Source organism: Equus caballus, chromosome 31, assembly GCF_041296265.1.
Source record: "Equus caballus isolate H_3958 breed thoroughbred chromosome 31, TB-T2T, whole genome shotgun sequence".
Taxonomy (NCBI): Eukaryota; Metazoa; Chordata; class Mammalia; order Perissodactyla; family Equidae; genus Equus; species Equus caballus.
Genome location: NC_091714.1, coordinates 1,414,894 through 1,559,072, shown reverse-complemented (window position 1 = coordinate 1,559,072; position 144,179 = coordinate 1,414,894). Strand labels below are relative to the sequence as shown.

The 144,179-nt window shown below is 45.6% G+C and overlaps 1 protein-coding gene, 1 long non-coding RNA gene and 1 pseudogene across 4 annotated transcripts; 1 reads left to right on the top strand and 2 right to left on the bottom strand.

The window, feature by feature from the left end:
- Window positions 1-44,831: 44,831 nt before the first annotated feature.
- On the bottom strand, window positions 44,832-58,339 carry LOC138921621 (uncharacterized). The gene is made up of 2 exons (XR_011434351.1): window positions 58,116-58,339; window positions 44,832-46,857 (listed from the first exon to the last, which is right to left on the bottom strand). It is a non-coding gene; the product is annotated as an uncharacterized lncRNA (long non-coding RNA).
- Window positions 58,340-68,879: 10,540 nt separating this feature from the next.
- Window positions 68,880-101,517, bottom strand: THBS2 (thrombospondin 2). Of its 3 annotated transcripts, none has more exons than XM_070256116.1 (22): window positions 101,128-101,517; window positions 98,092-98,166; window positions 95,987-96,543; window positions 94,470-94,554; window positions 91,242-91,438; window positions 89,132-89,272; window positions 88,272-88,368; window positions 85,548-85,718; window positions 85,102-85,278; window positions 84,109-84,282; window positions 83,420-83,547; window positions 83,188-83,340; window positions 82,492-82,710; window positions 80,071-80,178; window positions 79,127-79,286; window positions 77,636-77,754; window positions 76,761-76,995; window positions 74,873-75,100; window positions 74,120-74,391; window positions 73,453-73,550; window positions 72,040-72,179; window positions 68,880-70,979 (listed from the first exon to the last, which is right to left on the bottom strand). In XM_070256116.1, the coding sequence occupies exons 2-22, from the start codon at window positions 98,141-98,143 to the stop codon at window positions 70,972-70,974; spliced, it is 3,519 nt and encodes a 1,172-aa protein (XP_070112217.1). In that variant the 5' UTR covers window positions 98,144-98,166; window positions 101,128-101,517; the 3' UTR covers window positions 68,880-70,971. The 3 variants fall into 3 exon arrangements, with proteins under 3 accessions (XP_070112217.1, XP_070112218.1, NP_001156589.2); XM_070256117.1 differs by having other exon boundaries at window positions 85,548-85,715; window positions 101,128-101,484; NM_001163117.2 differs by lacking the exon at window positions 101,128-101,517 and having other exon boundaries at window positions 68,885-70,979; window positions 98,092-98,144.
- Window positions 101,518-122,589: 21,072 nt separating this feature from the next.
- LOC100629836 (large ribosomal subunit protein uL23-like) lies at window positions 122,590-137,882 on the top strand (annotated as a pseudogene).
- The last annotated feature ends 6,297 nt before the right edge of the window (window positions 137,883-144,179 follow it).

The following is a 144,179-nucleotide window of genomic DNA, read 5'->3' as shown; positions in this document are numbered from 1 at the left end:
CACAGCAAAGGATAAAATGCGGCCATGTCAGATAAGGAGCACAGAATGGGAACTTGGGTTAGTATTAAGTCAAGATACATATTCAAGAATAATTTATAACAGTTTTAAGGATGTTTAGACCACTACACTTTTCTCCAAATCATCCAAACCATTTCTTTTGAAATTGAAAACTCAATTTCAAATTGTGGTGGAAATTCCCAATCAATTGCAAAAATATCTAACATAAGCAAGAATCAGGTTCCTAAATGATTCTTAGAAAAATAATCTAGTTCCAATGACTACACACACATCCCATCCCATCCATAGTCATCATTCATGTTTTGCCAGAGCACATGGAGGGGTCGGATTCTATGACCTTATGTGAAACCCATTAGGATGACATCCTTTTTTCATTGAGCTGAAAGGTGTTTCTCTTAAACTTCCATATATCAGAACAAGTTGTCCCCCCAGAAATAACAGAGTAAAGGCATCCTGTCTACTACATTCCAAATTCCCCAGTGTTTGGATGGCTCTCATGTTGACCCCTTTAATCATTCCTCTTTGAAACTCAACATCTTTATTTTCATCTATTTCAAGATTCATTATATTGGTGAATTTTCTTAAAACATGCTGTAGTCTGTCAATGTTTTTAAAGTTGTTGGATACTTAATTCAACACTCTAGACAGAAAATAGTGGAACATTGCATCTTACTTGCCTTTAAATCTCTACCACCTAACTCAGTGCCTAGTATACAGAAAGAGGTCAGACAAGAAATAGAAAAAAGTCAATTTGTCTCCTTAGTGTAGCGTTTAATTTGGGAGTGGTCCCCTGACCCATATTTCCTGTTATTGGGAAGTCTATCCTTACTTCATATCTATATTTACTCTTTCAGAGTAGAAGTGAAGTTATTTTTAGTTTGTTTGCCATGTATTTCGATATTTTTTATTTTTCTACAGTAAGCACTTAAGATATTTATAATAAAACCATACATGTATATTAAACAATATATTTTGATTGTCCTCGAAATGAGAGATTTGCTTTTTTACTTTCTCTGTTCACTTTCCTCCTGCCCCACCCACAATCCATCCCCTCTACTCCTCCCAGAGCTGGAGATTCGGAAATATCTGTGGCATAAATGCCAACGTGGAGGAGTTTACTGTTTAGTGCAATGGAATGGAAATAAACACGTTCACGATTCAGTGAAATATATGCCCTAAAATAGAAATAAACAAATCAACTAGCTTACAGTCATGGAATATGGGAGAGATGTTTACAAGTCATGAGATGGAAACATGCTTTAGAATAAGTTCAAGAACTCAGCAAGGATACAGTGCAAGATGCCATGGAGATGAGGGGAGGAGCAGCAGAAGAGGAAACAGGAAAGGTCGGTTGTCAGGTAGGGAGACCTTTGTGTGAACACTGAGCATTTCATGCTCTGCTTTGTGAGAAATAAGGAAGCACTGGAAGTTTCCCTCTGTGGGCTCAGCGTCTCTCTTGTGCTGTAGACACACAACTCCAGAAAGATGAGGAAGATGGGGTCTTCCAGCTCATTCTGATGGGAATCACAGCTCATGACTAAACTGTTATTACAAAGCATTGATTTGTTCATTTGTAGAACCTGGAAGTCTTCCAACTGTGTGTTCTGTGTGGCTCTGTCCCATTCCACATGCCACAGTCCACTAGTCTCAGAGATCTGATTTCCCCTTCACTCTCTCTGCTGATGTTAATCGACTGATCTCAGATCAGATTTGCTCATATTTCTTTTGCTGTCAACATCCATCGTCTTCTCCACATAGTAGAAGAGGCCCATGGGAGAATTTGGCATCAGAGTCTTGGTACATTATTAAGTTATTAATTAATTTTTCTAAGCCTCAGATCATCATCTTACAATAAAGATTATAATAATGCCTAAATCATACATCGTGGTACATTAATGAAACAATATATTAAAGCATGTGTTATAGATGAGGAAGCTCTGTATGGCCTTTCTCCTCGACTGCGATGTCTTCCAAGGAACTCAGAGTAGAATTTGCTTTTATAATTTAGGAAAACACAAGCAGAAATTCCTAGAGAATATAAGTATAATTCATCACAGACAGAGCTTGGATCCTTCATATTGACAATAACAGACTTGAAGCCTCAGGATGATATTTCTGATAAAATTCCAAAAGGGTTGAAAGTTTAGATATTCCTAACATATTAAAAGCTCAAAAACCAAACCAAACCAAACAAAACTCTGCTCCTTTTTATATTTTCCAAACTCCTTTCCTTTCAAGCCTTCCAAAATGCTAGCTGAAGGGCAAAATAAAACAAAGAAAATGTGTTTCTATTCAAGAAATGTTAAAATAAATATGTAATGATTTCTTGGTCAAAGCTTTCCTTTCCCAAGTTAAAAATAATTTGAAGTCACATATGATAACCATTAATGTGGCCTTTCCAGACTGTGAAGCATGGGATTCCTACAACGGTTTACAAACTGAGGAGGAAGGCTGTGGGGCGCTCGGAGGTCACAGGACTGAGAAGCCAACCAGAAGTTGCTACACGAGATCTGTGCTTCGATGTGGAACAGGAAAGGGAAGCATGCATCCCAGAATATCAAGAACAATCACAAAAGATGTCTGTCTACCACATTTCCCAGTGCAATGAACTTCCCTACCTTTTCCTATGAACTTGGTTTCTTCCTTCTCGAACTTCCAACATCACGTACTGCTGTTTCTTCTGTGACTTCAGATAGAATTGGAGACTCTGGTCCTGATATTCTGCCAGACCTGGATTTTATTGTACTGTTTTTCAGTAGTTTTTCAAAATTATCTTCCCAGGACTCCCTCTGTACCCCTCACCGTAAAACGTACTTCGTATGTGGCCCAAATGAATATCATCTGCTACTGACAATACCTGGAAATGATCATTTGTGTTCATTCAGGAAACCTGTTTTTATCAAGTGCCTTCTACGTTGCAAGCTTTATGGTAGAATTGTGAACAAAGTAGACGATGCCATTACTCTCCGTGAGCTTAAAAATTAATAGAGAAGAAGAACCACACAGCAAATACAAAAAGATATGATAGAGACGCACAGAGCACCGCCAGAAAGCAACTGACTCAGCTCGGGGAGTCGGCGAACACTTCCCGAGGAGGCCCTGCTCCCTGCAGTCATGCTGCTGAACTCGAAGCGGCGTCTGAGAGGGAGCTCTATGTCGGGACAAAGAGCCGAGGGCTGAGAAAGCAGCAGCATTTACCAGGATCTAGCCTTGAAGGAGGATTCTCACCAGAAGAAGACACAGCAGCAAAGCCTGGAGAATTGTTCTGGAGCTTGCACTAATATGTATTTAATTAAGGTCCTCAGACAGTTCCTAACATGAGACAGACAGAAAAATGTGTGGTTTTAAAGAATTCTCTGTGAAAGTTATATATGTGGATGGAGTGAATTATCATAATATCTTAAGTCTTGCTGTCTTACTAACAGCACAATAAGATTGAGTAAAAACTGTGATATGAATGTAAGCAAAGCTGTCAAATATGTTTTTCACGGTCCTTCCTTATTTACCAAATGGTCCAAAGGCCAGTCCACCCTCTCCCTTGGCAGCTTGTTCTCTTGGGTTCTGTTCACCGATTGAGTGACGTTATCTCCACGTCTTGGCCTTTGGGTCTGGTTTTCCTGCAGCAACACTGTTGGCTCATTTGACAAGTCCAGCTTGCTCCAATCATTCAGTCTCAGACCTTCCCTGACCTTGTCTGGGAACCTCCCTCTTCCCTGCGCTGAGGCCCTCTCTCCCCCAGAGTGGGTCACAACACTGACTCTGGACTGGCATCACTTGAGGAGATTTAAAAAGTCTTAGTACCCACCCCACCTCACTGTTTCTGATTACATTTTCTGGACCTATTCCATTACCAACTTTTTTTTTCATAGCACTTCTCATCTTTTGAAATTAGGTCTAATAGTTCTGAGAGAGCGGAAATTGTGTCTGCCTCGTTTGCCCCAGGTCCCCACCCCAGGCTCTTGAATGGATTTGGTGCACATGTCGTATGCACTCAATGAGAATCCTTTGAATGAATGGAAACTTTCTGTTACGTAGCACTTGTAATCATAAGAAATATCAGAGCATCTGCCCAACGAGTAGAGCAACAGAAACAAAGGAGAGATGTTTCTGGCTCAACATCAGCTCTTCTTCTAAGTCTGCTTCCTAAGAATCTGGTTACACAAATGAGTACCAGGGAGTTCCCGGAGAGCAGAAACAATCACACAACTTCTTTGTGTCTCTCATGCTAAAACAATATCTAAACTATGGTAGGCACTCAGTAAATATCTGCTGAATAAATGAATCAATAAATGCCACTCTTCCAAGCAGCCAAATTTGATTTAGCCATTTTGAGATTTATCTTGAAAACTCTCCCATAATAAAAGGTTTATGCCTACGTTTTCGCTCACTAGCTGACTACGCAGCCTTATTTATTGTGAATCTGTCTCTTCCTTCAGCAACTACTTTATCAGGAATAGCGACCAGCTCAAATTTATAGTAACTCACAGTCTCTATCCTTGAAGAGTATAATGTTTATCTTGGAGAAGTTTCATGTTTGAATGAAACATCAACTAGCTTTATCTTAAATCGGAAATTCTAAATTGTATGTGGCATGTACTTAAAGTCACTTGTAGGGGTGTCAGTTCACTGATTCTTCTCATCCTACATGGAAGCCCAATGCCTCACAAAGCAGCCAGAGATCCCACCCAAGATGGTGTCCTCTGACCACCCACAGCTATCCACCAACTCCAGTGATGCTGTTAAAATATTACCATTTCATATGTGCCATGGCCTGAAGAAGTTTGGGAAACGTTGCCACTAATAACCCAAGGCCATACATAGTCAGTGTAAAAATGATTTACACAGTAGTGTACTTCAGTTGAAAGTAATAGGAATTTACTAGTACTAACTTTGAAAAGACAGTGCATTTGTACAATAGCAGGAGCTCACACAACTGATTGTGCAGGGATCAAGAAAGGGCAGCACCTCTGAACAGAAACCCCAAGAAGAAAATCATAGTAGGAGGCTGCTTAGAGATCTCCAACTACGCAGAAGAAGTTTCCACCACTTCATTGTTCTGGTCTCTCTGCTCAAGATTCAAAGTCCAGGGAGAGTCTATGCACTCAGGTGATAGCAGGTCATGATTTGGCTTCCTACACTGACCTCTAAAGACCTGCTCGGAGCCTCCATGAAATCTTCTAGCTTCTATAAAAGTGAGGGTGATAAGCGAAATCTACTAATTTGCCAAGAATAGAAAGGAACTGAAGAGCTGTAGCAGAGAAGGAATGAATGCTGAGTGGCTGAGAGACAGTATTTCACGGAATGGGAAAAATCAGTAGTAGATTCCATCCATACAGAAGTGGAATGAGTCCCCGTTGACTTGCAGACTTGCACTAGAAATTACAGGCAGCAGAGGCGAGGATGGCTTTCCTGGGGGCATGGGGTACAATAGCATGAGCGAGGCAGAAGAAGGGGTGCATGTGGGAAGCTGATTTCACTGGGACTTCTGCCCTCCCTTGACCACAGGGCTTATTTTACCTGTTTTGGCAAATTAAATGGTATCCATCTCACCCCTCATCATTCCAAAGGCATCCTTCCAGAAGCTGCATGCTCAACTCCAAAGGAAAAAAATTTCCTAGACAAAAAATGACCTACCTCCCATAGAGAAGCATGTTCAGAAGTAGTAATTAGGGAAGAGTGAACAATTCACACAGGGAATAGCTGGAAGGGTTTTATGGAAACTAAGTTGGACGCGTATGGTGGGACATCAGTCACCTGTGATATTTACAAATTAGACTGAGCTTTCCGAATGTACATTTCAGAAATGCAGCTAGAGCCGCCCAATAAAAATATTTAAAACGCTGTCACATTCCCAAACTGCCTCTATAAATCAACAGCATATTTTCCAGTCATCTTTCGTACATGTGTTCTAAATTTTAAGGATTTTATGGACTTCGAACCACTGATTTATTTTTTAATATCTTGGTTTTAAACATTAATTTATTTTTCTCTACTAAGACCCTATACAGTAGAAAGCAATATTAATACACACAGAGAAAACTGATCTAAAATTAAAATTAGCATTAAGTGAGGAAAAAATGACAAAGCATTTCCAGATCGCCCTACTTTCATTAGCTGACGTGAGCGTAAGAAATACTAGCTGTGGTTAGCCATAATGTACATCTTTTTTGTCTTTTTCTTTATAACACATAAAGCTCAAAAGCATCTTTCCCCTATGAGATGAAAAGGTGAAAGTTGTTATTGCCCCCGTCACACCCACACATGTGTGTGTCCTTCAGAATGTTGGAGGCCTGTCATGGGATGCTGGGTAGAGTAGCCTGGTCAGCTGGGTGGGATGTGATTTGGGGACAGATGACACTGTCTCTCCTGTATTCTTTTGTCATCTTGGTCACCATAATAAAGTAAAGAGAACATCGTTCTGAGGAACCTGTGAAAGATTATTTTACAAAGTCATGAGGGTAGTTTTTTCACTGAATTGAGCTTGAGAACTGAAAATGAGCCCCTGTGGCATGAAGAGTGGTTTGTCCCTAAAATGAAGTGTGTGACAGTACACAAAGGCTAAAATCCCAGACTTGTAACCAAAGGATGAGGAAAAAGTGGTGCTAGATATAAAAGAATGAGGTGGGGTTTTGTTTTGATTGAGATCGTATTGGCTTATAACATTGTGTAAATTTCAGGTGTACAGGATTATATTTCAGTTTCTGCATAGACTGTATAGAGATCACCACCAATAGCCTAGTTTTTATCCGTTACCATACATATGTGCCCCTTTATCCCTTTCTCCCGACCCACACCTCCCTCCCCTCTGGTAACCATTAACCTGCTCTCTCTTTACCTATGTGTTTATCTTCCACAAATGAGTGAAATCATATGGCATTTGTCTTTCTCCGTCTGACTTATTTCACTTGGCATAATACCCTAAAGATCCATCCATGTTTTCACAAATGGCATGATTTTGTCTTTTTCTATGGCTGACTGGTATTCCATTGTGTATATACATATATATACACACCATATCTTCTTTATCCATTTGTCCATTGATGGGCACTTGAGTTGCTTCCACATCTTGGCTATTGTGAATAAGGCTGCAATGAATATAGGGGTGCATAAATCCCTTTGAATTATTGATTTCATTTTCTTTGGATAAATACCCAGTAGTGAGATAGCTGCATCATATGGTATTTCTATTTTTAACTTTTTGAGGAATCTCCATCCTGTTTTCCATAGTGGCTGCACCAGTTTGCATTCCCCACAGCAGTGTATGAGGGTTCCCTTTTTTCCACATTCTCTCCAACGCTTGCTATTTCTTGTCTTGTTAATTATAAGCATTCTGAGGGGTGTGAGGTGATATTTCATTGTAGTTTTGATTTGCATTTCCATAATAATTAGTGATGTTGAACATCTTTTGGTGTGCCTGTTGGCCATCTGTATATCTTCTTTGGAAAAATGTGTGTTCAGATCCTCTGCTCACTTTTTGATCCGGTTGTTCAGTTTTTTGATGTTGAATTGTACGAGTTATTTATATATTTTGGCAATTCACTCCTTGTCAGATATGTGATTTGCAAATATTTTCTCCCAGTTGGTGGGTTTTATTTTTTGTTTTGTTCATGGATTCCATTGCTGTGCAGAGCTTTTCAGTCTGATGTAGTTCCATTTGTTTATTTTTTCTTTTATTTCCCTTGCCTGAGTAGACATTAGTATTCAAAAAGATGTTGCTAAGATCAATGTCAAAGAGTGTGTTGCCTATATTTTCTTCCAGGAGTTTTATGGTTTCAGGTCTTACATTCAACTCTAACCCATTTGGAGTTAAGTTTTGTGTATGATGTTATAAAATGGTCTACCTTCATTCTTTTGCTTGTGGCTGTCCAGTTTTCACAACACCATTTATTGAAGAGGTTTTCTTTTCTCCATTAAATGTTCTGGGCTCCTTTGTCAAAGATTACCTACACATAGATGTGTGGGTTTATTTCTGGGCTCTCAGTTCTGTTTTGTTGATCCGTGTGTCTGTTTTTCTACCAGTACCATGCTGTTTTGAAAAGCATGGATTTTTATATCTAACACCAAACACATGACCCATGAAAGAAAATGTCAATAAATTGGCTTCATTAACATTCAAAACTTTTGCAAAATACACCAAGAAAATGTAAAGAGAAAGTAATATGGGAGAAATTATCTGCAAATCACTTATCTGACAAAGGACATATACGTTGTACATAAAGAACTCTCAAAACTCAACAATGAGAAAACAAACAATCCAATAAAGAAAATTGGCAAATGATTTAAACAGAGGCTTCACCAAAGAAGATAGACAGGTAGAAAATAAGCACATAAACAGATGATAAATACTATTAGTCATTCGGGAAATGCAAATTCAAAGCATGAGACACTACCACAGGTCCCTTGGAATGGGAAATACACACACACACACACACAAACATACACAGGCAATACTGGTGCTAGTGAGGATACGGTATTATAGGAAACATATGGGTCAGAAACAAATCTATTCACTAGAATTGTCATATATTGCTGCTACAGTCACTTTGAAAAACATTTTAGCATTTTTTGGAAAGTTAAATATACTTTTTTAAATGACACAGAAATCTCCCTGTATTTATACTAGAGGAGTGAAAACTTACAGTTACACAAAACCCTGTATATGAACTTTTATAGATGCTTTATTTATAATCACTGAAAGCTACACACCACTCAAATGTTCTTCAACGGGTGGATGGAATATTACCCAGCAAGAAAAAATAACAAATTGTTGAACGTGCCTCAACATGGATGAATAAATGCGCTATACTGGAGGAAAGAAGCCAGATTCAAAAGGTTAGATTTTATGACTCCATTTTTATGACATTCTGGCAAACATAGAACTCTTGGGATGGAGAAATGAATCAGGAATTCCTAAGGGTTAGGGGTGTGGAGACAGCTTGACTATGAAGTGTCAGCATGAAGAAATTCTTGGAGGATCACGGAAGTCCCTGACCCTGGAGATAGGTCCGTGACGTCATGCAGGTCAAAACTCACAGTACTTTACACCAAAAAAGTTCATTTTACTGCATGCAAATAAAAAATAAATTCAAAAAGACTAAATGATGGATAAAGGATGTTTTAGGCAAATAGACCATTAGTAATTCATAGAATCGGAAGGCTACATAAAATGCAAATTTACCACAGTATCAAGTTGTTCTTGACCCATCACAGTCGATACATGCTTCAGAATGTTTTTACAATTTTATTACCTACTTGATTGCGACATTTCTGACACATTTAAATCTACTCTGTTGAGTTTACTTAAAGCAGTGAAGAGATTATTCTTGCAACTGATATTTTCAGATCATGCATCTCCCTATTTCCCATCCCGGGTGCAGCCTCTGCCTCTGGGAAGGAATCCTCTTTGACGTTTGGGCAGATGTTACGGCTGCTTTACTCCCATCGGCCTGTGACTAGCTTTTCCACCTTGTCAGATACGCCAACTATAGTCTCGATCCGTTTATCCACGTTGGAAACAGTGGCGAATTCATTGTGAACTGCGTGGGAGAGGATCATTACGTGTACTTTCAAAAGCGCACATTTATATATTTTTACTAAAACACCAGTTTATCACAACCAGCTCTATGTGCGACACCCCTCAGGAAAAACAAAGCCTGTGTTTAAGGTCTGGTGTCTCCTGAAACTCAGGTAAAATGGCTGACTGTTCTGTGTTTTACGCGCTTCAAAGGAGAAAAGGGAAACTCAGTGAGGTTCCGTCACCTAAAATTCGTGAGCCAAAGTGTAAGCGGGTTTTCGGTGCACCTCCTTGAGACCACTGATCAGTAAACTTCTGCCTCGTGCCTGGCATTTCAAGGAGGTGGAGAGAGAGGGAAATTCCAACTTTTCTTCTACTCAGCCTCCTAAACTTGGTTTTCTGTTTCTGTTTGTTTTATTTTTCTCTTATTTGATCTAATTTTACATAAACAAACAGGTTTCTTTTTAATTGGGATCATTTGACCAACGTGAAGCCATTTATTTTTTTAAAGGAGAGCTGAGCTATGTGGACCACATGCCTGCCCTTCAAACTGGCCAGACCACAGCCTGCGCAGCATCATCTCTGCATCATGGGTATTATATAGAACTCTGACCAGGCCAGACGCAGGGAAAGCTAACTACGTGGGCGGTTTCCTTCCCTGACTTTTCCTGATAAGTTTCAGGGGCTTTTTAGTATGAATAAAAGGTTATTTTTCACTTAGGAAAGAGATAAGCCATCACAATTCGCGGTGTCAACTTGAAGAAGCCATTTGTTACCACAGGACAAATGGACCTGAGAACAAACGGGCCTCTGTCCAGCTGACACCTCTGAAGTCACCGGTTTGGGAACACACGTTAGTGAATTCACAGAAAGAAGAAGGGGGTGTTCAGTGAGCCCAATAATTCTCCATGCTTTGGAGTGTGAATTCCAAACTACTATCAAATTCTTGATATTCAAGATTAATTTGAATCCCACCTGTTCAAACTCTTGAAAACTGCATGACTGGTCTTTTCCCAGACACTTAACTTTGACCTGGGAACGTTTTCAAATTTGTGCTTCATGCTTCGATCCGGCCAATTATGATCCAATTCTGAAAATTTCCTTACATGATTTCTTTTAGGATCTCTGCCTTCCATTTTCTCCTTTCTGTCTTTCTGGAATATTTAGCATTCAGGACTTGGACCTCCTTACCCTGTTCTTGAATACTCCCATTTTTTCTGCCCTGTTTTTTATCTCTCCATCTTTTTGCTGTGTTTTCTGGAAGTCTCTTCAACTTTAGCTTCCAAACCTCGTATTCAGTTTATTAATTTCCAAGAACTTTTTTTATTTTCTTGCACATACTCTCTTTTTTTCATAATAACTGGATCTTGTTTTATAGATGTAATTTCTTTCCTTTTCTCTTATTAAAAGTAGGTTTTAAAAAAAAAAATGCTTCTTCTCCCTGAATAGTGTCTGTCTCCTCGAAGTTGCTTCCATTGTTCTGCTCTTTCTCTCTCTCAAAATAGGTGATGCTTCTCTCAAATGCCAGCTGTCTGCTCCTCTTTGAGAGGGGCATTGGCCATTCACGGGGGCTCCAGGCACATGGGCTTTTGCTGGCCTTTTCTGGAAGGCACCCCCGGGGCTGTCTTATTCTCATTTACCTGGAATTTAAGCATCTTCATGACTTCATTCTTACGAGAATGTCACCCAGATGCCCATTAAGACTCTTCCAATCCCTTGCTTGGATGTTTACACTTGGTTTCCCCTGTTTTGACAGCCAAATGGGTGATGAAGACAGAGTGTGTCAACACTAAGTATTTAAACTTTTACTCAAGCCCCCACTTTTCAATGTAGTGTCACCTCTTCATCTGGGCCTGCTGTGCCCACTCCAGAGATGCAGTTTCCAACTCCTGGAGCACGCACACCTTTCTTGGCGCTGGCAATGGGAAGACTGACATCTGCTCTCTAACTGCTTCTGGCATTTCCCACCCTCCACCCAGGCGGCCCAGGCCTGTCCTCCTGGAGGGGAAAGGCCCTGGGCATAGGTTACCCCGTGGCTCCCCTTTGCTGGCAACTTAGCTTCCGCTGTCTCCGACCTTCTGAGTCAACTACAACTTACGAATCTGCTTTTCAGCTTGCTGCCATCTCTTCCTCTCTTTCTGTTGTCCTCGTTGTTTCTGCCACGTAGATGGGCTCTCTGGGGGCACAGAGGGACGTGCGTGTGTGCACAGCGGTGTCTATAACCAGGCAGTTCCTCATGTGTCTCTAGTTCAGGGGGACACCTGTCTCCCCCAGGACCTCAGCCAGACATACACAGTTGCCCCAGCTTTCTACCTATGCTCACTCCCCACACCTGCTCTGCCACAAGTCCCCCAGGTTACACATTCTTGTGTTGTCTTGAGTCAGCTACCTCCTCCACAGCCCTGGGCCAGACTGTCACTTCTCACTCTGATTATTGCTATCACAGTCTGTCTTCCTGTCCTCGTTCCAGCCCATTCCAATCCATCTTCCCGGCTTGCACAGCGACCTTCTTGAAATCCCAATGGGATCATATCAGCCTCCTGCTTAAGCCCTAATGGCTCTAGGCAGCTCTCAGGATGGGGTACACCTGCCTCAGTCCAGAGCCCAGGGACCCCCAAAGCCTGGCTCCCTTCCTGGTCTCATCTCTTCCCTCTCACTTCCACATGCTCTTCCCTCCAGTGACGCCAAAGTCCTTGCATGTCCTGGGACACAGCTCCCCATCTTACACAAGCCCGTGTATTTCATGTGCTTTTGGGGACAAAGTACCTCCTTACGTGATGCCATGTGAGCTCCCAGGACACATTCGCTGGGATGACAGCTGTGTGGATCCGACCATGATGTCAGCTCCTCTGTCCCTCGGGGCCACGTCCTCTCCACTTGCCCCGAGGACACCCCTGACCCCTGTTGAATCTCTCTGAGCTGGCGGTTTTTCTGGATTTCCACTGTGGCCTGTCACGAGCCTCTTAGTTTCCTCCCGGGACTCTGGGAAACTGTTTTATCCTTTCACGTGTCTGCTCTTTGACATCTGTATTCCTGTCTCTTGAGAATGTCAGTACCCAGAATTAATCTGTCTCGTTCATCATAACAAACATTTTCTCCTACCACGGTACAGAATCATACTCAATCTGAGGCTCAATGCATTATAAACAGTCTTTTAAAGAATAAGTAAATGAATGAAGGAATGGCTTCCTCTCAAAACCTACAATTGGGTCCCTTGTCCCTCTATCTGCCATGTCCCAACAGCCAGGTTTCTTCGTCCATTATAGCTCATTTGTTCTGCCCTGCCCCTCGGCAGTTAGTTCTCAGTGGCTAGATGTATGCAGACAGGACACCAGCAGCCTCCATATCCATTTCTGAGTCAGCCTCTGCCAAGGCCAATGGTAAACCCACCCAGCGCTACAAGCATCGGTCCCCTGCCAAGGATTCAAAACCTTGGCATTCCCTCTTCACCAGGATGGCGACAGTACAGCATCTCATGGAGAAAGGACCCCCTCCTCCAGCCCAGGACCGTGTCTGGCCCCTGTCCCTTGCCACCTCTACCAAGGAGGCTATAGGAACAGAAAATGTGCTTCCCCAGATGCATTCATTGCCTAGAGCTGCTGAACAAAGCAAGCCAAACTGGTGGCTTGAAACAACAGAAACGTGATGCCTCCTAGTTCTGGAGGCCAGACTCTCCCTGAAGGCCCCAAAGAAGTAGTTGCTTCCGGCCTCTCTCCAACCTTTTGGTGGTGGCCCCAATCCTTTCTTATTTTCTACTTGTAGCTACATCACTCTGATTCCTGTCTCCATCCTCACGTGGCTTCTCCTCTGTGTGTCTGTGTCTGTATCTCTGTGCTCTTCCTATGGGGACACCAGGCACATCAGATTAGGGCCCCCCTACTCATGCATAACCTCATCCTAACTTAATTACATCTGCCAAGATCCCGTTTCCAAATAAGGTCACCTTCAAAGTCACGGGGGTTAGGACTTCCATCCGATCTTTCCGGGGGGACATAATTCAACCCACAATAGCAGCCTATCATGCACGTAGTTGTGACCACATAATGCGGTTCTGAGTGGTGAGATGAAGGCAGATCTGCCATTTCTGCTTCTGCCCCTTGCTCCTGTCTTTAGCTTGGGTATCTTCCTGGAGCATTAGGTGTAGCAGCCACGTGGCAACCACAAGGTGGGTGATTGACAAGTCCAGGGAGAAAGCACAGCCATCAAACATGGTGGAGCCAAAAGAAGTGACAGGGCTGGAGTCTGGAGGTGGCTGAGCGAGGCTCGGGGCTACGTATCAGCAGGCAATGTTCTACAGAAGACAGTCCTTATCCAAGCCAGTGTGAGGTGGGTATCCTATTATTTGCAATTATTTGCAAGTGGATTTTCAATTATTAACTAATAGACCAGGACGTTACCCTCAATGTACTGTGTGTATGTGGGTCCAGCTCAGGTGCAGCAAGTTTTCTGACCTACATCCAGAGAGGGAGATGCACATTTAGTTCTTATAAGAAAATCCTTGTTGCAAAGCTTCACTCCTACCCTCAGGCTGTATTAAGCTTTTTTTTTTTTTGCTGAGGAAGATTCACCCTCAACTAAGAAACATCCGCTGCCAATCTTCCTCCTTTTACATGTGGGTTGCTGCCACAGCATGGCCACTGACAGACAAGTGGTGTAGGTCCACACCTGGAAACCAAACCTGAGCCACTGAAGTGGAGCACGCCAAACTTAACCACCAGGCCACCAGGGCTGACCCTGTGTTAAGCTTTTTAAAGAAAGACATGTTATTAGAGGCAGAGTCATGGAACCCAGTGAAATTGCTACCACCTAACATCATGAGGGGTGGACAGGAAGATTGAATCAGAGATGAAAGCCTGTGCTCAGGCTTGAAAAATGTGGCTGAGGGAGGGGCGAGTTCACCCGGAAAATGCGGGCTGGTGCAGGGGGTGGGGACCACGCAGCTCCCCTGAGCCAGGCCAAGGTTTAGTGCCTCTTTTCCTGGGAGCTTCGGTGAGTAAATGAGGTCTCCCTCTGGTGTCTTAACAACTGTCCTGCCTTCCCAGCCTCTGACTGCCATCGCTTAGTGTAGGCGAGGACCAGCAGGATGACAGATGGGGACTCTGCTCCTGGAGCGTCTGCAGGAAAGGCCTGCAGGAGGGAGGGTAGGTGCAAATCAGTTGCTTGGAAGGCTTTTCAGTCAACTCTTATTTTTCGGAAAAGGTTTTATGGAGCGACCCTGACCAGCCCCTTGTTGACGGCTGCCTCTGGCGAGGGACCCAGCAGCCCAGCGGCTCCAGGAGCACGGCCTTCAGAGCCTGGCTTGGACACTCAGTCGTTGGCCCGGATACTTAGCACCACTGGTTGCCATGGCAACCACACACTGTCCTGCTCCAGGCTTGGCTCCTGCCCGGATCCCACTGTTCACTCCCAGACGGATGGGCTCCAGGCTCCTGCAGCCTCGCCATCCAGAAGCCAGGTCCCCTGCAGAGTGGCCTTCCTTTGGAGCTCACGGGAACTGGGGGAACCACCCGTCCTTTTCCTGTGATCTATCCACATTTCATCAAAACCTACCTGCGTGTTTCACTTTCTGTGCTACAGGACTTCCACTCTGAGCACCCTTGCATCCTCCGTGCCCTGGCAGGAGGGATTTGAGGCAATGGTGCCCCAAACTCCAACAGCCTGCATTCTCCCCCAAAGTCCAGCTGCTTCCTGACTCAAGTGGCAGAGAACGAAGTCAGCACATGGCAGCCCAGGGGGCCAAATTCAACCTCCACCTGACTTATAAACAAAGCTTTATTGAAACACAGCTGTGCCCATTGCTTATACATTGTCTGTGGTCACTCAGATGTTACAATGGCAGCATGGAACAGTGGTGACAAAGCTTAAAGTGTCTGCCATCTGGCAGTGTTCAGAAAGAGCTTGCCGACCCCTGGCCCACCTACTGGGAATTCTATGTTTCATTCTGATTTTCCTTGATGGTACGTATTTGGGCCAGAACTGAACCATTTTGACTTTCCTTGCTCAATAGTAAAAATGCATATGGTCTTCAGTCTCATGGAACCTTAGTAAACACCTTATTTGCCTCTTACCAAGACCTTATTTCTCAGGAAAGGCCAGCCTTTTTGTTCTCATCTTACAGAAGAGGAAACTGAGTCTCAGAGGCTAGCAGGCTCACAGGACGTGCCCACAGTGAGCAGCTGTGTGCCAGCTAATGGGCTGGGTGCAGGACAGAATCTATTGCTGAAAAGAAAAGTGGGGAGTGGCCCTGGATTATGCTTGATGGCCTCTGACACAGAAACCCTGCTTCCAGGAGCACAAATTGCTGACCACTCTTCAGAGATCACAACGTAAAATGACAGACAGAGATCAGCCTGATGACATGGGGCTGAGCAGCCTCCTGAACACAGATCTTTTCTGGCATCTGTAACTCTCAGTGTAGTGAAGCCTCTGGTTGGAAACTCAAAACCCAGGCATGGGGCCAGCCCGGTGGCACAGCGGTTAAGTTTGCCCCCTCTGCTCTGGTGGCTTAGGGTTCGCCGGTTCGGATCCTGAGTGCAGACCTACACACCACCTGTCAAGCCATGCTGTGGCAGGCGTCCCACAAATAAGAAGAAGAAGATGGGCATGGATGTTCACTCAGAGCCAGTCTTCCTCAGCAAAAAGAGGAGGATTGGCAGCAGATGTTAGCTCAGGGCCAACCTTCCTCAAAAAATAAAAATAAAAATAACCCAGGCACAAAGGTGCTCATCACTCCACACGCACGACCGCTCACTTTCTTATTCGAGCAGAAGGCTAATGTGAATGCTGCCTCCTGGCGCTGTAGAAGACAGGAGGGCAGTCAGAGCAGTGTCCAGAACCCAGCGCTGAGCGTGCCCACAGGACCCCGCCTCAGAGCTAAGAGGAACTCGACCTGCGTATTTTGAGGGCGGGGTCCCTCCTGGGGTTGCAGGTGTGGCAGGCCTTCCAGGAGCAGAGAAGATGAGCTTTCTGAGAGATTCCCACCCTCCCACTCAGCAGCTACGTTACATCTGGCAACTTATTCAGCCAGTGACTCTCAGTTTCCTCATCCATAAGACAGAAATAATGCTCACACTATATTGATGACCAAAATTCATTTAAATGGTTAAGTGATGAAAGGCCATTTAATTGTCTGATACAAAGAAAGTACTCAGTAAATAGGTAACAGTCCTCCTTTTGTTTCTCTACAAAACCTTGTCAAATACATTCAAACATTTTATCAGCATTTGCATATTTCCTTGGGAGGTGTGTGCATGTGCATGTATGTGTGCAGGTGTGTGTAAGTTCTTGCCTGTCATTTGAGAAGATTTAAGGGTCCTGGCTTAACACCTACAACCTCTCTGTTTGAAAAGATCGTTGACCATAATTAGCATAATACTCATAAAGTCAAGACTCCTTTGTCGTTTCCTGGGTGTGGCTCAGACAGCTGTTTGGACAGTCCCACAGACGTCCTGGCAGGACCAGAGACAATTAACATTCTATGTAATTGTACTTAATAACTTTTTCACCTACTTCGCGGAGTTGTTGTCAGTCTCCGAAGAATAAATTCAAACCAAAATGCTGCAGAAGCTCAAAACACACTCTGCAGATGTAAAGATGGTTCTTGATCTCTGATTCATTGCTGTGAATGTTCACGCAGGATATTAGCTGATTAGATGACAAAGAATTTTGTCTTTAGCTGTTGCTGGTTTCAAGGAAAGAGGAAGCCACCTGTCAACAAAAGTTTGGAGTAACGTTTTGAAAACCTCTGTGCTTGGTGCATGCAGACCCTACGTTAAGGAGAATATGTGTGTAGTTTGGTTTAACTCACATTGTAGTCACTTCCTCTAAGGGTGAATCTGATCATGCAGAGAGTCACAAAGGCTCTGAACATTGATTCCTTCCATTGATTTTCCAGCTCTGAGGTGCTATGATTACCTTATTTAAAGTAGCATTAGATTCCGGGCTAGTTAGCCAGAAAAATGCTACTGGAATTGCATTGAATGGGACTCTGAATGCCTCATCAGGTCTACCATGGGCAGGCGGTGGGGGAGAGCATTTCCTAACGACAGGATTGCAGAGTGGAATGGTTCTCAAGTGGGAAGTGGCTCTCGAAACAGATGGATGGTGGGCCGCCATGGTCGCCTGTGTCTGGATGGTGTACAACCCCATTTTATATTAGGGGTTCGTTTTATCTCCCTCTCTCATCACTCCACTCCTCTATTGGTCTGGCAAAGGGCTCGGGCCCAGGAGGCCATACCGGCTGACTCCTCTGTCACACAGGCTTGAGTCAATCTTCTGTGACTTCTCTTCTACAAGACGAGAGATACCTCCCTGGAGTCAGGATAAGAAGGGGCCTCTGGAGAGAAGGCACTGCTTTCCGTGCAACCCTATAATTATTCTGGCATTTTTCACTTTTGAAATGCTGCTAATGTCGACATAACCTTGAATTACTTTTAAAAAAATGTAACCTTGCATGCTTTTCAGCTGAGCTTTCTCTTCTTTATGCAGAGTTAAAGTGATGACTAGCATCTGTTCTTGGGGCAGGCTGTGATGGCCCTGCTTGTAATTCATAATGACACCCCCATGAGGAAGAGAAACTAAGGAAAAGGCTCATAAACCGGGACTGGTGCAAGGCCAGGAGGTCCTCCTATCCCCTTGCCAGGACAGGGTTGTTTACTTTCAGAAGTTTGTCCAAACTCGAGAGTGGTGACGGATGCCAGTTATCTCCTCCCAAGGGATCCCGGCCTCCTTTGGTTGACCTCCTGCAGAATCTGAGCCAGAAGTGCATTGCCATGTCATAGGGTGGGTGGGTCACAGTCAGGCACTGACTTGCGTGTAAACCTCAGCACAAATCCACGATGGGACAGCATAGCATAAGGAGTCATTGCTCAGAAACAGTTGACAAACATAGCTCAATAAATTTTGACAAAAATCTGATTCTATTTCTGCAGCCCTGAATTACCAGATAATAAGTATGCAAGATGTGCACATCCCCAGCATAGCTATTTACCCAGCAATAATCATGTGTGCATTCATTTATTCTCCTTTTAAAGCATTTATTATAACAACTGTGTGCCCTGCACTTGCAGAGACATTGAGCATAAAGAGTGAAAGTCAGTTTCTGAAATGGATTAAAATAGAGCATGCAGCATGTTGTGACTAGACCTATTGGGGAGGCCATGGATGCAAAGAGAAAAGCCCTAACCTGAACAGGTGGGGCTCAGGTAGGGAAGCAAGTATCAATCCTTAAAGAACAGGCAGGGGCTGCCCTAGGATCTGTGTAGATCTCATTCATACCACACTTTCAGCTTTCCACCAAAGACCTGCCCAAATAGACCACCATATGTAACAAATCTCACACATTGATTCCTTCTTCTGACGTTGGCCTGGAAAGTCAGCAATTCTTCCATTTGCCTTGGTCCCCTCTCTACTCCCACCCCGCCAAAACACACATGCTTCTTAGGGTCTTCAAGGAGCATCTGTCCCCATGAACAAAGGGCTCAAGACCTACCAGGCATTGACTTACCGGATGGTTGACACCTAAATGGCAGGCTTGGCTCTTGATAGTGATGGAGATGATGATCGTTCAATCCAACAGCCAGTTGTAATCCACATCTATAAACCCATGCTGAAGGCAGATAAAGCAGTCAATACAGACCGAGTTTAATTCACTAATCAATTATAATTGCATACAGTCTATCCCCCTTTTCCCAATCCAACATGCCAGGATGGATTTTTTCTACTCTAAGGCTTTCAAGCATCACTGCAACATAATTACAAAACTACAAAAAATACTTTTGTTGAGCTAACCGCAAAACTGTTTTGAAACATAAATATAAATTTTTAATAAAATATGTCTTCTTAGAATGCTAATTTTAAAATAAATGTCTGTGAGGTGAAGTAGCTTGTGCATAGAATTGTGTTTTAATTTAGGGAAATATTTTTGCGATTATTCCTGCTGGAGAGACTGCGGCATCTCTCCTGTGGAGAGACTATAGGAGCTATTAAGCATAAATTGTTTTCTTTTTTTATTAACGGAGTTCAGAAATGTGTGGGGAATAAAATTGATTATATTTTCATAAGAATTTTTCTAATTTATTTCTTTCATGAAGAGCACATATTGAAGATACTTTTCACTATATTTATGTTATGCAAAATAAATTAATTTCACAACATTTGTAATAGATACTTTACATTTTATTAAATTCACATTTTGAAGAAGTTGAATTGAATTAGCTGATCAGAAGAAACACATTTCAATTGACAAACATCGCTTTTACTATTACACTTTAAGGAGAGAGCTAAGAGGTTTATAAAGCTACTGGGACCAGCTGTGGAAAGAATAGGAAAATAAGGCAGAGACTAACCATTAAGAGTCATGCAGCTGGGTCTATCAGCTGTCACTATTCTCTTTAAGGTATTTTAATTCTAAAGATGAAAGAGGAAATTAAGACGATATCCTAGACAGCCTCTATGTTACAAAGAATCAAAACATCTTGAAAGAAATGGACATCTTCTCCTAAAACTCTTTATGTGTTGTCTTTTACAGCATGCTCTCCCCACAAATGATTCTAAATCCCAACCAAGTGGAAGTAACTACTTCACTGGGGTAAGTCACGTATAGTCTCTCCCTGTATCTCTGTAAATATTTCTTCTAGCGTTTGCTCTCCACCAGGCAGACCAGGTCACAGCGATCTGGAAAACGCTTCCCACCTGGTCAGGTCCTGCTGCACTCTCGCACAGGGAGTCACAGGGCCCTCTGCATGCTTTCCGTCTCTACCCGCTGATCTCACACTGGGGCTGGGGATCATGGTTACTGGATTGCACACCGGAATTTCATAATGCAGATTTTTCTAAACAAAATTATGAATTTTTCATTTATTGGCAAACAGGAATTTATCCCCAGTTCTATTCTCCATTTTGTGTTAGATTTAAAAGTGGAGAATTCATCTTGCAGGAGAGTCATGGCAATATATTCAGGAAGGAAGAGCGGGTTACCTTCTGGAGTTGGTTTTTATTAAAATGTCAGTTTAGAACTTATTTTCTTTGTGTTTTATAGGAAATAGAGTTTAAATCTTATGATGGAGTCTGGCCCCATGGCTGAGTGGTTACATTCACATGCTCCACTTCGGTGGCCCAAGGGTTTGCCGGTTCGGTTTCTGGGCACAAGCATGGCATCGCTCATCAAGCCATGCTGAGGTGGCGTCCCCCATAACACAACCACAAGGACCCACAACTAGAATATACAGCTATATACTGGGGGGCTTTGGGGAGAAGAGGAAAGAAAAACAACAAAGATTGGCAACAGATGTTAGCTCAGGGCCAGTCTTTAAAAATAAATCAATAAATCTTATGATAACACATCAGGATTGCTTATGCAAAGCACAAAGTTAATAATAAGACATGGTTTAGGGGCTGGCCCAGTCAAATAGAGGTTAACTTAGTATGCTCCGTTTTGGTGGCACGGGGTTCGCTGGTTCGGATCCTGGGCGTGGACCTCTGCAGCACTTAGCAAGCCAAGCTGTGGCAGGTGTCCCACATGTAAAATAGAGGAAGACGGGCACAAATGTTAGCTCAGGGCTAATCTTCCTCAAAAAAATAAAGTAAAATGATAGGACACGGTTTAAGTTTCTGCATCTAATTCATCCACCTTCAGGGCCTACACCCAGGGGTTTGCACCCATGCAGGTGGCTGGCTCCCTTCCTCCTGTGGCTCAGGTCCCCATGGACCAGGCTTTCTCCTGAAGCAACATGTCCTTGTCTGTTCTCTCTGCCCCACCTCCAGATTTTCTCTTTCTCTATGGTAGCACCTGATATCATGTTACATATGTTTTTATCATGTATCTCCCCACTAGAAAGTAAACTCTACAGTAACGAGATTCTGCCTGGTTGGGTCACTGCTATATCCCCATTTCCTAGAATAAATATATGTTAATTAACTTAAAAGTGAAAGTGGTACAGGATTTGTTAGTAAATGAATAAATGCACTACACAATCATAGGTGGAATCATGAACTGAGACAATTCATGCTAAACAAGCCCCATCTCAGATACTCTCACTAAGCCACGTATGTAAATAATCAGCAATTTAATCCTAAATGTTATGCTTATCCCATTTTAAAATGATACGCAAAATCATAGTCCATAAAGAAGGGGAGAAACCTTAAGCTACATCAGAAGGAGTAAGGATCACAAGCTCATACTTCATGGCAGTTGTTGTCTCTGAAATGCTTTAGAATCACTGAACCAAACCAAAACTTGGTTTCTAAACAAAAATGTGAACAGCGGATTCTCCATAAGAGACAGAATATTCTATTTTGTTCTGGTATCTGCAATCCACAGGCAGGATCAACCACAGTTTCACATGTGCCCACAGCCCTGGTGCTGACGCAGAAAGATGTTTACAAGTCCTGGAAGCCTTCTACACACACAGGAGATCGTTGCTCTGAAGAGTTAAAGCCTGCATTCTGAATTGGACCCCAGAGTGAAGCCATGGGGCTCTTCACCCCAGGAAAAACGCAGGCCCTGTGTTTGCAGAGGGCAGGGAGAGACATACCACACCCCGCAATCCACTTCTTCAAAGTCTTCGGCAGAAACTGATATATAAACAGGAGACTTTTTAAGCCCCAGAATTGTTTATTTCATTCTCATAAAAGTGGAAAGATCATCTATTTCATCAAAACACAATGGAATAATCTGCCTCCTTCAGAAATGAAATAACAAAGACATTATTCACCGTAGCAGGAGCAAGCTGTCTTTCTTCATTTCCTGAATTAACCACCATCTGTACACGTGGCTACAAGAGATCTTTGTGTTTCGTGGCGAGGAGTCAGAACAGCACATGATACGATTCATTAGGAGTTTCTCCTTGGGTATGCTCCAGAAAGGAAAGGGATTTCAGATTTGGAGAAAAGATGGCCAAGGGATTCTAAAATGAAGTCTTCAACGTAAGCTGCCTCTTTGCGTGCCTCTATCATCAGCGGAAATGGGATAGTCTTACATAAAACGTCCACGAATTCTTTTATACATCGACTGCATGTCACTTGGCTCTGCTCTGCATCTGTGGCTGCTGCCAAGGTGGCTTCTCAGTAGTCAACAGCTTTTTATTCTTCCTGCACGAAAAGACCTTCTGTTTCCAAGACCTGTTCAGTGGGACACAGCCTCCCACCCCTCCAAGTTCTCAAGTTCAAGGTTATGTTACATCTTTCACCTTTTTTTCTCTCCATGGCCTCCAGACAATCAGTAGCAATGTGCCAGCCTTTCTATCATTTCTCTCAAAACCAGCTTCCGCTTCCGTGATCATATCTGCCATGCAGCTTAGACCTCGAGGCTCCAGAGAGTGAGGGTGAGAGCCAGCAGGACCAGCTGGGGCTGGAGAACATGAAGGCAAGGGGAGGGGAGCAGCTTTACTTAAGATGCAGACAGAGGAGCTGAAGCTCTGGCCTCCAAGGAAGCAGATGGGGACAGGCAACCCGAGGCCATGATACTGGGTCAACAACTCAGCATTGTTATCACTGAGACCATCCCCAAGCTAACCTTCCATGGCTTTTCCTCCAATTAAAAACGTGTTAATAGGGGCCAGCCTGGTGGTGCAGTGGTTGAGTGCACGTGTTCCGCTTATCACGGCCTGGGGTTCACCGGTTCGGATCCCTGGTGAGGACATGGCACCGCTTGGCACACCATCCATGCTGTGGTGGGCATCCCACATGTAGGGTGGAGGAAGATGGGCACGGATGTTGGCTCAGGGCCAGCCTTCCTCAGCAAAAAGAGGAGGATTGGCAGCAGTTAGCTCAGGGCTAATCTTCCTCAAAAAAAAAAGAAAAGGTGTTAACATTGGCACAAGTCTTAATAGAAAGCCTGCAGGAGTCCAAGTCAACGTGTGAGACTGAGGCAGAGGAGTGTGGACCGTCACAGGGACTTTGCACGGACAGCCGTTGCCTAACCCAGATGCTGTTCAGCTTCCTCTGTTGTTCTTTTAATAGGTATTTACTGAATGTTTACTATCAGCCGGGAACAACACTACATCCCGAATACACTTGCAAGCTGGCACACGGATAAACCCCACCTTCATGGAGGATCCAGAGAGAGACAGAGAGAGACCAAGAGGGAAAGAGAGAGACACGAGAGACAGAGACAAAGAGAGACCAAGAGGCAGACAGAGACAGAGAAAGACCCAGAGCCAGAACCACCCAGCCGGCCAAGTTGCTCCTGATTCCTGACCCTCAGGAATCGTGCGACATAATAAACTTAGTTGAAGCTACTTTGAGGTAGGTTGTCAGGCAGAAACAGGTAACGAAAGCACAGTTGTCAACAGACTTGGAAAACTGTAGACCTCGTAAACTTGAAATATATGTTTTTTTCTGAGAGTTAGTTATTACCAAAGAGACAGAAGATTCTAGAACATTCAGTCAATTTTTTACGTGTATGTCATCTCAGGGTCCTCATGGAGGAGGCGCTTATGGGAACCGCTCAGCCTTCCGTGGCCTTTGGCCACACAGGGATCACGTTTACTGCGCGTTAGTTTGGTCGCAATGACCTCCCTCCTGTGGCTCACACTGGTAACCGCTCATGATCCTGCATCCCGTGAAGGAGACACAGAGGTTCCAGCCCCACAGCCAAGGATTTCTACAAGCCATCGGGGGCTATGGGCAGCCCTTTTCCTCTCGGAGGGAGCGGAGATGACTTGGAAAGTAACAGGAATCGCTCACACCTGTGGCGCCCTTCGCGCCTTACCAATGCTTCCCCTCACCTTGGGTCTCACGTGTTCACAGATTCGTGTCAAAGCAGTGAGGCCAGTGTATTCACCCCACGGGCCTGATAGGGATGTCCTCAGAGGGCACAGCACCTGTCTGAAGTCACAGTCAGAGACCACGTCATCATTGATGACCAGATGGACCGAGCTCCTTTAACCGACTCTGAATGCACACAGGGTCAGTCAGAGACGGAAACGTGACAGGCGACCGTGTGGGTTTCTCAGATTCCTCGTGGGTGTGACACGTACCAAAGGCCCTGCCTCCTCTGAGCCTGACACCACCTGGACAGCCCCATCCCCATCTCCTTCCTGATCAAGGCAGCACGGAACTTTCCCTGAGGACTGAATGGCTTGCTGAGCCTTTCCCGCTCGTCCTGAGGGAGGACCATGATCTCGAGAGAGAAGAGGAGGGGCAATGCTCAGAACCTTCTGGCAGCGACAGAGCTCTGAGAAGAAAGCAGAGAAATGGCCTTTCCCAGGGCCTCCCTGCCCCTCTGATCCAGCGTTACCTCCCTCCTCTCGCTCTCCGCTGAGGAAAAGCTATTAAACTCATCCTCCCGCTCCGAGGGAGGTGAAGGGGAAAACGTTCACTGTTCGTTACAAAGTGAAATGTGCCCGCCCGTGGTGTGTTCAGTCTGGTTGATTTCATTTTGATTTTCTTAAGAAGAAAATTAAAATCTCACAGACTAAGATCTCATACTGTAATTCCTGGAAATCATTCCCGAGTCAAAAATTTTTTTGTCTGTTAAGAAAAAAAAAAAACATTTGGAGACTTCCTGTAGCTCTGGGACTGGCGCCAGCAGACGTGGGTTTCAACCTCCTGCTGCCAGAAGTTCTAGCAACGTGGCAGCCGCTGGAGACCAGGCAGCCGAGAGCAGAGAGCAGCATCCGCTGGGGGATGTGGGCTCAGACAGCCACGCTCCCCACTGACTCTCTTGGGACCTCCAAAAAGAAAGAGGAAAAACACAGCCATCAGCTTTGACAGTGTGAAGCTATACAAACTCAAACACAGATGATGGACAATTAAAATCACAGTCTAACAGATAATGGATGGTTTGCAACACTCCAAACCCAAAGTTAACCCAAAGCAATTGTTCTGCTGACCCTCTTTCTAAAGGACAGCCTGGAACTTTCTTTGTGGCTGGTTTGAAGGTGACAGATTATTCAGTAATGTCACACTCCTGTGGAGAGTGCTGAGGATTTATACTCATAAGCCAGGATGCTGTTGGGAAGTCTTTGTTCCTAGCAGGCTTGCAAGAGTTTTCAGACTATACCTTAGGAGACACAGACATCCCTGAACTACCGAAGTTCAGAGGTCACCTTGGCCAACGGGTCATTAAAACTGTTTACACCCTCGGTAATTAGTCAACGTTTGAAAACGTGCAGTGGTTGGAGACTCAGCACCATTAGACAAGGTTCATTCTGTCTGAAGCAAGGAATCCACAACTAACGCAAGTTTTCAAAGAGAAGAGTCTACCCAATTCTCATAATGGCTCCTGGAAATTCAGAGCTGAATCATGCTACCAATGTCGGGAAGTTGTTTAGCAATTAACGTTAATTATTTTCCATTGAAAAAAAGAATCCAGCAATAGTGATCGTTTTTCCAGAAGTCCACAAAAGCTCCCAGAATCCGTAACGCAAAGACAAGATATGGTCGTGGGTGTTGATGATGTCCTTTCCTTTGGTATACTTTCTGCTACTGCGTGTTACAAAGGAGCAGTCTCTCGGCTGCACCTTTTCTGTAGACTTTCCTAAGATCACAACAAGAACAGAGCACCAGCCACAGCATCGTGTCCCTGGGAGGAAGTGTCTGAGTCATTCTCCAAGAAAAGAACTGTGTTTTGAGAAAAATGTACTTGTGTTCTTGGACATCTCCCATGAATCACCTTGTAATGAGAAAAGTAAGAAATACAGGTGTGCAACATTTCTAAATATCCATAACAAGATGAATAACTGTCTTGGGATATCCCTCCTTCCTTGTAGTCATGGGACCCTCCCCCTCTGCCTCCTACCTGAATTTAGCAGAGATGTGACCACCACCGTCATAGCCTCCTGGCAGCTAAGTGGGACCGTTGGTTAATTTCTTCCAGATGCGATTTGAGCAGAAGTGTGTGTCATGTCTACACATGTAAAAGCAACGTGCTGGTCCTCTGTGTCTGTGCTCAATTCGCCTCCTCTTCCTGTGGACTGGAATTTGGGCATGATGCTGACGAGCAGCTTTGAGAATCGCATGCTGAAGAATGTCAGAACACAAACTTGGTACCCTGATGACCTGGTAAAGCAGAACTGCCCACCCACTGGGGGACCAGCTGTCTTCCTGGGGATAATGATGTGGGAGACAACTAGCCATCTATTTTGCTTGGGAATCTGCATTTTTGGTGCCCTTGTCACACCAGCCAAGCCTGTATCCCAATGAAACAAAGGGTTTGCAATATTCCAGGCCCTGTGTGTGACAAGAAGTTACCCCCCTACCATCTCATTTCATCTTCATATGAGGTTAACGAGACAGGTGCTCCCACTTCCAGGATCTTAAAATTGAGAAAGAAAAGCCGTGTTCTCAGAAGTCACAAGATAGGAAGGAGAGGAGCCGGGATCCGAGTCCAGCTCAGCTTCAGACGGAAGCTGCAGCATGTGGTGTCCACACTGTACGACCTCAGAGTGGCACTCGTTCACAACTCTTCCTGATTCAATAGCCAGAGAGTCGAAAGATGCTTCACACCATCAGGGTGGTCTGGCCGCACCTGGAGAGCTGGAGCATGGTTGTTTGGTTGTTTTGGTGAGTATTTCCCTCTCTCCAGAGCCAAGGTCTTCTGAAGCCTGTGGTCTGAATTACAGGTTCGGAGTAGTTAATCATCCAAACTGAAGAGAGAACCCAAGTCAGTGACCTGAAGTCAGGGATCAAAGAGAGATGCTGACTTGGCTCGGGCTGCCGTAAGGAAACACCACAGCCAGGGACATTTGTTCTCATAGTTCTGGAGGCTGGAAGTTCAAGATCAAGATGCCAGTGGTGTTGGTTTCTGGTGAGGCCTCTCTTCCTGGCTTGCAGACGGCCACCTTTTCTCCATGTGCTCAGTGCGTGTGTGGAAAGAGAGAGAGAGTGCTTCCTCGTCTTATAGGGGCACCAGCCCTATTGAATCAGGGCTCCACCTTCATGATCTCGCTTGACCTTAATTACCTCCTTAAAGGCCCCATCTCCAAATAGAGTAGCAATGGGAGTTAGGGCTTCAACATATGGATTTGGGGAAGATACAATTCAGTCCACAAAAGATGTTGATTTCTGGGACTCCCCCACCTTCCTCTCTGTGACCCCACGGGACACACTGTGAGGGAGGGGACTTTCACATCTGCTAAAGCAATAAGCTAGAAAGAATAACAACCCATGTGACCACCCAATACTGACTCGTAAAATTTCTTGGCAGTTTCACTAACCGCGTGCATCCTCTTTATAATACCCTGGCTTTCAATTTCTTGGACTCAGCGTCTTGTCCTCCAGCTGCCTCAGCACTATGTTGCATGGTCACATCTTTGTCATTGTCAACAGCTACAGCCCCCTCACAATCTCAGTTTCTGTGCCCCAGTCATCAACCCGTCCCCCATATTTCCAGCTCATTCCCTCTGGTCAGGTGTGCCAACACTCCTTTGGTCTTACTGAGACCTCTGGTCTGTTGACCCTTATCACCACTTTGGGGTCAGTCACCCATCCTCCTGATGTCCAGTCTCCCAATCTTACCCTATTTAATTTCCGTGAAACACCGCCTTTCCTGCAATCTCAACGCTTTTGGATCTCTCTTGCTTTGTTGACTTGCTTGGTTAAATCAGGACTCTGATTAAACCACTCTCTCTTCCAACTCCATGTCTGCAATTATGCGACTGACCACAGCTGGTGAAAAGCTCTCAAAACCCTGGAGCATAAACGCCAACCCCAGCAGGGAGCTCAGCGCCACCCATTGGCCAGACTCCATCTCCCTTGTCCATTCACCCTCCCAATTTCCTAGGTTACTACTTTGTGCTTTCTCCTCTCTCCTCAGTCTACAGCCGTTCTGACCTCATCCTCGCTCTCAGCTGCCAGCGCCACTCTCCTGTTCTCTGAGAAACTTGAAGAAATCTGGAGAAAGCCCCCACCTGCTCCCACTGTCATATCCACTTATCTCACAGCATCTGTACCCCTGAATCCTTCCTTCCTCCCTGATAACCATGATGAAGTGTCCTTGTCCTGATCAAAAGCAGATCCCTTTCCTTGTGCATGAGACCCTATTTCATCTTGCCCTCTCAACAGTGTTCCTCCAATAAATCTCTGCTTTTTTTCCCTGCATCATTGTTTTTCTGCTGGATTTTTCCCATCAGCAAGCACACATGCTGTTATCTGTCCCATTTTAAGACACAATCAAAACAAAACAGAACAGAACATTCCTTTGGACCACACTTTCTTGCCAGCTACCTTCCCATTTCTCACCTCCCCTTTGCAGTGAATCTCCTGGAACTGCTATGTCCTCTTGCCATCACGAGTTTCTCTCCTCAATCCTCTCTTACCCCAGTCCAGACTTCCAGCCTCACCACCCCACTGAACCTGCTCCTCTCACTGCTGCCAATGCCGTGACCTAGCTAAACCCAATGATTAGTTTCAGACTTAATCTTTCTTGATCTACAAGCAGCATTTACCGTACTCGATCACTCCCTTCTCCTCTGTCTCAGCTCTCTTCCTCCAGATGTGCGCATGGCTGCCTCTCACATCCTCACATCCCCTTCCCAGGAAGGCATCCCCTGATGGTGCATTTACTCTCTCCAGCACCTCCTCACGCACTCTCTCTCCTCCTCCCCCCAGAAAGGATTCTCCAAGGCACTCACCACCTAATAACATACCGTGCAGTTTGCTTACTTATGTTTATTCTCTTTGGCTGTTTCTGCTTGTAGAATGTAAACTGTACAGGGAATTCTACCCAGGATCTTTATGGATATTTTAACTGATAAATTCTGAGCACCTGGAACCATGAATACATTCAACAGAAGTAAACACATGCAGGTTTGTTGGTGAAGCAATGACAGCTATCGCTACCACTCATCGAATGACACTGTCTGCCGCCATGACTGCTGTGCCAAGTGCTTCCCATTTGAGTCCTTACATCCAACTGCAAGTAGGCATTTGTATTTCCAGTCATAGATGAAGACACGGAGGCCCAGAGGGGTCATATTATTTCCTTGAGTCATACAGCCATTAACCAGTAGAACCAGGGCAAATGCAATTGTGTCCGATTCTGTGTGGCCGCCACGGACCATCCTTCAGCCATGCACATCCCTTGTGTTCCCAGCCCTCCACAGAACCCCCCTTCCCACAGTCCCGCAGGAGCCCACAGTCCCACCCTCCTGAGCCTCTTCTCCTCACAGTTTCAACATCCTCACAGCTGTCACTTTATGAGGAGCTGCTTCCTCCTGAGCTGTGCCTTTTACTTTGTACACTCACAAACAGAATTTATCACACTTTCCTATTTCTTGGTCTTTCTGACCAATTTGGACATTTTCTCCGGTGGTGGCATCGTATTTATTTATCAACTTTCCTCTGATGCACAGCTGGGCACACCGTGCTGGGCCTTCCAAGGCTTATTTGTGTTGACTGAACACAGGAAGGAGCCAAAAATGATTTGAGTGCATTTTGAAGGTGATCCAAGATTCTCAGAGCCCCAGGCAGGCCACCAGGAGGGTGCGTGTCCCCACTGGCTGACCACATGAAGAGGACACGGCCGGCAAAGGGCCATGCTATGAACCGATCCACAGGATCCAGAACAAAACCCCACAGCCAGGGGGCGTGCTGACCCAGAAGGACTCAAGCCTGGTCTCTCTGGGAGGGGTGGGTGGTGGTAGTTGTAGCACCAGCAATGTTTAGATTTGGTCTTTCCCCCAACCTTGAGGTCCTGGAGCCTAAGTGTCTGTCCTGAGGAGTGCCAGGGCTCCTACCTGGGAGGGGCTGATTCTCAAACATGCAGCTCACCTGCTCCAGGCAGCTTCCATCTGCACGGGCACCTGCACCATATTTTTCTAAGAAAAGTGGGGAAAGATTAACATGGCAAACAGGAGTCTCTGAAGGCACAGGAAGAATACACATAACGTTCTCCAGAAAGGAATCCATGGGCTGTATTTTTATTTAACTTATTTTCTTTGATCTTTCGTGGTGTGCTATCGTGAGTCGCAGAGACAAATGGAAGAATAAAGTGGCTCAGTGGCCACAGGCTGTGTGGTTCCTTCCACCACATGACAGCTGCCCAAGCAGGGGAGGCAGCAGTGGGCACGTGTGACCCTGGCCAAACCAGGGCCTCTCGGAGCCTGTGTCCCCATCTAACAGCTGTGGGACTGGACCAGTGCTGACAGTTATTGAGTGCTCTGAGCCACATACAGTGCTAGGAGAGGAATCTCCATTCTCTCCTCCCATCTCAGGGGACCCTGTGTTAGATCCTGTTACAACCCTTCTTAGAAACCCCTCTACCTACAACTCGACTCAGACACCGATGTGTCAGAGGGAAGGGGCATTACCATCAGAGGAAGATGTGGGGGCCAAGGGCAAACTGACCTCACAGCTAGAAGGAGCTACTGGGAAGCCCACTGAATGATGACCAGGGGGCTGTGAGAAACAAAACACTGTTTATTCTTCCACTTAAATGACATATTAGTGATCTTCCTACTGATGCTTTTTGAAAGTTACTCAGTAGAAATAACTGCTCTATTTTCCAATTACGGAGTTTAGAAGAGCATTTGCTATAAATTCATGAGATTTGTGGTTTAGGGTTGCTTTCTTATTTTTTATAAAATGTGACTCGTCAAGATTTCAGGTTGTTTGAGAAAAGGCATAGCATTGCATTTTCTAAAACTCTTCTATTCATTTCTCATATCTGTCTTTAAATAAAAAGCAGAGAACTGACCCTGGGCCTGGCTCGGTGGCCTGCACACCTATGAGACATGGATAAATGTTAACAAACAACTCAGTGGTTATAAAGGAAAAGGTGCGTCTTCAGATGCATCAGAACAGGCTGACGCTTGCAAGAAGCCATGTGACGCCAGCCATGGGTGCTGCCCCTCGAAACATAAGTGGGCATCCGGCTAGAGAAACGGGGTCTGCCTTTCCAACGTCCTATTGCGTTTTTAACTCATGACAGGATCTCAGCTTAAATCTTGCTTGTTTTTAAAAATAATAGAAATCTATTCCTTACTTTATAAGCCCCTATATTAATAAAAATTAATCATGTTCAAATTTTGGAAGTAAGAATTCTAAATTATTTTTTCTTTTCGGTGTTACACGTTCACAAAGAGGTATGATTGTCGATGCAAATACGTTAACTTAAAAGGATCCTAAAAATTGTGTTCTCTTACGGAATTAGAGATACCTCATCCAATACTCATTTCATAGTGTGTCAGTTGGTGCAAATTAAAGTCTTCTCTGATCTATTAATAAAAATGTCCCCAATGGCCAGGCCAACGCTGGTGTACTCCTGTCAGTGTCCTTCTACTTTGCCTTCATGTAGACTTAAGGCCTTTGGCTCATTAGTGGGTATTACATTCAACTTTATTCATTTTTGGCTCACTTTTTCTTACCAAAGCCCCTTCTACTGTTGGTTGATTCTGAAAGGGTTCTTTTGGGTTCTCATGCTTTCTTAGCTCAATACTTAAAAGGAGGAGATTGACTCAGTGCAGGCCCAGGGGATAGTTTCACTGTGTGATGTGCTCAAAGTTCACGGAGAATAAATTGGATCTAAAACGATGCCAATTTTCCTTGTATATTTAAAATTTAAGTGGTTGAAGAGTCAAAGTGTAGCATTTTACTTGTGTCTTCAGATATAAACCCTTTTCTTTAAAAAAAAAAATACCCTTATTGTATATTCTCGTGCTTTATTTCTGTGTCCTCAACTTAAAATCTCGAAAAGTCTTGACAGGTTGGAGGCTGGCTCATTGGTGCTGGCGTTCACGTTGCTCTGATGCAATGCGGGTTGGTCAAGGTGGGCTCCCCTCCTTCATCCTTAAAGAAGACCCAGGAAATCCCAGTTGAGGCCGTTTGAAGGGTAAAGGTTCAGACTGCACAGATGACCTGATTACTGTGTGTTAATGACCACCAGAAACAGGTGGCTCTCCAAGGGAGTCATGATCAGCCACGCTCTACTAAGTACTTGTGAAGGCAATTCTATGTGTAAACTTGACTGGATTGAGGAACACCCAGCCAGCTGCTTAAACATGATTTCCGGGTGTGCTGTGGGGGTGTTTCTGGATGGAAACATTTAAATCAGATGACCGAGTAAAGAAGATCGTCCTCACCAATGCAGGTGGGCCTCATCCAATCCTTTGAGGGCCCCAGTAGGACAAAAAAGGTGAAGGAAGGGCAAATTCCTCTCCTTCTCTTCTTGAGCTTGGATGTCCATCTTCTCCTGCCCTCAGACATCAGTGGTCCTGGTTCTTGGGCCTTAGGACTCTGACTGAGTTATACCACCAGCTTTCCTGGGCCTCCAGCTTGCAGGCCCCATATCATGGAATTCTCAGCCTTCATAACCACGTGAACCAACTCCTATAATAAATCACCTCTTATATATGTCCATATACATCCCGTTGGTTCTGTTTCTCTGGAGAACCTGACTAATGCAGTCCTCTTTGGGGCAAATCCAGCACCTCACAGTAGGCCTGCAGTCCTGCAGCGAGGCCCTCCTTAATGTAGAAAGTATTTCATAACCAGCCTGAGATAGTTGAGATAGTAATCAGTAAGAAGATAAAAATACATTTACCCATTACCCATTTCCTGAGAAGTAAGTACAGAAATCATGTGTGGGAATATAAACAAAGGTAATATTCCTTGGCCCTTATGATTCCAGTCTGGCTAAGGAGGGGAGGGTAAAATTACCTATCTATCTATCTGTCTATTTATTATCTATCTTTCATCGCTATCTATCTGCTACCTAGTATAGACATAGGTCACAAAAGCATTTTATAGACAGCAGAGCAGAGCAGAATGGTGGAGAATATCCACTGAGTGCATCCCATGTGCCAGGTTCTGTGTCAATGACTTCACGTAGATTTTTTCCGGTTCTATCATCGTTCCGCCTTCCTTGATGATGGAACTGAAGCTCAGAGAAGTGGGGGAACTTTCTCAGATCCCACATTTGAGTAAGAGCTGAGCGCAGACTTCCAGGAGAGCCAGAGGCAGAAGTCCCTGAGCTGCATGGCACTGCTCCTTAAACGGGAGCTCAGGTTTAGGATCCAGCACAGACTAAATGCGACGTCTCGGGCAAGTTAACTAACCACTCTGTACCTTAGTTCCTCATCCATGATTTAGTGAAACTCAGTGGACCAACGCCGGAGAGGAGCTGTGAAGAGAAAATGAAGTCTGGGGTGATGTGGTTGGTACAGTGCTGGGCACAGATAATACTAACTGGGTATTGTGATGATAACAGCGATGAAGTCACCCACATGAGGGGGATCCCATGTGAGCATGGGTGAAAAGCCACAGGCTGCCAGGATTGAGGGAGTCGGTCCCTTTCTGAAATGAGTAAATCAATTATCAATATTCCACACCCAAAAATGAAATCTAGGAATGATTTCAACATGGGATTTAAGGGTATGTTCTTATAAGGATGTTACGGCGGATCTGAAGATCTGTGTGGACTGGGCTCCTTCAGCTTTCAGCAAGTAGGGGAGACCTTCCAATAGGGTCAGCATTCAGGGTGAACGCCGAGCAGTCGCCATGACACCGAGGACCAGGGCAAGGCTCCAGCATCCAAACTCAGAGACGAATCCAGCAGACCCTGCATGGGCCAGACTGGCCTTTCGAGCCAGCCTCCCACACTTAAGCTGTGATGCTGTCAATAGCCAAGAACGTGCTACAATTAAGAGTGGGATGGAGGTCACATAGCTCTTCCATTAAGAGGGCCTCCATGGGTCCTCATACAATCTATCACGGTTGATCCTTCCAGCTGGCACACGGCTTCCTCCATGAGCAGTGCCTCCGGCCCTTCAAGCTGGTCCTCAGAATGACCATTTCTCTATTTTTAGGTTGTGTCAGACCTGATGGCCTTTACTGTTCTCTTTGTCAGCTATCTTTCTCTTTATTCCCAATCTTAGGGAATAAGAGTCAAATTTTATTACTTTCCAGTCACATCAGAAGCGTTTCCTCATCTGGCACACAAACTGATAAAATGCTCTTAATGAGGCCACATGGGCTGTGTGAATGGCTTTATCTTGGTCTACAGCATAAAGTCAAGGACCCCCAGCTCCCCACGGAGGCTCAGGAGGAAGCAGCTCTTCTGTTAGGTCCCTAAATACACCCATTAACTCCCTCTCACCTCCACAGGAATTTTGAACAAACTAGAAATCATAGGTGGTAAATAATGATATGTCGTCACAGGCAATAGGAAATGGAAAGTTTAAGCAAAAACGAAGTCCGGAGTAATGGCCCAAGCCAAGACAGAGAGCCCACAGTGAAATTGCTGCGTGTGGCCCATGGCGCCCGCAAGGCGCCGGCGGTGGGTGACTTGCCTGGTGGTGCCTGGCAGGAGGAGACCCCTGCTTATCAGAAGAATATTTTAAAGCAGTCTATTCAAAGGAATTTTTTAATGATTTGTCAGTCTGAGAAAGGAAATGGGAGAACCAAGATGTCTAATTTGTTTTAAAATTATTATGATTTGCCAGACAAAAATTTGATACCCATGGCTGCTGAAGGATGAGTAAGTTCAATTTTGTTTGCACTCTTTGCAAAGTATGTCTTGAATTTACCAGAACGTTGTTATAATCTAGTCTTAAATAGTTGAAGAGTGAGCAAAGAATGCTAAAGAAAAAGGAGAGATGGGAAAAGGCCAGTTCTCACCAGGAATTTCTTATTCGAGTCGTGTTCCCAGGAGCTGGCCCGGGAAAGCACACTTTACTTTGCATTCCATCCTGTCTCTATAATGCGCTTGACAATCTCTACTGAGTGTGTCATTAGGCTTGTTTCCCAGAGACAGTGAAAATGTGCCAAAATATTCAAGAGTCCTGGGGCCAGAAGACACACTTGTCTATGGCCTTGCATCCCCCGTGGATGGAAAGCAGGGAGCCATGCTCACTCTGACTCCACAGCCGCCAGGGTAGGGTGGTGGGGAGGGGATCATGGAAGATGTTTTACCAAACACCGCTTCATGGAGCTTTTCCTTCCCCTTGAGAAAATTTAAACGTGCAACAATTGTATTTTGAAATTAAAAAGCTGTCTCTTCAAACTTTGTTGAAAAACACAGCCTTCTCCACCATCCCTTAGCTCCCTGTGGGAGTGGATGTAGTCTGACTGAGTGCCGCCGTCTGTAGGGTCAGCCTGATTCACGACTCTCGGAGCCACTTCCCTGAAGACCCAGGACTGCTCTGCTCCTCGAGGACCTACCTCAGAAGGCATCTGTCGAACACCCTCTGGAGTCGGCATCTGGGGGATTAAGAAAACAGCGATGGTGGAGCCATCGGTCCCAGACGTCAGGAGCAAGCTCCTGGCACAGCCAAACCTGGGACCATTGTTTGGAAAATGATGGATCCTTTAATATGGAGCAAAAGTGACTTGGAAGATTGAATGTGCTACCGGAATTAAGTCGGCCTTACATCACCTCCAGTCAAAGTTTTCCCCTTTTAGCTCCTGAAACGGGCCACGCCCTCTCCCACCTTGGGGCCTCCATGTTTGCTCTTTTCTGCCTCTACTTTCCGCATGGTGGCTCCTTCTCAGTGCTCTGTGTTTATGTCAGAGCCCATCTCCTGACAGTGGCCTTCACTGATGCCTCCCCCACCCTCCCCCACTCCTGGCGGTCACCCTCCCCCCTCGTCACCAAGCCTCATGTTCTTCCTACAATAGATCCCGCTCTGAGTCCCTGGCGCATCCATGTGCTTACCTGCTAACACCTAGTTCCCCCAACCAGCTCTTAAGCTCCATGAGAATGGGGACCTCCGCTGGGTTGCTGACAGCTGTGCCTGCAGATCCTAAAACAGCAGCAGAATTGGAAGGTGCTAAAGAAGGACCCACTGAATACACGACTGCCCAAGACATTCTGCAAAGACTGCAAGACTGTGGTGAGACCTACGAGAGAGGGGACATTGAGCGGAACATGATCCCAGCTCTGAAGACCCGGTGCAACAAACCTAATGACCACACGGCAAAGGGCAGAGCTGCAAGAGGCTGTGGGGTCACCCAGGAGCAGATGGACGGGGCCCGGGATGAGGCGGGGGCAGCAAGGATAGAAACACTCGACTGTGATCAGTCTGATGCTGTGCCTCTAGCAAGGGTTTCCAGGTACAAGTTCTTGCTTTTGAGTATCAAAATAAGGGTAAAATGTTCACTTTACAGATGACGAAATTGAAACACAGAAAATTAGCAAGTCTGATCAGGACACACCTGTGAAATGGCTTAACCCTTCCTTATACCCAGTGCCCATGGAAGCAGCCATTGGAGGACCAAGAGAAAATCCACAAAGAACAGAGCAAGAAAAGCAGGGGTCCCATCTTCAGATTAGAGTGGCATGAAGGGTGATGGTTTGTGAAACCAGGACATTGGTGGGGGTGGTGGTAGAGGCATATGATGTTCCACTTGGGAATGTCGAGCTCAGTTGCCACTGAGTGCCCAGGTGGCGATGTCTCATTGGCAATCTGGGATGGAGGCAGAATAAGAGGACACTTGGGAATTAAGTGTCGATGACAACTGAAACTGTCTATGGGCATAGGATTAACTGAAAGATATTATCAGGAAGTAAAAAGTAGGTGTGTGTCACCAGAACTTGAGTAATATCTGCAATGCAACTGCACACAGAGAAAAATGGATCAAGGAAAGACACGAGCATCTTGGCGTCATGGAAGCATCATGGGAGAAAAGAGAACAATGATGACTTAAGGAAGGCGGAGGTCACTCAGGTGCCACACCTGCAAAGAACTCATGGAGAAGGAGGCTTGGAAGATGTTTGAGTTTGGATTCTGAGAGGTAATCCATGTTTTGGATGACACTTTGCAAATTCTAACGTGTACAAGGCACCCATACATCCCGAATGCAGACTGACTCAGTGGGTCTAGAATATACTGGAGATTCTTCCATCTGATGAGCTTCCTAAGCTACCAGATGGTAGCGATGCTCCAGGACACTGTTCCATGCTTTGTGGAGCAAGGCTGCAGAGACGAGTTTCAACAGAAAAAGGCGCAGTCGTTGGTTCCTATAAACAGATAAACAGTGAGTGGTGGTCACGTTACTGAATACCAGGTTGTGAGCATTTCAAGTTGTCTGTTGAGGTTCCTGAAGACTGCGCTCCGGGAGCCCCTCTCCAGAGAGCACTGAGGGGCCGCTCTTCTGTCCTGAAGTCAACACAGGGCAAGAAAACGTGGTAGACAAGACCATCAGCCCAGCCATGCCAAAATGGAAAGAGAAGTCGGTTTTTTGTTGCAAAATGAGTTAAGAATCGGCAAATCCTCAGCAACTGTGTCTGGCCAAATTATACGTTTAGACTCATGCTTATACTTTATATTTAAAAGATCAAATTATTTTATAATGTCCCGAAAATTCATCATCTTGCCGTTTGTTTTCAATACTGCATCTGTAACCTCTCATAATATTTAAAGAACTTTTCCCTCTTTGGATAAATAAAGAAATAAATATTATCCAGTTAAGCCCAACTACTGAATTATTTTTATACATCTCCTTGAAAAACAGTTTTTTACTAGGAAGAGGATTTAATGGTTGCCGGGCACTTCGGCGCCTCTAAGGCTGCCGTTGGTGTTACATCATAGGCGCCACTCGCCGCCGAGGCAGATAACGTGACCCCTGTATTGTCGATGTGGAAACTGGGGCTCTGAGAACAAAGCAAAGCGCTGAGGATCGTGTGAACAGCAAATGACTGAGTCAGTATCCAAACCCCCGTCTCCTAACTCCAAAGGGCCCTGATGCTCCCTCAAAAGGGAGAGAGATTGTTTAGGGATCCCTTTTTATTTCAAGAGTTACTGCAAATAGCAGGTGTATGGACCACAGTGTATTCAGAGGCCAGCTCCAAGCTGCAGACTACAACCCTCTCTCATTTCAGAGGGGCAGTGAAGAGTCTGTTTTTGGTAGAAGTGCATGATGTCTCATAGGAAGGATAATTCAGAACCCATGTGTTCCTCTCTTCTGAATACTTCAGTATCACTTGATGCTGAGAAATTGAAAATGGTATATGGTACTAATTTCCCAAAGCGTGCTGGAGAATTACCAAGAGCATCTCCCCACAGCACGCGTGGCTGGTTGTGGGAGGATCTGGATTTCACCACCGGTGATCTCAGCCTCATTCATTCTGAGTGCTGTGGGCTCTGACTGAGGAATGATGCTCCCGGTGCTCCTCGGCTCCCTGCCCTCTCTCCCCAGAGGATGGCAGACACCTGCAGGACCGCAGCTGCCGGTCCATCCCAGGCCCCTTCTCCCTGCCACAAGCATCTTCACCTAAAGCCTTGGAAGTTCCCTCACCTCTATGTTAGAGTCACATTCTGTCCTCCCACGTGTACGTGTGTTTCCAGATATGCTTCCTCATCACCACTGATGGAGACAGAATGAACATGAATTATATGTAAGTTCTGTAAATAACCTTAAAAAATGGGTCCTAATTTTTGGATCTGGCCAATGGCATTACAGTAAATGGAATGAAGAATGCTCACACGGCTTGGCTCTACACTCAATGTTTAATATGGATTATCCCACTTAGTCTTCTCAACTAACCCACAAAGTTGACAATTTTCAGGATCTAGAGGGAAAAAAACAACAGAACAATACTGTGAACCTCACGGAATCACTGAGACGTTGAAAGCAGCCGATGCGTGTAAGCCCTTCAACAGTGCCCGGCATGAAGTGAGGGCCAGGAGACCTTGGCAATGGTATTACTTTTATTACTTTGATCATTTAGGATACTCCCTGAGGCCACAGAGCTGCTAAGTGGCAGAGCCAGAGCTCCTGCCTGGCTCTGTCTCACATGTGAGCCCAGAGCAGAAAGCAACATAGAATGTCTGTATTTCTGTCTTTAATTTCTGTCTTATTTGCCTCAAAACTTCGGGTTTTATTAATGGTAAATAATAAAAATAGCTCATTTACTTTCTTTTTATGGGAATATCATATATTTTTTTTTTCAGTCTTTGGAATTGGAATAGCATGATTAGGACCACCAGTCCCAGATTCCCAAGACCTGACTTCAAAGCCTGGTTCTGCCAGTTTCTAGCAATGGGACTTTCAGGAAGCTAATCACCAACTTGGTGACTTAGTTTACCCATTTGTAAAATTGAGGTAACAGTAGTACTGGGCAAGTTTGAATAATACAGTTGCTTCGGAGCACTTAGCACAGAGCAGATGGCAGTAAGTTGTCCGCCAAGTTTAGCTGTGTACCTTTGGTTTCAAATCCTGACCTTTCTAAGTGGTCACATTCAGATTCATGGTGCATGTTTTATTGTTTCAGACGTTCTGTGACACATTGTTTTGAATAGTATTTAATGATGCTCATCTAACAATTCTCTTTCCTTCTCCATCAGTTAAAACCTACTATATATATTATTCAGGCTTCTATTGTGCTAGTCTCTACCACTCTTTCCAACGATAAAAATGCCACAGGGTCCAGTTTCTTCCACCCACCACCCCAACCCCAAACTCCATATCCTGTGGCTTCCCCACCACCTTCAATCCTTGCTCAGCTGCACTGGAATTCCCTTGAGGTCTCGGATGCCCAAATTCTCCCTACACCTCATCCCAACTGAGATTCCAGAGAACAAAGAACAGATGCAAAAGTGGAAAGAAAATAAATATTTGATGAGATGAAATGAGAAGATTTTTCTGAAATAAAGAATTGTACCTACAGAGAAAAAGATCGCTCTGTGTTCCAGAAAACAAAACTCTATGATCCGATCAATATCAAGACAGATTCTGGTCAAATTATTGAATTCCAAGGAAAAGAAAGAACATTTCAGGTATCCACATAGTTCCAAAGAGACAGTAACCAGGTGGGCCTCAGGTTTTCCTGTAGCAGCTCTCAACACCATAAGAGAAATGCAGCAAAGTTTTAAGGAAAAAATGCATGAACCTACAATTTCATACCAACTGTGCTTTTCCTCATTCACAAAGACCACAGCAACCAGGTGTATTCAGTTTCCTGCCTCTCATTCTCAGCAGATGACGGTGTCCGCTATCTAATCTGGAGCACAGGCCAACCAGACATAAGTTCCCTCTAGCCACCGCAGCGGTGATCCTGCCAGCCCGCACGCCTGAGCCAGTTCCACCTTCAGAGGTTGGGTCCTTCTGCTCTGCCACCACCCCCTCCACTCTGCAATGACCTCAAACCCTCTCCCCTCCTTGAGAAAGCCCCAATTGTCCCCTTCTCTTGTCCTGTACATTCCCTGAGATTTCATGGACAGGAAAATTGAGTGGGTGGTGAGAATAAATCAAATAAGAGAGGAAGAGAATTGGAATTAAATGTCAAACAACTTTGAAAGCATGTGTAGATGTGCGACAGCTATTATACAAATGTGTGAATGAATGAACGACAAGTGGATGAATAAATGAATGGAAAAGATGAGCAGATCTCCTTACGAGCAGATACCATGATGTGCATTATTTAATTTCATCTTCTCTGGTTCTAATTATTTTTGCACGTTTTAATAACTATTGCATTGTATTACATACAACAAATAGTCACTGGGTATAGTCTTCATAGGGAGAAAAGGAAAACACTACAATAAATCGATATGTGTTTGATAAAGAGTGCACCTCCTAAAATTTCCATCCAAAGCCTTTGGAGTCCTTGTTGGCCAGTGGGAAGAAACAGAACTGTTATCTGTAGGTGCCGATGAACATCCAGAGACTATGGCCCCATTTCACAGCTGGCTCATTTCCTACGGAGCTGGAGACTTCATTCCGGGCCTGAAACTGAATGACTGTTTGCTCATATTTGGCTCTTTCTCTTCCTTGCTAACGAGGAAGAGAGCATAAACAGGGTGACATAATTAAGAGCAGCCTCACGAGTTAAGATCATGTGAGTTTTCAGAGACTCTGACTCCATTTTAATTCAACTAATGCAGAAATGAACATTTGAGAATCTTTAAAACTCATATTTTAGCCAAAAGACTTATCGCACACAATATAATTTCCAACTGAGCCAAAAGCAGCAAATGCTTGCTTATTCTAGAAAGAATGTGTTATGGGGAGATATGATATTCAGCCTATTTTTTGGTGCACATTCATCGCACAGAACCTCTGGCCCTGAAGTTACAGCATGTAAGTTCAGTGTGACATGCAGCCTAGTGGGTGGGAAGTCAAAAAGTAGAATTTACAACCCTGCAAGAGAAATGCTATGCCTAATGAGAAAGGGTAGTTCTAGGAAATTTCAAAGCATTTCCATTACAGATGGAGATTCTCTTTTGCTGATGTTTCTTCTTCCCTGGCCATTCATAGATTGCTCTTGATAAGGAGCACAAAATAGTTATCTCCACAGAGAGGGAGGGGCCTTTCTGGATAGTGTGATGGTAATTTATGGTAATTCCAATGTTCTTGCAAGTGTGACTGTAGAATGCCTTGTCTGGAATCATTGGTACCATTGCTATAACACCATATTGTCTCTGACTCATTCACCAAACATTTATTAATCACCTACTGCATGTCAGGCTCTTTGCTAGGTATGACAGAGCACAGGTGCACACAGCACCCTCTCCATGAGCATGTAAGTGTGTAAAATGCTCTTAGCTCAAGCCACCACAAAATGAAAAACACCTACATAATTTGGGAATTGATGATTATGGTCGATTTTTGGCTCCCAAAAAAGAATAAATCCATACAACCCTTCTCTACATTGGCGGTAAAAGTTCAGTTGGGATCTTGAAATAGTGATCTTTCTGTAACTGACAGAAAATAGACATTGGGTTTCTACCTCACAAACGGGAAGACAAGATATAAAGTCTGTACTTTTGGAGGAAATAGTCGATTGCTTTATCACCTCTAGCAATAATGAGATGAGAGTGCACAACCTAACACGGTTGTGTCCAAAAGCCTAGATGCCCCCAACTTGCCGTGTTGGACAACTGAGACGGTGCGGCTGGTGCTAAGTAAACCAGGAAGTAGTTCCTGCTTGTTCTGTCCCCTGTCCCAATGACATTCTCCGTTATGCATGTGCACGTTTTCATTTGACCACACTGAAACCCATTTGGGCTAGGGAGAGAGGACACATCACTTTTTCCACTCAAAGCCATGGAGCAGAGACGGTGCCCCCGGCAGGCTCTGGTGAGCCCAAGGGTTGGCGACAACAAGGGGAGCTGGGTGGGCCCTGTGATGAGAGAGTGTGGTTCTTACCCCAGTGTCCATCAGCCCAAGGTGTTAACAAACAAACGAACAAAACCGGGGTCCTATCTCTCCAGGCCCTTGAAATGCTCCTGGAGGCCTTTGCTAGTAGACAAAACTAGGGCCTTCTTTCTGTTAGGGACAAAAATATCTTAAAAACCATTGTTTCTTGTCAATCTTACCAAGTGGCTTTTTTTCCTCTGTGGAAACAATGTAACAGTATTTTGAATTTTATTTGAAAGGGATCGGTAGTGGTTTTTAACTTGCTCTTGCAAACCAGGAAAGGTGGTCAATAATGGTAGGAAGTCGGGAGAAATGAGAGGAGAATGGCCTGCGTTTCGAGGCCTCTCCACCTGGCCTTTGGGGATTTGGGAGTTTTCATTTGGGGTTTTTCCACCAGATGTAAATAACCTGATGCTGACTGATCTCTCATCTAGAAAATGAGCAGGATCCGGGGCATTCTGGATAATTCCATAGGTAATTACCAATAGAAGCCTTTTTCTTTTTTGCGTTTGGTCGATGAAAAGGACAGCTAATGGCATATTCATTAGATTGATCTCAGAGTTTGCAAGTCTGTAGGCTGACATCTCATGCTGAGTGGCTCCAGTGAGATACTGAGTGGAAAAGACCATAAAGAACTCAGATCTGAAGGCTGAAGACCCAGCATTCCTCCATCTGCTTATCATACGGGGGTGGACCTGGGTGGATCCTTAACCATCTCTGAGCATCTACTGTGGGATCATAAAATAGACTTTCTTACTGGACAAAATTAACGAAATTACGTCACAAACTTTTGATGAGGTTAAAGACTATATGTGAAAGTAGTTAAATTATTCCTTTTTTAAAAAAAATATTTCTTTTCTTTTTTTATTTTTATTTATTTATTTTTTTAATTGCAATAACATTGGATTATAACATTATATGGCTTTCGGATGTACATTATAATATATTTCGAATTCTGTGTAGATTACATCATGTTCACCTCCCCAAAACTAATTATAGTCCATCCTGTCACATGTGAGCCTCATCACCCCTTTTGCCCTCCCGGCTTCCCCTATGGTAACCACCAATCCAGCCTCCGTTGCTATTGTTTGTTTGTCGTCATTTTTATCTTCTACTTATGAGTGAGATCCTATGATATTTGACTTTCCCTTGTGGTTTGATGGCTATCTTTGGTAATGTGTTTCATTTGTTTTGTCTTACTTTTTTTTCTTGCTTATTATAGGTTTCTGATTTGTGATTACCATGAGGATCCTATTTAATATTCTATGTATATAACAGTCTACATAGAGTTGATGGACTCTTTAGCTTGACCTCTTTCTAAAAGCTCTAGTTTTTCACTCCCCTCCTCCCACATTATATGTTTTTCAAATCATATATAGTCTCTTGTTTAGTGTGTGTCTATCCATTACCCTCTTATCATTGAAATAGGTGATTTTAGTACATTTGTCTTTTAACCTTCATATTATCTTCACAGGTAGTTGATCTGCTACCTTTACTATATTTTTACCTTTACAAGTGATTTTATTGACTGTCTTTTGTTGTCGTTTTGCTTTTTTTGATAATTTTTTTAAGCTCTGTTTGTGGTTATTGCTTTTCCACTTAAATAAGTCCCTTTAGCATTTCTTGTAGAACTGGTTTCTTGGTGATAAACTCTTAATTTCTGCTTGTCTGGGAAGCTCTTTATCTCTCCTTCCATTCTGAATGAACCTTGATGGATAGAATATTCTTGGCTGTAAGTCTTTTCCTTTTAGCACTTTAAATACGTCATGCCATTCTCTTCTCGCCTGTAGGGTTTCAGCTGAGGAGTCCGCTGATAGCCTGATGGGCTTCCCTTTGTATGTCACTTGTGGCCTTTTTCTTGCTGCTTTTAGGATTCTCTCTTTATCTTTAATTTTGGGCATTTTAATTGTAATATGTCTTGGTGTGGGCCTCTTTGGGGTTATCTTGTTTGGAGCTCTCTGTGCTTCCTGAACTTGGATGTCTGTTTCCTTCCTCAGGTTAGGAAAATTTTCATCTATTATTTCTTCAAATAAATATTCTGCCCCTTTGTCTCTCTCTTCTCCTTCTGGGACGCCTATCATCCAAATATTAGCATGCTTGTTATTGTCCCAGAGTTCCCTTATACTGTTCTCATTCTGTCTAATTCTTTTTTCTTTTTTCTGTTCTGCTTGGGTGATTTCCTCTAGTCTTTCGTCTAGCCCGCTGATCCATTCTTCTGCATCCTCTACTTAGCTACTGAGTCTCGCTAGTGAATTTTTCATTTCCAGTATTGTATTCTTCATTTCTGATTGCTTTTTTTCTTATATTTTCCAGTTCTTTGCTGATGAGCTCACTGTGTTCATCCAGTCTTCTCCCAAAATCTGTGAGCATCCTCATGATATTTTGTTTGAACTCTTTGTTGAGTAGGTCACTTGTTTCTGTTTCATTTAGTCCTTTTTCTGGGGTTTTATCCTGTTCCCTTGCTTGGCAAGTATTCCTTTGTCTTCTCATTATGCCTCTTTCTCTGTGCTCATTTCTATGTATTAGGTGAGTTGACTATGTCTCCTGATCTTGGAGAAGTGGCCATATGTATGAGATGCCTTATGAGGCCCAGCAGTGTGCTTCCCTCTTGTCAGCAGTCCATAAGAATCAGGAGTGACCCCTTTGTGGGCTACTTGCATCCTTCTGCTGTGGCAGGGTTGATCCCACTGCAGGTACCCAGGGAGTCTAGTTTTTCCTTCCCTGGGCAGCTGTTTGTAAATCCTGTTTAGGGAGCCTCAGCACCATTGGCTACAAAGTCTATCAGCACACTCCTATTGCAGTTTTCCTGTTAATTGGGTTGGCACCCAGTGTAGCTGGTTGCCCGGGTCAGGGGCTTACAGTTGCTATAGGCCTCAGGCCTGCAAGGCTGTTGTCAGTTCTCTTAGGAGTGCAGCTGAATGGGGCTGGTCCTAGGCTCAGGGAGCACTCAATTGTTTCAGGCTTTGGAAGGTGGGGCTGATCCTTTCTATGGCTATTTGTGAAGCACTGGTCTTCTGCCACTGATAAGCCTCACCCCTGACAGGACCACATACACATCAACAGAGTCCTGGTCTGTGCACACTTCCCAACCCCCTGGAGCATACCCCGATGCCACACTGCAGAGGCCCCAACCTCTTCACCAATGGCCCCCACAGTTCTCCTGGTCCTCACATAGGTCCTGCCCCACAGAGGCAGACACGCTTGGCTGCCTGTAGAGGACCAAGGTACCCAGTCAATGCAGGCTGAAAAGTAGCCTGAGGGCTTGCTGTTAGGTAGGGCCAGTCCCTAGGGTGGGTTGCCTGCCCTGGCTGAACTGGATTAAATCTGCGCTCTAGTGGGCATGGCACACCCCTGGGCTAACAGGCCAAGGGAAAAACCTCAATGGCGCCCACCGGGGTCTGTGTCAGCATGCCTGGACCAGCTCAGAACAATGGCCCCCACCAATGTCTTAGTCTCCAGAGAGGTCCCTCCTCTCACCAGAGCCCACCCAGGTGAGTCTCATTTCACCAAAGGACTGTCAGCCTTCTCTCTGGTGATTTTAGTTTGCTGCAATGAGTGAGTTTGTGCATGGGCCCTTTTAAGACCCGGGTCTTTTCGGCCGATAGCTTTTCTGGGGTGTCCTCGCTGCAGCTAATAGCCAGCAAAGCCAGACAGTAAGACCCCCGTCTCAGTTGGGCTGAGTCTGAAGGATGCTTACAGCAGTATTGCCCCTGCTCCGGACCTCACTCCTTCAGGGAGGGCTGCGTACCTTAGGGTGGCTCCTGCCTGGCCAGCTGAGAAGCTCTGCTGCTCCCAAAGATGGCTTTTTTCCTCTCCAGCAGGAATTTCTGCCTCTTCTGCCTTCATCAGGACTGTCCCTTGTTATGGGGGTTCTTTTTATCCAGTTTTCAGTTTTCTCTCCAGGATAATTTTTTCAAAGATAGTTGTAAACTGGTCATGTGAGGAGATGAGTTCAGAGTCTGCTTACACTGCCATCTTGACGAGATCTCTCAAAATTATTCCCAATTTCTAGGATTCTTGTCATCAGCATTCTTAACAGGGATTCCTGACATGACATTCAGGACCCAATGCTCCTGTGTGTGGCACTTACACGTGAGAGCTGCTTCATTCCAGAAACCCAGCCCGAACCAAGACAAGACCGCATGCTGCTCAGGAGGTGTATGTTTCAGAGAGCTAAGCTTTCTCACCTTTCCACAAGGTCCTGCAGCATGATGCTACAGCTGCCGCCGTTGTGCATGGATGAGGAGCGAGAGAACCCCTTCCACAGTTCCTGGTCAGTGAAGACGTCTAGAAAGGTCAGCGTCGATCTAATGGGATATAACGTTATCCCATAAGAATAAAACTCACGAATACTAAATGTAACATAGATCAATAATCAAGAACTTCCTGCAAAAGAATCACATAATTGATGTGAAAGAACCCATCTTGGGAAATGCTGTTGAGGACATTTTCTTTCATTCAAATCAATCTTTTAACTCCTCCTAATGCTAAACCTTTTAAATTGTGCTTAGTCACCTTGCAATGAGAAAAGCCTAGGATTTATGACCTCCTGTATCCATTATCTTTTATCTTAGCCACCCTACTAACACTGGGCAAATCAGTTTAGGCTCTGGAAGGTCTCCCTTAACCAAGTAAAGGCTATTTCTTGAAAATGGAGTCTGTCTTTCCTTCTACCTTGATGCCTTTCCTTTTGTTTCACACCATGTTCCTGGAGCATGTGCCTGGAGCAATGTTTCCCTCTAGGCTTTGCGAGTATCTACTTATAGATTAATTTATGCATATACCTTAAGTACTAATTTTATTTTCCCAGGAAAGCTTACAGAGACTCACAGCAAAATTTTGAGGGAAAGTTTCACAGGGAATCACAGAAAAGTTGAAATATCTCATTGATTCCATTCTCCATCCTTCCCTCTTGCAAGCTATAAAATGTCATTTCTACTCAGCAAATACCAACTAAAATGCAAATACTCCTCCGTAACAGGGTGGAATCACGTGTAAATGCAGCCCAGATTCTTCCTGTGGATATAAGCCTTTAATATTCTTCTGAAGACATACTTTAAGTGATTTTCAAGCTCTCAGAATTAATAGTTCTGGGATATCATTCAACAGAAACAACTTCTAGCGATGGATCAGGATACTAAGCTCCTGCCAAGAACTGGAGCCCTGAGAGTAGACTCTTTCCAGCTTCTTCAGGGACACGAGAGATGGAAAATCCAACCCTAACAGATCATTCAGTCAATTGCCTGACCACTTTTATTTTTCCTTTGCTTCTTTTGTTAAATATCAAGATAAATACTCAACGGTCCACAAGTCTTTGTGAGTGCCAGCCCCTTTCGAATTTTCTTCTGCTGGACCTCATTCTCACTAATTCTCCTCTCTGTCACCAGAACAAATCATCTCCTGATGCCCTCCGTGGTGATTCTCCCGTCTGTTATTTATGACACCCCTCCAGCACTGCTCGGCCCAACATCTCAGTCGTCTTGTCCTACCAGGTAAGTCAGAGAAACTCACCACTCTCCTTACTGTTGTTTTCTCTTTTCTCAAACTCTTACTAATTGGCCCGCATCTGATTGCCTGTCCTGTGGACGGTGGTGAGAGGCTCCTATAGGGAGTGAGAGCTGCTCAAATTGCAGTCACAGGATGTGCTCAGGGCATGGAAGGTGGCCACGTGGAGACCCAAGGCAGACAGGACAGACAGGACTCTACCACTGATCCTGCGGGCCCGGGAGGGCCAGGTGGTTCCACTGTGGCTTCTGTTCTCTCTATTGCGGATGCCAAAGACTGCTTCATCTTATCGGAAAGTAGGGGGGCACAATGTGAGATGAAGGGGATATGGAGGGTTGTCACTTCAGCAGGATAGAGACTTGGCCGCTCCCAAACAGAATGAGAGAGTCTGTCACTGTGTGGAGTGGCAATTTCGGACTGGCTTCCATGGCAGAGCTTGGTAACTACCAAGCAACCCCAATGACTTGATTTCCATTTCAACTAGGCCAACGCTTAGTTGGTGTAGATGCCGTGATGTTGGCGTTGGAACTATAGGAGCTGCAATCTGCCTCTCCAGCTGGAGCCTGTTTGGGGCCGACCTGAGGGGCTATGGAGGGAGACCCAGGCTGGAAGGAGAGGGCCACGTTTTTCCACGGTTGCTCCAGTGGGCTGCACTTCCCAAGAGCGGGTCCCACCCCAACACCCCAAAAGCGGCAGCTTCTTTCCAGAGTTGGTTTCATCACACCTTCCTCTGGGACACCAGTCAAACAGAGGCCCCGTCCCTGCTCCTGCTCCAGCCCAGAGATGCCGATGCCGATGGATCTGTCCTTCCTTTTCAAGGCGTGGCCTCCTCCAGGTTTCCAGGTTGCAGCCGCTCCAATCTCCTCCTTCTTCAGCGTTTCCTCCCACTCTTGTGACCATGATGATACCTTATGGTTCTCTCCTTTCAGTGACTACTTGAAACTTGATACCTAGCTGGTCATTCTTGATGTTATCATGTCTCTGTTCCAATAACTGGTGATGATTATGTCTCTGTCATTGGCCTAGCCAATACCGATTAGATTTTCTCTGGGTTTCAGATACCTCACTCTGTTTCTGGATATGACCGCGTAAACGTGAGGCCCGTCTGTGCTGGGGCCACTTTGCAATAATCCAGGAAGTCAGCCCAAAGTGATGGCAACACCACGGCAAGACAGAGGGACAAATAATGACACCAGTGAACTGTTAATCCTCCTCTTTCCAATGACAAGACCCACTACGTCCCTAGCGTCATAGAAATCAACTTGATTCTGGTGCCCTTTGACAAGCTCCGGGAAGTGTCCCAAATGCTGTGATCTGCCATTTGTGCTGTGTCCACACAGAGACCCAGCCCTCGCCTTCCCCCACTCTGAGCTCTGACACCACATAGAGTCTGGAGCACACAATGACATCGTATCACGATTGGTATGTGCTGCTTCCTGTGTTTATCTTGGGCTGCCCAGCTAGATGTTCAGCTTCTTAGAGCAGAGATTCAGCTTTCTCTTCTTGTACGCCAGCAACATCTGGCATAAAACTAAAATGATGTTTGGTACTCAACAAAGAATGATGGATTAAATGAGCATCTTGCATTCATCTTGGGTGTAGTAAGTAAGTAAGTAAGTAATTTCCTGTGCCATGTTCTTTTGGCATTTGTTTGTATATTGCATATCATCAGAAAAGGTATTTAATAATTGTTACCTGGGAGTCTTAGGAGAAAACTAGGTTTAGGAAGACCCCTATATGAGCAGCTCAAGGAGGAAGGTGACCAGCAAGAACTGGCCAGGGACAAGGAAGCAAAGAGACAGCCAAGCAGTTCAGAATTGAAGTAGAAGGAACAGGAAGAAGAACAAACGAGAGAGGAGAGGAAAGGAGGGCCTGAGGGCTGGTCAGAGGACTCAGGAACAAGAGCATCTGATGCTGAACTTGAGTCTGCTGTTTGCCACCATGTGTGTCCCCACAACTCCAGTGCAGCCTGCTGCTTTCAGGAGGGTCTCCTTACTGATTTCCTATTTGTTTGCTTCTGCGTGTGTGTTTGATGACTGATTGTTCTCCAGTGGGGAGGGGATGGGTTGGGTGGGGTGTAGGAATTATGGGAAAAGTGGAATTCCTTCTCTGGGTCAGCATGCATAGAATGTGAGAAGGCGGGAGTGTCAGATGACACAAATCCTGAGCAAAGTCAGACAAGGATGGTGAGAAGTTGCAGATGTCGACTGTGCCAGGGAGAGAACTTAGGGTCTCTGCCAAGACAAATGAATGAACTCTATCATCTATCATTTATCCTCTATCATCTATGTCTATCTATCCATGTATCTCTATAACTATCAATATCTATATCAAAAATCTATCTGTATCTATAACTATCATCTATCTTTATCTATAATAATCTATCAATATCTATAGCTGTCATCTATCATCTATCTATATCTATCTATAACTATCTATCAATATCTATCATCTATATATAACTATCATTTATCTATCTATAATTGTCTATCATCATCTATCTATCAATATCTATAACTATCTATCTATAATCTATCAGCTGTCTATCTATATATCATCTATCTATCTCTCCATCTATCTCTCTACCTTTCATCTATCTATAATATACCACCTTCTGAAGATAAATAAAGCCATTGGTCTTCATCCATTTGGGCTGCTATAACAGAATACCACAGATTGAGTAACTAATAAGCAACAGACATTTGTTTCTCACGGTGTTGGAGGCTGGAAGTCTGAGATCAGGGTGCCAGAACAGTCAGGTTCTCATGAGAGCCTTTCTCTGGGTTGCAGACGGCCGTCTTCTCCCTGTGTCCTCATACGTTTGAAGGGGTGAGGGAGATCTCTGGGGTTATAAAGGCACTAATCTCATTCATGGGGGATCCACCCTCATGAACTAGTCACTTGCCAAAGGCCTGCCTCCCGAGATCGTCACATTGGGTGTTAGGATCGCAACACAGGAATTTGGGGGATACAAACATTTAGTCTATAAGAGCATTGGAAGCAAAAACATCAGAGCTCCAGAGCCATCGGACATAAAGAGGATGCTCAGAACTCTCCAGGTAGAAGTTACACCTCTGCAGACAGGTCTTCAGTTCACTCTCGTCACAGCCGAACAGTGCCTGGTACCAACCAGGCTCTAAACGGCTATGGTTCCATGATGTTGACAGATATTTATTAACCACTCGCTTTGTTCCAGATGCTGCATTAGACATTAGCCACATAGCGGGAGAAAAGATAATTTCTTAAATCGCTGTTGAACTGATATATTAACTAAATGCCGTGAAGGAAAATAAAATACAGATGACCATGAGAGCACGTAACTAGAGCTAACCTTGCCTCGGGGGCACAAAACCTCTTCATAGGTCAGGTGGGCTGCCCATGGGGCAGCCTGACCCCCTAACAGCACCCAGGAAGAGGATCCAACCATCAGGTGGGCACCTCGCTAGCCTCCACTATGGCTCCCTGACATGGTAACAAGACCAAAGGGCGAGAGCAGCCCAGGCAGAGGAAAGCTCAGTGGAAGAGGGACGGAGGCAGAAGTCTCTGGACCTGTTCAAGATGAGAGAGGCCAGGGAGGTCAGGCTGCAGGGAGCAGGGGTGAGGGAGGCACGTGGGAGAGCAAAGCTGGAGGGACGTTGGAGGATCTCGGCCGTCTCTAAGTCACATGAAGGTTTGGAATTTCAGCTGGAGATCAACAGAAAGTCGTGAAGGGGTTTTAAGCCAGTAAGAAATCAGCTCAGAGTTCTATTTTCAAAAAAATATCTCCGGCTATTAGACAGAGAATGGAGGGAAGCCAGCTTGAAAGTTGGGAGTCTGGACATCAAGGATGGGCCATGAGGATAAAGGACGGAAAGGACCCGGGTTTACCAGGAGGCAGAACTGACTGGCCGGGTGATGGGTGTGAGGGGAGATGAGGGAAAAGGGGCCGATTTTCCATCTGCGGTTGGTTGGCACTGGGTCCCTCAGGCTACGGACAGTGGCCAAGGAGAAGGTTTGTCGGAGGCCCCACCAACGTTACCCACAGGTGTCCTAGATTACAAGAAAGCATGGTGCCAAGGAAGATGCCCTTGGAGACTTTTCCTCATAAAAAGCACTGTCACATGGAGTCGGGCAATGACACATTTCACAATAATCCTGGGGTTTTAAACAAGAGGCTCGGATGGCCAGTGTGAGTCGTTTACTCACACTTAGCAATTATATGTTAAACTAACGAAAGGCAAAGAAGGCAAGAAACCCATCTTTACTGAGCACCCACTCACAGGTCTTTCTTGGAGATGCTGATTCAGAACAGGACGCACATTATGTAGCCAGAAGGGAGAAAGTTCAGGGTTTCCCAGTGGTTTCTGGCCCTTGGAAACGTTACACGGAGCACACATCGCCGCAATTAAGGCGACATAAAGATTCTGCAATACTCCTGGAACAGTCCTCCTTTTTCCATTCTAGATGTTCAGAAACAGATATTTATGGGTTTTCGTTAGGTGTACCTCTCCAGGAAAGTCTTATATTGGTGTTTTAGCGTAGTTTATACAGAAAGGCAGACGCTCTGTTTTTATCGTTGAGGACAAAGAGACATTAACGACGAAAGATTAACAGCCAGTCTCTGATGTGTGGAGCAGAAGCGCGCCGGCCCCAGCACTGCTGGAACTTGAGACGCCTGCAAGTGATTATCCTGTGCTCTCGCCGAGAGGGCCCGTGGCGGTAGCTGAGGGTGAAATATTGCTCTGTGGCTTGTTGCCTCCTTTTGCAGAGCTCCCTCTATTTTATTGCTCTGGTTTTACAGCGCTCTTACTCAGCAGAGTGTATGTTACATGACCCGCTGCAGTGGGGTTGGGTTTGCTGGTGTTCCAGAAGCTGGAGCTAACGTCAGGGTGTCTGTGCTCTCTAGATGGTGCCTAGTCTTCCATGACAAGGACTGCTCTGTGCTCAACCCGGCCTCGATGCCTTCCAAATGAGGGACACAGATATGGTAACAGCCTCTTCACACCCTCTCGAGTTGCTGTGTTAAACTCAGACATCTTTGCCATTGGATATAAAATATTTGGAATTTGGTAAATTTGTTGCTAACCCTTGATGCCTTTCTTTCTCCTATGTGTTTGCATCATAATGTCATTGATGACATAGCACTGAGCGAGGTTGACTGTCAAAATATTTGACCCTTTTTAGCTAGATTTCTCCCATGCAGTTGCTGGAGGAAATCTGGATTTCTTATCTAAGAGGTGCAGTCAGTAAGTGTGTTACGCACACCTGGCAGCCGCTGAGAGTTACATCAGAGACGCCTGTGAGTCCATCCAGTACACTGCAGCTTCGTAGAGAAGCTTCCTGACCACGAGTCCGAAAGGACAGGTCTGTGCAGCCTCCTGCCCTGCCCTTCAGCCAAGGCTCAGTGGACTAGGAAAGCGGCCGCAGATACGAGCAGATGAGTTCACACACTCTCCTGGTCGGTCCTCCTCCACCTTCTCATCTCTCAGGGAAGTGCTGGACTTTATTTAAAAATATATATATATATATATATTCGTTATATGCAGAGTGTGCATTTGAACTCAATTTCCATTCATGCATCTAACAATGTGAGTCAAAAACCAAGAGAAGTTTAGTCTTTCCTCTTGCTTTACGGAAAACACGGGCACGCACCACACGATTGCAGCCTGTTAGAGCTCTTCTAGAAAGGATGGTCTCTGTTTTAAGAATTTGAAGTCGAGTGGCGCATCACATTCTGTTCAGGGCAGGTGGGGCCCCAGAAGACCTGACTCCCCCTGGGTCTCCCTCCTGAGACCTCTGCTGTGCAGCATGCCCTGGAACCCGATGGCACATGTATCTTTTCAACCAAACCTGTTTTCTTAAGGTTCCTGGAGCGGCTTTCACTCCTGCTATCTGTGCATGCATAAACATGTGAAATATACTCCTTGCTCCTGATGAATTTCCATCTAGTGAAGGAAAAGGATCGCAAGCAAACAGTTTCAGCACGATGTAGTGAATATTTCATTCATTTGTTGAGGTAAAATAGACTTGAAATGACACCACAAGTTTTGTTTATAGAAAACTAATCTGAAAACTTTACACCCATCTCAGTGGACTCAGTATTGATATAATCCGTTTTAGTGGCAGTCTTTTTATTCTAGTCTGTCGATATAATAGTTAAGTGATGTGAGTGGACAAATTATATACATAATTTTTCCTACCGGTGACATCTGCAATCATTAGTGCTTTATCAATAGAGCAATAAGAAAATACGACACATGAGTGCAAATATGTAGCAAAGTGTTACATTTACAGGAATATTGCTTTGCTACCATCCATCAACTGTTTTCACGTTGTTTCACTGTTTCATTTAGTGTGTTTAGCTCTACAAAAAAATGCAGAGGAAACAGGGAAGGGATTTTTCTATTTATCAAAATCTGAATACTAGCAGTCACACTTATTTTACACAAACAAGTCCATACATAATACATCTATTCCCCCAGGGAGCTCTTCTCTGGCGTGCGCCATAGGCCCTTGCCCAAGTTTGGAAAAACATTCAGGGACCAAAGAAGCTATTAAGTTCATTGGTTCTTGCTTTTAACAGCTAGACTGTATAAATTTCTCTCTACATATCAGTTAGCAGTCCTGCTCCTCTCAGAAACGCAAGACTCATTTCTTTTCCCATTTACTTGTGTGGTTTGTGTTTTTAAAATGAGAAGACATCCTAGTCTATTCCAAGACAGCCTCCTGTCTGAAAACTGGCATGTTTATAAACTTGCATTGATGATTGTGCGGTTTTCCTCTAATGTGTGTGTAAATGTGTGTGTGCAAAGGTGTCTGCTTGTGTGTGTTTAGAGTGGGTGAGGAAATAATTTATAGCAGTAAATATTGCTCCCATATCCGGAAAACATGTTAACCCACAAATATTTTATAAAGACACTGTCCTTTATTCCAAAGGGTCTATTTGAAAGAAAAACAAAATCTAGTTGTTTCAAATAACATAAAAATTTCCATATATGGCATTAAATCTATCATCATCTGAAAGAATTCAGAGCACATTTGGAATCAAAAGTGGACCAAATTGCTTTTTTCTGCCTAAGATTCAGTTTGTTTTCAGGAAGATAGCAATGAATTTAGTTTAATGGACTACCATAAAGAGAACAGGCACATATGTAGACAATGTAATATATGAATGTGTATGAAGGTAATGTATGAAAACATTAATGAGTTTGAGAAGACATCTTGATAATTAAAACATGAAGAAAGAAGGACTTAGGAATGTCGGGGTTTTGTTTTAACACTTGCTTTGTTTCCTGCCAGGTACTTATGTTTGTCCAGTTCATCGTCAGAAGGATTTCCAGCTGATATTTTGGCTGTGGCGGGAAGAGCCCTGGGACTGGGAATTCTGGTTCTGGAAAGGATTCCCTCATGCTTATGCAGTTCAGTCTCCTTCAGCTGTAACATGAAGGGAATTCCTCCCCAGCCTCCTGTCCACACCAAAGCTGTGAGGAGGCTGGGGTCTTTTCAGGGGTCTCCAGGAGCAGTGAGTGCACGGGGAGTCCCGCTGGAGCGGCCCTCGGCTCCAGGATGGTCTGCAGAATAGAAAGATCCACAGGTCTAGGGGCATGGAGTCCAGGGCCCCAGGTGAGAGACCACCCAAGTCACAGGCAGAATGGGGTCTTCAGGCAATGGACTGACATTCAGGGCAGGGCTCAGCTCTCAGCAAGGAGCTGGAGGGAAGTAGGAACTGACTGTCGGCCTCTGAGGAAACCCCTTTGGTTACAGAACGGGGCACCATGGTGGGGCCCAAGGGAGATCGAGACTCCTCAGCCTCTGGAGGGCCCAGTAGGCACAGGCCAAGGAGCCACATCCCTGAAGTCAGGCCCTAGATCTGGGTAGGGTGGACCTGCAGCGGCCCATGCTGGTAACATCGACTCATCCAGGCTGAAGAGAGCGGGGGGTGGGGATTGTTTTGGGGGATCAAGCATCTGGATGTGAAATTCTAGGTAAACTGCTAAGTGTAGTCATTTCTCAGGTGGAATCAACTGACTCTTTCTACACTCTGTGCATTAGCATCTGAATTTTTCTGGAGGATCAAAATATGCTTGATACGCAGCAGATGAGACTCTGGTGGTCCTGGGCAAACACAGATGCATGAACATGTCTATTGTTAACAACAAATTTGCAGGACAGTTTTTGGGTATCAAAGCCCTTCCACGGCATCGTCTCCTGGCTTGTCCTTGTAGTTACCAAATGTTACCAAATGTTTGTCTGATGTTGGGATACATTTATACAAAAGAGTCTCTGGGACAACATTCAGGACAACATTGCTGAATGGTCCAGCAAATGAACGAATGCCTTTCAGTTTATTATTTGAGATCAGAAGATTCTCTAAGACCCATGTGCTTGTTTCTCCTCTGTTAGTTTATCTTCATAAGTCCATGCCCCCCACACTCACACACACAGAGTAAGGCTTTCTTGGGACAAGCTGAGGTCAAATCTTGGGTCAGCCCTTCTTCAGCTTCCCAAGCCCTGGAGTGCAGATGCATACATTTTTGGGGAGTTTGGCAATCCTTATCCTGCCCAGTCTCATCAGGCCCGTGAGTATGCATTGTCCCTGACCACAGTCATGAATGTCTCGCAGCCCATCCCCAGTGGGTCAGTTCTTGCTCCCACATCACTAGGCTTAGAAAAGGCAAGTGTCTGGTATGCTTGTGGGGAACTTCGTGTGCAGCCAGAGGCAATCGGTCCCAGGAATCTGGGTTCTTCCTATCTTGGGTCATCATAATTGAACTTTTCTGGGCAACTTGGAATCTTGGTGTCTGACGAAGTTCATGATACTCGTTTAAGGTAAATGTTGAAACTTTCCATTTCATAATAAAGTAAAAACTAGATATATTCTCACTGGCCATCAAGAGAACCACAAATGATGTGCTGATTCTTTTTTCATAGAAATATTTTTTTAAGTCATGTATTGGCAAGTAATGTAATAGCTATTTCTGGTTTTTGAGCTTTTCTTGAATAAGAATTCTGGACTTAGAATGTTGAAGATGGCTTCTATTTTAAAACTAAGAAAATATACAATTACTTTGAAAAGATTAATTCTGCATAACTTAGTGTTATTAAAATATACAAAACTTGTAGTTTATTAAACTACAGGGAAATCCAAACACAAAATAAGCTCAAAAAAGTGATGACAGTCCCTGCAGTGGGTCTCAGGAGGGAAAACAAACAGCAAAGCTTAAAGCTTACACATCCTGGCTGTAGAAAATCAAGTGGGATCTCTGAAGCCACAATACGGCCCCAATAACAATCGGTGAACACGGAGTTTGACTATGTGAAGTGAGATCCGGTGAGAGATGGAGAGAGAAGCAATGTGCGCGTCCCACCAAATGCTCAGAGTGTCTCAGAGCGTCTCTGCCGGCCTGCAGATGGTCTTCTGCATTTTACAGGTGACAAAAGTGCATGTCTGGCGGCTGAGCGATTTGCCAGAGTCACACAGCTAGGAAACGATAGAGCTGCAATTTGTGTCCCAAAATCTGTGTTTCTTATTACAAAACAGTATCTGCCTTTTACAAAAGTTAACTTTTGTTCATGCATGGATGATTAAAAAAAATGATTATAAAATAATAGCCTACATCACAGATCAAAATTAAGGATCCTGGTTCCGTCATGTATTTGCTCTATGAACTTACACAGCTCACTCACCGCCTCCGTTTAGAGTCTTCATTTGCAGAAAAGGGTAACTCTGCCTGCTGGGACCAGTTCATTTGTTATTAGAATTAAGTGAGAAAATAAGGTATCAAAATCTCTAGTTTTTTCTTTTTGTAATAGAATCGTGTTTTATGTGTAGTTTTACTCCATCTGGAAAGTATTTTGGTAGCAATTTCCTTTTCATCATTTTACTGCTGAACACAGCGAATAACAGGAAAGTGGAGAGGCAGCAAGAAGAGGAGGCAGAGAAGTTACGAGATCTCAAACCTACCTCCCTGGCTGTCTCTGGTACCCAACTTCTTATTCGTTTTGAAGACCCAGCTGGAGCCTCCTTCTGTACCTGATTTTATTTTAAGAGTAGATTTACCCAGCCCTCCAGCCCTCTTACCTAATGCCAAGACGAGATCACGAAGATATTACCCCTGTCCCAGCTGGACGATGCTGCAGGCTGGATTGTGTCTGCCTTGCCTGGGGATTCCCATGTCTGGGAAAGTCATTGCATTGCCTTCCTTAGTTTCAACAAGTTTTCTCTGCCTATGGTCCCAGGCTGTCTTTTCATCTCTAGGCTCAAAAGAAGAACCTCCATTTTTCCCAGAACACAAGCCGATGACTGACTCTTGCTCACCAGTTCTGAGTCAGAGGAGTGTTTCTCCTCCCCCCATTCGCTACTTCTTCAGGCCATCCTCTCTCCAATCCCTTCTCATTGCCCCATCTTCATGTATGATGGGCTTGATACTTTCGTTTCCCAAGAAACCATCCTATTTTTCTTCTTCCTTCCACAACTAAACTTACTGAAAGCAGGTGGTCCACCTTGACCACCCCATGTCTGTTCTATCCTCTTCCCTCAGCTCCCAGGCATGGGCTTCCACTCTTGGCGCTCCACTGGAAATGCTCTCTCCTAAGATGCCACTGACATTCCCATCTCCAGATCTAAGGGGTCCTCTGCTAATCTCATTTTCGTTGGCCTCTGTACAAAGAGAAGCGCGAGGCTGACGTATCTCTGCTCCTGCTTCAGCCCAGGAAGGACTGACCTGCAGGGCTGTGCCAGAGAGGAGCTACTGAGAAAGATGCTACTGCAGAGGAGAGAAGAGAAGTCTGCAGAAGGAACACACACAGATGGAAGAGTGGGAGGACCACGGGGACTCTAACTCCAAATATTTGCCAAGTTTCACTCAGTTTCGCAAAAGCTCTTGAAATCCCTTTTTTTTCTTAGAATCAGTCAAATCTGTTTAAACAAAATCCCTCATATCCTTATACTGCAAAGGCAGTGATGTCCCATATAGAGGTTGGAGTTTGGCATGAGGAAAGAAGAGAGAAGAAGAATACAGCCTTTGATGTGGAACACACGCACGTTTGTGACATCTCTTCTCGCACCTGAAATCAACTCCTGTTCCCTTATTGTGGGTGTCAACGTTCCTCCAGAAATGATGCAAGGCCTTGTTCAGAAATGGGGGAAATCCTTTTCCAAACCAGATTCCATGTGCTCCAGGGAATTCCAAGGCATAATAAGAAATGCTGTTTTGAACTCAAAATGGCGAGTCTCTCAGAAGATTCTTCTAAGCTGAGTGTGTTAGACTCCAGCCCTTTTAGATGGAAGTGGCAGAAATGCAACTTAGACACCAGAGCACACTCTCGTCCCTGACCACATCGTTGAGTTCTGTGTCCACTCCGAGCTCTTTAGTGGAGAACTGACCACTGTTGGAGGAGAACTGCTTATAAACGAGGGTGTAAATCACAGATTTACTTTGCCATGCCCAGGGACGGGACACCGAGGCGGTGCTGTCTCCCTTTGCAGGAAAACCTACCCAGGGAGCCCGCAGTGGATGTTCCTCATTCCTGGGCTGCAACCCCTCCGACCAGCTTCAATGAGAGCCGCAGCCACGTGGACACTTCCATCCCTCTCTGACGGCTTCCCACCTCAAGTGCAGACTGTCTCACATTTTCTACTTCATGGCTTCCCTCTCTGTGCTCCGCCCACAGCTGAGCGCAGTCCGGAGTTAAGGGGCACTTAAAAGCTCTGGGGGTTTGGTGTTGGTGGATGAAGACCCCAGACTCCTTTTGAACTTCTGATTCCCCAAAAGGGCCCTGGGAAACTTGAGCTTGTATGCCACCACCGTAACCCCTCAGCCGTGTGCACTTCAGTCCCCTCTCTCACTCTACACCTCCCTGGCGGCTGCAGCCTCCTGGAACCACCTCTGGAATAAATGACCTGAGCCCAAGTCTGTGGCCAGGCACTGCTTCAGGCAGAACGCAGAGAAGACAAAGCCCGGTTGCACAGCTGCCTTGGTTATTAGAAATCAACACAAGGAAGCCAGCCTTATTATTGTAAAAGCTGCAATCATCAAACCTCGATAAGAGTCATACCATGATTGTCCAGCCCCTGAGAATGGACCCATCTGGATTTTCACACGCTTCATCAAAGTCCTCTGCCCTGCAAGGGAGTCTGGATTCTCATTCTCTACCGCCCCTTTGTCTGGGCTCCAGGGTTGACTCCCCTTTTTCCAATAGCACCATCTTCTTTTAGCAAATCAACTTGCAGTGGAACACATTTAAGCTTTTAAAAACATATTTCTTTAGAAGGTTACGCCCAGGACATCTTTTTCAAAGATTTGAGTGTTTCCTAGACTCTTCAGCGTCTCAGAGCTTATTGATTGGGGAGGTCACCGTTTGTGATGGCTGACCTCACCCATCCCAGGCTGGCTGATCCTAACTTAATTCCCCAGGGTCCCTCCTTACGCTCATGCTCAGAGGCCCCCCACAGCTATGCTACTTGTGTCTGTCGCTCCCAGGGTCTGGCAAAGCAGGGCGGACCATGTCTGATGGCGTGGGAAAGTGCTCTGACAGCCGCTGTGTCCTGAGACTCTCTGGGCTTCCTTGGCCTCGTTTCATCCCTGCGGAAATTTTTATGGAGTTTCGTCTTATAAACAGTTTATGTGATAGGAGGCTGTTTGTGAAGTCCACTTGTTAACAAGTGGCACCAACGCACAACTAACCTACGCACAGCAATGTGAAGGTACGGTTCACAGGATCACCGAGGTCCTTGAGTCTTCACGCTGCTTGCTTGTTTTCAGTTCTTTCAGGATTTTCATCCAGAGATATTTTCAATCTGAGTTTATAGTTTTCCTAATTAAATGATGGCAATGTGATAGCCAAGACAAAAATGACCGTGTGGTCTCTGCTGCTGAATTGCTTTCCTTCGGGGCAGGCCAATGCGCTTTTCCTCTGGCAGGGAGTTTGTTTGCCCAAGTAAATTCAGATGCTGGAAGCCTGTGAGTAGGCGCCTCCTGCCATGAATCTTGAAATCTTCAACTGTCTTTGGGGTTCTGATTCTTGCTTCTCTTTTCTTTTTGGCCCTGAGCTAACATCTGTTGCCATCTTCCTCTTTTTGCTTGAGGAAGATTGACCCTGAGCTAACGTCTGTGCCCATCTTCCTCTATTTTGTATGTGAGATGCTGACACAGTGTAGCTGGATGAGCAGTGTGCAAGTCTGCACCCGGGATCTGAACCTGCGAACCCCGGGCTGCCGAAGCATTCCGACAGTGTAAGAGGGCTTTGCCTGATGACCAGGCACGTGGGCCCAAAACCCAAAAGGGACCACCTTGATGGTTTGGCCAAGGCCCTTTATCTCACTGCTCTTGATGTCACCCCAAGTAGAGACCTCACTGAGGGAGCTGGCCATGCCGATGAAGGGTGACTAGACCTCAGGCTGCGGGCACCAAGGACAGAGCTGTCACAGACAGCCCCTGCAGCTCAGCCGTCAAACCTCCCCAGGCTGTCCCCTGACAAGCATTTTCATCCTCTCGGTATTTGCTCCTTCAGATCCGTATACCCAACTCTCCGCCTCACTGAGGGCTTTCCTACCAGTTTACAAGGAGAGTACAGACTCGCTGTGGCACCCTCTTGCCTTTCTCTCCACTGACAAGCTTCTGTCCCCGTTTCCTTTCTTGCTCCCTCCCCATCTCCAGACTCCTGTAGGGGAAGAGTGTTTTCCCAAATTTCCAGTCAACTCCAACTGGAGCTTTCAATTCCAGCCCTTCCTCCCTCTTCCCACACTTTCCTCTTCCCATTATTCTTTCTCCAGAACCTTCCACCACTTTCTTTCAAACAGCCTCTTTTTCTCTGCCTACAGGGTGAGTGTATCTCAACTGTCTTCTATGGACCTCTCTGTTCCTTCAAGCCACCGTGTTATTGCTTGTCTTCTACCTACGCCAAAACATCCCAAATTTGTAGCTTCATTTATTACTATTATTGCAATTCATTTCATTTCATTCTTGCGATGACCCCACGAGGAATATATTATTTCTGCCGTATAATAGATGAGGAAACTGAAGCTCAGAATAGCTAAGTAACTCTCCCAGAGGCACACAGCAAGTAAGTGGCTGAGCCATCCAAGGAGCTCAGAGCCCTGTGCTGCCCAAGTGAACACGACACGCTCCTCCAAAATTTTCACACTTCTTCATTCTGCAGTAAGAAGAGCATGGTTGTTCTGGCAGAAAGCAGCAGCTTTCCAAATTCCAGGCTGGCTGAAAGATGGAATTCCTCGTAAGGACATTTCAAATGGCCCTGCACCTTGCTCTCGGCACGCTGTTTCCAGAACAGCCCTTGTCCGTTCTGTGGGATGAAGCGTACAGCACGGCACCCACAGCAGGATCTGGGATTCCTGTGCTGGCCCACTGTGTGTTGGTTGTGTGACCTCAAATAAGCTGTTCTCTCTGGGGAGCCTCAGTTTCCTCATACGTAAGATGGACACAAATGTTGAACGTGAGCATGATTGAAAATGTAATGTGTATCCAAGTCTATCCCAGCCTTCCCTCATTACACACACACAGGTGCACACGCACGAACATGCATGTTAAAACCTGTGGCATCTCAAGAAACATCCTAAGATGATGATTTTTCAACCTTTCAAGATCAGGGAGCCCTTCGTGAAACAAGGAGAGCAGTAGACCCCATGCCAGACAGGTGCCCTTGTCTGCCATCTATAGAACAGTGACGGGGTGGCCTGAGATCTCAGGTCTAGAGTCTCTGACAGAGAAAGACAAGGACACATCTAGTCACACAGCATGAGCACAAGGAATGGGACCCGGCTGCATGCAAAGTGGGGGGCACGCTGAGGAGACTTGAGGGGCCAGATCCCAGAGGACTTGTCCAGAAATAGCATCAAAGGCACAAATATTCTCCAGGCCTTTCCTCTTCCCGGTCTCCAGCAATCTTTTGAGGACAGAGGTGGGCCTGGGGGACCATCCTAGTGCCTGGGCTCCATCCCGCCATCACTCACACCCCAGACTTGTTTCCACGCATAGCAGAGTCGAGAGGGGAGACCACACACACTGAGTTACTCTGTGCTTCCCACACATTGTCTCACTTGGTCTCAGGGAAACTCAGGGAAGCAGATGTTATTGTCCCATCCTCTAGACGAGGAAAGCAAGGCTCAGAGAACACAAATTATTCCATGGCTGGTGGCAGCAGTGCTAAAATCAGAATGTGGATGCCAGGACTCGAGTCTATTTTCAACTCCCAAGTCTTTCTTTCTTCCCATCCAGGGTCGCCACCAGGGGTTAGCAGGAATGAGGCACAGGGAGGCCGAGAAGGAGTAGGGGCCAAAGACAGAGAAAAAACACGTGAGAATGGAGGGAGACCCAGAGATGTCTTCACAGCCTACTCCTCGTGTCCTACACGTTCACCATCAGCCTTTGCTACAAAACAGCACGTCCTAAGGTCCACTCAAGTTAGTGGTTTGACCGTCTCATTTCCAAGGTGTGCACCATAGTTGTGATCATGTGTTTCCCATTTTTCTCATTAAGGTGAAATTCATATAACATAAAGTTACCTGTTTGAAAGTATAAAATCCAGAGGTGATTTGTGCATTCACAATGTTGTGAAACCATCACATCTATCTAATTCCACCTTGAAAGAAAATCCGGTACCCCTTAAACAGTCATGTTCACTCCTGCCCCCAGGCCCTGGGAATCACCAATCTGCTTTTTGTCCCTATAGATATACTAATTCTAAATATTTCAAATAAATGGAATTATATGATGTGTAAGCCTTTTGTCTGGTTTCTTAGCGTAATATTACTTAGCTTCATCCATGTTTAGCATGTATCGACGCTTCATCCTATTATGGCTGAATAGTATCCCATTATACGTATGTGCCGCATTTTGTTTATCCATTCATCTTTTGATAGACATTTCGGTTATTTCCACCTTTTCACTATTGAAAATAGTGTTGTCAAGAACACTCGTTTACTAGTATTTGCGTGAGTTCTTGTTTTCAATTCCTTTGGGTACATATCTAGGTGTGCAATTGCTGGGTCATAAAGCATCTCTATGTCTAACTTTTTGAAGAAACATCCAACTGTTTTCCACAAGAGTTGATTCATTTTACATCCCCACCAGCAATAGGTTCCAATTTCTCCACATTCTTGCTAACACTTGTCATTTTTTTTATTGTGACCATCCTGGTGGATATGAAGTGGTATCTCACTGTGGTTTTGATTTGCATTTTCCTGACGACTAATGATGTTGAGCGTCTTTTCATGCACTTGTTGCCCATTTGTATGTCTTCTCTGGCAAAATGTCTTTTCAAAGCCATTGCCCATTTATTAACTGAGTTTTCTGCCTTTCTGTTGTTGGGTTGTAAGAGTTCTTCATATATTCAGGACACCAGACTCTTATCAGATCTATGATTTGTAAACATTTTCTCCCATTCAGTAATCTGTATTTTAATTTCTTGATAATGTCCCTTGATACACAAATGTTTTTTATTTTGTCCAATTTGCCTACTATCTTTCTTTTGTTGCTCATGCTTTTGTGTCATATTTAAGAATCCATTGCTGAATCCAAGGTCATGAAGATTTCCCCTTGTTTTTTTTTGAGAATGTTTTATAGTTTGAGCTCTTACATTTAGTTTGATGATTTGTTTTAAGTTGACTTTTGTATATAGTGTGAGATGGGGGTCAACTTTATTCCTTTGCGTGTGAAATCCATTTTCCCCACAACATTTGTTGAAGACACTGCTCCTTCCTCATTGAATGGTCTTGGGATCCTTGTGGAAAATCAATCAGCCATAAATGTGAGGATTTATTTCTGGACTTTCTATCCTAGTCCATTGTTCTGTAGGTCTGTCCTTATGCCAGTACCACACTGTTTTGAATATTGTAGCTTTTTAGCAAGTTCTGAAATCAGAAAATGTGAGTCCTCCAACTTTGTACTTATTTTTTAACATTATTTTGGCTATTCAGAGCCCTGTAATCCCATATGAATTTGAGGATCATCTTTTCCATTTCTGCAACAAAGTCTGTTACAATAAGAATCACACTGAGTAGTGTCACTATCTTAACCATATTAAATCCTCCAATCTATAAAAATGAGATGTCCATTTATTCAGGTTTTTGTTCCTTTCAGCAATGTTTGGCATTTTTTTATTATGTAAGTCTTGCACCTCTTTGGTTGAATTTATTTCTAGGCATTTTATTGTTTTGGATGCTATTATAAATGGAATTGTTTTCTTGGAATTGCTTAGAAAGATATGGCATTAAAAAAGAAAAAGCTTGGGAGGGCCGGCCCTGTAGCCGAGTGGTTAAGTTCGTGTACTCCGCTTCAGTGGCCCAGGCTTTCATCCATTCGGATCCTGGGCGCAGACACTGCACCGCTCATCAAGCCATGTTGAGGCAGCATCCCACATGCCACAACTAGAAGAACCCGTAACTAAATATATATATATATATTTATATAACTATGTACCAGGGGGCTTTGCAGAGAAAAAAGAAAAAAAAATCTTTAAAAAAAAAAAGAAAAACCTTGGGAATTAAAAAAAGAAATTACCCATAAATCCCTTTGAATGAGATATTTTTGCATTCTGGCATAGATCTTAGAATAGTCAGATATTATATTGTTTATCAAACAACATGCAATAGCCCAAAAAGATAACCAGCTATTTGAACATGTTTTAAGGAACTGCCAGCCTGGACCATTTGGCTGTGTCTCCTTGTCCGTTTATCCAGGACCTGAGTCTAGATCTGGGGTTGTCAATCTTATTCTGGAACTGGGTCAGGGTTCACCAAGACATGGGGAAGCTTGATTCTCCCCAAACAAATTTGATAGAATCTTCCTGGTGCTAATCTTCCTCCGCCTCCCAGAGTAGCAGAAAATCTTTGCCCGAATTGCCATATAGTGATGTCTAGAGAAATTACTCCTTGTAGAGAGGTTGTATCTTCATGAAGCACACATTTTGTGTGTGTGTAACATTAAATACAATATTAAATATGTGTCATTAAATATCCCATATTAAATACATAGGCATAGATCTCATATATATGTTTTGTTCAACAATGTAACTTGTTTCTGAAACCACATCAAAAAGAAATACAATTCTACTTTTTTTAAATGGGAAAAATTATATGCGCTCTGTCCCAACCCAGGATAACTAAACCATTTTCATAGACAGAAAAATAAATCCACTGAACAACGAAATGCATTTATATAAATCATAAACAACAATCTGAAAGTAAAGAAATGGCACATAAAATGAGTGTAATCCAGTTTTATGGCACTAACACTTTTTTGTTTTTCTACACTATTTTTTGGACGTTCACAGCTCTCTAGCAGTTAGACCATCCTTTTACTGTAAAATTACAGCACAGAAAAGACCCTCCCACAACATAAAGGCTGACATCCGTGTGCCCGGGAGTCGTGGGGGGCAGGGAGGCGGCCGCGGTCTGAGGAGCAGCTGCTCCCACAGCCGACCACCTTGCCTCCATCCACATGCGGTCACCCGATTTCACTGTGTTGGTCCACGTGGTGCCCTCTGACTGACACTGTTGAGTCCAGGCGTGTGGAGAGGGTCTTTGCTGGGAGCTCTGATGTCAAAATAGCACTTCTCATGATGCATCTGGCGTGTTTGGGGAGAAAAGTCATTCCATGGAAAAAGCGATGTCTGAAAAGTAAAAGTTTTCAGCAGTAGTTATGGTTAAGAGACATGAACGCTTTCAGTTCTGCGAGGCAAGCCTATAAATAACGGGGTCCCCTGCTCCAGCTACCAGGACCGTGTGACTGCCAAAACCTCAGGCCACCTCCATCCCTCTCTTGGGCCTCCAGGCAGACAGCTCCTTGGAGGGCGGGGGCCGCCCCAAGTTGTGCAAAGACAGCGAGGGTCAGCACACGGCTCTGGGGCTGACACTTGGCAGCTCACAGCCCAGACTTCTTGGCAGCAATGCCCCCGGGCTTCCCCAGGCTGGCGTCCCCATGCTGCGCTGGCAGTGAGCTGCTCTCTTCTCTGGACCTCACGCACTCTGCCAAGTCGCTCCCCTGAGAACAGAAGCCCAGGCTTGGCCACACTTGGGATTGTCTCTGAGAAGTTGCCGGCTTCTTCCCTCCTGCTCCACTGGAATTCCAGGGCAGTGCTTCAGTCGCATCTGTATAGGGAACCTTCAGTCCTTAGCAGAACCCTACAGCCGATATTCCTGTTTCTACTTTACTTGTAGCTCACTGGACCAGGACCATGGAGGTGTTAGATGGCAGCATCTAGATTTCCCTCTGAGCTCGCACAGCCAAAAACATCACTTTGAGAAACTCAGACTAACTGAGCAAAACCTGCCTGAGATGTTGAAACTGACAGATACCCTGAAAGGGACCCCTGTTTAAGTTACAATGGGAGATGCAGGCAGCCAGTGATGATGGGCGACACCACTCCATTCTGGAACCCTTCTCCCCTCCTGGCAGTTACAGACCTCGCATCGGGACATTTGTGAATGAGGATGTTCTGTTATTTCACCACCCAGGTCATGCCACCTGACACAGGTGCATGCACACCAGGAGGCTGCGTTGGCTTATTGATCGCTCCCCGATTCTTTCATAGTCTAGTTCTCATGCACCCTTGGGCTGAATTCACCCCCTGCGTTAGTACAATCTCCAGCTTCTTCGAGAACAAGCCACCAATTCAGGTGTATGTTTTACACTGTGTTAGAACTTTTAGCGGAAGGAACAGAGCTGCAGATCAGTTTCCCTAAGATCGCAGTCCAGGGACATCTCATTCCTGTGTCAGGTCACAAAGATACCAGCAATCAATCCTGGAAGACAAGGATTCAGAGACACCGAGGGCTGTGGAAAGGATGCATAGCATTTTGTCAGAAAACTTACATTTTTCAGTGAATTACAAAAATTCTGAATGTAGGAGAAATGGTCTTGTTTCAAGGCCCGACTTCTTAGCATTGCTATGAAACCTATTATACATTTTTTGTTTCGTGAGTGAAATGGACATGAAGCTTTCTCCACTAGTTATCTGTCTTTCAATCAAAATCATTTACCTTATTGTTTCTAAACTTTTCAAAGGCTTCTTGATCTACACATGGAGGTCTAATATTTTCCTCCATGTTCATGTCACACAGTCCACCATTCCACAGCCCCAATCTGAACCAGGACCTCCAGCTCCCATGCTGTCACCTCAGACGGCCTTTCCTATATCTTATTGCTTCACTGTCTGACTCACTCCAGCTGCTTTCTGCCAAATATGTTTGCTTTTTTCCCCCTCGCTCTCCCTCTCTCCTTCTCTCCCGCTACATTACTCTCTCACGTATTTTTTCCCTATATTTGACTCCACCACCATACTCAGAAATCCCACAAAGCAGTTGGGAAGGGCCGGAGAAAGCCTGAAGCTACTGTGTTGTGCTCTCTCTCCTCCTTCTCCTCCTGTGACACTAGGATTTGAAACGGACCCTCCTTGGGTCCTCTGTTCCTTTGTCTCTGATTTGGGATGAATATGGGTCAAGAGAAGTACAGCTTGTATTAATGAACAGGGTCCCTGGTGTTGTCACGTTTTTTCTGAATCATTTCACTGACGCTTGCCAAAATTCACCGCACCGTTCTGCTCTCTTGTTTGACAATGAGAAACAGCAGGAGAGTAGATTGCTCAAAGATTGTGTCATGCAAAGCGCTGGGCGGCTTAGGATCGACGGAGACCTGCCTTGGTAGAGATGCTTTCTCCGCAAGGACCCAAAACCTACATCCTCCCCTGTGGCTGGTGAAGAGGAAACCTGTAACCCTTGTTCCCATTACAGGAAGCAAAACCTCAAGTCTTCCCTGTTGGGGTTTTTCTCCCATCCCCCCAAGAGAAACCCTGCTAATTCTTTTTAAAAAAGGGAGAGAGATTCATGTATAAAAACCTTTTTACAATTTATTTCCTCTTATTAATCTTGAAAGTATAAAAATGAGGCTCTGTCTAAATGTAGGGTTTCAGTGGTGAAATTCTGACCATGTGAACAAATAAATAAATATTTACAGTCTTTGGCAAAACAAATGAACTTTCATCCACCTGTACGAGAAGTTTGTTTAAAAAAAAAAAACATAAATAATTTACAAAAAAAAAATATGGTACATTCTAAATATTCACATCAGCATCCCACACCACTGTATGGTTTGGCCAAATACCACCAACACAGAAGACCTACACCTCTTCACAATGGCTACATTTAATGAAGGCTCCCAACCTTTGCTGTCTTGGGAATACAGTTCCACAAAAAATGCAAAAATAGTGCAGCAAAACAAAAAGAAAGTCAACCTCAAAAGAAGCAAGAAACGTAACTTTATCAAAATGAAACGTGTAAAGAGAGACAAAAGTGATGGGTCCCCTGTATTTGATGTAGAAATGAGATCGTTATGAATAGAAAGAGGAGGAAGATTTGCCCCAAATCAGACAGAAAAGACAAACTTCTCTTATTAAACCCCTTATGTGGAGTGAGAATAACTAACATTTCCTGCACAAAAATCATGCGATTTAAGCAAAAATAAATCAAACTTACGTATATCACTATGACTGGTTAATGGGTGTGTCTGGCAAAACTTAAAACTGATTTTTCCTTAGCATTAAAAGTTTTTAAAATTCTATGTACAGCAGATAGATAATAGTAAAAAATATTGAATTAAAGTCACTGGCAACAGTATATATTAAGGTTCCATTATAAACTCTTCATTATTATTTATTTATTCTATTACATTTTATAGCATGCTTTATCATGACAACATAATATTATAAATCCTGGTATTTTAATGGGAAGATATTTTGCTGCAACTGTATCTTTATATTATAGATTTGTTATACGTTTATTTCTAGAAATTATGCTACATATGTGTTACTTGGCATATTTAAAATAAGTTATTGGTGAATGGAACTGCATTCTGTATCCATTTAATAAATATTAGCAAAACATTTATAACTGGAACCTTAATGCAATGTGTTACCAAATTAGGTAGAAGCAAATTTTCCAGAGCTTCAAAGCCTAGAATAGGAATTCGATGGCAAAGTTCATCAGCTGATGCGTTTGTCTGCTTGTCCATTCTCCATCCAGGAGCACAGATTGGGAAAGAAGCTCAAGCAAAAATTCTGGCGATCAGAAGCAAAGTCAAGCAACAACTGGCCAGGAGTTTTCTCAAGTCTACAACAGCACAAGAGGCCAACTCCAGGGCCAGCCCATTGCTCCGTTAACCTTTCACACAGAGGAGGCTTTGCCAGCCCCACATCTGGACTCATGTTAGAGCCATTTTGCTGGAATTTTCCTTTGTGGATGAAACCGGATTTCTGCTGGGTATGAGGGCTTTCATTGCAGGACAAGAGAATGAGGGAAGGGGTGTTTGTTTATTCTCATAATTATTTTTAATGTTCCAACTAGTGAATTGATGTCCTGCATCATGCGACTATCTCCAGACCTCCTCCTTACTGTGTTCTGACTTCAGACTTGAGTCGGCCCTTCTTTATAATTGACCTAATTCGTGCAATACCATAGAACAGCTCTAACCCAAGAATAGGAACAACTTTCAGCACTGAAAATAGTGTAGCAATATTTTTCCTGCTTAATTTATGATAATGGCTTACACACAATATTCCCTTCAACTCCATATACACATAAATACAATAAGTAATTACATTTTATATGTAAACGTCATTCTTTTTAAACAAACAAGATAAAACAATGACATGTCATGCTCAATTTCCACTCCACACAAAGTCTCGTATATCATCAAACTGTTTTTCCTGTAGTGGGTTGGATGTTCATCTTTGGGTTCCATCGATATTTGTCCTCTGAAGGCACTTGGGCTTGGGGTCGATGACAAGAGGTGAAGAACCACTCAAGGTCAAGGTCAAGGACAGGAGGTGCTGCTTAAGAGAGAGAAGCTGGAAGGACCAGGATGGGCTGAGGTGTGTAGGTAACAGCATCTACAGTACGTTGCTGGAATTGCAGCAAATCTGGTTTAGACATCTACAAGAAAACAGGACACAGAATTAGGAAGATTGGACTGTGGGTTTGGTTTTGCTTTATGTTGTTTTACCTATACCCTAAAATATCATTATCTTAATTTAAAAAAAGGTATTCGTAAAATGGATGGATGTATGAATGGTTAGAAGAATAGATGGATGCACGCATGCATGGAAGGATGGATGGCAGGAAGGAAGAAAGCATGAACTGTCTCGAGAGGCAACCTGACACAGGGAGAAGAAGACTTGGCCAGAAGCAAGAAGACAAAGAGACATTCTTGTGTTTGCTTCATCTCTTTACTTTATGTGCCATTTTCAATATGTGGTTTTTGAGTAGTGTCTTACCTCATCTGTAGAAGGGGGGTATTTTCATGTCTACATGAAGGTGTGGGATTAGACCAGATAGGAGCTAAGTTCTCTTCCAGGTCTATAATATTTTGATTTAAATATACTCCTAGAGATATGACTAAAGAGAACCAACCTTTCTTCCCTCCTTCCTTCCTCCTTCCCTTCCCCCCTGCTTCATTCCCTGTTTCTTTTTCTTTCTTTCTCTTTCTTTTTCTTTCCTTCCTTCCTTCCTTCCTTCCTTCCTTCCTTCCTTCCTTCCTTCCTTCTTTCTTTCTTTCTTTCTTTCTTTCCTTCCTTCCTTCCTTCCTTCCTTCCTTCCTTCCTGCCTCCCTTCCTCCCTCTCTTTCTTTCTTTCTCTTTCTTCTCTCTTTTTCTCTCTCTTTCATTAACTTCCTTCTTTCATTTTTAGCAAGGGTAGCAACCTCAAAAGCCTAGAGGGGTCCAGAAGGTGTAGAAGATATAGGAAGCTACAGGAGAAAGGAGAGTGGAGATGAGTGGAGCCTGTGAATAACAGGAAAGTGTTTCTCCTACTAAAGGGATTCACATTCAATTTAAAATAAACAAAAGAACAACTCGAGTGACAAACAAAACATATGCAGAGAACAGGCCATCAGCCCATTGCCCTAACGTGCAGCTCCTGTGAAAATGAATTTCAATGTGTGTCCTCCCCACTTTCTGCCCACAGCTGCCCGACTGGACAGCACTCCCACACTCACCTCTGCATTCGTATTTCAGGTCTGAGAAATAGACCATTTCTTGGGAGAAGACAAACAGACCCAGCCGCCCGCCCGCGTAAGTTTGGTCGTAGATGGGTCCTGAATCCGCCATGACCTGTTTTCCTTCATGCACTAAGACTCTGAAAACAGGGGAAAAGGGAGAAAGAAAGAGAACGTGAACTCTGTGAAACACATTAACCAGAGGACAAGGGGTCAGCTTCCCCCTCACAACATAGAGGTTGACAGGAGACTTGCCCTTGAGGGCCAAAGAGTAGTCATGTAAGGTGAAGGATGTGTCCTAGTTTCCAGGCGTCTGGCAACATTTCCGTCTCCTGAGCACCAGGTTCTCCCCACTTGCATCATGGATCTCATGGCCTCCTTATTGCATCAAAACCACATGTTCATTTACTCCCTCCCTACTACCTGTGAGATGCATGAGAGCAAGCATGGGGTTCTGTCCTACATGCCCAGAGTGGGGCTGGATGCACTGATGCTTCTCCGATAGGATGGGGAGCACACAAGTGAATCATGGGAGACTCTCCATGGAAATCATGCCAGTGCAGCCAGCCTGCATGTCCCCTACTCAGATCTGCTTATTATTACTGGGGACATGTACACTCCTGGCATCTGTGAAGACTCCGACCGTACTGTGCTGTTATCAGCTAAGTTTAAATTTGCAAAAAACTGTAAATCATCCATAATTTGTTTTAATCAAATCGATTACAGAGGCCTGGCCCTGTTGCATAGTGGTTAAGTTTGGCATGCTCCACTTCAGCAGCCCTGGTTCACGGGTTTGGTTCCTGGGTGTCGACCTACACCACTCGTCTGCCATGCTGTGGAGGCATCCCACATACAAAGTAGAGGAAGACTGGCACAGATGCTAGCTCAGGGCTAATCTTCCTCAAGCAAAAAATCAAACCAAAAAGAAAAATCAATTACAAATGCTGCCATGCCAAGATGATAAAATTCTGTTGGATGGATATTTTTGAAAGTTTTACTGGAGCTGTGTTTTAAATTCGGCCATTCACAATACCAGAAATGAATATGAATCTGTTCTCCAAATGAGCCACAGCCTACTTTGCAGAGATACAGTTTGTTTTAATTGCACTTTCTCTCCCACGCCCAGAGTGAATATTAGGAGCAGAGATGCTTCCTCATCCTGCAAGTTATTTTAACAAGACAAATATGATTTTTCTCCTCTTCAACAGTTTTGTTTTTATTTTTTTAAAAAATAAATGATGTGTGGTGGAAGACGCAGGGTAGAAAACAGAAGGTATTTAAAGTGGATAAATCCAGGGACAACGCACAAGTTAGAAATCACTTGAGTTATTGACCTGTTAACGTTCAAACTTGCCTTTCAATGAAATGGGAAATCACTTGGTAGAAATGTAGCTGGCACTGAGCCACCCTCACCTTATATAACCCGTCTTAGGTCTGTGGGTCAGGTGCCACCTGTAGGCGGTGTAGTCTTTCCAGCCAATATTTTTAGGGTCATGCCATAAAGTACGAACCTGAGGGAAAAACATCACTCTTGAGTACAATTGGCACCCTGAGTCTTAACCACAGTCTTACAACACCAAATGGGGAGCAAAAACATTACTCCGTAAATTAATCCTTATGGCTCATGCTGCTCCACCCACCTCTGATACACTTCCTGGCATAAAGCTCTTGTGTGGATCATAATCCTTCAATAGGCAACCATATAATTCAGTGCTAGGAGCTCCAGCACTCGAACCACAGCCATGGGTTCAAATTCTGTGTCCTCTGCTTCCTCATCACAGGACATTGGGCAAAAAACTTAACCTTTTGAAACTCAGTTCTCCTAACTCTACCTGATGGTAGAAATATATTTAGTTTGCAAGAGGATTACCAATCGTGTTTATAAAAACACCAGGCATGGTGCCTTTAATAACGTGAGTACTCAATAAAAGCTTATTTAAATTATCATGACTTGAGTTAAAATGGACAAGAACGAAGGTGGGGTTATCTTTGGGACGGGCTGAGACTGCTCTCCTGAAAAAATACAGCAGCCATAGAGCAGAGTCAAAGGAGATGGTGTTGACGACACCGTCTTTCTCACCTGTCCCTCTGTGTTCCCAGTATGCCACAGGGCATTCCTCAGGTGCTCGCCTGTCCCCGTGGTGGAGTTGACCACCTTGAGGGACACGCCCGAGTAGCCGTACGCGCGGGTGGGCTGGTCTTCCCAGTAGGTCTGAGTGACCTGCTTCCACATCACCACATAGAAGCGGCTGCTGGACTGGTAGCCAAAGACGAAGCCAGCGTAATCGTCGTCCCGGTCAGTGTTGACGTAAAACGTGCCGCTGAAGTCCACAGACCCAAACTCGTCAAAACCTGGATGCCAGAGAGAGCATTCCGTCATAAGATTAAGACATACTCAGCCTTTCAGGAGATGCCTGCACTAGCCCGGGATCTCTGAATGCAGACATAAGGAGGCTGGGTTTAGCTCTCCGCTTCCATTCAACTCAGGCTCCATTGCTGTGAGATTAATGAAATCTACGGGATTTTATTTTTTCAGATCCCACTTATAGAGTTATGGCGGAGATTTACCGTAGTACATAATATTTTAAAGATCACGTCCATGAAAAAGATTGGCTTATTGAATATGAAACTTCAGACTTCAGAGAGGCAAATTCCTGCTTCCCGAAGTTCTTCTGTCAAGAATATTTAGGCAGTTTTACAAAGTATAGAGGGATGGGGGTTACCATAAAGACCACTAATCCCATCCATTTTTTTCCTAAAGAGCAGCCCACAAGCCTCTGAGGATGCCTTGCACCAAGAACCATGAATGATGGCATGTATTTTGAAGGCTCACCGACTGCGATGCCAGGGTCGGAGTTAGCCGTCTGCACCAGCTCCTTGCCTTGATGGCGAATGACCCAGTTGGGATCGATCTGAGTGGTGCCCTTGGGGTCCAAGTGGACCATCTGGAAGTTCCTGAAGTCCGTCTCACTGATGGCACTGTTTTCAGGACACACGTCATCAATATCCGGGATGTTGTCATTGTCAAAGTCATCCTTGCAAGCATCGCCCCGCCCATCACCTGTCACCAAGGACAAGCAGAAAAAACAGAAAACAAAGTCAATGGTTTGCCATGTGCCTTTCTGTGTCTGAGAAAACCTAGTAAAATTCAAGGTTCGGGTCTTATTAGTGTCTCGAGGATTAATGCCCATAATCTCTAAAACACTTAGCTTGAATCCTTTTAGGTCTTGACGCTCTTTTCAAAACATATATGAGATAAACACTGCAGCAAAGCATGCTGCAATCATATTCCCATAAGAATCATTTCTCACTTCGTTCTGAACTAGAAACTGCGGGTAGGAAACCCGAACGGCTGTCAGGCAATACCAAGCGGAACATCCAGCTTTTTGTTTTTCTGACAGTTTACAGAACTCCTGTTATCACCTCTCTTAATCAGCCCTTCCTGGAATCTACTTGGCATTTGGAGCAGAACTCTTACACGAAGAATGATTTTCCCTCGGGAGACGTGGACTCCCCTCATTTGGAAGCATCTTTTCAAATTCCCCAGCGAGTGGCTGGAGGGGTGGCGGGCTTGGGTGGCCCCTGTCCCCGGTGCGTGTAGGGGGAAGAACTTGGCAGCTTTCCCAGCTCTCTAGTCCGTGGCAATGATGGCAATCCCCCAGGCAGATGTCAGTTTACTAAACTAGCGCATTTTAGTGCCTGTTGCTTTAGCAGGAGAAAAAGATATTGAGGTCAACTGAATTTCCTGTCCTATTCTTCAAACTATTTTCAGTTCTGTTCAATCACAGGTGTTCCACCTACTGCGTGGCAGGTGCACACTCATAGGAAGCTTTAAAAAAAACACTAAATGCTCTGTGCATGTCAGCCTCTCCTCCATCCCAGACTCCTCTCTGGGTACAAGGCCCAGAGTTTCTCCACTAGGAGGGGTCAGCAAGCCCCCTCCCCAAGCCGAGAGGCTGTGGGAACTGAAGCCATCAGTTCTCATGTCAAGAATGAGCTTCGGGCCCTCTGCTGAAATGCCTTCCTGCTGCTCTGCGGGAAGGATCCTCGGAGCTGCCCTTCAGCCCAGCGAGCCTCTCCATGTGCTTCTTAGTCATGTTGGCTCGACACCCAACCATCCCTTATCTCAGTTTGTGAAGGATGTGTGCTCCCCGCGCAGCGCTCGAGTCAGCCAGGATTCCACGCAAGGAGCCACTTTCTCACAGCCTCTGTCAGAAGCCACTGAGCACAGCTGTGCTCCTCACGCATTCCTTAAGACTCTGGTAGGAAATCCCCAGCCCGTCCCTGTGATTTTACGCCCTCAAGATCCCATCCTGCTACAGACCACTTAGTTGTATTCACTGCCAGGCAAAATAGGTCTTTTTCCTGATATTTCACACGCTTGCCATTTTTGTTTGTTTTGCCCTTAAAAAGCAAACCCTCACTCTCCCCTAGCTGTCAAAACACAATCAAGCACAGCTTTGTCCTGCTTGTAACCAGCATTTCTTCACAGAGATGCTCAAAAGTTTGAAAATTACGTGGACACTGAGATTTTTGCCCATCCTGACACAGACAAACACACGTTTTCACATTTCATCCGTCAGCTAATACAGAAGCCTAGAGTGTGCAGAGCAGGTGGGGCAGAGGAAACCGCTATTCCACGGGTCTGGTGCCTTCAGACCACACGGCACGTGGGTTTTCCCACCTGGAGTTTCAGATGCATGACCTGGGGCAGCGCCTACCATCTGAGTCCTCCTGCTCCGGGTTTGACACGAGCCGGCAGTTGTCCCTGTCGTCAGGAACCCCGTCGTTGTCGTCATCCGAGTCACAGGCGTCACCCTGGCCATCGTGGTCATGGTCGGCCTGGTTGGCGTTGGAGATGTAAGGGCAGTTGTCCTGGTTGTTCTGGTGGCCGTCCTCATCGATGTCTTCATTGTTGTCACACTGGTCTCCCACAAGGTCATTGTCCACATCAGTCTGGAAAACAGAGCACGGGGACAGCAGCGTTGAACATCCATCCAGTGAAAGGGATGCCGGATTGAAAGGCCCCCTGGGATTTGGGGGCTGGACCACTGCATCCACCATGTGAGCGGCTGAGTCCATGGAGAGGTCACACCACTATCTACATCAGACTCAGGGCTGGAATCGAGGACTCTTTCCACCGCATGCTACCTCTCTACAGGGGCTCAATTTACCTAGGGAGACTGGAAAGAATTAACAGCTCCAGACTCATGTCCCTCTTTGACATCGTCTGCTACAACACATCCTATGAACTAGATCAATATATTATGTTCTCACCGTGTCTTCCAAACACAAATCTGGAACAGAAGTCAATTCCCATGTTTGCAACAGGGAAGTGCACAGACACACAGAGAGAGGCACACTCTCCCTCCAGATGGTGAGGTGACTCCTTTGGCCTGTGGCCAACGAGATACAAGAGCTGTGCCTACATTCGAGTTCAGTAAATGTTTTCAATTAAAACTATGGGAAAGCCTGTGCTGTCATGTCTTGCCAGAACTAATGGAAAACCACAAAGGCATATACATCTCTGACTGATCAGGTCCTCAACCCTCCTTCTGCTCATAGATACAACCTGATCAATTGCCTAATCAATTACCTGGTCGGGGTTGTGCACCAGGGGGCAGTTGTCACAGTGGTCACCCACGCCATCGCCGTCGGTGTCTCTCTGGTCAGTGTTGTAGACGTACGGACAATTGTCTCTCTCGTTGAAGACATCTGCAAGGAGTCAAGGGAATAAAAAAAGAACAGAAGCCTGATGCGTTTAGAAAGAGCACATTGCTTTTCAAAAGAGTGATCTAAGGATATGGTAAAATGCAAAGATTATTAGATGTGTGGAAGAATGCATGTCAGATTTCCCACTAAAATTTAAATTCCCTTAGTTTAAAATAGAACCAACTCTTGGAGCTTTCTAGATAATGCCACCCAATGAGGACTTAGTAAATGTGTTGTCACAATGTAAATCTCTGAGCTCCCTACTTTGATTACCTCCCTTAACATGCATTCAGGAGATATGCATTGAGCTCCTAGGAACTGGTTAGATTCCTAAGTTATGTTGCCTTCTCATCCATTTCCTACACTAGCAGAAAAATAACAATGGCAGAGTTTGATGGATTTTTAGGTGTAATACCTTATTTCAAGAAATCTGAAAATAGATAATGAATTCCATCAACATTGGAGTTGAGAAAATATACAAACTAGCAGGGGACGGCAATGATACTGCTAGTAATGAGGCACAAGGGCAGCAAAGCTTCAAATCTGTGAGTCAGAAGGAAAAACACAGAGTCAAGGCCCAGTGTCTGTCTTGTCCTGGCAGGAGAAGGGAGTCACCCCAAGGTCCCAGCTGCTGTAAACCCTAGAGAGCAGCAAGGTGGGTGGAAACCCAAGTCAGCATTACAGAAGGTTACTCCCATGAAAGTACACTAGCAGACAAAATGCAGGGGAGAGTGGGGAGGGCGAGCCCCTGGGGTGAGAGCTGACACAGGGCAGAGGCTGGTGCCAGGGTGCGGAATGGGGTAGAGGAAGCATGGGTGTAAGTCTCCTGAGCCTGGTGTGCAGAAACCCAAAGGGCGAGGCTGTGCTATGAGGTACAGGGCTGCTTCCCAGGGCACTGGGACCTGGTGGTGTCAGAGATCGCCAACGTCTGTGGATACCTGGAAACCTTGGAGGAGTTTTGCCATGAAAGATTCAATGATGGCAAGAAATCAAGGTGAGGATAGAAATGTCCCAGGAGAGGCAGATGCTGTCATGAGACCTTGCCCAGAAACACAGTTTGGTGAGGAGAGAGGACTGGGCTCCTGGAGCTTTGAAAGGGGGTGTGCATTACAGAAGACACCAGGAAGGGCACAAGGACACTGCACTAGGAGCCTGGGGTAGGACAAAGGAGGATGCCAAAGAGTGGTCCTGAGGCAGGCGGCCCCTTCCACGGACCCATGGGGAAAGACAAGGCTCCTATGAGAACAGCTTAATGAATCATTTAATCTTGTATTAGCATATGGATGAAGTTGAGCTGATCCAACAAGCACAGAATGAACCATGAGGTCTGCAAACACTTCTAGCTCTGAACCTCAAGCCCACAAGCAGAACTGACCGTCTCCGTCGATGTCCACGGAACAGGCGTCACCCTCCCCGTTGTTGTCCGTGTCGATCTGAGCGGGGTTGTGCACGTAAGGGCAGTTGTCGCAGCGATCCCCAACCTCATCTTTGTCGTAGTCAAATTGACGGGGGTTGAAGAGAAGCTGGCAGTTGTCCTAGAAAAGAACAAGGCAAGAGTTTAAGAAATAACACGGGAATGTTTACTGGATTGCTCATCAAATGGCTTTGCTTTTCTAAGTCATGTTCTCAGAGTAGCTCCAAAAATCAACGTAGAGATGCAGAAAACAGAGCTGGCAAGCCCGCGCCAACATGTTCTTGGTAGCAAATCATCTCACAATTATTTATGCATCTGTCCCCTGCTAAAAAAAGGTTGAGATTTTATATGGCAAAAATAATATACCATATAGCTCATGGTGAGGATAGAAACTTAAATGTCAACTGAATGAATGAATGAAGAGTCAATGGATCAAGGAAAGTCAGATGTAGGAAAGCTGTGAATAAAAATTTAGGTTATCTACCCCTGCGAGTGCCACATTATGCACTAATATGTTAAATCATTTATGTTTTGCAACAATTTTCTCAGAAAATGGTCACATCTAAATATTGCCACAAAGGCAAGTTTATCACTCACTGAGGTGACAGCCTCGCCCATCATTGGTACCCCACCAGCGGAAGGGTAGATAAGTCCCTCTGTATGCAATTAAAAGTAAATTAAACTGTTAAAAACATTTCCAGCAGAGCACCCCAGATGGTTCCATGCTCTGGTTGGTTAATTCACTTTTGGAAAAGACCAACATTCTCTCTTTGTGACTTTTGGGAATGACTTATGCAGGACTACTCGCCAAGACAATGGCATTTATAGGACTATGTGGCATAAAGCACTCCTCTCCTCTGATCCTTTTACTCATGAAATCGAGAAACGGCACAGCCCCGTCCGACCTTCTCATCATCGACGCCATCGTTGTCATCGTCATCGTCGCAGGCATCGCCAATGCCGTCCTTGTCAAAATCTTCTTGTCCAGAATTAGGCAGGAGGGGACAGTTGTCCTGCAATGGGAGGAAGGATAGCAGTTACAAACACATTCTGCAGAGCCCCCTCCGCTCAGGAAGGCAGGCTAAATAAAATGGAGAGGGCAGAGCTGACGACGTCCATGTCAGACATCTGTGTTCAATCAAGAGCAGAAGATAAGAGACCTTGCAGCGAGGCCAGAGGCACATGAATTTCTTTTCAAGTGCTGCCCTAGAAATTATGTCACCACCACTAGTGGGTCGAGATAAAAGAAGCTGCATCCTGAGCCCGGATCCCTGTGTGACTGCCAAAAACCCAGAGAAACAGACAAGAGTGAGGGACTGTGGTCCCGTGAGAATGTGGAAGGGAGCAGAGCCTCCAGAGTCCCCTGGGCTCCCCACAAACTCTGACTCATCCATCAAAGCTGATTTTAACCCTCATTAGCTAACAGATGCCCGAGTCTCTGAAGGTGCAGTGATCTGTTCAGAAACTGAGGCTGAGGACTCCAATTTGCCTCCCCATTTCAGCTCTTTGCAGTAAGTGGATAACGTGTAATTGGGGAAAAAGATCGTTTCATTTCTGTCCAACTGTGTTTTAACTGAAAGCTGAGCTGTGCAGACACTAACGACCTGAGGGAAGTGGAAACACAGAAAAGGGCAGAAAGCGTGTGTTCCAGTGACATTAATGCACAGGTCACAGAAGCCCCAGGGGACACCTCTTTCCACAAAAATGAAAAAAAAAAAGTAGGACGACCTCAGAGCAGCACAGTCTTAGCTTGACGGACACCTTCCGTGGTTTCCGCCGTGGCGTCTTGGGTACTGTTGATGCTTAACGGAAATCTACAATAATCAATTCAACAAGCACCCATTCCCCATGGAGACATCAAGCTCGACCCCCAAGCTCCTCATGTTGGGGATGGCGGGGTACGGTGGGCTGTGGTCAGGGAGATGCAAGGCAGGTGGAAACGTGGCCTTGGTTTGTTCAAAGCAGAGTCGCTTTTTGTTCCAGTTGACATCTGCCATCTTTAATCAAGGGTGACAGAAACAAAATTTAAATTATAACTTCTGTTATTCAAAATCCACGGGAACAAATAAATACGAAATAGAGGAATATATGTAGACTTTCAAATGACGTCCTTCGCCAATCTGTAGCATTCATGTTTCTGAAGCTATTAAGGCATAAAACTAGTCTAAAACTTTTTGGGACATTTTATATAGTGGACTGGATGATGGTTCCCAAAATATACAACATGCCTTAATCTCTGGAAGCTGTGAGTGTTACCTTATCTGACGAAATAGTGACTATCACCTTATACGGTAAAAGTGAACATGACCTTAGATGGCAAAAGATGTGACTGAGTTCAGGGTCTTGAAAGGATGGGTTTATCCCGGGGTATGCAGGTGTGCCCCACAGACAACCAGGTGTGTCCTTATAAGAGAGAGACAGAGGCAGCTTGGGGACAGACACAGAGGAGGTGGCGAGGTGAAGACAGAAGCAGAGATTGGAGTGATGTGTCCGTAAGCCAAGGGACACCTGGAGCCATGAGAAGCTGAGGAGGCAGGAAGGAGCCTCCCTGGAAGCTCCAGAGGGACTGGGGTGACACCGTGATTCCAGACTCCTGGCTCCAGACTGTGAGAGGATGAATTTCCGCTGTTGTCAGCCACCAGGTTTGTAGTCCTTGGCTACAGCGGCCTCGGGAAAGCAATGCCCTGTTACAGATCAGGAGGAAGTTCATTCTCCCAGGTGGCCTGATCGCTTCCTCCACTGCAGCACACTGGGGTCTTTGCCAAGAAAACTGTTTGCTAAATCTGACTGAGTGACCGTCTGCAGACACCTCAGGTTCTCCACAGCCCTGGAACAGTGTGGGGTCTGCTTATGTCCCCACATAAGGAGGATCCCTTGCTCAACTCCCTGACTTCAAGGCTATCTTTGTATTCAGTCAACAAACATATATTAGATGCAATATCTTCTCCCCCCAGCTCCCACCAATGAGCAGTGTGGCCATATGGCTCCTTTTCATAGTAATCCCTGGAATGTACTGGAATGAAATTCATGGAGAAAGGGCTCAACCTGATGATAGAAATCCATTAGGCAGATGCCTTGAGATGCTGGCTGATGGCCCTGGTGACATCACACCCAGGCTCCCCTCCGCCCCACAAATGTGGGCAAAACGCGCCCTCTTTCTGCTATGTCATTGTCTCAAGAAAGGAAACCCACGTGGAGTGTAGGAGGCAGCTGGGAACGATTTGGAGTCTCCAACGGTTTAGACCAATAAGTTATCTCCCAATGGGACACGACCACCCCAAGCGGGAATTCCTGGAGTCGGGGGAGGCTGAAGCGTCCGGTCTCACCTTGATGCAGTGGTAGGTGGCGTTGGTGGCGCAGACCAGATTCTTGTTGGGCCAGCCGTCCAGGTCGGAGTCCTCTCCACAGATGAGCCCGTCGCCTGCGTAGCCCGTCTGGCACTCGCACTTGTACATGGGGTCGCTGAAGTGGCCCAGGTAGATGCACTCTGCGTGCTTGTGGCAGCTGTGCGTCTTGTCCTTGCATGGGTTTTCAGGCTCACACACCTACAGGATGAAGGGCTTAGGATACCATCTGAGACCCTAACCCTGACAGGAGGGGTCTGAGGCTGCCATCAGGGCCAAGAGCAGGGGTGCGGGTTTCCTCCCCAGAGGACGCTGCTGGGCACGCATCCAGAAACTCGGAACTTTGTTCTTTCTAGAAGGGGCCTTGAGGCACTCTTCAGTGACCCCACCCTGCCACACCAAGGTCACGTCTGAGCCCACAGATGACCACATGGTGTTACTGATGCACGAAAAAGCGGTCACCCTGGTCCTGGATTCTTTGCATGAAAACTCAGCTCTGCGTCCCCATGTTGGTCGGGTCAATGGCAGGCAGGGGCTCTAACAGCTTCCCTGAGATTGAGTACCCTCTGTGTCTCTCCCACAATGCCGCCCTTTTTCTTCTCTCTCCCACCCTCCGTTTTTGGGACTCTTGCCCGACTTTCTAGAGCCTGCAACAAAAACAAAGCCAGCATTGCTCACTTGCTTTTCGGTCCTGGCCGCCTCCAGCCCGACACCGAAGGGCTGGCTGCCTTTGTAGCGAGGGGGGCACGGCAGGCAGTGGAACCCCGGGTTGGTGTTGACGCAGCGGTGCGCCTTGCTCGTGGAGAAGCAGACATCTGTGACCACGGCACACTGCGGGGACAAGCAGACAGGAGCCCGTCACTCCCCGCTCTCCCCGGGGCACCCTTCTGCCCGGGGCGGGGGCACCCACCTCGTCCAGGTCCTCGCAGTGTGTGCCGTTGCCCAGGAAGCCCACTGGGCAGGAGCCGCAGGACCAGGACCCATCGGGGAAGCTGCTGCACTCAGCTCCCGGAAAGCAGGGGTTGGATAAGCAGCCGTCTGTGTGGGGCAAGCAGAGCAGGGTTAACTCTGGGTCCAGGCAGCACCATGATTAACTATGCACCAGTCACTCACAGAGGACAGAAACCCCGTCTGAGCCCGAGAGGCTTGGGGCTGCCCTATCAGCCTCTCTGCATTTTAGCTGCAGTGCAGCTGAGCTTGTAGGAGCATGCTGGTGATGTCCATACAGGGCAACACCAGACAGCCACCCAAAGTTATCATCTCCAGGAAGATATCCTTAAATGGTAAAAATGGAGTAGTTTCCAGGAGCACGTGTACACTAAGACATTCATCATGTGTAGTGTTCTGTGCTGCATTGTGTGTGTTTTCTGCTTTTACCTAAAAATGCTGGAGGGACATATCACAGATGTCAAAAGCCGTGATCTTTACGTGCACAGAGTTGATCTTTCTTTTTTATGTTTTCTATATATTTGCCAAAAATGTTTAGACTTTTGATCAACATAAAAACTCAGTGGTTTCCTCAAAGACTGCTCCGGCTGAAGTGTACAGACCCAGGGACAGCGGGATCCGGAGGGCTGGGCAGGCGGCGTGCACACCCACCTACGGGGCAGCTCCTCTTGTTGCACATCTGATGCTCCTTGATGTCCCCCACGCAGGCCTTCCCTCCGTACTGAGGCTCCGGGCTGTTACAGACACGCGTCCGCTCCCGGATCCCCCCAGCACAGGTGACCGTACAGGCTGACCACGGGGACCAGGGGCTCCACCGCCCATCAACTGCAGGGAGAAAGCACCAAGAGGGTCAAGGAGAGGGAAGGCCACCGGGGCTGTGGGCTCGAGGGGGAAGAACCCGGTGACGGGGCATCTCCATGGGTCGCAGCAAAAATTGGTAAGAAAGTCCTTTCACGACCCTAACACCAGGGGGTGATGGAGATGGGAAATTTCAGCTGGTTTCGTTTTTACCTCTGGACAGAGAAATCATACAATCTTAGCGTCTAGAAGCTGCTGACCAGGGCCTGCTGGCTGCAGGTGCAGCTCCGTCACGCCCCAGAGGTGCGAGCTTCTAGAACGTTGTGTGAAGCTGAAGTTCATTCGAAACGGTCATCGTTCAGCATCAGCCCAGTGGATGACCTCACAGTGAAAGGTAACAGGCTACCCTCTCCTTTTTACTGAGTTTCAACACACTGCATAAGTCAGTTTTCCCAAGACGGGCTGGCCTTTTGAACCCGCGTGTTTCCTGTAAATTCAGACTCCAGCCCGCCCCAGACTGCAGAGGAGGCCGTCTCCCGAGACACATCATTCTGCACCGTCCATGCTTCCCCCAGTCGCAGCGCACACCATAACAGTTCCCACGGTTCTGGCTTGTTTTTCTCTCAATGGTAGATGAATTAGAGTTTAATTGAGCAAGCTCAGACAAGTCAGAGCCAAGCGCAGGCGATGGGCGTTAATCCCGAGGGCCGGCTTCTCCCTTTTATTGCTCAAGCCCTGCTCTGAGAGTCTGCGGGACTGAAGCTGGCCGCATGGGCCTGGCCCCGGGGCCCTGGTCCCAGCTGTCTGCACGCACCCACTCCCAACCTCGGCTTGCGCCCCACTTACTCGGGCAGGGGGGACCCTGGCAGGCCTTTGTCTCTCGGCCACTCCCTTTGCAGCTCTTGCCCCCCATCTGGGGGACCGGCGAGTTGCAGAGCCGGATTCGCGTGATGTTGCCGACCCCACAGGTCACGGAGCAGGAGGACCAAGGCGACCAGTGGCTCCAGCCGCCGTCCTGCCGAACTAGCACACGGAGAAGTACAAAGACATCAGCGGCTAGGGCCACTTAGCAAACGGCCCCGGGGGGCTGCCCGTCCCTGGAGTTTACCAAGCCCGCTGGAGAGGAGGGGAAGAGCTGGGAAAGACCTCAGCCAGCTGGAGTCCTTGGACAAGGCTGCGCACCTCCCAGAAATGGCAGCCGGCAGCCCGTCCTCGCCCAACCCCAAAACCCAAAGGTCTGGGGGGATGCTGACCCAGCCCTCCAGGACGGCTGGAGCGCTTCTGACACTCACTGCGGTTGTCGCATTTGCCCAGGCTGCATGCCCGCGTCTGGATGGACGGCCCCAAGCAGGTGTTGCTGGTGACGTCGCACGACCGGCCCCTCTGCTGGGTGCCAGACCCACAGGTGGCGGAACACTCGGTCCACTCTGCCCACGGGGACCAGCCCTCCTCACCATCTGCTGCTGGGTGGGAAGCACAAGGGCTGGTCAAGCCTCTGCCCCGTGACTGGCCACAGAAGGGAGAGGCACACGCACTGGGCCATGTGGCAGAACCATGTACTGGGCAGAAGGGGTGTGCAACTTCCCACGGAGGGGGGCGCCCTGAGGGTGAGCACTGCCATGTGGGCAAAGTCCTCCAGTTACCCAACGTCCATCCCTGGGCCGGAGCTCAGGGGCCACCTGCCCAGGAGAGGACGGACGGGTGGTTCAGTGGATGCACGGGGAGCATGTCCACGTCTGAGCAACCTCAACCATGCGTGTCCGGGAAGGTGTCTACGGATTTCTCAAATGGCTTACAAAAGCGGGTCCTGAAGCACATCTTGGCATTACTAAGGTTTAATTTACTTCCGTTCTAACCTCCATTTGCTGATTTATATATGGTAATGGAATTTTTCAATTTTTGGTTGAAACTACAGGTCACAAATTTAGTTCCAAATAATTTAAAATGGGATAAGTTAAAAAAGCAATTTCCTGGGGCCAGCCCGGTGGCGCAGGGGTTAAGTTCGCACGTTTCTCTTCGGCAGCCCGGGGTTCACTGGTTCGGATCCCGGGTGCGGACATGGCACCGCTCAGCACGCCATGCTGTGGTAGGCGTCCCACATATAAAGTAGAGGAAGATGGGCACAGATGTGAGCTCAGGGCCAGTCTTCCTCAGCAAAACGTGGAAGATTGGTAGTTGTTAGCTCAGGGCTAATCTTCCTCAAAAGAAAAAAGCAAGCAATTTCCTGCAAAGACATTCTTCACAGGAAATTACAATCCCTAAATAAGAGAAAAGTCAGTAACTTAATGCAGAGATTGATCTGGTAAACAGTAAAAGATGCTATATACCCTACTGTCATATTTACGTGGTGAAGAACCCTGTGAATGTCTACGATTCAGTGTTCCAGAAAACAGGAAAAAAGAGAAGAATTGTCAGGAGGCCTTTTTCTGTGCTATTATTCTCTCAATAGAGTAAAATATCTTCCTTTAATCTAACGTGGATCTTAGGTTTTCATAGTGACGTTTTTATGCTCTGCAGTACTATCTCATTTGGTGAATGTCTATTTAACACATAATATGGATCAGGCACTTTCACATATATTGTACTGTTTATCTTAATCATGAGCCAACCTTACGGAGGGGGCATAATCTTTCTGTGTTTTAGCGATAATGAATCTGAAACCCATAAAATTTACGATTTGCTCAAAATCGTAGACAGGCAGAGCCTGAGCCTGTCTCCAAATCTGTTCATCGTCCACATCCAAGGGATGACACACAAGATCTGGGGCCACCAACAGAAGGAAGTTTCTTTATCCAGCCCCCTGCCAGCCCCACAGCCAAGGCGAGTCTGGACGCCAGGCTCACCGTCGAAATGGAGGGCCTGTGGAAAGCAGAGGGGGCCTGGAGGGAGGAGATGCTACGACAAGGCTCCAGATGGCACAGGGAGGCAGCGCGTCCCAAACCTTTGTGTCCTCAACGTCCGGGCCCCCAGACCAGGAATACAGGATGGAAAATAGCGAAAGACGAACCAGGCATTTTAAAGAAAATTCCTAGGAAAGAACAGTTCAATCAACGCTGCCAGACGACAGGAGGGGAGGGAAGTGAACGAGACTCGTGCCGTGAAAGAAGTACAAACACCACACGGTCCAGTGAAGGGAGGGGGGGACCAGGGACTCAGAACAGAGCTGGTGGCCATGCAATTGCGTGTGGATGGATGGCTGTGGTTTAGGACAGTGCAGAAAGAAAGACTGAGAAAGCTTGAGCGAAGTCTCAGAGACAGGAGAATGCTGTGCGTGTCTGAGGAACGGAGAGGGGTTTTCGTGAGACGAGCATCGCAGGGTTAATGCAGAAGGGCCTTCAGCACGGACCTGGGGCGTCTATTAAATCACCTGGCAATAGTGAGCCACTGAGAGATCAGGTGCACCGACACCGCCTCAGAGAAGCTGACCTTGGAAGATGGTCCCACCGGCAGGCGTGGGATGCGGTGGGGAGACCCCAAGCGAAGGCTTTAGGGCCCATGCAGTTTCCACACCACAGGGACCTGAGGACGGTTACACCCTCCCACCCCTCCCCCTCGGTGTCTGTTCCTTGGAATGTATTGTTATGATTTAGAATTTATCACTTGGGATGTGGTCTTTGGCATCCTTTCTCCACGGTGTGTTTATGAGGATTATTCAGTGTCCTCGTGCCCCGGAGTGACAAGTTGGTGGCATGTGACTCGCTGGTGGGTATTTATTCGGGACTGAAAGTCAGGGTTCTCTCCTTGATCCCTGGGGTTCGGCTTCCTCATGGAGAGGTGACAGGCCAGGACAGAGCCCTCGGGTCCCTGACTTCTGAGGACTTCAGACTCTTCCTCGTCACCGTGAGTAAGAAGAGTGGACAACCTCGGGAGTGGAGCATCCTCGGCTTCCTTCTCTCTGTTTGGATCTAGTCTAAGCCTCACCCTTCTCGGCCGAATCAGCAAGTGGAAACAAACAAGCAGTTAAATCCACAGACCCCCCGAGAGCAGAGGTCGCCCCCTTCCGGGGCCACACTTACAGTGGAAGCAGGACGGACAGCATTCGCCTTCGATGAAGGACGGGTTGGCACAGGTCGCTGGGGGGCAGGTGATTTGGTGGCAAACGGTTTTAAATTTCTGCAAATAAAGAGAGGTATTCATGTAACACTCATTTGAAAAAATAAACACCGGTACAAGGGCTGGATTGAAAAGGGTCGACAGAGTGGCTGCAATGATTTCTGCCCCGTGAATGCTACACATTACACACAGAGCTTCGAAAATGTTGTCCCCTCTCTCTCGTTAGTGCCCAGAGCAGGGCTCTCCGTGTCCCTGTCCTTCTTTCTCCAACCGCTGAGCAAGTAGAACACAACAGGGACCCTCCTGTACTGTGGGCAGGAGGGGAGAAAGGATGAGCAAGGTCGGCGTGTACCGCCTGACGTCCGAGACCATTGCCAGTGGAAACTGAGTGACGTGGAGTAAAAGGAAGGAAGTAAATGGCCTGTGCCTCCCACTGTTGGTGGAGGCTGCATTCCCAGACGTTTCTGTGGAGCCTCAAGGCCCTCGCAGAATAGAATGGAGTTAAACACAGTCTGGAGGGATAGCCGGCCAGCTCTGACGACCTGGTGACGCTGGCCAAGTCACTTCACCTCTCTGGGTTTTGGTCTCTTTATGTGCAAAGCGATGAGTTTGGTTCCAGCCTTACGGACAGTCACCTCCACTTCCACGGCTCTTCTCCTCATTCCCTCCATCTCCACACGCTTTACAGTGAACCAGGGAACACCACCCATCTCCGAGCCATCATGACACACTGAGAGTTAAGTGGCGGCTGAGGGATGACTGGCCCCCTGCACGTTGCCTTCCGGCCCCCACCCCCCGAGAGAACAGCGCTCCTGGGTCTCACCTTGCAGGTACACTTGGTGCAGCTGTCCACCACCCAGGTTTCATTTTCCGAAAAGAACCGGCCGTCCTGCCAGCAAGCCGACATGTTCCTCGTCTTCGGAGGGCCGCCAATGAGCTCCCAGAGAAACTGGTTATCATTCGACTGGAAAATGGAGGGAAAGATTTAAGTATAGATAGGAACACAATCAGGTCCATCATGCTCTAGGATGCGAAAGAACGGTCCTCCCTAATTACAGAGCTCTCGAGTCAAGAGTGGAAACCAGCAGGTGTGTGGGGCCACCCCGCCCGGGATGGTACAGCCCCGTAAAGGATGACATATTCAACCCTAAGTAGATTTGTATCACCGAGATCTTAGCCAAACAGACTGCATGGTTTACATCGATTTTCCACTGCTGCCCCCTCACTTGTAAGCACCAAATTGACATCTATTCTAAAAGCTCGCTGCCTCTCCTGTCTGCTCAGTCGGTTCTATCACTGAGGCCGCCATGCCTCTGTAGACGAAGCCACCTGCTGGAGCTGGACGGGAGAAGGAGGCCCCTCTCCGCCAACTGCAACTGAAAACTAGCTTTCCATTCCTGAATTCGTCCATACTTCCAAATACAACAGACGTGCTCTGATAACACAACGGCAGGCACAAACAGACATAATTACGTGGGTGCATTTCCCCTAAGTGGAGACGTCTAATCTGGGAGCCATAGGCCTTTTGAGAATCAGAGGGAAGATCTGAATTCTCTCTCTCCTGCACAAAATGCACAGAAGCACACCTGTCCTGATTTTTTTTGTGCAATTTCAGAGAGTTCACAAATTTCCTTAATCCCTGACTCCAAGTTAAGTAAATTTGTCCTGAACTCTCAGTTTGAGTGTGAGAAGCTGCCGGGCGAAGGCTCATTTTCTCCTGCCCCATCCTCTCCTTTCTGGTTCTCTCCAGGACGACCCTGTGACCCGCCATCAGCACTTCAGCCAGGAGGAGGAAGTGTGTCCTGATGTACTGTGGACCTAAAGATGATGCCCCTAACGCAACTCTCAGGAAGAAACCCCCACCATTTATGAAGATTGCCCACAAAGCAGAGCACGCTGCTAACATGTCTTAGAATTCTTCATTTCTCCCCTGCACACTGTGGGGATTCAATGAGCGCTGGGTGGGGGAGACCGTCGTAACCCCCGCTCCCCATCCTGCCCTAACGCCAATACGCAGAGGAAGATTCCAGAAGGGGTCCTCCATCTTGGGTGCTTCCTGAGCCAGTGCCTGGCCTTTGACAAGAGTTGCCCTTGCTGTACCCGTTCCTTCTACCTCCCCACGGCATGGAAATTGTGCTGGTCTCACCGCGTCCTGGACCAGAATCAGAGCTCAGTTCAGGGCCTGTTGCTGTGGAGCAAAGGGTGGAGGCGGCAGTGATGGGGAGTCAGGAGTACCCCACTCTGAGCATCTGTCTGCAGCACCTCGAGGACAGGAGACCCCAGGCTGGAGACCTCCTTCCCTCTGCTGTCCTGCCCACCCCCCTACCTCTGTCCCCCTGCCTCTGTGGCATCACTTCCTTCACATCCCTGGGGCACAAGCTACGGTCACTTTGGACCAGGCGTGTTCTCAGCGTGGGGATATCACGGGACAACACGGCTGAGACAACTGGTCACTGCGGGCAACCCTTTCTAAGCCCTAACCCACACATCCTAAAGCCTTTCAGACACTTCCTTCTCCCCTTTGACGTGGTGTGAAGATGAGGCTATGATTTCCTCACATCCTCAGGGACACACTTCTCAAACCTCTGTGACCGTTCTTCACCACACTCCATCCTTTAAGTGAGTGTCCCCCTCCATGTATGTTTTACTCACAGAGGAGATGAATTTCCCCAAGTGAAGAATTCCTTTTGGAGAATATGTCGCCTGTGACCATATTTTCACTCAGAATCCCCCTCCTGCCCCACCCAGCAGTCCTCTAGCCACACTGCATCTTAACCAAACATCCCTGGAGAACCTGCCACGACCAGCCCCTGTCAACAGTGGGTTTTTACATGGGTCCAGCGTGTTTGTGGACCAGACAGGGGTTAGCGGCGGAGGACACGGGGCCGTAGGGGGTCGGCCCAACCTCCCGGCCCTGCCGCCCGGGCACTCACCACTTTGCGCAGGTTCTCGTGCAGCTGGTTCACGATGACATGCAGCCCCGACAGCTCGTTGATCATGCTGCCCAGCTCCTCGCAGGAGCGCTCACACACCTCGGGCCTCTTCTCCGAGCTCTGGCCCACGTACTCCGTGTTGATCTGGGGGCTCAGGTGCAGCGTGTCTGTGTTTTCGTTGATGGCGTTGGCTTCCGCTAAGCGGGGGGGGGGACATCGAGAACAGTGAGCAGGGCTGGTGCTGCCATAGTGTGGCCAGAATCGTGAGCCAGCACCTGGGTGAGACTGTCACTTGTTCCTGCAGCGGCCAAATGCTCCATCGCACCCGAAACCCACGGGAAGGGCTGATGGCCATGGTTCCCAACTACTGCCATGCTTTTCAAAAAGGACTCTGTCCTGCTTCCTATACACGCCTTCTTAACAGCCCAGGAGGCCTGCCTGGTGGCACAGTGGGTAATATGCTTGCTCTGCTTCTGCCCTTGGGTTCGGATCCGGGGTGTGGACATATACATTGCTCTTCAAACCACGCTGTGGTGGCATCCCACACACAAAACAGAGGAAGATGGGCACGGATGTTATCTCAGGGCCAATCTTCCTCAAAAAATAAATAAATAAATAAAGAGATAAATTTAAAAAATTAAAGCCCAAAGCAGAAGTTTAGCTTAGCAACAGAAAAATTCAAAAACATTAGACCCACACGTTTGTCTGCACTAGTGATGGAATTTTGCATCATGCGTCTTATCCAAACCGATTAGAGGTAAGTTTCCTGTCTTTCTGGCAGTTCCTTGTTTTGATTCCTGGCTCTAAATCTGTTTTTCAGCCACGTGTTCTCCGTAAATCCTGACGACCCCTCTCAACTCTCTGTTTGTCCCATTTTTCCATCCTAAATCTTTTCTTTAGGCTGTTTGTTCTGCATTAAGGCAGATTCAACTGTCCTCGTGCTAAATATGTAATTTCATAGAGACTTCACCTTCCTTTTTTCTACATTGACATCCTTCCTCCGCCAGCCTCATGGAATCCCCTGCAGGCGAGGACGGACTCCCACATTGTCCCATCCTAGGGATTCTCTTCTCCTGCCCCAGGAATCATGCAAGCCCTCTGAAGTCCTCATCCATGGGACATATATGGTTATGACACACATTACAAAACTGATCTGGGAAGGCCAGAAACAGGCGCCATCCTCGGACAGAGCTGGGCGGCTCAGACTGGCGTGGCCCAGGGCCCCAGGCAGGATGCGTCTCGTTCATCCATAGCCCAGCCCGGCTTCCTCTGTGGGGACTGTCACAGGGTTAAAATGCCTTATTTCACTTAGTCATTCCATCATGGAGTTATGACTTGTAAATGCTATAATTCTGTCGGCATCTTATCATTGAGTTTTTATTGCTTGGTTATAAATCTGTGTTGTAATTCACATTGATCTTAGGAGCTTCCCTCACCCTCTCTGGGCCTGCGGCCAGACGTGGTCATATAATCATGCACACATTCATCACTCACAGATATCAGATTGAAAATATCTGCAGCGACAAAAAGTAGCCAGAAATCCACAGCAGCCTGAGTGAAGACGGACCCTGAGGAGTTACTCAGGACAAGTGCCCCTGAATTACCATATCGCTCACCCTTCTGATAAAAGGCACAATAGGGTACCGTGGTGTTCAGGTTATAGCCTGACTGGGACTGGGGTTAAGGCAATTTCCATCCTCCTTCTGTGTAGGGTAAACTGTCTCCCTTTCCTTTTCTCTGTCACAGCGATGAGCCTGCCCAGCGGAGACACTGCTGAGAGAACACTCAGCTTTTATTCAAGGACGAGCAAGGCTGTCCCCCATCAGGCAGCAGCCCAGGCACCTTCTCCCTCTGTGTCCTGCTGAACCTTCCAGGCAGGATTAGAGTCGAGTGTCAGTTTACTGTCTTAGCCTTTATAGAACTTTTTGCTTTTTAAATCACTCCTCCCCCAAAAAGACCACGACTTCACTCAAAAGGACTGGTACTTGTCATTCCAGCCGGAGCTGCAGAGACAGAACAAGATGTGGTCCTGAGCTGCAGTGGCTGCAGCAAAGGAGCCGTTTGGAACTGAGGACAGTGGCAGGAAGCATGAAAAGTCTGTCCTCCCTCCACAGTCCTGCCCAAAATCACTGTCTGAATTCCTTTTCCTGCCTTGTACTTTGTCGAACATTCGAAAGATGTACAGATTGAAAGGTGGACAGCCTTAGATGGAAAGATACAGAACTCAGCCCGCAGCTCCTGCCAGGGTAGAAGCTGAGGCACAGAGCGGCTGGCTCACCACTTGGGACGCCACATCCTCAGGGACCCAGGGCGTCTGAGCGGTCAGACCAAAGCTCCTGTTCTGGGCTCGGGTGCGGGATGGCACAGCCACAATTGCGCATTACAGACATTAAATCCTACGTACGGTTGGCATGTCGACCCGCAAAAGAACAATTAATATTTGTCATAATTTACAGATGACATGAAGAAGTGGTCTTAATGAAAATAAGTCACAAAATGGACTCATGTAACAGATAAGAGCCTTTTCTTTGGAGACTGTAAAACCAGCTAGGTAGCCAGCTTCACTGCTCACAGGTGGTTATACCTGACAGTTAGTGGCACCTCCTTGCCCCTCAGATTCTCTATGTGTAAAATGAAGAAAATGAACATGCCCACCTCAAAGGTGTTTTGAAGATTCAATGACATATTGCATTTAAAGAGCCCGATATAGTGACCTTCATAAATTAAACACTCAAGAAAATGTTGGCACATTATGGTTGGATGTAAATTAAAAATGCAATTAACAGACAATATGGGATTATCTGCCAATGATTCAAATAGGGTAGATTTTCATAATAAGACTGTGTCAACAGCCACGAATACTGTCAGAAAACTTCCATAGTCCAAGTTTGACAAGTGTCTGTAGTATTAGCTTATTAAGATGACCTTCACACATTAATAGACTGGAAAATTTTCATATATTTAAAATCTTGCTAAAATGCCAATGGATTATTTTGAATTATTAAAAAATATTCAAAATTATTCTTTTAAGCAAGTTAGCATTTTCAGATGTTAACATGTCTAAGTTGGCCAGCCATCTCACTCAAAGACAGTGAAGGCACTTTAATCAAATATTTTCACTTAAATTTCCTCCAGCCCACATTCACACACACACACACACACATCGTAGTAGAAATCCATCTGAGATAGGAAATAAAATATGAAATAAGTTGTTCAAAGCACACCTACCTCCCTGGTTTTGCTGACAACCTTTCTTGCTTAGAATATCTTCCACAGAATTTTCAAAACCCAAGTAGACGTTCTGCAGCAAACCCTGTAATGTACACAGGAGAGAAATAGAGCAATGAATAAACACTGAATCTAATGTCACGCTAAATGACATTTTAAACATACAAGATGTAATTTTAAAACAGTGAGAATGGGTTTGGTTTTTTTTTGACGCTTTTATACTCAGCAAGTTTGAAATTTCTTCGTACTGGGTTATCCTGTATAGGTTACTTTTGAAATTTCGTATTTAAGCATGACATTGACAATGGGAGTTTACATAAGGAGAAGAAAGTGTCGCACAGAGAAGAAGGAAGTTGGCCCGAAGACACATGGTAAATTTTCTCGTCTGAACATGCTCAGATCACTGTTCTAGCCTGTTCTTTCTTTGCAGGGGAGGCTGATGATTGCTAGTGTTCTTGTATTTGCCTAAAGGTCTTGGAAACATCCACTGGTCCAATCTCAGGTGTAGACAATAGGTCTGTAAGATAAGTCTGCCTTCCACACTGTGCATGATCAATGCACGATACATTAGGGGCCAAGTCAACCATAAACAGTCATGGGATCACCTCTCAAGATTAATTCAATAACTAGTTAAGCATCTCTAGGCCCTTTACTCAAATAACTGAGTTTAAACATGTTTATTTCCAAAGAATACGCACACACCTGGAAGATAGCCGGGTACTGACCGCCATTGCAGGTTCTAAAAGCTTGCAGTTTTGGAAAAACCCTCTTCCAAAGTATTTCAACTGAGATGAACATGGAACATTCTCTCATAAATCAAAAGCTCTTTCCTTAGAAAGCATAGTTGCTAATTTGGTCTCCTAACACTTCAGACTAAAACTGGAATTTGGGAGTGGTTTCCACATACTGAAGTGATCTGGGGTTACCAGAAACATTTGAATCAGGTTGATTCTTTGATAATCAAATCAATTGTCAACCTGGAAATCAATGACCATCTGTGCAGGTACAAAAGTACACCTGCCACAACTTACCCCACTCATTCCCAGCTTAAAAAGGTGTGTGTGTTGTGTGTGTGCACATGTGTGGTGTCATATATGTGAGTGAGTACACAAATGCGTATAGTGTTTGTGTGTATGCATGTGTGTGAGCGTTATTGTGTGCAAGTGTGTGAGCATGAGTATGCATCTGTGTGCATTGTGTAAATGTGTGCACACGTGGGTAGCGTTTGTGTGCGGATGCATGAGCACGCATGTGTGTATGCATGGCATTTATGTACATGAGTGTGTGTTGTGTGCATATGCGTGAGTGCACGTGTGTGTGTGTCTGTGTGTGCCTGTACACATGTGAGTGTGCATGTGTGGTTTATGTGTGCAAGTCTACATGTGTGTGCCTGAGTGGTGTTCTTCTCCAAGGCCAAACCTGACCTACTCCAACACAAGCATTACATTAAGAGATACCCATGGTCACTTCTCAGCAAAGCTTCTTCTTGCACTCAGCCCTGATGCTGCCGTACGTACCCTGAAGTGACTCTCTCGAACAGAGCCTTTGGCCACGTACATCCTGCTCTTTTCCGTTTTCAGCTGCTCATAGAAGGGCTCGTCCAGAGTGAAGCTGTCGATCAGGTCACAGCCCACGTACAAGCTGTAGGTCTCGCCTGTCACCTGCACGGTGATGTTCTTCCACTGGGAGTCAGCAAGGCCCACGTCCTCCAGGGAGATGACGTGCTGGGCGCCATCTATCCAGTAGGTGAGGTCCAGGGTGTCCGCTGGGCCGTTGGAGACGATCTCAAACTGCCTCTGGGAGGGGCCGGGGCCCTCCAGAGCCAGGAGCGTACCCCTGGACTTGCGGTCCTGCTTCAGGGTGGCCATGAGGAAGAAGCCCTCTTTTTGCCGCATGATCTTGGCCATCTTGCTGAGATAATCTGCACTCACCGGTGGAATATAGTCAAACCGGACGAAACGATAGGCTGGCACGCTGGGGTCAGGCCCCCGGAACTGCTTGGCCCCGATGGTCTTCCGGTTTATGTTGCTGACGCTGAAAAGGTCGAAGGTAGAGTCCTCGTCCTGGTCACCAGCTGCCCAAGGGAACAGAGCAGGGACGTTACCAGCAAGCAGGGCAAACAGCAGCCGGGAGAGGCGATCTCATACTCAGAGTGGCCACCCGTGACTTTATGTGCGAGCAAATTAATGGGGCCACTCAATGTTCCATTATTTCCTTTCTCTTTCACGGGGCGGTGGGGGCGGGGGGGGGGGGCGCTAATGCTGTATTTTATGTGAAACTGCTCTCCTCGCTCCCTGTGCTGTTACTCAAAGTGTGGTCCCTGAAGCAGCTGCTGGTCCACAGGGCTAGCGTCCATCCTTGACTGGTCAGGGAGCGTGCGGCAGAAGGTAAACCAACCACGTCACTGAGCACTTTGTTTAGAGCAGCTGACACTTTCCACAGCAAGACTTTCTCAAGGAAGGAAGCATGCCCAGAGTTACACACCAGCACCTGCTCCACATTTTGTCCCAGACCAGGACTCTGAGGCTGCCTGCTCTATCCTGTTCTCCCACGCCATATCAAGGCTTAAGTGCAACCCTCTCTCTACCATTCAACTGCCCAGAAAAATATCCTACAAAAGAAACTGGTCTTTAGCCTTGCTATTGATGCATTTTCAGGATGCAATTGAATTATTTGCTCTTTTTAATTGAGATCATCGGGTTTAAATAAACGATGATCATATCCGTCTTTTTTTTTGGTAGAAATTCATTCTTCCACTTGTAATTCACGCTACAGGCAAGGATCTGATTCAACGATGGGTCTCAAGCCTATAATTGAAAGGTTTTGAGTCACCGTTTAAACTACTGCTAAAAACAGTTATCGCACCTCACCAAAATTGTAACATTTTAAATAATTTGAAACTTTGGTGAACAGAAGTTTTAAGCAAAGTGTAACTTTTCATCTAATATTGGCAAATTAAAACATTAGAATACTGTGTTCTGATTGAAGTCTGAATCGTTCCACCTTCAGTAGAACTATTTTGAAATATCAAAATTCCTTCAAATAACTAAAACCTTTGACTCACAATTTTACATTTGGAATTTATCCTAAAGATGTGATCACGAATGCTGATAAAGATTTATTCACAGCAGTATTCTTTGTGAGATCCTTTGTACCAGTGGAAATAAAGTAATAATGTAAATGAGAATTGGTCTAAAAAAATTAAGGTTTGTCTCCTGATGAAATATTATACAGTCATTAAAAATCATGTTGTAAGAAAATAAGCACATGGGAAAATATTTATGATATGTTTTTAAGTAGGAAAAAGATGGGAAGAAAATAAGTTATAAAACACCAAATCCTCCTGGTGTTGTAGATATAGCATATGGAAAAAAGCCTAAAATGTGCTCAGCAAAATGTCGGATCTCTAGGTGGAAAGATGTTTTTATCTAATACCTGGATTTTCCAAAAATAAATCATTTCATATTCTATGGACTCAAAAGTAAATAAATATTTATTTAAAATGAGGTTAAGAAAGTTCTAACAGGTTAGACATGCCAACCACAAACTTTGTTTTGTCTGCCCCTCATCCTTTAGCCACATCCTAGAAGTGCAGATAACGGGAGGTGTGGCCCATACTCACCTTGAGTGCTGGACGAGGCCCACAGAGCCAGCAGGAGCAGCGTCCACAGCATCCCGCCCCTCTGCCGCTGATGCCCTGTGGGTAAATCAGACTCTTGTCAGTTATGAACACACAGCTGCAACTCTTAGTGTAGACTGAAATTTTTACTCACATGACCCATTACAAACAGTTTGTGTATAAAAATCAGAAACAAATGGATTTATAGGAAGTAAAATCTAGATATGAAATTTGCTTCTCAAATGGGAATCTTTTAAGTATAGTTAGTATTTATTGGAGTAGTATTTGTTGACAAGCACTGTGCTAATCACAGTTTACATATTCATATCACTTAATCCTTATAATGACCCAGGAGATAAATGCTATTATTATCACCCCCATTTTACAGATGGACAAATAGAGGATGGGAAAAGTTAAGTGCTCACTCAGACCAATGCTGCTGAGGAGAGGGGTAGCCAGGACTTAAACCCAGGAAGTCTGAGTTTAGAAAAATATTAGCATAGTGAAAATAATCCATGGAGGCATTTTGTGTAAATAGCCAAGAAAAAAAAAGCTGTGCTGTAACTTAAATAGAATAAGTAATAACTGTATAAATGGCTTAGAAATAAACTTGATTTGGTGTCTATAACCAGAAAATCATAGCATTTTACTTAGTAATCATTTTTGCTCTGCTTTTCTATTTTCCTGCAGGCCTGTTTTTCCATTCTTGGGGATTTTCAATTGGCACGGTTCAGCAGACGCTGGACCAGAAGTCAGGAGACCTGGCTAGAAGCCCGCTCCACTTTTAACCCCTGCTCCACCTTGGTGCGTCCCCTTGGTCTCAGCTTCCTCATCTCCTGAATGAGCATGTGGGGCACCGAGGCCCCACCCAGCAACAGGCCGCATGCTGCTGTGAGTCAAAGCCAAAACTGAGACCCTCATTCTCCCCCTCTTTAGGATGCCAACGGTGGCTGACTTCTCAGAGTTGAAGAAATCCGTGAAGTCTCCGTCTGCAGAAATATTTGGTCACTGGGACTTGAATCTTCCTAGGAGGCAGCAGACACATTCCCCAGAGGAAGGGAGTGCCTCGCAGGACCCTCAGGCTCCCTCTGGAGTCCAGACTCCTGCCCTACACGATCGACCCACAGACATGCCCAGGAGCTTGGTTGTTGTCAAGTAGTACGTTGCAGAGGCAGCTGGGCACAGCAGACAAGCCCCAGACCAGCCAGACTCAAAGCTGCGCTCCCTCAGGCACCAGCTGTGCAACCTAGGGCAGCTTAGCTAACCTCTCCATGTCTCAGTGTCCTCATCTGTAGAATGAAAAATAGTTGTTTAAAATATCCACCTCATAGTGTTATTATGAGAAATAAATTAAGCAAGTGAATATTCCTAAGGCCTCACTTAGCACTGCGACCACACAGGTATTTGTTAACACACTACATATGGCCGTGCATCGAGAATCGTTGCTCCATGACCTTCCAGTGCAGGACTGATAGTAAGGATGCTGTTAATAGGATTCCTAAGAAGATTACATTCCAGGAGGAAACGCTTGTGACAGAATAGCACTTGGCACTCAGTAAGCACTCCATAAGTGGCCTTAAAATAAACGGTGGGTGAGCACATCTGGAGTGCTTTCCCTGTGTCTTTTCACCATCCACCAGATGTGTCCCGTCTGTCCCCTACAGACAGCGGGTGATGGCTGCCTCTGGCAAAGGTGACCTCTGTCCAAAATATTAATATCAAAGTTCTAGATGCTCAGCCTCCTGAGTATGAGCTTAAACAGAGTAAATTGAACTCTGTCTCTAACAAAATCAAATCCTCTGATTTCTGCAACAGTAGAATGTCACAGAGTATCAGTGCTCTGCCACTTGTCACCTGAACGTGAGGGTCCCACCTTATCTCATAGGATCGGGACAACAAAAAAGAAAACAGCAGGATCGGGAATCGCTGGCATGGTTGCTACAGCCTTACATCATCGATATCATTAGGCTGCAATACCTATTACATATCACATCGTGCAATACACATTAGGGATACAATGTTGCTAGACTGCAATACTTGTTGCGTGTGATTCATATAATACATACAACGGATATAATGTTATTAGACTGTAGTACTTACTACGTATCATATCATATAATACATTCTACAGATACACGGACACACGCCCTCCCATTAACATGTAGTCTACTTTCACATATTTATAGTGTATGTTTATGGTTATATTCTTTTCCAAAGACTTTCTGCAACAGAATGTCATTAGAACTTATAAAGGTCTTGTAGAACTCTTTTTATTTCTGCAATCAAAGCAGAAAATAACTTTGCTGAGGGCTATCTCCTTACCTCCATCAAGAGTGACTTGATTAGTTTCTGTCCTCCTCAGACTGCCCTCAGCCTCCCCATCCCCTGGCAACAAACCTGACTTCCTTTTAGGAGAAGTCATGCTAATCATCAGCTTTCTTTTCATATGCAAATTATCCCCAAACTTTTAAGAACAGTTATATTCTATGGCAGTCACAGCATTTTTCATAGGTTTATTATATATTATTCATAAATAATGTTCAAAAGTACTTTTTAGCTATAAACCATGTTTAGAATTGGAGTCTCTATAATTTCTCAGATGATTTTTTCACATTCTCGGGAAAATTTTTTTTCTAATTCCTTCCTCATGGTCCCTGCTCAAAACCAAACTTTAATGTGGAAACTTGTTATTCAGTGGCTGAAAACGTAAGCCTTTGCCCCAGTTCCCAGGCAGGTACATTCATAAAAATAACAAGAACCCTGACTGGCGCAAACACCGAGGGAGGTCCTAGCATAGCCCTGCAATTAACATGCTGAAACGGATTTCCTCGCTGCTGCCTCAGCCGTTCTTCAATTAAGTAGGACGAGTGCAATGTGAAGACACGATGCTGTTTTGGGCAGTCAGAGACATACCCCCCACCTTAAATTATAGATCTGTTTTGCATTATCCTTCTCCCCTGTTAGAAATCTAAACAGTCTTTTCTGAACTTTAAAGTACAATGAAATGATTTAGTAAATTAAAGAAAAGAAAGTTCTTGCCTGGTAGGTGAAAAAGCTGTCACGATGGCTGATTTCAAGCTGGGAATCGCGACCAGGGAGGACGAGGTCTCTGGCTCTGGGGAGACTCTGCCGGCTCTGCAGGCGAGCACTGGCCTCCAGGCAGCAGCCGCTCCTTTATACCGCTCCTCGCTGTGTGGGGCTGTCAATCAGACACAGGAGGAAGCACGTTTAATTCATTCCCTCGAAGCAATGACACAATTCCTCCTCTGATCGCGCATTTGCTCTGAGCACCTGGCACAGGGGTCCACATCCAGCCCCTCGCGCTGACGCCGCCCCTGCTGGCTCCAGCCTCTCCAGCGGGGGGACCACAGAGGAGGAGCCAGAGGAGATGGAGGCAGGCACTCACTTTTCCTGTCCTCTCTTAGAAAAGAAAATGCTATAAATAAAACCAGCAAGATTGGCTGGAACTCCCCTTTTTGCTTAAGAGAAAGAATGTGAGTTCTATGCTTTAAATATGTTTCACATTATCCAAAGTGAGAGTGGTCTTTCTAAACCAAATAAGTAACAATCAATGAGACACAAAAGAATAACGGGGTGGAAATAATGAGTCTGTATAGTAATGGAGTTATTATATGGATGAATTAATTTACCATGTACAAAATAAATGATATTTAATGTAAAGGAAGTCAATACATTTCATTTATGCCATTAGATGATGGAGAAATAGGATGGAGAGAATTATTTTCATCCAAATCCCAGTTCATGTGCTCGGTCTGGGCTCCCTAGGATGGCCTCTCCCTGCGGACACCCAGCACAAGGCCAAGTCCATTTGGCACTCATTTTCCCAATGGCATGAACAACCTATAATCAGCTTCCATAGGCTCAATTAGTGGGGCAGTCTGATGCATAGGTTGTGCAGAATAAAGACTCGAGAAGTAAAAATAGCGGCAACAGTCAGCCTCCCTGCCTCTCCCCAGAACTCACACATCTGGGGAGGTGGACAGAGGGTGGAGGAGAAAGTGGACAGAGGGAGGAGGAGGTGAGACATCGCCCGAGGCCAGGGTGGATGGTGGACAGAAGAGGAGATGTGGGGTCAGCTGCACAGGCTGGTTCTGAGCAGATGGCACTGGGGCACCTGGACATTGATGTGTGCAGCAGTAGAAAGGTCCTTGTTCACTAAAGAATGTTAAGAAGGCTGCGTGGAGTTAGCGCTAAGCCACCTTGGAGTCTGGCGGGGGAGCATCGCTGAGGGACTGGCATTCTATACCTGGTCCCCGTCAGGTTGGGGGCCATTGAGGGGCAGACGAACATCAGGCCCCACAGAGAGCAAACCATGCTGCTGTCCGGTTCCGGGGCCTTCTGCAGGGGTCTGCAAGGACAGGGCGGGGGAGGGAACTGTCACCAGGATGGGCAATGATCTTTGATCGCTGTTTACACTTCTGAAAGCCTGTTTTATGACAACTGTCCATTTATCACCTCGTAGACAGTATCAATTTCTGATGTACAGAGAGAAAACAAACTTGACTCAAAGGATGCACGTGTCTTGTTTAAGGTAAGATGTCTTGCTTTTGCTCAGCTAATTGGTGTAAAAGTCATCATTCGAATAAAAAAAAGTTGCACAAAAAAATCGGGGCTCTAGGAACTAAATTGATCTTATCTCAAATTCCAAAGGAAAATTTATAACCCAGTTTCCCTTAAAGACTTCTTAAGGAATAGTCAGTCGTCAGTTTCCCAGTTCATTTTCTTTGCTTACAGTTTGCTCGTTCCTGTGGCCAGAAAGTGGAGGTTTTGACCTCTCATCCTACGTGTCAGTAAAGCTGCTTTGAATGCATTTCTTCATCTGTTCAGCAGTTTATCATCCATCTACTGTCAAACCTTTATGACACGAGTCCTGCTCTGCTTAGCATTTCAGGAATACACGAGTGAAGAAGACAGTGATTCCACCTTCCTGGTTGCTTAGGAGAAAAGAACCACAAGTCACGACACGTGTTCTGAGGAGCCCTTGACCACGAGGTTCAGGAGAAGAGATTTCTTCCAAAGGAGAGAATCAGGGAGGGCTTCTCGAGGAGATGGTACAGAGCTGACTGGATCACGACATGTGGGGAGAGCATCGTCGGTGGAGGAGATGTCACAGAAAGGACAGCAGCATGAGGGCTGATGGTGTGAAGAGACAAATGACTGGGCGGAGCTGGAGCGGAGGCTGCGCGGGGAGGCGGGGAATGTGTTCCATAGGTGATGGAAGTCAGAGAGATGCTCCAGCGGGAAGAACTCCACGGCCCCATCGTGCAGAGGGACTGAGGGAGGCGGCATGGAGGGGAGGATCCTGGCCAGCTCCCACGGGACAAAGGGGACAGGTGATGATAAAACCGGAAAGAAAAATCGGGGGAATGGCGGACAGTCCAGAAATTCTTAGGAACCCATAGAGACCTGAGCAAATCATCAGTTTGTGGGGATGGGGAAAGTGTGCGTCTAAAGGAAGAGGGGGAAGAAGGATGGAGCACAGCCACACGAGGCCGAGGTGCTGCAGGCTGAACCCCATCCCCATAAATTCGCATCCTCCTGGAACCTGTGTGTGTGACCTGATTTGGAAGTAGGGTCTTTGCAGATGCGGTCAAGCTAGGATGGGGTTGCCCTGGAGGAGGTGGGCTCCAATCTAATGACTGGTGTCCTTACAACACGAGGACATTGGGACACAGGAGGACACCATGTGACAACGGAGGTAGAGATGGGGGTGACGTGGCCACGGGCCAAGGAAGAAAAGGATTTGCCAGAACATCGGGGTCTGGAAGAGGCGGGAAGTTCTCCCCTAGAGCCTCTGGGTTGGGGGGGCACAGCCCAGAACACCTGGGTCTCAGGTCTGGTGTTTTGGCCTCCAGACTATGAGATGGTGCATTTCTGTTTGATTGAGCAGTCCCTCCCTTTGTGGTTTGTTAAAGTGGCCCTAAAAACTAGTGCAGAAACTAATGCCAGGTTCCAGAAACCTCTGTTATCACAGTCGTTATTTTTGAAGTGCTCAGTGTCGTCCTGTGGGTCCTGGTGCAGTGGACATTCCCATAAGAGATGACACCTCTGACCTGTGTGATCACAGACGAGCTCTGAGGCGGCGAGCAGGCTAGTGTTTGCTGTCAAGGACGCAGCAAGGAGATGACCTGAGGATAGCACATGGGGACTGTGCAGGGCTTTCCACCTGGCCCGGGCCCAAGAGCGTTTCCATCAGCGACCAACACACACCCAGAGAGGACAGCGAGCCGACTCCAACTGAGGTGCAGCTGGGAGGGACAGTAAACACATCCGAGACTGGAGCCAAAGATCTCAACAGGCTAAAACTGGGCCTGATCTAATCATTGGAATCAGGATCATTGTCAGAATAAGAGGCTGGCTTGGCTTGCTCTCTACAGATACAGCCTGGGCCAGGCCCAAGTTTCTAGACCCTGGAACTCCAACACCCGAACGTGGTGGGGAAATTGAGATGTATGAAGCAGTGACACAGGGGACATGAAAGGAGACAGGCTCAGTATCCGGGACCACAGGGACCTGCCTGGGGATAGTTCAGGGCCAGGCAGAGCATGGCCCGGAGAAGCAGGTCGTGTGGAAGGAGCTGAGAGGAGCAGGTGAGGGCTGAGCACCTGGACAAGGGTCCAAGGCAGGTCCTCAGAGCTGAGGGCACAGAAAGGCATCAAGGGGAGAGGCCCCAGGGAAGTGGCATCACCTGGTAAGTAGCTGGCTTCAGTTCATAACTGGGGACTGAGCTCACACACGGGAGGGCCTGCTAGGACCTGAGGACATGCACGATGGGGTACAGTGCTGGTTCCACCTCAGGGGCTCACAGACCAGCAAGGGGGCACCTTGCGGGGGGACCCCAGAGCCTGGTCCCCACTTGGTGCAGTGGACAGGCCCACATCCACCCCGCAAGTGAGTCAGGAGCCAGGATGACACCACATCCCGGGTAGAAGGAAAACGTAGGCAGAGCCCAGATGAAGGAGCTAGAAACCCAAGGATGCGAGGGCTGGGGGCTGAGGGAGGGAGTAAGGGGCCAGGCAGGCGGCGGGCAGTAGCCATGCCCAGGAGTGGTGGGGATTCCCCCGCCAGACCTCTGACTGGTGGTCCTCTGGTCGATGCCTAATCATTTCTTGTGACCAGAAGCTGCTGTATCTGCAGAGAGTCAGAATATTTGCCACCAAACCGTGAGTGTCTCTGACTCAGGAACCACCCGATTGCTGATGGTCCTCAGGTCATAGGATGGAGGAATTCACACTGAGAGTGATGACGAGAAGAGGAGAGGAGAAGTGGAAAGAAAGGGAGCTAGGGACAGACCTGGAACAGCATGGAGTCCAGTTAGGGAGCTGGGCCCCCAGTTAGGGACCCAGGGCCGAGTCAGCCAGCCTCAAGATTGCCAAGGAGTAGGGTTTCTGAACTTCTGATGGCTGATTAACACCCATGACTGGAGACCGGGTCAGCCTGGAGACTCCCATGAGTCTGAAGATTGGGAACCACAAGGTCTCACAATGGGAAGGATGGACAGGGCATCCAGGTAGCATTTTACAATGTGATAAAATGAAAACTCTCTACTCAGGCTCAAACATCAACTCTTTTAGGACATCCTATGGAGAAGGAGGGCTGACAGGTACGGATCCCGCCCCAGGTACATGGGATGGGGCTGTACTCCTGCAGAAGTGCCCTGGCCACCCTAGGTCTGTGCTGCTTCCAGGACTGGACGGATGGGACCCTGGTGCAGGAGGAGGAAGGACGTCAGGATAAAGAGGGGACTGGAGTAGACATGGAAGTGCTTAGCCATGGCCGCTGACTTCAAATGCTTGAAGAACCGTTAGGAACAGGAGTCTGTGGCTTCTGGAGCAAATTCAGAACTTACACACAGAGGAAATGAGGTTAGGATTCCTGCTCACTCCTGGCAGCTGCCTGCTGGGCAGAAGCTTCCAGTCACAAGAAACACTTGGACATCAACCGATGCCCACCGACCGCCCGTCAGAGACGGGCAGGAGATTCCCGCGGCAGGCAGGGTGGGGCGAAAGGCGAGCATCTGAAAGGCAGGGAGGGAGCACTCACAGCTGTCAGTCTCAGAACAATGTCCAGTACGTCTTAGGGGTGGCAGAGACTCCAGAACCATCTGTTGAGTTAGAGAATAAACGAGCAGATTCATAGATGGATAAAAAATTGACTCTGTTTCTCTCCCTGAGAAAACTCAGTGGGTGAAGTGTGGATGGAATGGAAGGAAGAGAGAAGGTCAGTCCAGCGCTGGCCCCACTGGGGACTTCCAGGCAGCCCCCCGGAAGGATCCTGGGTCCCTGTGGGAACTGGGGGTTCTGGAGGGGAAGGCCAGGCTCAGGGACCATCTAGCTTGTGCTGTGCCTCGGTGGGGCCAGGGGAGGAGCCTCCAAGGGCACCGGGCAGCCTCGATCTCCATGACACACCAGCCAGGTCTCTGTGACCAGAGCCAGGAGCAGGGAGCAGCGAGGTTGCTGCTGGGCTGCGCGATCACAGCTGCCCGCATCTGTTTCCTCTTAGTCTCCCCTCAGCCGTGAGTAAGCAGGGCCCTCTCACCCCTCCTCTGGGCGGGAGGGTTCCGGGAACCGCTCAGCCATAACCAACAACAGAGGAGGAACAACAGTGTGATTCCTGCGTGAATGTGCCGGGGCCTGGTAGCAGCAGCACAAAATTCCTGAAAGAAAGCTCATGAGGACGGAGGCCCAGCGAGATGAGGTCATGGGTTATTTCTGTCCTCGGTGTGAACTGAGCGCTCACACAACGATGCTGGAGCTGGCCCTGGGGAGTGCGGACGGCCAGGGCCATGCGGACAGGGTGAGGGGGGCGGAGTGAGGAGACCCCTTTTCCTGGGAGGAGGTGTAATGTGGTGGGATGAGCAGAGGACCAAGATTCTAGCTCCAACCGGCTGTGTGATGCGGACAAGCCCCTCTCTGGGGCTTCGCTTTTTCCCTTGTAAAATGGGCATAATGATAAAACCTGTGTCTACTCAGCTGCTTCGGATCCAGCCCCAGGGTGGTGTAGACACACTGTGGTTGGAAGCCCTGGGCTGAAGTTCTCGACACTACCAACCTCTCAAGCATCCCCAGCACATCTTGGGCGTGCTCAGGAAGCGGGTGACAGGACTTTATGGCTTCAGGCCCGAGAGCAGAACAGCCCGCAGAGGCCTACAAAAACCCTGGTCGCCTGGCGTCACGTCCTTCCTCCAGATGGGCTGTGCCGGGTTAGGAAACGCAGGGGCACAAGACCCCTTCCTGCACCCTCTGTGTGTTTGCTTCTTTTTAAACCCTCTGAGATGCTGCAAAAAGACAGCCTCGCTCATCAGGGGTTGCTGGCTCTCTGATTTAGTTGGTGACCATTGGGATTGTGGAGGCCTTGAGCCAGCAGTGGGGTGTCCCAAGGGATGGGGGAGAATCCACTGCTTGTGGTCAGGTGGCCCCTGGAAGATGCTGGACTCCTTCCATCTGCTGCGCCATGGCACTTGCACACCTGAGATCAGCTCCCTGCCTCCAGGCTTGTTCTGTCTGTGTGACCTTATCCTGTGGGGGTTTAAACCTCACCACAGCCAGCCACCCACCTGTGGGCTCTAGACTCATCTATCCAACTTCTGTTCCCACTCGCCATTGGACGCAAACCCCGGGTCAGCAAAAGAAGCCCTAATACCCTCGCCTTCCCAACCCCCGTGGACAGAAAGCTGACCCCTCCTACCTTTTGCAGAGGAGCAAGTGTCACCAAGGATCCGGCTTCTGAAGCCAAGGCCTCTGAGTCATCCGATTCTTATCTCTCCCTGGAACTCCTTATCCAAACCATCTACAAGGCTGTGAGGCAGCCGCTCATCAAGGCTTAGCCATCATTCTGTCTGTCTGTCCCACTGCTGCAACCCTGGCCGTGGCCACCTCCTCCCTCTGCGTGCTGCGGTGGGACGGACCCTTATTCAGCAGCCTGGGAGTTGACTTGGCCCTTCTGTTCTGCTCTGTCTAGGTGACAGCAACACGGGGGGACGCGGGCACCCCCTCAGAGGGAAGTCGCACGCTCCCGTGACGCACCTTGCTCGGGAAACGCCGGCTGATGGCACGTATGAGACAAATGTTCCCCCAGACTCACCAGAGGATCCTGGCATGAATGACACCATGGGAGCACCCTGCTGACAGCCCCTGGTGGCCCCCGTCATCCTGAGAATAAAGCCCTTCCCAGCGTCTCTATGCTCAGCCTGACTACCTTCCCACCTCCTTTGGGCTTCCTCTCTTCCCAGCCCTGACACCCTTCTGTGCCTCATGCAGAGGCCTTGAATCCACTATTCCTTCTGCCTGAAACACTTCCCCGTCAGCTGCTCAGATGGCTGGTTCTTTCTATTAATAGTTAGTCAGGTCTCAGCTCCACTGTCTCCTCCAGGATCAGCCAACTGGAGACCCTTTCCCACCCACCCTGGCCCTCCCCCTGTCATCTCAGCTCTGAGGGTCTCACTGATCTAAGCAGCATCTGGAATCGCCTCACTCATTCACATCTTGCGTTATGATACACTTTCCTCACCCTAGACCATGAACCCCTGAGGACGGAGGGTCCAGGAGGGCAGGGCTCGCTGCCTTGCCCCTGCTGTGGCCCCCGCCAGGAGGACAGGCTCAGCGGATACTGGCTAAATTAGTGAATGACCCAGCGTCCGTGCAGATGGCTTCGTTCTCGGCCGTGAGTATGGGAGACAGCTTGCCGGGGAGAGATGGAAGCTCGCCTAGTCGCTCCATCCAGAATCCATTCATCTTCAACATACGCCATCAGAGGAGGACAGATTACCCAGCGGAAATTAACTCATTAATATCTTTGTTCATTTGCTAAGTCAATTGGTATCAAGATGATAAACATCGCATGTCTGAGATCATGCTAATCGCTGAGTCCATCCCAGGGGTGAGGCTGAGATTCGAAAGGGAGGATGAGGTCCAAAGGGCCACGTCTCACAGCATCCCTTAAAGGAGCCTGGTGGAGACATCGATCAAACTTCCAAAGAACAATTCTCAGGTGCGACTGTTCAGATCGGGGAGAATCTAATGCAGTGGAGGGGCGTCCTCTGCTTCAGAAAAGCCTCCATCAGCATCATCTTCTCAGCAGAGCTCGCACAGGCACAGGGTCCAAATCGCACTTGGGAGTCAGTACCAGAAAGCTGCTGTTCCGTGTTGTGGGTCAAACAGAGACAGGGGCTTGAGCACCAGCCGAGGTGGAGCCAGCCCACTGTGCACCTAAGGAGGAGGGTCCCAACCCCACGCTGCACTTGACTTCCTCTAGAAAACCCACAACTGTGCTCAGAGCAGAGAAAAGCCGTCAGAGGGTGGATCCAAGTTACCTGGTTGGAGGACGAGGCTCAGATCCAGTTTGGAATGACTGCCTGCTGGTGGGTCATGAATAGAAAAGGGCACGTAAAAGTTGGGGCCCCAAGCGTGTGACAGGCTCTGTGCTGGTCCTCTCCTAGTCCACTTGGATGTGCCATCTCTAATTTGCTCAACAAACCCTGCCGTGGTGCCATCAGCTGCATTTTGTAAAAACTAAGGATCAAAGTGGTTCAGCAGCTTGCTCATGTTGACAGCTGTGGACAGGCAGAGCTGGCCTGCACGGTCCGCCTGCCCCAGAACCTTTGCCCCTCCCTGCCCTTGTGCGTCTCCCCAAATGCTCCCAGCCCATGGTGGGGACGGAGTTCCTGGGAACGCAGTGAGGGCTTTGTGCCGAATGTCCAGTGTGCCACGGAAAACACAGCAGGGGACCTTTGCAGAAATATCAGGGTGGGAGATCAACGTTAAATCCGTCTCCAAGATAGTCTGTGAGATCCCTGAGGGTGAGGTCTGTTTTTCTTAAGACTCCCTCCCCAGAATCTGGCACAGAAGATCTTAGGAAAGACTTTCGACAAACCGACTAACAGACAGAAACGTGCAAAAAAACAAATGTCGATGCTGTGTGAGCTTATGGAGTCACCAAGGGAGAGAACTGGGAACGTGCAGAGATGGCGTTGGAATCCCCCGGGGTCTTAAGCCGCAGGATCAGAACCAGAATTGTGAGTCCAACGGTGACAAAGTCATGACGAAGCCTCTGTCCCGGCAGCCTTGCTCTCCTGGGTTTTGGGGTGGAAGCAGGTTAGATTTGAAAGCATTCAGAGGAAGAGTCTTACCAGCCAAAGAGATGCTTTTGGTCCACGGTGGAACCCGATGGTGATGGAGCCGGCGGGTCTCCTGGGGCCGACCACAGGCCCAGGAGGAACGGAACTGAGACAGTGAGGACCACAGGCTCATTTCCAACCAGGTCCATCTGTGGGAAGGAAGGACAAAGTCCGTGCCCTTACTAAGGGTTAGATTCTTGTGGTGCTGGACTGCATCTCCACCACCTTGGACCTCTCACTGCTCCCAGAAACCCCACCTCTAGCAGGTGGTCCGCAATGTCCTGTCACACTGGGGTGGGCTCAGGCTCAGCCTCAGGCACACGAGAGGCCTCAACACAACAGGACGTGGGAAGAGGAAGGAGCAGCCAGAGCCAGACAGCCTGAGGCTGGGGAAAGTGGCCTGGGGGATGCTGGCCCCCAATCCCACCTTCACGCAGGCCAGTAAACGCAGCTTCCTGTAAGCAGCTGCTGGTGTGGGGTGTGAATTCAGCAAGTGTAACACGCAGCGGGGGAAGTCAGGGCGGCAGTAAGAACTTGAAGTCGCGGGGCTGCAGCAGTGATGTGCTGGCAGAGGCTGGGAATCCGCTCCTGGCCTGTGGGAGAGGCAGTGGGAAGAGCTGGGCGGGGTACGAGGACCCCATGAGGCCAGCAGTTTCAAAGAAGGGCCTCGGGCTTAACGAGGAAGCAGAGTTCCAGAGAAAAACCAAGGTGCCGCACTGACAGGTGGGCTCATAAGTGGAATTCTGGGTGCACAGCAGGGCGGACCCCAGGACTGGACACAGGGCTCTGAGGATGCACAGCTCTGTCCTACCAGGTCAGGACGGCCTCAGGCACTGGGGAGGCTTGGGGCAGCCCCTCACTCTAGACGGTTGTTGGAGTTGTGATAAAACAGAGAACGTGGAGATAGAGAAAGAAAGTGGAGCCAGAAAAGAAAGTTTGAGCATGTCCTGTGACTGGTCTGGGAAGGACACCTGGCATAAGCAAGAAGGCAGCCTCTTCCGTAGGAGAAATTGGAGTCCCTCCATCGCAAGGTCCCCCAGGGGGAGCACCTGTGCTCGTCGTGCACGGCACGCCAAGACACCTGGTGAGGAATCCTCCGGACGGTGGCTGCAGCTTCCCTGTTCTACACAGAACCGTGAACAAAACCTGCCTCTAAATCCATGTGTAGGATCTCAATTGTTCTCAAAACTGCAGAACTACCACGTTCAGTAGAGCTGCGAGAACAAAGTATTTGCTCCCTTTCTTTTAATAAGGATATTATGACGCACATTTATGTTGTTTCACTTGATATAGATGACCGGTGCTTTCATTTTCCTCAGACCCTAAAGACTGCCATGGTCTTACACACGATGTGTAGAAAAACAGGGTTGTCCAGAACAGCCAGAGCTCCAGAACGGATCTGACTGCCGTGCACGTGGTTCGGCCCGTGACCGTCAGCTCACAATTTGAATTCAGAAGCGTGATTGTCAATGTGGCGTTTCCGCGGAGTTTTGCCCTCGTTTGCTTAACTTCAGGAGGGTTTTGCTCAATGTTGTCTTTCGTCAGGGACGCGACTCGGGCCTGAATCACATTGTGTGGCGTCCTGGGAGAAGGCACACATAGCAATGGGTTTTCACAAACAGATTCATGTGACTGACATTTACACAATATTTTTGCAATTAGGCAGGAATCTGAGCACAGAGACAAAATGAGAAGATTCTCGGGCCAACCAGCTTTGTGTTCAACGCTCACTTGGTGTGTGCACGTGTGTGCCCTATTATGGAATTCATTATTTAGTCAAAAAGGGCAGAGGAATTCCAGTGATTATAAGATACCCCAGCTAGCATGACAGATGCAAGTAGGACTTCCAATGTTGAGCAAGTTTAACCTTTTGCAAAGTGCAGTTACAGAAAGGAGTTTAGAAGTATCTTCGTTCTTTCCGATGTCGTTGCAAGTTGGTGATCAGGCCAAATTTTGCAAGATGTCTTAAGCGGCACGACCTCATAAGAAGGGCTCAGGGCCTTCATTTTCTGCTCAATTTTGGATCGTTCTGAAAAATTCTTGGCAAACCTGCTGCATTAGTCAGGGTTCTCCAGAGAAACAGTACCATGAGGTTGTACATATATACAGACAGATTCACCATCAGGAATCGGCTCAGGCGATTATGGAGGCTGACAAGTCTCGAGACCTGCAGCCATCAAGCTGGAGCCTCAGGGGAGCTGATAGCTGAGGTCCCGCCCGAATCTACAGGCCTGAGAAGCAGGAGATCTAATGATGTATTTCCAGCCCGAAAGCCAACAGGCTCAAGACCCAGGGAGAACCAACGTTTCAGGTCAAGTCCAAAAGGAGGGGAAAATCCAATGCTCCAGCTCAAAGACAGTCAGGCAAGAAGAGTCCCGTCTTCTTCAGGGTAGGGTCAGCATTACTGTTCTAGTCAGGCCTTCAACTGATTGGATGAGGCCCACCCACATTAGGGAGGGAAATCTACTTTACTCAGTCTACAGACTCAAATCTCATCCAAATAAACCTTCACAGATGCCCCTCCTCCCCAGAATAGTCTTTCACCAAATGTCTGGGCTCCCCATGGCCCAGTCAAGTTTACACATAAAATTAACCGTCACAACTTATATGGCCAAAAATTAGAAACCAAAAGAAGAGAAAACAAAAGGATTCTTCCGTTTCTCAATGAGTACAGATCAATAATGAACTGTATAAATATTACTCACATCCAGAATGAATTTTTTCATTATGAAAAATTAATTGTTAATTATTAAGATAGCAAAGGCAGGGGGCCGGCCCAGTGGTGCAGTGGTTAAGTTCACACGTTCCGCTTCAGCGGCCCGGGGCTCACCAGTTAGGATCCCGGGTGCGGACATAGCACCACTTGACAAGCCATGCTGTGGCAGGTGTCCCACGTATAAAGTAGAGAAAGACGGGCATGGATGTTAGCTCAGGGCCAGTCTTCCTCAAAAAAAAAAAAAAAAAAGATAGCGAAGGCAGAGCTTTAAACAGGAACGTGTCTGACTGCATAGGTTGCAGCTCATGAAGCTGGTCCTGCCTGATTCTGATTCTGCAGAGGAAACCGGGACATAAGGTATACAAGCTAGGTTTTCATGGCGCCACACCGTCAGGGCCTTCCCAGGGGTCGCTGCTCTCCTGCCTTCCCTGCTCTCAACAGGTAGGTGGAACTGCTCCAGGAGCCTGAGGGAGCCACTTCAGCAGGGGTAGCAGGTGCTGGCCAGTGGGGGACAGCTCATCAGAGCTGGTGAAACGACGCACAGAGACTGGGTGGGGCGGAGGGGCTCAGAGAGGTCTGCTCAGAACAACCACAGCGTCTACCCCAGCAGCATACCCTGGAGACCCTCCCGTGTCTACACAGACGAGCTGATGCATTATTGGCAGTGACTGCATGCCTCTCGTTGTTTGCTGACTTCTTTGTTGAGCCAGCATGCCTGTTGATGGACAGTCAGGATGTTTCCAGACTTCTGAGGTTGGACACAGTGCCCCAACGATTATCCTTATCTGTGGGTCATTCCACGCATACGACAATATCACCACGGGATACGGAATCAAAGGCTGTGGGAGTCTTTAAGTGTGGAAAGTATGGCCCAACCCCCTCCACAGGATGGGGGCCAGTTCACCCTTCCTCCAGCAAAGCGTGAGAGTGGCCAATAGTTTTTGAGCAGATGCATCGCTGGATCAGTTTGGCATTTTAGGAAGACAATCCCGGCTCCAGCGTGAGGATTGGCTGGTCAGGGGAGAAAACGAGGTGAGCCAGGGCAAAGGTCCGGGCCACTGTCTTAGTCCCTGTGGGAGGCTATGAAGACTTCCTGCAAGACCGTGGGGCCAGACATGCGGAGGGGGTCCGGGTCGTGAACACGGAGGAAGAGAACTGCCGTGTTGGAGACTGAAGGGATGGGCAGGGGGTGTGAACGGAAGAGGAATCGAGACTTTCAGCTTGGACAGCAGGTGGAGTGGGAATGAGTCAGTCAAGAAAGGGCATGAAGACAGGGGTGCTGGTTGAGGGAACAGCATGAACTACAATGGCCGTGCTGGGTCTGAGGTCCCCTCAGAGAATTGCAGGCAGACAAGTGAGTTGGAACTCCAAAGAGGCCAGCACTGCAGATGCTGGGGTGGAAGACTCCAGCCTTCACGGGGGATCACTGTCAGCTCACCCACGAAGAGGTGGAGTTAGAAGAGAGGGTGGAAGATAATAAATTGGGGAACCAGCAGGCGGGGGCTGAAAGGAGTTGGAACCAGGAGAGAAAGTGAAAGGGGGCAGCCAGGAGAGCAGGAAGCGAAGGGGGGCTGGTGAGGGAGAGGTGGTCGGCTGAGGACTCCTGAGTCCTTTGGCCACAGAAATGAAGAGTGACACAGAATTGTTCTCATGTGGGATCAAGCGCCCCCTTTGATATCTTGTTGGAATGGAAAGCAGCCCTCAAGATCACCTTAAGAGGATGTTGGCAGGCGTCATTTGAAAAAAACCCACAACATACGCTTCCTGACTTTCAGGAGTCACTTAATCCTGCCCCTTCAAGGAGCTGCTTCCATGACTCGTGAAGATTCCCGGGAACCACAGCAAAGAGTTCTGTCCTTCCCTGTGCCCTGAAGGATGGACTCCAAATCTTTGGGTGGATTTCACCCAAACTGATGGAAAGTCGTCCACTCCACACACCAGGCATCAGTGCCACTCCCTGTAGGAGGAGAGTATGAAAGAATGTCAGGAGGAGATTAATTCCTGCATTTAGGGAAACAACACCGGCTGGGGTGGAGACAGGTTCCAGCAGGAGCAGGGGGGGCCTCATCTGTTCCGAGAGGGTGAGCGGGCTTGCATTGCTGAGGTCCATAGTGAGGAATGAAAAGGGAATTTTTGCTCGAGAGTACTGTTCGATGGAATCTAACAATGTACATCATAACCAACCAGTGTTTCTGGAAAGCCTAGTCATGAAACATATCTAGACAATGAGCACCGGGTCATCCTGCCTCCGTGAGTTTTCGTCTGCATCATCTCTGGCGGCATTGCTCTTGTTGCGTGCTGGCTCCCCATCTCGCCTCTCCACTTTTGACCCGTACTCGCTTCTCTAGCCAGTTTGACCCAAGGCCTTCCTGGCTTCCACTCAATCAAGAGGCTGTAAGAGATTACGGCTTGATTTTTTCAATCTAAGTTTATTGATTTTGCAACTTCTTGTGTGACCCTAAAATTGATGCTAAATCAAAACATGGTGACATGACTCATTACTTTTACCAATTCTCAGGATCCAGATATGTGGAAATAAATTTATATCAAACATTTAAAATTCCCTGCAATAACATCACTCCTTCTGCGTAATTGTTTCCCCAAAGACAGGCATTGGCATTGTTTATGTTGTGTATGCTAAGAATGAATTATTCACGCCAGAGAAAGGGGAGAAGTCCCAAACCGCTTTTCTCTTCTATTTCTGTGTTTCTTGATTAATAAATAAGGAGTAAGAGGTGGTATTGGGGGAGCTTAATATTTATGCAGACCTGAGACCCAGGATTCCCCCAGACCCTGGTACCAACTGTGTGACCTTGGGCAAGTTACACTGCCTCACAGATGTATTTAAATAAGTTGATATATATAAAATAACCAGTCTATCTAAGAGATCTATTTTGAGGATTATATAATAATTTATATAAAACTTAAGACGTCAGGCATATAAGATTTCAATGAATGGCACTGCTGTGATTAATATGTCTACACGACATGACGTGCAGTCTAGTGACGGTGGAACGTGGGATTTGAACGTGAATTTAGGGGCCTCCAAATAAACATGCAGACAGAGGCAGGCTTGCGTCAGTGAGGTGTTGCTGATGCTAAATTTCCCCCAGACATGCATCTTCTGTGACCTCATCACCACTAGAATTTCTCCTGTTAATACTTAGGCTGAGTTCTTTCCAATAAAATGAGTGATAGCAAAACAGATACTTTCGCTCCCCCCTACATGGTACACACCCACGAGAAAATCTTCCCGTTAATTCCCATCAAAGGTGTGTCCTGGGCAGGGAGGTCCCTAACAAAGAAGGTGAGGAAAGAAATCGGATAGTTCAGAGCTTTTATGAGCTTGGAATATGAATAGGCGGAAAAGAGGAATCGTTTTGTTTGTTTCTTTTAATTAGCATGTTAAAGACCTCCACCAGGTCCCCTGAAATCCAGGCAACGACTCAGCTGTGTCGAGGAAGGAAGCAAGGGCAGCTGTGTGCAGCTGATGGCAAAAGGAGAGTCAGGCAGTCCCTTCTCAACAGAACTGAAGCATGTCCTGTGGGTACCGAGAGAACAGTGCCCACAGAAAGCCATGTGCTAGGTGACACTTGACTGATAGCCTAAGGTGACATTTGTATCTCTCATTTGTCATTTTCTTGGGTTTACACCACCCTTGTCATACTTCAGAGCAGAAGAAGGGGCTCGTGATACAGGATTTGAGCCCCCCGCCCCTGAGAAGCCTCTAGCCACCTGCCATGATCCAGTCCACAGGTGGCCTTGAACACTTGCTGGCAATCTCAAGTGAAATTTATCCTTTTCCTTTAAATCCTCACATTTTTACTTCCACCCCCCCCCCACTTAAGTGAGAACAATTCATTCATTCATTTATTCACATGAGCAAAAAATTAAGTATTTTCTGTATTCTGAAGTCATGTGTTGGCATCTCAGGTAGCACAAACCATTGTTTCCCCCAATTTATTAGCAGAGACCATGTTTGTGGTTTTGCAGATAGAACGGCCACGTGTTATGGATCCTTTTTCTCTATTTAAAATGGAAAAGGAAGACTCAGGACCCTTGCCAAGTAAACACTCGTGTTAAATGTACCTCAAGCTAGAAAGTACATTTATTATTGTAAACTAAGTGTTCTTTGAAATGACACGACGCCACACTGTGGAAGTCTCACAGGTGCGATAGGATGCCAGGGAATTTCCCATCATGCTCTTGGGCTGTCATCAGGGGATTCAGTGTGAAGACATTCGGAAGCATGCTGCTGCTCTTTTTGCCAATGACTCTGTATACTGCAATGATGGTCTAGTAACATAAATAGTTCTGTGAGTCTATATGAATCCTTGTTCCCTCCAGTTCCCTGAAGAACAACATAGTTGCTGCTGCTGAGGAGAGACTGCACCAGGAGGGACCAATTTCTCCCTCCATAGAGATTAGATCTCCACTAACCCACACCTCCATGACCACTTACCTGTTAATTACATTTCCAACAGCAATGAGCTCTCTCTGTCACTGACCCAGAAACTTCTAGATGGTTCCCACAATATGGGTCATCACAATAAAGCAATGCATGAAGGTCAAGGGGACAGACCAGCAGGATTGTGGCACCACGAAAGGGTGACTGTGGAGAGTCAGCCGTGGACCCTCAGTGTAGACCTGCAGATAGTAACTTCCACTCCTCACCCACTCCAGGGCCTGCGGAGAAAGCAGCAGATCCAGATGGACACCAAATTCGTTATCAATTGCACACCCACACACATACCAACTGTTATGAGGTTTTTTAAAGTATATTTCTTAACCTTTTGATATTTGCCATGAGAAGGCCATTGCTCAACACTCTACTTTAAAACTCTGATTCCTCCTGCTAAAATTATCCAGTTTCTCAAGCATGTCTGGATTCCAGTTCATATGTTTATATGAATGGTTCGTGGGACATACTCTCAACAGCAAACCTTACACAATGTTTAAAGATATATTTAGCATTTCTTTCAAAGATGCAAAATCTCACGGGAATAGCATTCATTTAAAAAATCTAAAGAACTTCAATCCATTGAAAATTCAAATATCAAATTTGACTAGAAGACAGTGATCCTCTTCAACATATTTCTGAAAAGGGTATATCTGGTTGGCTCATCTGACTCCATTAACTTGGCCGTGTTCCCTTGTGGGTGCTCCATGCTGCTTCCGAGGGGTAAAGATACAGTCATTCCCCTACAGGCAGCCAATAAAACCTGTTGAAACCACTCTGATACAAAGACTCGAGCTGAATACTAATTTCCACGCTCAAGCCAACCCATTGTGTAGTATTAAACATATTGGCCTTTTTTAAATGGCTATTCTCAATCACCTCTCTCTACACTTCTAGATTTTGGCTGGAACTGGAACTGATGTTGCCAAGGTGCTGAGAAGAGGGAAAAAGACATGTCTTTTCCTGGCCTAGTTAAAGATGGGAAGGTACAAAACTAAGCAACCAAGTCTGTTTTCACAAGAGCCTCAAGTGTTTTATTCAACATATGATGATAAGCTGTACCTAATCAAACATTGCTTTTGTTGTCAGTGCATTTCTCAAAAACTTTCCATAGCATTAACACTCAGGGGCCAACTTTAATCCTCTTTCACTCCAGGCAAGAAGGACGTGTCTGGGGTCACCGGCCAGATGCCAGCATTTGCAACTCCATCTCCATTGGCCTCGCAGAGAAAGAATTTGGAAAAGAACTTAAAAAAGCAAAGCTTTGTTCCGTGAACAGAAGGAAAAGTGCAATTCAATGATGCTTAGATTTTATGAATCTCATTACTGTGATATTTTTAGGGTGCTCATCTGGAATTCCATAAACAGAAAAAGCAGCTATTTCTAAAGAACCCATCTGGGGAGTTCCAGCACCTGAGACATAGGCAATTCCCAGCATTTGCTTCCGTAAAATAGCACTCTGAGAACAACAGTGGGATGTTCAGAAATAGACCTAAATAGAAAACTCCTGTCTTCTATGAGTCAGAGACAAATAAGAGTGAACTTGAAAATTAAACAGCAGTAACAGACACCAAAAAAAATTTCATCTGCAATTCCCAACGGTTCAACCATGGTGAAACTTTAAAGATGGAGAATGATCATAGGGGAGGTATCCTCATGTCTTTCTCCTTTTATTTTATCCTAAAACTTGGAAGATACAATGTAGGAGGGACATTTAATTAAAAATGTACTTATTCTTCAATGGGGCTGGCCTTGTTGCCTAGTGGTTAATTTAGCGCACTCTACTTCGGCGGCCCTGGGTTGGCCGGTTCTGATCATGGGTGCAGACCTACACACCACTCATCAAGCCATGCTGTGGCGTCATCCCACATAGAAGAACTAGAAGGACTTTCAACTAGGATATACAACTATGTACTGGGGTTTGGGAAGAATAAAAAAGAGGAAGATTGGCAATAGATGTTAGCTCATGGCGAATCTTGCCCACCAAAAATAGTATCTATATACATTTTCTTCCAATGCAAACCATGAGAACGTTCTTAGTCAACTACGTCTTATTGTAATTAATCTAATCAGATGGTTTTCTACCTATGCATCGATTAATGATTAGCACCACGCTAAAAACTTTAGTGAGGGGCCGGTCTCGTGGTCGAGTGGTTAAAGTTCCTTGAGCTCCACTTCAGCAGCCCAGGGTTCAAGAGTTTGGATCCCGGGTGCAGATCTTCTCCACTCATCAGCCCTGCTGTGGCGGCATCCCATGTACAAAGTAGAGGAAGATTGGCACAGATGTTAGCTCAGAGCTAGTCTTCCTCAAGCAAAAAAAAAAAGAGGAGGATTGGCAACAGATGTTGGCTCAGGGCAAATCTTCCTCACCAAAAAAATTTAGTGAGCATGTCTTCATTTGCGGAGCCTTTTGGAGAAAACGGACAAGGAGATGTATTGTCATGATTATGGTTAGTTTCTCTTCACTGTGATTAGGTTGGGCTGATGGAAAAGCCTGAATAGCACTTGCCATTAAGAACAGTTTATTTCTCTTTCACGTAAAATATTGAACAGACAGCCCAGGTTAGTATGGCCCCCAAGGGTCTGTTCTCAGGCATACTCTATCTTGTTGATCCACCATGTGTAGACATGATTCCCAAATTCATCTCATGGTCCAAGATGCCTGCTGGCACCCAGAAAACACAGGCATTACCAGATGGGAACGACAGAGTGGGATAAGATAGACCCCTTTCTTTAAGAATACTGTCTGAGGGGCCAGCCCTCTGGCCGGGTGGTTAAGTCCACGCACTCTGCTTCAGTGGCCTGGGGTTCTCAGATTTGGATCCTGGGTGTGGACCTACACTCTGCTCATCAAACCATGCTGTGGTGGCATCCCACTTAGAAGGACTTACAACTGGGATATACAACTACATACTGGGTCTTTGGGGAAGGAAAAAAATGGAAGATTGGCAACAGATGTTAGCTAGGAGCCAATCTTCCTCACCAAAAGAAAAGCATACCTTTAAAAAAAAAAAAAAAAGAAATACTTTCTGGAAGTTGATACCGTACTTTCACACATGTCCCATTGGTCAGAACTTAGTACCTTGACCACACATAGCTGCAAAGGAAGCTGGGAAATGCAATCTTTGTTCTCGGCAGATATTTGCTCACTGCGTTAGCTTCCTGTGGCTGCTGAAATAAATTGCCACCAACTTGGTGGCTTAAAACAACGCACATTTATTCTCTTATAGTTCTGGAAGTCAGAAGTCTAAAACCAGTGTTGCTGGGTCAAAACCAAGCACTGCCTCCTGGGCCATGGGGAAGTCTGTTTCCGTGCCTCTTCCAACTTCTCAGGCTCCTTGGCTCTCGGCCCTGTCCTCCGTCTCTGTAGCAAGGAGCATGATGAGTTCCTTCAGTCTCATCCTTCTTCTGTGCTGTCAAATATCCCTCTGCCTCCCTCTTATAAGGACACTGTGATGGCGTTTAGGGCCCGCATGGGTAATCCAGGATCATCTCCTCATCTCAAGACCCTTAATCCCGTCACACCTGCCAAGTCTCCTTTGCCATATCAGGTAACAGTCACAGGGTCCAGGGATCAGGATCCCCACAGCTTTGGGGCCATGATTTAGCCTCCCACATCCATTAAAATTATTTGGGGACTTTATTCTTGAAGAACAAGGTGAGAAGGAATACGATAGACCAAGGTCCTTGGGCACAGAGAGGAAGTAGGAGCCAGAGGCCTTCTCTGAGGACAGAAGCCCAGCCATGATGGGAGGTGTAAGGATGCAGACTTCAATGGGAACCCGCCATTTCTTAGGCAGCACTCTCTCTTACAAAATGAGTATTTGACTTCCTCCTAGAGGGGGAGATGGCGTGAGAGAAAGCTTTGGTGGCTGAGCAAGGGAAAAGGAAATGTGCCAAGATGAACTTTGACTGATTCACTATCTTTTCTTGAGGGCAAGGCCGAGTCCTTATCCAGTTGCCATATCTTTGCAAAAAAGTCAAGTGATAACGATTGATGTTTCAAGGATGCCTTTGAAGCAGCTAGATTCAAAACGACTCTTCTGTCTGCCTGGGCCTTCCTCTGCTTCTTCAAAGTGTGGTGAGAGAGAAGTTTCAGGCCATCAAGACGGGGCCAGCCAGGGCAGTTTTGTTTTCCCTTTCACCCGTCTCCGGGACAATGATAGCAGCATTCCAGTGTGACCCTCCTGCCCCCAACGGCTGCTGAGTGAGATTCTCTGTTCCCCGAGGACCCCGTAGCTTGTCGCCCTTTCTCATAAGGAGATGGGGGCACCAGAGAACTTGTCCAAAAGGCAGAGCCAAGTTCAGTGGGAACAAATAGTTGAAATGCTTCAATGAAAGAATATTTTCTGACCTCTCTCCTCTGGTGGGGCAGAAACTCTGTGCCTTTGGCATCATCAATCATGCCCCACTAGCATATTTAGGGCAGCAACTCAAGCAACACTCAATTACAACTTTTAACCTGCTGTGAGGCAGAGAGAGCCAAGGTTCTTTCTGTTCCATGGTGGAAAGCGAGTCAGCCCCATCTTCAAGTTCAGAGACTTTGAGAAAGAGATTCATCTACAAGTGTTCTACGCTCTATCCCTCTACATGGTTGGTTTTCTGAGGAAAGGACACAAAGATCATGTTGCATCTGTAATCCCATCTGCTTTCCAAGGAAAAGAAAGATTATTACATGCTGAGCATCTGGAGTCTTTTGCCCCATGAGAGGGATCTGATGGAAGCATTGTCACAAAAAGTAAGTTTGTTTTTTTCCCCAGCTTTATTGAGGTATAATTGACAAACTTGTAAGATATTTAAAGTGTACAATGTGATGATTCGATATACGTATATATGTCATAAAAAATAAGTTAATCCTGTTACGTAAAATGAAAGCTGCCACTGAAGATCAACACTAAAACCCAACACTATTAAAAATTTCACTGGCATTGCTCATAAGTACAGGACCCAGGCCTTTCTCAACATCCGTTCACTCATGACCTATCCACATTCTGTGCACTTCTCCAGTATGAGCCCAACACTACACCAGGGGCTGAGAACGCTGGACTAGGACACACAGAGTCCACACTCTTATGCTCTTCAAAGCTGACACGTTGGACAAGTAACGACATGTGTGGAAAGTATTGGAGAGAAGGACGCAACAGGTGATGCTGAGGCGCATAAATTCCGTCTGTAAAACTAGTCACGACAATGCAGGCTTATTCCGTTCTGACTCGCCAGCCTCCTGACGCATCTCTGACTCAAGGCATTGCAGAGATAAAACAGAGAACAGAGCTGTCCTTCATGAAGCGTTTGATTCAGGAGACTCTTCAACACAGTTTCAACATGTTTATCTTCCAAAGGAAGTGGACTCTGGGGCTGAAAGTGCAGCCTAGCGGCAAGTTCCCTCGGGAATCCCACACGTAGCTGGACAGGTCCCCTCGCTGTCACTTGGCCTGTGTCCCTGTCCACAGCTCTTCTGCCCCATGGGCTCTTATTCCTCCGGTTAGGGATGCCGGCCCTGTGCACGTGTTTTCTAAACCAGCAAACAGCAAAGGGGTTCTGGGAGGAAAACGCCTCTCTGGGTCCCAGGTCTCTGTGTACGAGTCATTTCCTTCTGAAAGGGAGGGGACCTCATGTTGCCGTCTGGTCCTGTCACGTCACCCTGATAGCAAATCACTCTTGAAAGCGAACTCCCTGATTTCGCTGCATGCCAAGAAGTCTTTCCAAACAAGTGTTTTTATTCCCAATAATTCACTTGTATAATGTATGTGTGTGCCTCTAATTTTCCTTTGACTAGAAGATACGGCACAACATAACAGAAAGAAAATTCCATGATTGCAGTGATGCATACCTTACACATTCAAAAAATATATCAGATAAATACTATTTCTGAGTTTTGTAACTGGATTAGAAATGTTTTTTGTTTGGTTTTCAGGTCTAATAACAGAGACACGTGAATGACAGAGAACTTAATGTTCTCTGAAGACCCACCGTCCGGCCAAGCACAGACCAGCTGCTGCTTCCATCACTGACTCAGTCTCACTCTGGGAAGATGGACCCAAGATTAACACTGATCGGAGTCAGGCAGCGTTACTTCCATTCTTTCTTCTGGATCCCTACATAGGATCTTGGAGCCTCGTTCTAAACCAGATAAACTCATTCCTGACGTTCGATGATTTCCCGTGTTATTAGTTTAATCAAAGCACAGAGACAGCTACATGGACTAAAGAATCCTTCACCACACAGGAGGATGGGACATCTCTAGGAAAAGACACGACACACGTGACTCCTGGGAGGGGGCTGCAAAATGAGGCACGGGTGCACAAGGGACCTTCTCCTTTACATTCTTTGAGCATTTAAAATTGTGTGTCATGTGCAAGTACTAACTATTAAAACATGATTGATATTTAATATAAATGTACCAATAATAGGCAAAAATAAAAACGGGAAAATGAAATTTAGATGACCCCCCACACACACTTATCCTTTCTTTTATTTCTCGTTGGTAAGGAGACCTAAGTGTCCGCCCCCAGCCAGTTACTATGGACTGTGCCAAAGATTAAATAACTCTGCTCTGAAGGAAATGGAAATACAGGATTCTAGTCTCCATGGAACCATAAATCAACACACACAATGTGAGCCAGTGTCACCAACGTGCAGTACTTGTCCAGTGGGCGGGATTCTTGGAGAAGGATCAGAATGTGATGTTCTTGGAGCAGCGATGAGGGGACAGGCCATGAAAGATGTAACGGGCTTTAGTCTATGGGAAGAAGAAAAGGAAGAGGTATTTTCAGGGAAAGGAGGAGTCCAGTTGTGTGAGCCATATGAGCAAAGCCACAGAGAGACATGAAGGACTGCTGAGCCAGACGCGCTGGCTAGGAACACAGCGCCACCCTCTTCAGAGGCCTTCCACACGAGCGGAGGGTGACAAAGGGGGTGCAGAGTGCGGGTGGGGAAGAGGGTTTGTCAGCAAGAACCCATTAACAGGAGATGGAAAGGGAGACGTTGGCTATTTGTCATTTCCAGGTGGGAGTGGAAAGAACTGTAAAGACCATTTAAAAATTATTTTAAAATTTAGGAGAATGAGATGCAAAAACATAAATGATTGGGGGCTGACCCCGTGGCCGAGTGGTTAAGTCTGTGCGCTCCGCTGCAGGCAGCCCAGTGTTTCGTTGGTTCGAATCCTGGGCGCGGACATGGCACTGCTCATCAAACCACGCTGAGGCAGCGTCCCACATGCTACAACTAGAAGGACCCACAACGAAGAATATACAACTATGTACTGGGGGGCTTTGGGGAGAAAAAGAAAAAAAATAATAAAATCTTTAAAAAAAAACATAAATGATTGTTTTATTGGTAAAGGCTACCATTTTGATAACAGGCTTTGTGACAAAGGTCAGCATATTAGTGTGGCCTGTGTGTGTATATGTGTGCGTATGTGTGCATACACACATGTGTGTGCTTGTGTACACTTTCGCATGGGCACCCTCATGCTATGTGTGATCTGTGATTGGACATGAACACCCAGCTTCTGTTACTCCTCTCGTTGCTGAGAAGACATCCTGATGGCTGATTCAGATGAACTGTGCCCTCCCTGCCTCCCAGCCACATGTTGGAGCTGGAAGTGAGCCACCTCACCCCCCGACACTTGGGCAATGAACACAAATCTAGGGACTTCTGTGGGAAGAATTCTTACAAAGAGCATTGTCTTTGCAGGATCAGAAACAAGAGACTTCCACTTCTTCCCAACAACCATAACTGTGGTTCTTGACCTTGACAACTCCAGGTCTGCAGGGCCCCCACCTTTTCTAGAAGGTAAATATGATTCTTCAGTTTTCCAGTTGTTAATTTTCTCTCCAGGAAGCTCTCTCGGTTTGATCCAGCCCCCGTGAAAGTCAGGTGTAATGCTTAAGCAGCTTCTTCAGCTCAAGATTCTCAAGTTGCTCTGCCATCATAGAAAAAGAAAAAGAGCCAAAAACCCACCGATTAACTGCAAAAGCAACAAAGTGACGATGCTACTAATTTTATAAGTTGGAAGCTAGGGTATTTGGTTCACATAATCACAGCTGTTTCCTCAAATGCCTAAAGCAGGCGGCACGAGCTTAACTGAATTGTCAATGGCATGACGGGTTGGTATTGTTTGGGTCAAATAAGGGTATGTTTTTAACAAGTAGTGTAAGAGACTCTGATGAATTCCAAAATAATCACAAGAAATTACTGCAGTCACCTATGTCACATTTAATTTAGAGGATGGGGGTCGCCAAGACAGTGCCATATACACGAGGTCGGTTCCATGGTGGAGTTCTCCATCTCGGGGGATCCTCTGGCATCTCTGGCTGCTCTTTGTGTCTCCTGTGCTGGCTCCTCTCCTCCTCTGACAATTCTCTTGTGGATCCCAGGCGTCCGTCTCCAGCCCTTCTCTTTCCTCTCTCTTTATTCCTTCTACATGTCCTCCTCCACTCCTATGATCTCAGTTTTCACTCATATACTTTCATGTTATGTATCCAGACCCTCATGCTCCTCCAGGTTCTGTATTTCCAGTAACAAACGAAACATTCTCAACGAGATGTTTCTTGATACCCCTGATTCACCTCAGAAAAAAACACTGTCCTGATGTTCTCTAAGACAGGTGGTGAAGCATGAATTTCTTCTCTTCCTTCAACAGACCTAACTCCAAAGAGTTTCTCAACCCCGATCCTGTGGCCTTACCCTTTGAGATCACCTGGGGAGGGCTTGTCATTCCTCACACAGAGGGCAGGACACAAGAGCAGAAACACTGTTGAGCAATTATCACTATTAACGTGTCCATGTATTGCACACTTAACCCTCAAGACAATCTGAAGACCTGAACGTTATTATTTAAATTCCATAGATAAGAAAACGGAAGTGCCAAGAGATTACCCCAAATTGACCAAAATCACACAGCTAATAAGGTATAAAATCAACTTCGGAACGCAGGTCTGTTAGGCCACAAAGCCCATACTCTTGAACCCAAAGAACCCAAAGAATCACAAGCCTGTGTGTGAACTTCTAGAAGTGTCTTTGTTAGTCTCCCAGCAGCAAGGTGACTGTGATTACAGCATCCTGCATGTGAAGACCAAAGGGGCAGAAGCCAGTAATGGGGTTATGGTCCTAACTCTTCATGATCCCCCCTGGTTTTCAAGTCTGTCCTAGCCACATTGGTACCACAGTTTATTTATCCTTGTAAAACACATCTCATTCAAAATAGATCTGGTCCCTTCTGATTCTTTACACCTCGAATGGCTGTTCATTGGCCAACAGACGCATCCCAGATTTCTTAGAAAGCATTTAAGAATCTTTACCACCTGCTACCAACCAGTATGTCTGCCTCCATCTTCTGTGTCATCAGTAGCACCAGTCAAGGTACAAATTCATGAGGTCATTTCTCTCTATGCCTTGCATATGCTGCATCTTCTCTCCAAGCTAAGTCCTCCAGGAAGCTCCCCACTAGTCCCGACGATTGGAGTAAGTGTCCCTTCTCTGTGCCCCACAATGCCTGCTGTTTTCCATGCTGTAGCACCATCCCCATGGACAACCTGCTCACAGGCTTGGCTGATTGAGGCTGTCAGTCTGTTGACTTCCTAGGGGCTTCCTTGCTTATGCTTACATCCTTAGCATCTTGTAGACTTCTCAAAGCCTAAACTTACCTCGTAGTTTATCTGACAAACGACTGCTCCTCTTTCAGACCCCACATAACATCCTGCTTTTCTTCTTCTTTTTTTTTTTTTTTTGGAGGTAGATTAGCCCTGAGCTAAGTGCTGCCCATCCTCCTCTTTTTTCTGAGGAAGACTGGCCCTGAGCTAACATCTGTGCCCATCTTCCTCTACTTTCTATGTGGGACGCCTATCACAGCATGGCTTGCCAAGCGGTGCCACGTCCACACCCAGGATCCAAAACGGTGAACCCCAGGCTGCCAAAGCGGAATGTGTGAACTTAACCACTGTGCCACCGGGCTGGCCCCCATAACATCCTTACAGGCCTCCTCCTTTTCCACTTCTAGAAGAACTGACTGGTTTTTCAGGAGACACGTCGTGTCATTGTTTACCAACCTCTGTTGTGGTCTTCGTGGTATCGGGTTTCAGTTATGCAACCACTCCTTCTAGACGGTGACCACCATCAATTACAATAAAATCAGGGTTGGTGGTTTTTGACACGGCCAAGACTGATCTCCCTGGAGTTATCAACCCTTTCATCCGTTGGGTTGAGCACAGAGAGAACCGTGCTGAATAGTTTATTCAGAATTTAGGAGGCAGATGTTTAGATGAGGCAGTGGAAGAATGCGAAAAGAGTGAAGAAGGTTTTCAGTCGGTATGAAATATGGTCCACGTCCCTCTCCTGGGTGACTCACACTTGCCCCTCCGTCTTTCCAGCTCGCGATCTTTGTCCTCTGCTCTACGGCTGAGCTCGGGTTGGAGGCCCAGGGCTTGGAGAAGCATCGCTCCCAGGTTCCCATGGCCTTCATACCCCACCTTCACTCACAGTGGGGCCTCTCCTACATTTAGATTTTATTTAAAGTTGTAAACCAGGCTCTGGCTGCTTCTTGTTGTTCCTCTTTATCCTACAACAACTTTATTGTATTATTTATTGTTTCTCTATCTTTGCTGTGTTTGGAGTGGGGGTGGGCCTTTAAAGCAGGAATTCTTGGCATCATCTTGATTAAAAGTCTCCTTGAGGGGGCTGGCCCGGTGGTATAGTGGTTAGCGCTCCACCTTAGTAGCCCAGGGTTCGGGGGTTCTGATCCTGGGCATGGACCCACACAGTTTGTCAAGCCATGCTGTGGTGGGGTCCCACATAGAAAATAGAAGAAGATTGGTACAGATGTTAGGTCAGCAACAATCTTCCTCAAGCAAAAAGAGGAGGATTTGCAACTGATGTTAGCTCAGGGCCAATCTTCCTCACCAAAAAAGAAAAGTCTCGACCTTCTCATAACCTTTCACTTTCTTATTTAAGCCATTTGCCCCCAAAAGCCTAACTAAAAGCAGCATGATTCCCAGTGCAATCTATGCTCAGCGATCACCCTAATGCTAGAAAGACATTCTCTGTCTGGAGTGGGAATGGCTCCCCAGGAACTCATTCATATGTGCACAACATTGTCAGATTTAGATATTCTCCTCCAAAGCAAAAAGAGCCATGCCAGCAACTCCTCCAAGGAACCCGCATTCTGCATGGCTGGGGAGTGATGCCCACCCCCCCAGGATGTCTACGGTGCCACTCTGCCCAGGGGTCTTGACTCAGCATTCACCCCAGGCCTCTCAGGACCGGTGGTGAGAGGGCCATCCCATTGTTGTGTAATCGGCTTGCAGAGACGACCTCCTCGCTTAGGAAGTGTGACCCCATCTCCCTCTGCTGGGTGACTCACTCCCAGCCTTTCATCCTGACAGGCAGGGTTCTGTCTGTAGCTGCCTCAAAATATTCTTTCCATTTCATCATAGTTTAATATTTTTAAAGACTCATGCTCTTCAACAAATAATTAAAACCATCCTCGGCCTCTCAGGGCAGGAGCCCTCTGAGGAAAGTCTAATAAGACGTTTCCGGGATATTACACATGACTATTGTATATGCTCAAATCTTTTACGTTACTCATTTGACATCTATGTTTGACATTTAAACTTTAAAAAGGGAGGGTCATTACCCAATGATTATAAAAAGAAACAAGTAAAACATTCAAAGTCCTTATAATAAGAGCATTTTACAAACATGACTAAATCAGATGGTTTTAATTCATTCATTGCAGGATAATAATTGGAATTAGATGGATTGGAGCGGGATCTCAGAACAAAGTGTATTCTTTGCTCTCCTGAATTTTTTTATACTTTAAATAGTTTTTGCGCTCATGTAAACACCATCACTGAGGTGGAGTTCCCTTACATGAAAACAAAAAAAAGAAGAGTTCCACAATTTCCAACATCTTGTAAACATTTGTTTGACACAGATTTATTTCAGGGTTGCCCAGAAATCCTTCAATGAGGGAGCCATTCCTTAGCAGAAGAAATAACATGGACTCGATATGCTAACTGCTCACTCATTTCTTTTAGCCTCTCAATGCTATTCTCCGTGGTGGCTGTTGAAACCTCTCTCTCTCCTAAACATAACCCCATGGAACGCATACGCAGGAACTAGACTTGATTTTTTTTAATAAAAGATGTTGGAGTATAATTTGCATACTGGGTAATGCGTATCCATCAAGTGTACAGTGGGACAAGTTGTAATAAGTAGATATGCCAAAATGATCACCCCCACAACCAAGATATAGGACATTTCCACGACCCCGAGAGTCTCATGTGCCCCACTACCATCAAACTCCCTACCGCCATGCCCAGGCAAACACTGATTTGTTATTTATTTGTCACTATAAATTAGTTCTCTAGAATTTCCATAATTAAATTGTACAATATGTGAACTTTGGTTTGTTTTCCATTTTAAAACCTTTATTGATGTATCATTGAAGAAAAATAAATGGACTTATTTAAAGTGGATGATTTGATAAGTTTTGATATATGTTACCTGTGAAACCATCACGATAATCAAGATAATGAATGTGTGCATCACAGATTCCTCGTGCCCTTCTGCATCTTTCTCTCTGGCACCTCCCTGCTCCCCATACATCCTCAGAGAGTCGCTGATCTACTTTCTGTCATTGTAGACTGGTTTGCCTTTTCTACAGTTTTACATACATGGCATCATACAGTATGGACCGCTTTTTGTCTGGCTTCTCTCACTCAGCATAATTATCTTGAGATTCACCCATGCTGTTGTGTGAACCAGCAGGCAATATTGTTTGTTGCTGAGCCGTGAGTACTCCATTGTGTGGATATTCCACAATTTGTTTACCCTTCCACCTTTTAATAAAATTTTATGTTGTTTCCAGTTCTTGACTCTTAAAAGCAAAGCTACTGTGAACATTCATGTACAAATCTCTGTTAAGGCACATGCTTGCATTTCTCTTAGGTGAATACTTAGGAGTGGAAAGGCCAGACCGTAGAGTGAGTTTGTGTTTAACTTTTTAAGAAGCTGCCAAACTGTTTTCCAAATTGGTTGTACCATTTTACATTTCCAAGAGCTGCATAGAAGAATACTAGCTCCTACTTATTCTCACCAACACTTACTACGGCAGTCTTTTATGATATAATCATTTTAATAGGCCTGTGGTGCTATCTCAGTGTGGTTTTAATTTGTGTGTTCCTAATGTCTAATGATGTGGAATACTTTTCATGCCCTTATTTGTCATCTGGATATCTTGTTTGCTGAAATGTCAGTTAAATATTTTGCCCCTTTTTAAATAGGCTGTTCGTTTTCTTACTGTGAGTTTTGATATTCTTTTTGTAGGTAGATACAAGTCCTTGATGAGGTATATAGTTTACAAATAAGTTCTCCCAGTGTGTGGCTTGCCTGTTCATTCTCTTCACTTCCTTGGAAAAGCGGGTGATTTTAAACTAATCAAAAACTATAGTTAATATTTTCAGAGAAGATACTGCATCTGTGAAACAAGAGTAGAACTAAGTAAAAAGGGGAAAAACTCAGAGAATTACGAAGAGCTCTCAAAATGAAATGTATGATACCAAGAATTCCAGCTTCAGAGTCACCCATAAAGATCTTGAAGGTCACTCCTATCAACAAAAATCAGAACATCCTGAAAGTCAACAACTTTCCTCAGACCCGTCAGAGAACCGAGGTCCCTCTGGAACTGGAGCGACAGGTGCCTCAGAGCCACAGAGAGAACAGACACAGCTGATGGACCCTTACGTAGCCATTTTGACAAACTGCAGGGGGCCGAGTGTGGACAAGCACGACCACCAGAACCCCCTGGGCCGCAGGCTGTGGGAGGACCTCACACATTTGGGCATCTTACCTCCAGTAATTCCCCAGTTTCTCACGGCGAGGAGCCAAGAAAGATTCCTTGTGTTTCTGGCAGAATGAGGAGGAAAGTAACTATCTTGAAACATGTGCAGAGGCATGCTCTCCAGGGAAAAGGACTGAGCAGTGCTTATCCACCTGGGGGAGGCACGTACTTGACTCCAGCCCCCAGTAGCCCCCCAGCCCAGCTAAGGGGAGAAAGAGCTAAGAACGCCCTGTGAAGGTAACAGCCAGGAACACAAGCCCACAGGCAGCTGAGCTTCGGTGAAAAGTGAGTAAATAAAATGCGACCCTCGCTGCATCTTAGTGCTGCAGGGCAGCTCTCCTGTATAAAAGCAGCCTGAAGGGTCACAAGTCACAGACTCTACCTAAGGAGAAGTTCTTGGAAGTGGACAACAGGGGAGACAAAAGAAGGAAAGGAGGAACAGGAAGCCTCCAGCACCTCAGCCCGGAAAATTTCACACTAAAGTCCTTGTCACCACGGTTCCTGTGACCCAGTCCATTATGTCTGGCTTTAAACAAACGAAAACCTCCCAGGAGTGCTGAGAGATGAGAAACAGCACCATAGAAAGAGACCAAGCATGCTCCCCAGACTCAGATACGCCACAGCTTTGGAATTATGAGACTTTAAAATGATTATGATTAATATGTAAAGGGTTCTAACAGGAAAGACTATGAAATGCAAGAAAAGTTGGGTAATGTAGGCTAAGGCAGGGAGACTCTAAGATTGCAGCAAAAGTTAACACTGCAAGTAAAAAATACTGATGATCACAGGGGCCAGCCCAGTGGTGCAGCGGTTAAGTTCACACGTTCCTCTTCGATGGCCTGGGGTTCGCAGGTTTGGATCCCGGGTGTGGACATGGCACCGCTTGTGCAAAAGCCATGCTATGGCAGGCGTCTGACACATAAAGTAGAGGAAGATGGGCATCGATGTTAGCCCAGGGCCAGTCTTCCTCAGCAAAAAGAGGAGGATTGGTGGCAGATGTTAGCTCAGGGCGAATCTTCCTCAAAAAACAAAAAAAAAATACTGGCCACAACAAAAATGAAATATGCCTCTGATGGGGTCATCAGTGGACTGGACGTAGCCAAGGAAAGAATCAATGACTTGAAGATATGTCAATAGAAATGTCCCAACTAAAATGCAAGCAGGAAGAAAATAAAAGTGAAAGATAATATGAAAGAATTGCAGGACAATTTAAAATGTGTAATATACACATAATTATAATGCCAAAAGGAGAAGAAATAATGGAATTGAAAAAATATTTGAAGTAATCATGGCCAAGAATTTTCCATTCTAGAAAGAAGCAGAAGACACACGTAGGATTGAAGAGCATTGAAAGAGTAAATATGGGAGTAAACGTTAAGTGAAAATTAACTGCACAGAATGCCTTCCTGGTTTAAACCAAACCCAGGTAAGAACATGGATGTTGTCTATGAGAAGGGTCCTGAATCGGGAGAAGAACTCTGAACACCAGTGATAACACGAGGATGTCAGTGCAGACACCACTCCAGACCTTAGCTTTGCCACCCACAGTTGTGTGGCTTCAATGCCCATGCCTCAATGTCCAGCTTTATATGGGACCAGAATGATACTTATCTCGTGGGCTTGTCTGTGGATTTTGTGCAGTAATAAATTCTCAAATAATGTCTGTCTGTGTCTACAGCCATTTACTCGTCATGTCATCTCAATCAAGTCCCTGACGTCCCTCACCTGTGGATGTTCGATTGGGGCTTCCATGGTTCCCATTAGAAGTTATTGTTATGCTTCTAAAACATAAGTTCCCGGGTAGCACCATAAGCCCCTTGATGGGAAGATAGTATGGGTTCAGTGTCAGTACGTTCTTAAACTCACCTGGTGATCCTGGCTGCTTGTGATATTTGCGAGCCACTGGACAAGGAAACTCTAGGCTTGCTTTCACCACTAGAATGATCTAAACCCCAAATCTGAAACAAGGGACTCAATATTTTATTTAAAACATCTGACAAATCAACAGAGTGAATTCTATAACATCAATATCAAAGATCCAAATCTTTTTAGGCCATTGCCAGTTTCACATTCTAGGAAAAAAGATTAGATTAAGATCCGAGTTTAATTAAAACATGTTTCCTAATGGAGACTGATAAGAGATATTTTAGACTGCACCACCATTATCTGCTTGTTTTTTCAACAGGAATAATATATTTAGTAGTGATGCCAAAAATGGAAAACGGCATTTATCAAAACCATTCAAAATCATGGCAAAAAGAGTGTGTCTACATGCATTAAAATCCTTATTAATCAGTACTATGGATGGCTTAGTGTTCTGATGAAATGTGGAGATGCCAACACCAGCTTGTGTGTGTGTCTCCATGTATCTATTTATCCATGTATTTTTAACCAATGAATTATATCCTGTAGTTTTTTAGTATAAAATAATGGTATTATGTTTTCAAAGATCATACAGAAAAATAATACAGTGGTTGGATTTTCATAAATAAGAGATGGTTGGTTTATTTCATTTCTTACAACATCTAAATGCCTAGTAATCAAAACACCTTTGCACTTAGCATAATACCCTCAAGGCCCATCAATGCTGTCACAAATGCAAAATTTCATCTGTTTTTATGGCTGAACAGTATTTCATTGTATGTACACACCATATCTTCTTTATTCATTCATCTGTTGATGAGCACTTGAGTTGCTTCCAAGTCTTGGCTGTTGTGACTAATGCTGCAATGAATATAAGGGGGAAGATATCTCTTTGAATTAGTGTTTTTGTTATCTTTGGATAAACACCCAGAAGTGGAATAGCTGGATCATATGATATTTCTATTTTTAATTTTTTGAGAAATCTCCATACTGCTTTCCGTGTAAGTCAGGCAGAGAAAGACGAATACCACAGGATTTCACTCATATGTGGAAGATAAACAAACACATGGACAAGGATAACAGATTAGTGGTTACCGGAGGGGGAAGGGCAAAGGGGGAGGTTGGAAGGGGTAAAGGGGCACATGTGTGTGGTGATAGAAAAAAACTAGACTATCGGTGGTGAACACGATGCAGTCTACACAGAAACTGAAATATAATAATGTACATCTGAAATTATACAATGTTATAAGCCAATGTGCTCAATAGAATAATTTAAAAGAAATCTTTTCAACCAGAAATGTCCTGATATATCAAATTAGAAAGGTGCCAACCATGGCCATGTTAGAGAATGCATGGGTAGTATAAAATCCTTTCAGAGCAAAGAAGAGAACACTTATATGAACATATTTCTTAATACACCTTCTACTCATTGAAGCAATTTGTCTAACAAAATCAAAGATTGTCATTTTAGTAACTCCTGGAAAGGGGGAGGTGTTTACATGTAATATTTGAAATTCTTCTGTAAAAAAGATTTGTCCCTTCTCCCTGACTTACTGATTTATTAAAGGCTATCATTTTTAAAGAACTATTTTCTATTTATTTGTATATAGAAATACAACTTATTTGAAAAATTATGTTTGCATCCATTGCTTTGATAAATTCATCCGTTCATTCTGTCAATATGAATACAGATTATAGATTATTTTGGTTTTCCTGTGTGCGTAAGGATGCCATAATCAAAGAATGAGAATTTTTATCCTCCATTCCAGTCTCCAACTTCCATTTCCTGTCCTTGCTTTATTGCACCAGCTGGACCTACTGAACAACGTTGAAAAAAATTTGTAGGATTTTTTTGAGATATAACTCACATATAGTAAAATGCGCAAATCCTAAGTGTACAATTTGTCGAGTTGTGAAAAATACATATGCCTGTAAAAACCATACCATAATCAAGACACGTCTTTTCACAGCCCCAGGAAGTTCCCTCGGGGCCCCATCTGTCGAGTTCAGAAATCCCAAGAGACAACAACTGCTCATATTTCTGTCACCATAGACGAGTTTTACGTGTTCTAGAACTTCAGAGAAATGGAATAATATGGTAGGTATTCTTCTGTGTCTGGCTTCTTTCTCCAAGCGCATTTTTGAGATTCAGTAGTTTGTTGCCTTTTATTAGTGAGTAGAATTTGTTAGGTTAATATACTATATTTTATTGATTCTCTTATTGGTGGACGTTAGCATCTGTTCCCTGTTTTTATTGTTATGAATGAAACCACCCTGAACCTCTTGTACTTGGCGTCTCGTGAGCATATGTTTTCACTTCTGTTGAGCATCTGCACATGAGTAGAATGGCTATATCAGTGGGTAGATATATGTTTAATTTCATAAGAAACCGAGACAACTTTTACACCCATTTCACTGTTGTAGGTCATATGTAAGAGTTCCAAATATTACACCTCCTTTCTTTTTTTAGTTATTCCAGTGGGTGCTTAGTGGTATCTCGGGGGTTATTGAACTCGTTAAATCTGAATGTTTACTTTTTCATCAAATTTGGGGAGCTTTTGGTCATTACCTTTTCAAATATATTTTTCCCCTGTTCTGGACTGAACTGAATCCTCCCAAAATTCATGGGTGGAAGCTCTAACCCCCTAATGTGACCATATTTGGAGAGAGGGTCTGTAAGGAAGTCACAAAGGTTAAGTGAGGTCATAAGGATGGGGCCTAATCCAACAGGACTCTTGTCCTTAGGAGAAGAAGGGGACACCAGAGGACTCTCTCCCTCCACACACACAGCAGAGACTGTCTGTAGACCAGGACGTGAGCCTCACCAGAAACCAACCCTGATGACACTTGATCCCACTTTTCCAGGCTCCAGAAGTGGGAGAAAATAAATTTCTGTTGTTTAAGCTGCCCAGTGTGTGGTTATTTTCTTATGGCAGCCCCAGGAGGTCAATTTGTCTCCCAGTCTCTTTCTCCTCTCCTCTGGGATTCTAATTACCATCTATTAGACTGTTTCATGTTGGCCCACAGGTCCTAGCTCTGTTCATTTTTATAATCTCTTCTTCCTCTTTTCTCCATATTGGTTAATTTCAACTCATCTCTATTCAAGTCCTCTCTTTCTTCTGTCATCTCCATTCTGCTATTGAGATAATCCAGTGATTTTTTTTCAAATTGTATTTTCAGTTCTAAAATTTCATTTGATATATTTTTAAAATTATTATTCCTTATCTGCTGATAACTCCTATATTTCCATTCACTTCCAGTGTTTTTTTTTTCTTTTACCTCAAAGAGCATAATTACACTAGCTGCTTTATAAGCTTTGCTAATTCCAACAACTGAATCATCTCAGAGTTGCCTTCTTCCTGGTCTTTTTTCTTGAGTCTGGGTCACGTTTTCTTCATCTTTGTATGTTCAGTAAATTTTGATTGCATACTGGACATCGTGAATGTTATTTTTCATAGTCTCTTGGCTGTGTTTTAATCTTCTGGAGACTGTTACTGGTTTTGGTTTAGCAAGCTAGCCACCTGGTTAAATTCAGACCATAAGTTCTTTCTCACCTATTGTGAGCACTGGTTGAAATCAAAATTTAATTCTCTAAATTCTTGCTGGGCTGAATTGGGTCCATCCCACATGTGTGCAATCCAGGCATGAAGCTGACACTTGTGTGGATTTATACACAGGGAAGCGGATCCCTTCCATGAGCTCCCTCTTCTCTTAGATTCCTGCCTCATCCTACAGCCCACACAGGCTCTATGGTTCCTCTGCCGGGAAAATGGTGGACTTTTCTTTGGAGTTTCACTGCCATGCAGATTTGGTTTTGAGTTTCTATTGATAGGTTTTACTGACCTCTTATTCCACAAGTTCAATGCTCTCTTAAGCCCTTTAGTGATTTTTTTTAAGTTTCAGATATTGTATTTTTTTAGCTCTTTTTCATAGTTTCCATTTCTCTACTTGGATCCTTTCTGTTTACTCAATATGTACATTTCCTACCTTAAATCCACGAGTATGTTTACAATAACTATTTTAAAGTCTTTTTCTGTCAATCCAACATACAGGCCATTTGGGGGTATGTTTCTATTTCTTGTTTTTCTAGCCTCTTTGTAGAATACATTTTCTTGCTTCTATGCCTAACTAGTAACTTTTTTAATTGTTTATCCATTTTGATCATATTAAGAACATGGCCAACGCTGCTTGGTTTAAAGCCTGCATTATTTTTTCTTCCTTTAAGAGTGTGGCATTCTTCAAAGGAAACAGTGATGCACATGTGGCCCGGGGCTCCCACTATTGGTCTTGAGACCAGAAGTTATGGATTTCTGAATCCTGCATCCTCATTTTCTTTACTTCTCTCAGCCTCTCCCCCTCCCAAAGCAGAAGCCAAAGCAAAGGCTCGAAGGCCAAGAAAGCAGTGTTGAAAGGTGTTCACTGTCACAAATAAAAGGTTCTTGTCACTCACCTTCTCGAAGCCCAAGACACTGGGGCTCTGAAGACAGCCCGAATATCCTTGGAAGAGCACCCCTTGGAGAAACAAGCTTGACCACTACGCCATCATCAGGTTTCCCTGACCACTGCATCGGCCATGAAGAAGATGGAGCATGCTGTGTTCACTGCGGATGTCAGGGGCAGCAAGCACCACATCAAACAGGCTGTGAAGAAGCTCTATGACACTGACGTGGCCAAGGTCAACACACTGATCAGACCTGATGGAGAGAAGAACGCACATGTTCCTCTGGCTCCTGACTATGGTGCTGTGGATGATGCCAACAAAATTGGGATCATCTAAACTGAGTCTGGCTGGCTAATTCTAAATATAATTTTTTTCACTATTAAAAAAAAGAAAAAGAGTGTTAAGTTACATTTTGGCAAGTAGTTGATTAACTGATAGATCAGCCTGATGTTGTTGTGGCTTCATTTACAGTTTTATCAGTGCTGGGCTACAGTAGCTTTCTACCAAACATGGCATTTCTGGGGTCTCCACTATATTCTGAGGGTGTCAGTGAGGTCTTCCACTTAGATTATGTATGTCGGTCTTTATTAAAATCCTAGAGAAAGTATTCATAGTGGGGTATACTTCTTTCCAGGTGAGGTAATTTTATCATTTTATGTAAATTGAGATGTATTTTCACTTTTGAAGATATAATTGGTATCTGTCCGTATACCATTTAGAAAGGGAAAACAATATTGTACAGAGTGTTATCTCAATCCTACACGTTAGAGACAGAAAAATGGCTTATTTCTAATCATGTCATATTAATTATGTTTCTTCTGTTACCTACCTACTCCCCACCCAGACTGACTGGGTAGCATTATCTTTCAGGAAAACTACTCTTCACAGAATTGCATGTAAATAGTATAGAATGTATTCCTAAAGAGTAAGGTCTGTTTAAAAATTAACTAAAATATCATTACCATATCTTAAAAATTAGCAATTTGTTTTCAAATATTCTGTCAATGTTCAAATTTTCATTTGTCTTGTGTCATTTTTTTTAAGAGTGAGGATTGAGTTAGGATCCAGATAAGATTGGTGGATGCATCTCTTAAATCTCTTTTATTTCTATAGGTCTTTACATCCATCTCTTTCCTTTTTGTTTCAAGTTGTTGAAGAAACGGGATCGTCTGTCCTAGAGTATTTTCACAGCCTGGATTTGGGAGATTGCCCCCAGTAGTGTCCCCTAACAGACCCGTCTGCGCTCCTTACTTCCTGTAAGTTGACAATTGGATGTAGAGGCTGGTTAAGGTTCTATTTTGAGTCTATGTACTTTGGGCAAGTTTACATTATAAGAGATAGGTTATCTTTATCCAAAAGATGCACAAAATGTGTAGCTGCCTCTTTTTGTGCTGCAAGTGGCCACTGATGGCTAATGTCTAGCTTGACTAATGCACTAGGGTTACATACTCATATTCTCTCCTTCCTTCTTCATGCATTAGCTAACACGCTTCCATAAGAGAAGGTTCCCCTGATCTGGGATTAGTTAACTTTAGTCAGTTCATGCAGGAAAGGAAAGATAACGGCCGAATTCTTGGTGTCTTTTCACCATTTTTAAGATAATGAGCAGGTTTGTCAGCATCCTTCGGCGGGGACCAGTGAGCTGGTCAGTGGAACAACTTCAGGTTTGCTCCTGCGATCTTTCGACACCATCCTTGGTGACTTTGATAGCTTCTTTGCTGTGTACCAGGTCCAGATAGTCCAGCCTCATCTTACACATTTCTTACTCCAGGTCTAGACACAGCAAGGAGCCTTTCTTCAAGGAGCCTGGCTCCTTCTAGTGGGAAGTAATATAACAGGACCTCAGTTTGGGCCCTACGGGTGCTCACTACCACTGGCCATTGTTTTTAGGCCATTTAAAATTAGGAGGCCCTTTTTTTAATATAAAATATATCATGAGTTCATTCTGATGTAGTCAATTACATTCATAATTCTGGGTTTCTATTAAACCTCTTATTTCTTACATCTGTGCTTTCTTTATCTCATGCCAAGAAACTTGGTTCTAAATAATACTGTAAATGACAGAATGAAATAATGTACAGTTACTAATTTTCCTTATCCCACAATACCACACCCAAAGTCTTAGAATAACAATGTTAACATGCTTATCCAACAATATGATTACAAAAAAAAAATTCGCTTTTTATAGTGCTTGTTATCCTTAATATGTACTTCACAAAGGGTGTACAATATACTGTGTTGTGGAGTCATTTTGGTATTTTTTCTCTGTGTAGTTATTTTACCAACCACATACACATTAGGATTCATTTGTTTCTTTACACGTTTGGGTTTTCAGAAGTTGAACTTTAAAAATTACTTGTATTTCATGCTTATATAAATAATCTATATGACTCCAAAATCAAATATACAAAAAAAGTTATATTCAAAGAAGTCTGGCTCCTGTTTTAAGGTAGAAAATGTCATGAATTATCTGCCATCTTATTACCACCTCCTCTTGAAGGACAGCATTTTAAAAGTTCTCTAGTTTAACATAAAGAGATCCATATATATTTGTATTCTTCCTTTTTTAGAAAAAGTGGTATACATTGTTTTCCATATCGACACTTGATTTTAATGCAAAAACCTGTACAGTACACAATCATAACCCAAATCATTGATTTAGCTCATATTCCTAAAAGGGTACCTGCATGGAAGAAGAGGAAACTATTACTGAATTATTGAGTTATTCAGTGGTATTATTTTATCATTGAACATCTACTGTATGCCAGATATTTTAAATTATTTGTCTCATTAACTCCTCAAAATGATCTCTTCAAGTAGGAATTATTATCTCCAATTTAAAGATGACAAAACTGATTCTCAGCAGTAACTTCCTCAAGGTCACACACTTAGAAAGTCATGTGTCAGTGTGTAAACCTAGGTTTGTCTCACCCAATACTCTGGCCCTTCTACTATATGCTGCAGGATTGCATGGGCAGCAAAGTGTATGTTCAACATTTCTCATGCTGTAGATGTACAGTTAAAGACCATTGGGCTTTCTTCCTAGCACAGAGTTGGCCATTTACTGCTGTCATAACCAATTTGCTATTTTAACAATTTTCCTTATTTTAACCAAAGACATTCCATTTTTGATCATTTAAAGGAATGACTCACTCTAGAGAATTCTGCCCACTTGGCCAATCTCCAAGAAAGAAAATTAAAACTTTAAAGTGCGTGTGCTTCTGCACTGCGTGGAATGTTCAGGTGGCGATTCCAGGAGACCCACCAACGTGCCTGGTTCATCTAATGCCTCACCCTCCTAAGGGCACCACATTTGAAAACAAGCTCAACAATATGACTCTGGGAGCTACAGAGAGAGTTCTGAAAACATCAAGAAGAACATTCTGTACAAACTCACTCCCACTAAAGGACCCCTAGGGTTAGTAACAGACCCTGAAGATTAACGAATGGAGCCTCACCAAAGACTTACACGGACTGACCAGCCGTCGATGTTTGCTTTGTGTTGCCAGAAACATCGACATATGTTTTACAGATTCTTTATTAAAAAACAAGGAAAACATTAAAAGTAGAGCTAAAAAGACTTTCTGAGACTTCTGTGCTGAGAAATTGCTGTCTAGCAGATCCATAAAGCAAAACACAAAATGTAATGGTAGCATGACTCAGGCTGGGAAAGGAATCGACATCTTGGTAAACAGAGCAGGAGACAGCTCCCTTAGGGCCACTGATTCACCCCTGTCTTCCGATCAAAATCCTGCCTATGAGACTGTAATTTCCTAGTGCCTTACGCTCTTTAACATCTGGGGGCAAATTCCTAGACTGTGAGCCCTTAAAGAGCAAAGAGCTCCATCACCTTGGGAAGCACACGAGATGTAGCAGGTTTGCCATCCTCGCGGTGCTCTCGGCTTTAGGTAACACCTTTTTATTCATGCAAGAGATCTCCCAAGGAAGGTATTTTTTTAACAGATAATGTTTTAAATGCTAAAATTAGGAACGTGAATCAGTGCCCTTCTGGGCTGGGCGAGTGCCAGGTGGTGGTAATACAGAGATGAATACGGCACCATCATTGCTCTTAAGAGGCTCCTAGATGAGAGAGAAGGCAGAAGGGACGATCAGGGCATGAGAGCAGCATGGGCGAGTGTTAAAGGGGAACAAAGAAGCTATGCAGGAGGCTGGTATCTCATCTTGGGGTCATGAAATGCTGCCACGGGTGAAGCACTTCATTCCCGACAGATGTTGAGCTGAGGGTAAGCAGGGGTCTTGTTTTTCTGAAAACTATATATATATTTATATTACATATAAATATATATTTATTTTATTTATATACATATATATATATATATAGTTCTACAAAATACTTCAAAAAACTAGATGAATTACAACCCTAACTTTTTAAATGCTTAGTTAAGCTCAATGATGTTGTAGAGGAAATCCCCAGAGGTCAAAAACTAACCCAGCATAGGCAGAACCAGATTCTCAGCCTCACTGGGGACCATTTGCCCTCCCAGAAACCTAAAGCCTGGGGTTTCACCAACCACTCAATTTGATGGAGACGAGTCTTTGGCCAAAGAAAGTTAGGATTTGGAATAAATTGCATAAATAGAAGTTACTTGAAGGACTGAATAGCTCCTCTTCCATGTGGAAAACACATCACTCATTTAGAATGTCATTACAGTACTGCCTGCTGATTTGGGGTTCAAAGTTATGCAATCCCTATAATCCAGCACAGGACTTTCAAATACAGCTCTCTGCAAGGGTGGAGGCGTCCTACAGCTGCCATGGGGGACGGCTGTGCACTTGAAATGTGGCTTGTGTGAACGAGGAAGTGATTTGACTTAATTTTATTCAGTTTTACTTAATTTTGATTTAAGTGGTCACATTTGGCTAGTGGTTACCACATTGGACAGCACGGATGCTGTGAACTCCCAGATTAGAAATTAACTTGAAGTGGTCCCTTGAGGACAGCATATTCACAACAGAGGCCCCCCGAATTTCCACTAAGATCAGCTGATTATGAACTTGAATTCCATAATTACAAAACACAACAAAAAAACTACCATAAGCAAGAGTCTGCAGAAAAAAATAGCAAAATTAGACCCCCAAGGACTTCAGACATTGGAATTATCAGACAGAGAATATGAAACAAGTGGGTGTAAACTATTTAAAGAAAAAAAGATTAAATTTTAAACATCAGGAAGAAACTGGAGACAATCAAAAATTAACAGGTAGATTTGGGAAAAAACCAAATAGAACTTCCAAAATGCACACACACACACACATAGAAACATATATATTTTGAATGAAAAATTCTATGGATTATTTTAAACAATATTGTAGACATAGTTCAAAAGATTAAGAAATATTTCTGCAAATACTACCCAGAAAAAAAACCCGGAATTACAAATAGAGTTAAAATAGAAGAAATAAATAAACAGTGTGAGAAACAGGATGAAAAGATCTAACATACGCAGGATGAGAGTTCCAGAAGAAAATAAAAGTGAGAATGGGAGAGCAAATATATTTAAGGAATAACGATTGGAAATCTGTGCCAATTAAATCCAGCAGGAGATGTTACTACATACCTACCGGAATGGCTAAAATTGGAGATTGCTAATACCAAGTGTTGAGAAATATGTAGAGCAACCCAAAGTCTTATGAATTGAAAGCTGGTGAATACTATTTGGCAGTCTCTATTAAAGAAAAGTGCACAGGGGCTGGCCCTGTAGCCCAGTGGTTAAGTTTGCCGTTAGGAACCGCCTTGTGGAGGAACATGGGCAGGACTGAGTGTGCTGGTTTTCTGCCTGCTGAGCAGCCCTGGCTCTCCCCTGGCGGGTGCTTACAAAGCCATGTCCCTTTCACAACATCTCTCAAGCTGTACAGTAAAGACATGCACACGCTTCTCTCTGTCCTCTATGAACGTTGTGCTTTGACAAATATATTTATCAAAAGAGGTAATAGAAGAAATGGAAAATTCTAAAATTAACCCTGTAATGAACCTTTCAGTAAAGATTTATCTCTTTCTCACGAATGCATAAAGATACATGCAGCCCTGTGTTCACTGCAGCCTTATTCACAATAGCCAAGACTTGGAAGCAACCTAGGTGCCCATCAAGGGACGAATGGATAAAGAAGATGTGGTCTATATACACAATGGAATACTCCTCAGCCATAAGAAACGATGAAATCTGGCCATTTGTGACAACATGGATGGACCTTGAGGGTATTACGCTAAGTGAAATAAGTAAGAGGGAGAAAGTCAAATACCATATGATCTCACTCATAAGTAGAAGATAAAAACAACAGCAAACACAGAGAAGCAGAGATTGGACTGGTGGTTGCCAGAGAGCAAGGAAGGAGGGAGTAGAGTGAAAGGGGTGATCAGGCACATGTGTGGGGATGAATTGTAATCAGTCTTTGGGTGGCGAACATGATGTAATCTACACAGAACTCAAAACATATAACCATGTACATCTGAAATTTATATGATGCTATAAACCAATGTTACTGCAATAAAAAAGGAGTAAATAAATAATAATAAAAAGGTGTATCTGTTTCTTTAAGCTGAGTTTTTGTGTTTGTCTTTTTCTGTAACATAAAAGAAGACAGGTTGAAAATAATGAAGCATATAGCTACTAG

What these genes read in the sequence shown, in the direction of transcription:
- THBS2 (XM_070256116.1), bottom strand. Translation starts at nt 98,143, where the DNA reads ATGCTGTGGACGCTGCTCCTGCTGGCTCTGTGGGCCTCGTCCAGCACT. An exon ending in CAAGAGGAGCTGCCCCGTAG is followed by an intron (nt 83,548 to 84,108) that starts GTGGGTGTGCAC and finishes TGCCCCACACAG; the next exon opens with ACGGCTGCTTATCCAACCCC. An exon ending in CCACCTACCACTGCATCAAG is followed by an intron (nt 80,179 to 82,491) that starts GTGAGACCGGAC and finishes CTCCCATTGCAG; the next exon opens with GACAACTGTCCCCTCCTGCC.